Consider the following 115,431-nt stretch of genomic DNA (forward strand, 5'->3'; position numbering starts at 1 on the left):
ATGTGTATGTGTGTATGTGCGTCAGTCTGCAGCAGGATGGTGAAGGAAACGCCGTTCCTCTGTGGCAGTTTTAAAGTTCGTCGTAGCGTTCCAAAGGATCCGACTCACTCTGGTTGTAGAAGTACAACGATGGTGTTGAGGAGTCGAGAGGACTTCCACAGGATGAATGAGGAAACGGCGGCGTCTCACGGCTGTGGAGACGAGCAGCGAGGAATCGCTGGAAGCTGCAGTATCCGCAGAAGAATCACAGGAGGAGTATGACGAGGAGGGAAGCAGGCAGAAGGCGGAAGTCGGAGACGTACCCAGGAGAGTGGCGATCGTGGAGCTTCCGTGTCTATAATCTTCTACATTGTGTCAAAGCCTGTGAAAACCACCCTATAACCATATCAGATCATGCCCCAACTTCAGTAGACATTAGCTTCCCACATAGTACAACCCGCCCTCCACCATGGAGGTTTAGCTCTTACTTGCTCAAGGATTTTGTTGATGCACAAATCCGCTCCTATATCGAACTAAACGATACTCCAGGCGTTACTAGTAACATTTTGTGGGAGGCACTTAAAGCTACAGTTCGTGGACAAGTGATATCCTATATTTCAGAGGAGATTGCAGAGGAATAACTTAAACTTGATGAAACTTACTCGAAATCTCCATCCCCCACCCACTACAAACAACGACTTCTATTAAGTTTAGAGCATGATCTGCTGATGACACATATAGTGGAGAGACAACTTAGACAAACCAAACAACGCTTTTTTGAACAGGGAGACAAGGCTGGGAGATTCCTGGCACAACAGGCTCGTGCAGTTAGTGCATCTAGAATGATCTCTAAAATCAAATTACCAGACGGTAGTTACACCTCTGACCCAGTTGAGCTTAACAGTTTTGAGTTTGTGAGTTTTCTCTAAATTTTACACCATATTATATATCTCTGAGTGCCACTGATCACTAGGACGGCCCCCAACCCTCTAGAATCACTACCCTTTCCGCAAGTCGATGCAAACATGGCGAGGGAATTGGGAGAACTGTCTCCTCTCTGGAGATACAGGAGGCAATCAAAGCCATGCAGAACGGGAAATCACCCGGTCCAGACGGCTTCACAGTCGAATTCTATAAGGCATTTTCAACATTGTTGGCCCCTATATTAACAAGAATGTTTAACGATTCCTTTAAGGAAGGCCGACTGCCAGCAACTCTGTCAGAGGCATCAATTTCACTAATACTAAAGAAGGACAGAGATCCCACTTCTTGTGGCAGCTACAGACCAGCCTCACTTTTGAATGTTGATTTTCAGATCCTGACAAAAGTTATCTCCCTCCACCTTCAGAATGTGTTGTCATCCATAATTTCATCGGACCAGACAGGATTCATGTCAGGGAGACATCCATTTTTTTAACACCAGAAGGCTGTTTAACATCATCTTCACACGTGCATCAGACACTCCAGAAATTGTAGTGGCACTCGACGCAGAAAAAGCCTTTGATAGGGTGGAGTGGGACTATCTGTTCTTTGTCTTAGAGAAATTTGGCTTTGATCCTAATTTTGTATCTTGGATTAAACTGATGTATGCTATCCCTTTAGCGTCGGTAAATACTAATGGCATTCAATCGCCATATTTTCCTCTCCAGCGGGGGACCCGGCAAGGGTGTCCACTCTCGCCCCTTTTGTTCAACATAGCCATAGAGCCACTGGCCATTTGGCTTAGAAACCAAGATGAGTTTGAAGGTATAGCTCGTTATGGCTTGAACTTGAAACTTTCTCTATATGCTGACGATCTTTTGTTGTTTATTTCAAACCCCTCATCCTCTCTTCCTCACATATTGTCAATTTTGGATCAGTTTGGCTGCCTCTCAGGGTATAAATTAAACATTCAAAAAAGCGAAGTGTTCTTTGTTAATGAGTTGGCGAGGTCACTCCCACAGACCACATTCCCTTTTAAAATAGCTGGGGAGGGATTTAAATATCTGGGGGTGTTTGTTCCTAGCTCTTTCCGGGAATTGTTATCTAAGAACTACCAGCCACTGTTAGAAAAGTGTAAATCAGATTTGTCCAGATGGGCAGCTCTTCCTTTATCTGTGGAGGGACGGGTTAATCTCATCAAGATGGTTATTCTTCCCAAATTTCTGTATTTGTTTCAAGATATTCCAATGTGAAATGTCATCATCCCACTGCTTTCTACACTCTGTGATTTGCTCACAGTTGTCCATATGTGTTCATAATATATCACACAACCCGGTCGTCACCAACACAATTAGGTCTTGACTTCAATTGAGGAAACAACACGGTCTGCTTAAGGCTTCGGCCCATACTTTAATTTTGAATAATCACTAATTTCTCCCCTCCTGCTCCGATCCCACTTTTCGCATGGTCGAACAAAGGCCTCAAATCACTTAACGACTTATATGAGAGAGGCACCTTTTCGTCCTTTGCGTCTTTGGCAGCTAAGTACAATTTGCCCAACTTAAGGGTCTGTGGGAGCAGGAATTAGGAGTGGGCATTGACGACAACCAGTGGGGAAGCATTCAAAAACTGATCCATTCCTCATCAATATGTGCCAGACATGGCCTTTTACAATGTAAAGTGCTCCATAGTGCCCACTATACCATTGCTAAATTATCCAGAATATTTCCTGATCACATCGATACCCCCCCCCCCCCCTTTTATTGTTATCATATTATTTTATTTTTTATTATTATTTTCTTATTTATTTATGTGTATAATTTGTTATTGTTCAGTCAGTGGTGTGTTTATTATTAGTATTATTATTAATCCTTTTTTTCTTGTTTTCCTTGTTTTGTTTTTTTCTGATATACCTGTATGTACGAATGTTTATTTAGTATGAATGTAGGTGTATGTCATGTGGTACCCGCACTAATCACCAGTCAGTGAATCTTCTCTATAACCATATTGGGAAGTTGGAGGGTGGGTATAGGGAGGGTTATGGGTGGGATTTTCTTTTCCTTTCTTTCTTGATAAGTTTCAGTTCATCTTGAATACGTCATGTAATACTGTCTTGTGTATATTGACTTGTTCTGTCTGGAGAAGGAAAAACTAATAAAAAGATTGGTATAAAAATAGAAAGGCCCTCGGGATACAAACTGGTGACTGTGTTGCGCTGAGGCAATAATGGTAGCTACTGCATCACCGTGTGGCAAGAAGTAACCTCCATTGATGTGGAAATCCAGGGTGCCCCCTCGTTACTCTACCTCATTTCGTTACCTGAAACTTGTGTTTGAGTAATGACAATAAAGTTGAATCTCATCTCAAATTTAACTGGATCAGGTCTATCATGTTCTTCAAATGCAGTTTCCTACTCCTACATAATCAACTTGACAGTTAAAGGGATAGTTTAGCAGTGACGTGCAGTCAGAGTAGGCTGTCAGGGGAGTTCAGGTTTGATCATTTTTTTAAATTTGTATTTTTTAATTTTAGATAACCTTACCACAGTTTTGAATGTGTCCGCATTTGGTGATTTTCATAGTCTAATAAACACCTCTCGCTGTTTTACGTCCAGCAATTTAGCCGGAGGTGTAATGACTGCTCTACAAGAGAGGCTTAAACATTTCTTAAACAGCTTTTATTAGCGGGAGGCCCACACCTGAGCTACCGGACCTTCTCCAAAGGTACGGGTACAGAAAATGATATGTACTTTTCAAAGGGAGTGGCATAAGAAAAAGGATAGAGCAACTGCAGACTCTGTCAACTGAAGGCCAAGTCAGGATAACTCTGTCATCGACAACTTTGTGAAGAAGGAACAGGGCGCATGGACTTTATCTTCAAACGAACTAAGCAAGTTTTCACGCATGCACGCATACGCACACACCGTTTAAGTTTCTGTTACAGTACAGTACTACAATCTTGATATTCTCAGATTGCATGGTGCACTGTCTGCAACGTGTGAAATACTAATTAAGTGCGTGTACGTCTTGGTCCGTGACTGCCTGCCTACCCTGGAGCTCACCGCACGTCACTGTAGTTTAGGTGTGAAGAGTGGTTGTACTGACACTGGTAGTCAGTGCTGACTGTGCTATGTGCACATCTTCAGGCGGCTGTACACAAGTGAATCTGCTTCAGTTGCCTTTATCTTTTTATCCTCATGCAACCAGTGTTTTGGGGAGCACAAAACAGAACAGCTTTTTTGTCTTTAAACGGGGGCCTGTTGCACAAAAGTAGGATTCAGATATCCAGGATGAATGACTGAGCCTGGTTCAACGAATCCAAAACAAGTGTGTCCGGGTTCAGTTGGTTGCACAAAGACCAAGCCAGGATGAGCAGACACGGATTCATCAAGCCAGGTGAAATCAATCCTGGATAAGTGCGTGCACACAGCGTCCTCAAATAGACCTCGCTGTCGATTGCAGATTCTCAGATTCACCATGACAACTGCTGCGTTCTTTTCCTCCTCTGAGGCTGAAATCCTCATGGAAGCGTACGAGGAAGTGAAACACCAAATCAAAAAGAAAAGAAACACGGCCACGATAATAAACCAACGAGAGAAATCGACAGCCTGAACGTGTAAGAAATACACGTTATTCCTCTTTGTCTTTTCATTTGTGTATGGATTTGCATTCATTTCAATGTGCAGACATGTGGGTGCTTATATACAGACCTTTGAATGTGCATTTATTCTTATGTTCTATAATACAATTGAATTTGTGCTTTCTGTCTTTGTAGAGACAGAGTTTTGAAAGGAGCTGATTTACTTGCTTTGATTTATCCTTATTCAATAAAGCAACATCATGTTACTCTTTGATGTGTTTTTATTTTTCTATCGTGTGTATAAAAAATTATAATTATTAATATTTTTAATAGTTTAGATCATGACCGTGGGTATAGTTGAATGTAAAAACATTGTGTAGTGGGCAGTGGAATTGGTGACTGCTGCTGAGATGAGGGATGAGAATGAATAAATCCTGGAATTTAGCCTGGTCTGGAGCAGACAAACTCCACAGGATAAATCTCCATGGTAACTTATGTCATAACATATCCTTCTTCCCACTATGCTGCTTTTGAACAACCGGATCACGGATAAATTAAGCCAGGATAAGCAACATAGCCCGGCTTAATCCCTTATCCTAGTTTTGTGCAACGGGCCTCGTGTCCCAAAGTGGGAAAATCTCAAAACCAACGTGTGTGTGTGGGTTTTCTCTAGCTTCCACAGTTTGAAAAAAAACATGCAATGAATGTATGTATGAATGATAGTGGTGGTCGGAGGGGCCGTTTGGCGCACATTGGCAGCCACGATTCCGTCAGTCTGCTCCAGAGCAGCTGTGGCTACGCGTAGCTTACCACCACCAGTGAGAATGTGTTAATTAATAATGGCCAATTTGTAAAGCGCTTTGAGTATCTAGAAAAGCGCTCTAGAAAAATGTAATGAATAATAATAATAATAATAATAATAAAACAATACCATTGTGTTTTTGCATTGACAACCAACATGCTTTGGGAAAAAGATGATATCATAATCCCACCTCGCTCTTGTGCTCCCATTCGCTGTCAGTTCATCGTTGTTCATCAACTACATGTGTTTGGAGATTGTTTGGTCTGTTCTCTTTATCTTTATTTTCTTTACTTGGATTTTGTTGTGCTTTCATTTATGTAAAAAAAAGAATGTCTTGTACACAGAGTGCATGTCGTATGTGCATGCTCGATGTGGAGGGGCTGTGCTGCAGTGGCACATAAAGGCCTGCCATATGTGCTACAACGTTTAGAGTCGTTTGGGGGGTCATGTGGATGAAGACAATTTCCGGAAACAATACCATGTATACAGAAAAATAATGTATCGGGAAATGTCTATTTCTGTATGGATTACACTTTGATTTCCCTGAAAAAGTCTTTCAAATATTTTTGTCACCCTTACTTTTTGACCTGGTAACTCATTCTCACTCACTCATCTTCCACCACTTTATCCTACACATGCGGGTCACATGGGGGTTGCTGGCACTAATCTCAGCTTGACATAGGGTGAAAGGCAGGGTACGGACTGGACAGAGAAACACCCTTGATCTGACTGGGTCACAAACTCGGGTCTTCTTGCTTCTTGCTGCAAAGGCAAGAGTACTAACCACTTCACCAACCGAGCAGTACGACTTTAAACTGCGGAGGGTGATGTTATAACATAGGGCCTGCAGGATTCTATTAGAAGAAGAAGCGGACCCTGGGAACCATTTCTCACACTGTCTGACTTCCGTCCGAGCTGCTGCTGGCCCTGTCAGCTGCACACTTGGACACTTTCAGCCTTGACTATTGAGACTTGTATCCATGCATTTGAAACAGGAAGTGTTGTGTTTCTGTAAAAAAATATAATGACTGAAAGGTGTGGTGAAAGATACTTTCACTGTTTGTTTTGTTGTGAAACTCAAGCAGCTCATGGGCAAAGAAGTCTATCGCGTGGCTTCTCTAAATCAGTTTAACATGTGTGCTTGAAGCCTGCACATTCAGTGTGGCTCTGGCCTGAGTCACATCAAAACATATTTTAATTTATCAGAAGATATCATAGAATATCTTAGACTTAGCAAACATATATTGTATTATGTTTATTTTGTCAAGTTTGTTAAGTGACAAATATGTCTGTAAAAACTAAATGCTTGAGTCTTTATGCTTATTACTTTCAGAATGTGACAAAAGAAATGTTGATCTTAATCACATTCATTTGTTAATAACTGAACACAGTGCCTAATTGCATTTCTTTCTATTGATAATAATAATAATATATATATATATATTTATTTATATGTATTTATTTATTGATTTAATTCCATTTTATCTCTCTTATTCCAGATGATGTCTGTCAGTGCCCCCTGCCTTCTTACTCTGTTTATACCATTTCTCCTTCAGATTCATATTCATATTTTTACAACATTGTCTTATTGGTTTTATTTTTCCTTCATTTCAGTTACTTTCATTCAACATCAGTGTTTCCTCATTGATAATGTTTCCTTACAGTGTTGTTGGCTCCATGTCTGTGTCTATGAGTGGTGTGGTGTTTGATTTGATCTTTTTGAAACTTTGTCCTATAATTTATATTTGTATGAGAATTGGCTTACTCAGACATTCAAATAATGAATGACCTGATGTAAAGATCAACAAAACATGCTTGCATCTGCGCACCATTTGTATATTTAAGTCAGTGTGACCACGGCTCTACTTCTGGTCAGGTCATTTTCCACCTTCCTCTTTGTCCTCCCCATGAAGGACTGAGTCCCAAAAGGCACAAATACAATCAAGGCCATGAAAAGCTGCCAGACAAAAATGTCCCAGATAAGCCTGCTGACAGCAACATTTAACACCTGCATTATGTCCTCTTTTTTCTTGCTCGATCGTAGCCTTGCTCAAGTCTTTTGATATAGGAATATACAAAACAAACAACCCAAGAAATGTTAATTCTGAGGAAAGTTTCCTATTCTGAGCTGCATTAAACGTTATACTTGTGTCAATATTTTGTAGGATGTTTAACGTAATATAACATATGTCCCAGTTGTGTTTACTCTGCTTTAAATCCTGAAGGCTCCAAACTGAGAAAACCAGTTTTCCCTGCATAAACATTTTACATGAATTCACGCTAACAGCTCATTTTTACTTATCACAGAACTTCTCCTGATTTAACTCAGTTGCCTATGAAGTCTAAGAATACCCTCTCGCTCAAGCTGAAAGAGCCTGGAGATAAAGGAGGGAATGTGTGGGAGAGCGGGGAAGAGAAAGAGACAAAGAGGCAAAATGCCAAGGCTCAGACACAGACACAGACCTTACTCTCCTGAAAAACTGGGGAATCTCTAAAAGTGAAAATTCAAGGTTAGACACAAACAGCTTCAGGGTTCCCAGTTTGGTCTCAAAGCCATTGCTGGGGGAAACATTAGCAGTGTTAAAGAGGCCATAATGTAAATGACAATATTCACACACAGTAGGGGCCAAACGTTTGGACACATAATATGTATTAGCTCCTTAAATGCCCAAATGTATTTAGCATTAGAATGCTACCATTTTGCGGCTAACTTGGCGAACCTGTGTCCAACGGTAAATGTAAAAGGTATGGTGTTTCCAGTGGTATTCAAATGCATCTGCTCGACCAACTCCTAAAACAGAAGCCTGAATACAACCCATAGAGACTCCATTATTTATAGTATTTACTTGTAGAAAATGTTTCCTTATATAATGTGAGGCTGAAGATTGCATATTGCTCATTTAAGCTTCAGGGAGTCCATCCACTTTCTACCGCTTTAAAATTCAAGATTCAAGAAGTTTATTGCCATGCCAACAAGTGACAGGAATATGCCTTGTTTGCGCTTGACAGATACAAAACAGTACAATACAACCGCCACATACACCACAATAAATAATACAGACAATACTGTACAAAAGAAAATATATACAGGAAGGACAGTACCCAACAGAGTCATGTTAAGTGTCAGTGCAACTGCAAGAGAAGTGCATAGTGATTAAAACATATTCAAATGTCTCATGTCTTGGAGGTAGGTGCTGTCTCTGAAGCGAGATGTTTTACTTTTAATGCTTCTATATCTCGTGCCTGATGGGAGGAGATCAAAGAGGTAGTTTGCTGGATGAGAATGGTCTGCTATGATTTTATTTGCCTTAATGGTGAGTCTTGTTGAGTAAAGTGATGTGAGTGAGGACAGCCTGCTGCAACTGATGATCTTAGAAGCTTGGCGCACTACTCTCTCCAGTCTTATCCTGTGAAGTTGTGTGTCCATACCAGACAAGCATGGAGAATGTGAGTATGCTTTCTATGATACACCTATAGAAGTGGGTCATGGCTGGTTCACTGACCTTGAATTTTTTTGAGCTGCCACAGGAAGTAGAGTCACTGTGGCACTTGATGATTATGAGACTCGTGTTGAGCTCTAATGATAGAGATTGAAGGATGGGGGTCCCAAACTTAAAGGTGAAGTAAGTAGTTTATAGTGCCATCTAGAGGAGAGACTGACATTTACAACAAAGAACTGCTGCTCTGCTCACCCCCTCCCTTCCCTGAGCGATACGGTATCCTCAGCTGGTCAAATGTCGTCCTCGTCGTCTTTCTCCGTGTCAGCAGATGAGGTTCGTGAGGCGAGGGAGAGGGCGAGCTACCGCGGCCGTAGCAGACGAAGCGGAGAGAGTAGAGGCGGGACTTCTGCTACAAGTAAAGAGACGCTTGATTTGTTCTCTCGCGTTTGTCCTTACAGGCTCCGGTAGAAACATGACGTCTCGCTGCTAACAGTGGCTATGCAACCACGGCCCACGACCATGTTATTTAACATGACTTTTTGAAACACTACGAAAATGAAACAAAAACTATTATACAGTGACTAGACAATGCAGGAGCACATAATATGTATAAAAAAGTGGATTTTGGGTTATATAAACCCATAAATACTACACAGTGTCCCTTCAAAGGCGCCATCTGTAACAACGTGGCCAAAAACGGTTACTACACTAGCGAGGAGTGACTATGGCGAGCGTTTTATCATAAATGAGTGGCTCTAAGACACACAATTCTGTTCTCTCAGTTAAGATCAAGATGTATTATAATGTATGGTAACGTTAGCTGTTGATTAGGGAATAACGTTATGCATGATATTTGACAGAACTGTCTATTTTTGCCTCCCCTTTTATAACGTTATATAGTTTATGGCGATATACATGCAAAGATCTAAAGAGGACTCGAATTTGTCTACGTTTCCCTCAGTTCCCTCAGATTTATAAACTGTTCCCTCAGTTTTGGAAATCTGTTGTGGCAGTGAAGGCAGTGGCTGCTGGAGGAGAGGCTCAGCCGGTGATCAGAATCAGGTAATCAGTCGGCGACATAAGCACGTTCGTAACCTGGTTCTGGTCGCTTGCAGTAGGCTGGGTCCAGACACAGTTCGTTTGGGAAGGACGGAGAGACTGTGTTGTTTGTGTAAATAGTTAGTTTATTGTCAGCAATACGGAAAACAAATGAAAACAGCTGTTCGCGCTGTGTCTACACTCTGCTGCGCTCCACTCTCTCTCTCTGCCCGGAGCGCGTAGCGGCGTCCTGTACAACCATGACCGCTGTTCTCCCCGCTCCGGGTGAGTGTGCTCTTACCGGTGGTTCAGATGACACAAACCGGCGTGTGGATTGTGTTGGTCCAGCGCGGCGGCTGCAGCGGTGTTGCTCCGTGCCAGACAAACAGTCCCAAAACCGAGAGCACGGACCTCCAAAACCGAGGGAACAGTTCAAAACAGAACTCGACAGTTCAAAATATAAGAAGAAGTAGCCAATTCTGCATCCGTTTTCAAATTCCTCTCCGCTTTCAACACTCTCCACCGTTCGAATGCAGCTCCTATACAAACCCTCGCTCTGCCTCGAACTTTATCTTGAGATTTCTGCGATTCATACCGAGATCTCTTCAGTTTCGTTGCCTCCGCCATTGTATCTCAGACATAACTGGCAACAAACTTTCCGGTGCGGAAAATATATTTTTTAATGCAAATATTTCTTTTTTTACTAGTTTTGTTGGTGAGTTCAGTTTGTTGTATGAACATTATTCCTGGTCCTCTGTGACATATTAGGAGAATTTTATGGCCAGTTGCTTTAGATCCTCTATTTCACTGCGGTAAACGGTTTCGATGTTATTGACCACAACAGTCTTCACTACAGACTGTGACAAACACAGTGATCCAGATGATCCTGGCATTTAAAGACTTTTCACTTTTTAGTCTTTATGTCATTGTGTATTGTATGTTTTGGGTAACATCTACTGCACGTCTGTCCGTCCAGGGAGTGGATCCCTCACCTGTGGTTCTCCCTAAGGTTTCTACCTTTTTTCCCTGTTATAAGGGTTTTTTCCCTGGTAGTTTTTCCTTACCCTGGTCGAAGGTCTAAGGACAGAGGATGTTACCAACCCTGTGAAGTCCCGTGAGACAAACTATGTTTTGTAAACTGTGGACTATACAAATAAAGATTGATTGATGCGTCATTTGAAAACTTAAATAACAAGACAGAGTTAGAGTGTGAACGGCAACAATGTGTGTATACAGAGTACAGAAGAGGTGATAAAAGGTAACTCTGGGGGGCAACGATGTTCGGGAACCTAACCAGTGAGACATGGTTACCAATTATTACCACCTGTTTCCTCTCACAGCTGTAGATCAATTGACACAGAGATGAGTTGACCCCCAGTTCCAGTGTATTTTATGTATTTTATTTATTGTGTTATGACTATGTGATCTTGCATCAGCCACCAATGCTCTAATAACACATACTTCAACTTGTTGCAGCCATCATGCTTTACTTGCACTTCACAGTAATTATGATGTGAGAATAATCGATTGTGTGCAGTGCAGGAACGTTGCTAAGTGGCAGAAATACTCTGCTATACAACTTGAGATGAAACACATTACACCACATGCACTATATTTTAGTAAACTTAAAGGGCGTAGGTTTGCGTATGGACCACTCCAATATTTGGAGAAAGCCATGTCAGTGTCCCCACCAGTCTTGTACCAAACCTATGCCCTTGGTAAACTAATTAAATAAAGAAATGTTGTTGTTGATGGGTTTTTATGAATTGCAAATACATATTATTTGTTCTGCTTAAGTATAAATGGTCTCTTTACTCATCTTGTTTTATTTAAAGAGATAGTTCAGGTCTGGGAGACTCAGTCTTGACTCAGTGACAGAATCATCCGAGTCACAAAACTGCAGGAAGCCACAGAGGAGACAGGAGTAACAATCACTCTGTAGAGCTGAATTAGTTAATCACCGGATAGCCAAGGTAGCAGGCAGAACCCAAATAGGGACAGGTGAAGATCGTGTTCGGGGGCAGAAGGCTGAGGTGATTTCCGGGAGATCGGTGAGGCAGGACAGTTGATGAGATCAGGCAGCAAAACACTGGAGAGTCTGGTGCAAGCATCGTGAAACAATCTGGCACTGAGTGCTGGGTGGAGAGGAGTTTAATTGCAGATCAGATGCAGCAGAGGTGAACAGGTGGGTGGAGTTGAGCTGATGAGGAGGGAGTGGCAGGCATGTGATGAGAAGGAGGGGGAGACGAACTGAGAGAGGAGATCATGACAATGACATTTTCAAGACTCCTCTGAGCTCAAAAGCTGTAGATCCCACAGAAGTAATGTAATTTACCAGGGTCTTTGAATGCATCTCATTAGCTCAACATGCTGTGAACCCTGCATTGCTTTCATGAGTTCTCATGTGCTGAAGTTTAGAATATTCAAATATTTGATGAATAATACTATTTTATATTCAAATAGCATTTTTGATAGAAAAGCCCAACCCAGGCTACGTGGAATGTCAGCATTGACTTTGCAAAAAAAAAAGACTTCCCTCAGTCTACAATGTCTTACAAATATATTTGCTATATACACTATAGCTACAGTGCACAAATATACGGCTTTTACATATGTGGCCCGCCACGGCAAAAGAGGGAACAAGTCAGCCCAGCTCAAACCGAGTAAACAGAGATTTTTTTTTTCCAAAATTAGGGATTTTTATTTGAGTTGAAGTTTCGAAGAAGCCACTACATCAGAGTATTGTGGGTCTTAAAACCATACACGTTTTATTTGAATTAGGTTTGTTTGTATGTACATGCACGGGGAAGTCAAGGATTACGTGAGTCAGTACACAGCATGCAACGAACATACACACAAGCAGCAGCACAAAACAATGATGTCACATGCACTACCAACACGGCCATGGCAGATTGTGAGTATGGACTTGTTCAGACAGACAGGCAAAGTCTTTCCGATCATCGTAGATCATTATTCAGATTTCTGGGAAATAGAATTGCTCCCAGATCTTTCAGCGGAGACAGCAGTGCTGCGATGCAAAGCCCAGTTTGCGAGGCACGGAGATAGAAGACCTAAAGAAGACCTCGACTGTAAAAAATTCAGAAGGTTTGCAAAGGAATGGGATTTTATCCATGTCAGGTCCTCGCCCAGACACCTGAAATCTAATGGAAAAGCAGAGTCTGCAGTGAAAATAGTGAAGAACCTGTGCAAGAAGGTGGCCTGTGCAATGACCAGTGGCTGGCTGTTCTGCAGTAGAGGAACACTCCCACGGAGGGCATGTCAAGCAGCCCAGCACAGAGACTTATGTCTCATAGTCTGAGGACCCGCTCCCAGTGGCTGACAAACTCCTGGAGCCGAGTGTGGTCACTGGGGTCTCAGACAGACTGTGGGTTAAGCACCAAGCAGCTAAGCTCTGGTATGACAAGCCAGCCAGAGACCTACCTGATTTGTGCATAGGACAGGACATTAGAATGAAACCCTTGCCTGGACACAGGATCGGCAGGTGGAGAAGAGGAGTTTGCATGCAGTAGGTGGGCCCCAGATCGTACCTGGTGGATGTTGAAGGGCTCTACTACCAGCGAAACTGGATGGACTTGCGACCAGCAGAGGTGGGAGCGTCACGGTGCCGCCCCGAGCAGAATGACTAACGAGCAACCCAGTAGTCCACCCCAAGATGTGTTAGATCAGGTTGTGGACTCGAGTGCCCAGGACATCAGGACGACAAGGCAGAGTGCCTTTCACCAGCCCATGGGTGACCCACACAGCCACCCCAGGACCACCACAGGATGGCCAGCAGCAGGCTGATGAAGGTGCCAAACAGACTGAATCTAAAGACAGGGCTTTTTGGACTCATTTGTGGGTTTGTGATTGTGTTTGTATTGATAGATGTTCGGCTAAAAAAAGTAAATAAATAAAGGGAGGAATTGTGGAAACAGCCTGGATGTTACTTTACTTAAATGTGAGCTGTAATATAGTTAAACAAGTACTTGTACTACAGACTATACTATGTTGCTTTCTAAAAAAAGGGAGATGTTCTATAGGTTTGATTCCACCCCCAGTGTTTACAGGAAAATAGTACAGCAGTTTACAGGAAGTGCAGTCTGTTACTTCTCTGTCTGTTTATTACACACACAAACAGTTTCTCCCCAACTATGCCTTCTTTGGGGTGTGGTGTTTGCGGGTGTTGATAGCTATGGCTAAGCTTTCAGCAACTGACCTATGCATCTGGTCGTGGCTCCAACGATAGCGACCATCTGTAAGAGCCAGGCTTTGAATCTAACAGGCTGACCGAAACTGTCAACCATAGTGAGCCAAATACCGAGCTCTAGAGTGGACTGCTGGATGGTGGCAGTGTCAGAGTTGAGTCACAGAGTTTCCCCAAACTATTGACTGGCTATTCTGTGATGGATGGAATGACAAACCAGAACTTATCAGCCACCTTCCCCTTTTTCAATACCATGGACCTTGACTTGGATGACTTCACATTCTTCCTTGCCCAGGGGATGAGTCTCTCAGGTTCTTGGAGGATCCACCTGCACCCTGGGAATATTTTGAATTAATGAAATGAGTCCTGTGGTCACAATAGTGACATTGTTGACCGCTTGTCATGGCAGTGGGTCGTTCACACATTATCACACTAATTTCCCTAATCTTCTGTGGTCTCTTACCATAGTCACAACAATGGAACAACAATTTAGTTCCTTGAAAAATATTCCTGTTACTTAATGTTCCTGGAACTATGAAGTGGAAACACAGCAAAAAGTTTACGACATAGTTTAAAAATTATAAGGTGCTAAATGTTTGTAAAAAAAAAAGAAAGAAAGAAAGAAAGAAAGAAAGAAAGAAAGAAAGAAAGAAAGAAAAAAAGAAAGAAAAAAAGAAAAATATACAAGTGCATATGAGGTAAACACTGGGCAGAAGGGTGCCCCCCTATGGGAAAGGTTTACAGTTCTGATATTTTGACTGACTTACAAACATTTATTGTGGCAGAATTTTGTGAATTTGAGCTTGCAATATTTTGTGAGTTCTGATCTGGTCTCGTGTCCTAATGTCTTGTGTCACTGCTGTAAACCAAATCCCCCCCTTGAGGGACAATAAAGGTCTGAACTGAACTGATAATAATAACCTAGTTTATTAAAAGGTGTGTAGTCTTGCTCATTAATTATGAATTCTTAGTCACTGAATTTACATTGTTCTGGAGGCTAAGGTGGATTAAACCACAACAGATGCTCTATTCACTGAAAGTCATGCTTAATGCTGGACTGTGGTGGAAATAAGAAGTGAAGATTAACAAGCTTGTTACGTTTTTTTTTTCATTTATATTGTCGTTTAGTCAGGCTTCCTTCTTCTTGATTTCAACAGGTGATGAGCTGGTGATGTAGAATGAGACTCTGTGATACAAGACTTTTCACAAAAAACAAAGAGATTTTTATTTTGTTACAAGTCAAGTGTCAATTCCGAGCACTGCAGTTCGCTTCGGAGAGCGAAGATCACGTTCGTGGTAAACTTGCTCTTCGGGAGAGCTGCACAATGGGCAGTGGCGTATTTTCGTAACCCTTTCACTTGTCTGGCCTCGTTTTCCAGTTTCACTACCAAATTAAGTCGTATCTTTGATCATACTTTCCAGAGTAATGATATCGCTAACCAATTGCTTTCGCTAAGACAAGGTAACTCATCCGTCGCAGATCATTCCATTGACTTCCGCATTCGCCCGGCAGAGAGCGGGTGGAATGACACCGCGCTACGAGCGATATTTTTGGGAAGTTTGAACGAGGAATTAAAGGATGAGTTAGCAACACGCGATGCTTCGTCTAGCCTCGAGGCGTTAATTGAACTTGCTATTCAACTCGACGGTAGATTACGAGACAGACGACACGAGAGACGACGCATTCCACCTCCGCGCCCCATTGACCAGAACAGTTCACCAGTTCAGTTCACGGGGTCGGGGCGGTCCTCTCACAACGGAGTCAGGACGATCAGAAACTCCACCCTTGTGCCTTCTTCAGTCGCCGCCTCTCGCCTGCGAATGGAGCCTGTTTCTCCCCTGGATCGAGTACGCACACAATTCCCTCATCTCCTCTTCCACTGGCATCTCCCCCTTCATGGCCTCCCTCGGCTACCAACCCCCTCTATTCAACTTTCAAGAGAGAGAAGTGGCGGTCCCCTCTGTTCAGGCCAACATTGAGCAATGCCAGGTGGTATGGCAACAGGTGCGTTCTTCTCTCCAAAGGGCCTCTCTTCAAGCCCAGAAACAGGCCAATCGTCACAGAATCCCGGCACCCGAATACCTACCTGGTCAAAAGGTCTGGCTCTCTACCAAGGACCTCCCTCTTCAAGAACCTCCTCCTCCACCTAGGATCATCGATGGCGGCCCAGCTTACACTGTAAGCTGCATCCTGAACATCCGACGACGTGGCCGTGGTTACCAGTATCTCGTGGATTGGGAGGGTTATGGCCCTGAGGAGAGGTCATGGATTCCCCGGCGTTTCATCCTGGTCCAGACACTTCTCCAGGACTTCCACCGCGATCATCCGGAGGCTCCTGTCTTGGCACCAGGTGGCACCCATTGAGGGGGAGGTACTGTCACAATCCACACTCTCACTTCTCCACATGTTCCGTGTTTTGCTCCCTGCTGCTCCTCTCTCTCTCTCTCTCTCTCTCCGCAGGAGGCATGGTTGACCTACTTCCTGATGACACCGGTGATCGTCTACACCTGCGCAGCTCCTCCTCAGCTGTTCCTGAGCAGCGATCAGAAGGACTCTTAAGGCGGGGCTTCGCGGATCACCGGTGTCAGTTCTCTGTTTTCCCTTAAAGGAAAACGTAACAGAACCCGTTAATACTGTACTTGATTTGTGTAGTGTAAGAATGACACTTAATATTTTAGCCAAGAATTAGGGGAGGGAGTTTTTTTTTTTTTTTTTTTAATCCTTCCAATGAAGTAAAACATGTCTGTGAGCCACAAGAGGAGCAAAAGCAATAATATTTATTTTCCCTGTTGGTGAAATGCGGAAATTCTTCAGGCACACTGAAGAGTTCAGTGTCATAAATAGAGGCCCAACATGAACTCAGACTTGGACAAGAGAAAAACAGATGTGTTAGCTGGCTGGTGACAACAAGTATCTCTCACATTTATCACTGGTATTGAAAAATGTTCTAAGATTAACTTTAGAAAAAATGTATCCTATGTCGAACTTTGAATTGACTTAATGTCAAGCGGGCACAAGGAGAAGTGGAGCTTACCCTATCAAAGGCCCTGACCCACCATTCTGTCACGATGGCAGTCATGACTCTGTTTCACTGTGTTCTCCCTTGTTTCCCTACCCATGTGTTTCTTGTGTTTACCTGTCAGTCTCTCCTTGTTAGTCTCTGGCCGTTTCTCAATATCCATACTTGTCCGTACATGCGAATTCCCGTACTTCTGAAAACGTCATCAGCCTCAGCCCAAGTTCTGTTCCAATTCTCAAGTACACGAGCAGCGAATACGGTTCTCACTCCACCCGATTGGCCAAGTATGCATCGGGTGGTGACTTGAGCGTACTTGGGAAAGCCATGTATCCCAGAATGCAATTCGGCAGAATCCAGCAGCAGAGAAAATGTATATAAACCTGAAATAAATATTTTTTGTGTGTCCCAGAACGCAGTTTTAAAATAATTTTAGGCGATACACGAGTCATTTAGAATAGAAACATGTGGTTTGTGTATTAAGATATGACGTATTTATAGCAGGCAGCGACGTTGTTGGAGGTGATCAGCTCCGCTTCTGTGGGTGCTCGGTGCTCACAGTGCCCGGCACAGAGCAGCGTTAGCTCGGCCTGTCCTGATGAAATGATCCGTTAGCTCATACGGCTCCATCATTAGATACTTGGAGTGATCAATAGTTGCGTTGTTGACGCGTTATTTTGTTTTTAAAGGTCACATAGAGTGGTCCTGTTGCACATATATTTTAGTTATGGAGGTCTACTTACTACTACTTACCTATTAACTTGTTTTTATCTTCAAAAACCTCCTAATTGCTGTAAACGAGCCGATAGAAATCCTCTTTTCTGACGATGTTCGTCAGCCGCAATATTTTAGAGTGAACTTTCACCCCCAGAAGACAGAGTCTTGTGATTGGCCAGTACTATTCAGCACACCAGCTCTCAGAAGCGCAGCTACCCCCTCTGGAACAGTGGATGCACTGCTCCTCATTATCAAAACATCAGTGTTAAAAAATAAATTCTTCACGACTCCCCGCCGCAGTCCCTTTTATGAATTCGACCCGGAGTCAGACCCAGAGTCAGAAGACACTGTCGCTCGTGAAACACCTCCACAACGGACATTATTCTTCTTCTGCGGTTCAATGTACACAACCGGATGTGCCCGGACTAGTGGCCGGAGCAGGACGATCTGCTGTTCAGGAGAACCGCTGTTACGTAACTATTACGGGATTTTCAGAGATCTCGCTGAGCTCGAGATTACAATAAAACAGTGTTCTCAGCAGTGGCTGAACTGTTTGTTCAGAACCTTCAGGGCTTCATAAACAAGGTAATGACGCAGATACACACTAGAAAACAGCGTTAATAGGAACTTCCGGTCTAGTTCCACTTTAATGCAAAAGTTTTGACCAGACAGTTTGAAAGTTTGTATATCATTAATGTTTTATTTATTTTAACTTTGAATTTCAGATTTATATTAAAGTCATTCTGAGATTATATATGTATTTAAATATAATATGTATATGTGTATGTATATGTATATATGTGTGTGTGTTTGTCTTAGTCTAATATATATTTTACTCTACACTGCTGCAATATATCTATTTTCCACATGTTACTGTAATAAAAATAAAGTAAGAAATTAAGTTAAATATTTAAAATGTGAAAATAATAACAATATACAGTATATGCATTTATTAAAAGTATTTTGTATGTTAATTTATCAACACTGTTGATAAATTAACATAACACTGTTGATAAATTGTGTATTTGTGTTGTATTGTGTAAAGCAGGGGTCACCAACGTGGTGCCCGCGGGCACCTGGTAGCCCGCAGGCAGCCAATACGGTGCCCGCGGGCACCTTCACTTCACCTCACTTGCATGTATCCATATGATCACTCAGTAAAATATCTTTGATATTGTTTATAAAAACTGGTAATCGTTAGTAGTAAGCACTGGAATGAATGTGTATGCAGTTGAATGCATAATATTAATCATTTAAATGGTAAACAAACAAAAAAATATTATATGGTAGCACTCCATATTATTTTTTACCCTTAAGGTAGCTCTCTGTCTCAAAAAGGTTGGTGACCCCTGGTGTAAAGTATGTACTCCAGTCGTACTTCTCAAGTAAGTACTACCCAAGTATGCAAGTACTAAGGGGCACAGGTTGCAGCGTTTTTTTCCCCCACAAGTCAAGCAGTATGTAAGAAGCCCTGAAACACAATTTTTTTGGAAACAGGTCCCACAGTGGTAAAATCTCAAAACGCCATCCTTCATGTAGATAACCAACACACTGCTGCAATAAGATAAGCAATGAGGACAATCGTAGTGCAGACTATAACCTGCGCTCTGCTAGACTGTTAAGAGGAGGAGGAGAAAAATAGAAACTTCAAAACAAGTAATTTGATTTAAACATCTGAAGAACCAACATGACACACTGTAAAGGATTGATCTAATGAGGTGTTCCATTACAAACCAGGCTATTTTCTAAGTAAATAAAAGCTGAAATACTGATTTCTAATTTTATTAGTTTGACTAGTTTACTAGTTTAGTTAGTTGTATTCATCTTCTGACATCAAACCAAACCAAATATTTTCATTGAACAGCAAAAATAAAGGAACAGTCCTTCCAATACTTTTGGAGGAGACTGTAATGTTTAAACAGCAGCTATAGTATCAAATGTTGTATTTCGTAAGTGAGGCAAATAAAAATTGTTGACATTTGTTTTTTTGCTGTACGTACTCTGGGTACTAAATTTTTATGTAATCCTACTTGTACTCAGAAAACTATAACTGGAATGTATTAGGTGCTTGATATTCATTCTTTGTAGGGCATTTCCATTATTTGTCCCCCAGTTTCATTTTGGACCAGTGATACCAGTGATAACATCTCAATGTTTTCAAACGCTCTTCCTGTTTGTACAGAAAAACAACACTGGGACACTGAATACAATAATAACATTCAGACAAAAGCTTTTAGATGTTTGAAAAAGGTCTTAAGCTTCAGGCCACTAAAAAAACTGAGTGTAAAGTGATATCTAGTTTGCAGAAATCATAGCATCTGCTTATGGTTAAGACTGAGGCCAGAGCAATGGCACATCACCTCACCAATTTCATAGTTTTGATCCTGCGTGTAAGCCAAGTCTTATAAAAGGCAATGTGTTGTGCAAACAGATGCACCATTTGTTTGACTTTCACATCACTAACTATTTTGCCCTTTCTGTGAAAGTTAAGGCTTCAAAAAATAAAACAAAAAAAATCATGTAATCTAATTGTCATTTAAAAAAACTTTTGCCACAGCTCATATAGATTTTTTTGTGTAACCTTCGAGTGCAGCATGACACCTTGGTTTGCCCTCTGTTTTTAAAGTATATCACTGTGATTCTGTACCATCATCTGTAGCTGCTAAAAGCTGCAGAGCAATAAACACACTCCTTGACTGCACAAGCATGAACACACACATGAGGAGGGGAGTCTCTGTTACAGTGGAGGCCTGTCTCATAAATGCAAAGGGGAGAAATGAGGGATTGCAGAGAAAGACACTGCAAAAATTGATTTTCAAAAATAAGTCTAATTTCTGGGAAATTGTACATATTTTTCACCTAAAATGAAAATAATCCTGCCACACAAGATTTGCAATAGGCCAGTAATCTCATTTTAGGGAAAAAAAGATTAAAACTTTGTCTTAATAAGATATTACCAGTTTGCACGAAATCCCAACTGCTCCTGCTGCATAAAATTCACTATCACTGATGGCTGTGTGTAAATATTAGAAATTCTAAGGTACAAATTCTTCAAGTAATCTTGCTCAAGTAAAAGAAGACTTAGCTTTGGTAAATATTTTTTACATGAGAGAATTTATTTGCCTGTGATTAATTTAACTTTCTTAAATTTGGTCCAGTTTTTGTCCAGTTTCTGTCCAGTTTTTAATAATTTCAAGGAACATTACAGTCTGAAAGTGGTTGCAGATTTACAGCAAAATTTGCATACCCCATTGGCAGATTTTTTTTTCTTAAAACAAGCACATTTAATTCAATTTAAAAATATTGGCTTCTTTCAAGTAGGGCCACACGGTTGGCGTAGTGGTTAGCGCAACTATGCCGGGTTGCAAAACTCTAAATTGACCGCAGGTGTGACTGTCCACGGTGTACCCCGTCTATCGCCTAATGTCAGCTGAGATAGGCACAGCACCCCCTGCGACCCTCCAGTGGAGGATAAAGCGGTAGATGATGGATGGATGGATGGAAATATTGGCTTCTTTCATGTAGGGCCACACGGTTGGAATAGTAATTAGCGCAACTATGCCGGGTTCTCCGGCTTCCTCCCACAGTCAAAAACATGCAAAATGGGGATTAGGTAAATTGGTCACTCTAAATTGCCAGTAGGTGTGAATGTGAGCGTGAATGGTTGTTACATGTCTATATGTGGCCCTGCGATGGACTGGCGAACTGTCCAGGATGTACCCCGCCTATCGCCCTATGTCAGCTGAAATTGGCACAGCACCCCCTGCGACCTTCTGGTGGAGGATAAAGCGGGCCACCAGGCTTTACTTGCCCCCCCGCCAGGCTTAGCGTTGCATGTTTATTTATTTAAAATAGATTTTTTTATACACCACAGCTTTTTCTATACCGGGGAACAAGAGCGCATGCGCCCCCATGTAATCAGTGCACGCTTGTCCATGTGCCGATTGAAACCCAAGTCACACTATCAAGTGCGTCATTGTTACGGTTACGTCGTTCTTGTCAATAAAGATGTTATATTTATGCACCGATAATTCGGCGGTCGAAACAGAGCTACAACACTGTGGAACAGCACCTGTTAAACACTGGAAAGTCTCTGTGCAAAAGCGAAACTTGGCTGCGTGCGGCACAGATTATGAACTCCCCGCAACATTCACTTCACACCAGAGAACATTCTCGCTCTTTGAGCAGTTAACTAAAGAGATCAGCTCATCTGATGCATCTGTTATTCCCTTAATTACAGCGTTAAAGCGTCTTCTTTCACAAAGATTAAGACCACGGAGTGAAAATGATGAAAAGTGCGCTCTGCTCTTCAGAGTCTGTCACCACGTTTCCATCCTCGTCATAAAGATCATTATTTTTATGTGGGGATAAAACACATTGAAAAATTATCCAGTCTGCTTTAGATATGAAATGAGCGCTTGGAGACGCAGAGGAGCGACGGACGGTGCAGAGGGAGAGGGAGAAGAGAACAAGCGCAAGGGCGGTGCGCAGAAATAAAAGGGCCGTTTGTCTGCACCAGATGAGGCAGATGGGGGGTAATACCACTTTTATATTTATGTTGCTTTATTTTATTTTTAAAGGGACACTGTGTAGTATTTATGAGTTTATATGACCCAAAATCCACTTTTTTATACATATTATGGGCTCCTGCATTGTCTAGTAGCTGTATAATATTCTTTGTTTCATTTTCGTAGTGTTTCAAAAAGTCATGTAAAATAACATGGTCGCGGGCCGTTACTGCATTGCCACGACGCCATGTTTCTACTGGAGCCTGTAAGGACAAACGCGAGAGAACAAATCAAGCGTTGCTTTACTTGTAGCGGAAGTCCCGCCTCCACTCTCTCCGCTTCGTCTGCTACGGCCGCGGTAGCGCGCCTCGCCTCGCCTCACGAACCTCATCTGCTGACACGGAGAAAGACGACGAGGACGACATTTTCCTCTAGATGTCACTATAAACTACTTACTTCACCTTTAAATGTAACCATTGCATGGCTTGTTTTAAGATTCGCTGGTTGATTAATATTTAACTTAAGTGAAATTTACATTATTTATTTAATTTCAATAGTGTCTTTTTGTAAGACTCTATAGTTGGTGTTTAAGTATTATTAATAAATGTCTTACAATAACACATAATAGTCATAATAAAAAATTTCCTGTGAACTTTAATTTTTTTTTTTTTTTACAAAAACACCGTGGGCCGCCGTTGGGCCCGAGTGGTACCAGCGGGCTTTGCAGGTTTTCTGGGGGAAACCCTGGGATGGATGGATGGCTTCTTTCAAGTAGAGCTGTTTTTGGTGTGGGTTTGCAGAGTTGGATCAGTCCACCCAGACTTTATGTTTCTTGTTGGCCAGAATTTTGAAGTGCAATGATAAAGTGATCCGCCTTGAACCATCCAACAATAAACTATGTTTATATGGACGTGTTTACATTCGGATCATTGTTCATATTAATAGTCGATCCAATCATGACCTCCTGGTTTGTTGTCTGATCCATGTAAACTTGATGTGTTTCTGTTTTGTTACTGCTGTATTTCCATTACAAAAAAACAACAAGGCAATCAGAGAAGGCAGCCTTCGCCCCGTTCACACAACAAGCATCTGGCGGCCTCTGTTGGTCATATTGGCAATTGTGCAGAAGCACAAACAGACAGACACACAGAGCCATGAAAAACAATAGTCGGAGATGTGAAGTAATAATGAAAAGACACAAAAGTCACACACATGGAAGAGGAGGAAAATGAGTTGTATAACGAACAGTGAGGGGATGAGCAGACACATGCAGCGTTTTTTTTTGTTTTTTTTACAGAAGCAGATGTGAAGCTTCTTCTTAGATGTGCTGTATGAATGAGTGAATGCAAAACCTGTAGTGTAAAGCAGCTTTGAGTGGCCATCAAGACTAGAAAAGCACAATATAAATACAGACCATTTACACACAAGTATGTTCTATATGTGCACACTTTGTTTTGTATGTGCATACTCTCATATGTATGTTTGTTTTAATAATTGAGGTATGTTACACATAGCCTCCTATGTAACGAGAACTACTAACTAAAAGATTTTTTTTTCAAAATCCAGTGTGATAGTCTGGCAGATCTGGTTGAATTTGTTGAAGCTATTTTTAAACATTGTTAAAACAATATTTCGACCGTTCCAGAGGGGGCGCTGTGTTTTTGAGAGCTGGTGTGCTGATTAAGTCACTTCCAGGTATTGGCCAATCAAAGGACAGTTGGGAAAGCTCTCATTGGCTGGCCAATCACAACACAGTCTGTCTTCTGGGTGTGAGATTTCAGTCTGAAACACCATGGCTGAGGAGAGCTTCAGTGAGGAGAGATTTCTATCGGCTCGTTTTCAGCAACTAGGAGGTTTTTGACCATAAAAACAAGTTAATGTGTGTAAGTAGACCTCCATAACTAACATACGTGCGATAGGACCAGGTTGATGGAGTGGTTAGCACTCTTGCCTTTGCAGCAAAAAGACCCAGGTTCACGACCCGGTTGAAACAAGGGGCTTCCTGCATGGTTTGCGCCCTTGTGTGTGTGCGTGGGTTTTCCCCGGGTTCTCCAGTTTCCTGCCTGAGGCCAAAAACATGCAGATTTGGTGATTAGGCATATTGGACCCTCTAAATTGACTGCGAGTGTGGATTATTTGTCTCCATGTGGCCCTGTGATGGACTGGCGACCTCTCCATTGTGTGACCACCGGATTTTGCCCTTTGTCAGGTGGGATTGGCACCAACTCTCTCTGTATGTATTTAATATTTTAGATTGTATTTTATTTATTCATTCATTTTTGTTGTGTTGCTGAAATAAATGTTATTTTTTAAAATAATTTTATTAAAAAAGCTTCTTCTTCTTAAAACTAGTGCGGTGCGCGTAGTAATTATGTGCACACCACAAATCAAAAACGCCTTGTTAAGAGATTCCAGCGTGACTGACAGTCACAAAACAGCTAGCTACGCTAATGCTAATCGTGCCTCACTAGCTTACCTTTGGAAATAGTAGCATGCTAATGGTCAATAAATATGTGCTAGCGTATTGGTGAATGGACACCGACTTTGTTGTTTCAGTATACCACCATATTCTCTGTTGAACCATGTGAAAATGTCTCACCCACCGTGAGCACAGCCTCTTCACTCACACCTCCAGACAGCACAGCTGCTGCTGATGAGCCGCTGCCTGGCTGGTAGCATGATAAATCGGCGAAAGTGTAGAGTGGTAAATCAGCAAAAATTAAAATTACTCCGAAAAACGGGAAAATCAAGGATGTACACAATCGAGCCATGCTCAACCCATATCCAAAGTCTTAGGGCGATCTGACAAATGGTCAGTGAGATATATCAGACTCAACACTTGATGCATGTGAACACACACCTCAGTCAAATTTTCATTTTGCCTCCACGTAAACGATGGAATTGATGTAATCTTTTTGGAAAGCAGAATAATGCAATAATGTCAATCTGATTATTAAAAGAATATTCTTATTCCACCCTTTTTGACCATTGACTAGTTTTACATACTTCACCATGCAAACTTCACTGAAGCTTCAACACATTCAGCTCAATTAGGACATTATTTACTGTGTTTTTTCAAAATATTTAACTTTTTTCCAAATCAAAAAGAAATTGCCAGCTGAGATTGGCACAGCCCTGTGACCCTCATGTGGAGGATAAAGCGGTAGATGGATGAATGGAAACTTCTTCAAAAACACATAACTTCAGCTTCAAACTAGTTCTTTATACTAATTCAATTCCATTCATAATTTTGGAATATTTCATTTTCAGAAATGCTCAAACTTCATTTTTTCCCCCCAGACATTTAAATGAATTAAAATGCACTTCAGACACATAAGTGTCTACTACTCACTGGTCTCATACTTCAACAGCAAAGTTATTGAGAGTGAAGGCAAAAGTTTGATCTAAAATGTTCCCATCTTAAGGCGGGTTATGAGGCTTCCACAGGAAACATATATGGATTTTGACATAAAACAAGCAAAATAGTGTTTTGGTAGCAATGTATTAGATGTTAACTTTTTCAACCCCATTATTTTATATCAAAGGGCTAAAGGGGAAAGTGTTTTCCTGTGTTCTGTTTTAATCAAACGCAAATTGAGCGCGTGACTGCGAACATCTCACTTTAGGAGGAGTTTATGACTCCTGTATCTCTCCCTGGACCTTCACTAAAAACCTTTTGCACAGTGTGAGAGTTGAGAGCTGAGCATGAACACTAGCTGGGACTCATCGAGACTTTTTCTCTCCGTGTAAAGTTCGCTCTCCTGGCCAACTGAACTCTTCCTGGGAAATGAGCCAAACTCACCGAGACTTATCTGGTGGCACGATTTGGCCACAGGGGGAGAAAACACGCACAGGCGACACTGCAAGCATGTCGCAAAAAAGTGATGAAAGTCGAGTTTATTTCTCACAAAACTCCTCGGGAAGCGGCGCTGGCAAAGACACCAACAATGCAGATTACGGATCCGGGCTCATAAATGCACACGAAGCGTGTGCCATGGAAAAGTACTGCCGTCATACAGCTGCTGCTCCTCAGGAGCTGTTCAGCGCTGGGTGTCGTGTGGGCGACAGCCCCTCTTTTTCCGCCTGCGCCACAATCTCAGAAACAGCCAGAGAGCTGTGCAGAGCCGTGTCCGTGTCTCTGGGTCTCACCACCGAGTCCAGCGACACCAGCAGCGACATGGACGCTGCTCTTCCCCCGTGCGCTGCCGGCGAACACCCCGGCGGGGAGGACGTGTTCAGAGCCGGGACTGTGTCTCTGAGCTGCCCCGGTCCTCCTGCTGCTGCCGCCGGCTACAGGTGCCCCGATAGAGAGGAGCGACCCGTCAAGCAACTGCTCGAAGTGTTCAAAAGTTCCGACACCGCTGTGCCCATGTACCACTTCAGGTCCACTCGGACATCCGTGGACGAGCAAAACTTCCCACTGTGCGAGGTTGATGACTTAACTCCAGCGCGCGCTGCCTCCTGCACGTATGCGCCGTCCGCAGCGGGCAGTCTGTCTCACTTCGAGCACACAGCTGCCGAGAGGCCGAGCGCAGGAGGCGGACAAGCTCGGGAAGCCATGGAGCACAAGTTCACTGTTTACCCGCCTGAACACTTCAGCGTCCAGGTCAAGTCTGAGGACAACGGAGCCGCCGCCGCGGCCGCGGTTCTGTGGTCCGGTGACTACACTTTTAACGACAAGCACAACTCTCAGTGTTGGGGCTCGAGGCACTGCATGAATGCGCGTGGCACAGCAGCCAGCACCGCGTTCATTTGTAATCCTTATGAGCGGAGCGGCGCGCGCTCCGAACGCTGGTGCCCGGCCGGGATGCTGAGGCCGACTTTTCCCAACACCAGCTACGTGAAGACTGAGGTGGACGATTGGCTGGATGTCTCCTATAACGATACCAGGTACACAATAACAACAATAATATCCATTATGATATATATACATATATGTATATTACTGACACAGGTAGAGTGCCATTTGTTACAAACAAACAACTATTCACTCATAAAACAGTAACAATAACAACAACAAAAAAACCGATATAATAATCATCTTAATGTATCACCCACTTCAGGGAGTGCTTTGTGAGAAGCGGTTTCTACACCCTGGACAGGTCACAGGTCACAGGTCACAGGTCACAGGGTCAATATACAGACACACAACCAATCATTCACGCACACACAGTCTGGTTTCCATGACTTCAGAGGACATTACATTGACTTACCTTAACCCATAACTACAGTGGCTTCACCCTAACCTAACCTCATCCTAACCATACAACATGTCTTCACCTTAAAATGCAATCGTTTATTGATTTTTGTCCCCTGTTTAAACAGATGTAGGTTCCCACAACATGAGTAATACCTGGAACACACAAAAAAACATTCCCCTCTCCTTAAATGTATTTAAATTGTTAAATGAATATGTTTGGTTGTGTGGTCAACTTAATACAACAGACTGTAATATACCAAACATCATGATAGAAAAATACATTAAATGTACTTATTTTTTAAATACACCTTGTTTTAATTCTTGAAGGGAAGACATATTAAACTTTATTTTATTTTTTAAGTTTATGTATAATGACTCCATTTGTCAAAATCCATTAAACAATAAAAAAAAGACACATGGAAACATAGATACTGAAAGATCTTTATGGAGAGGAAGTTGTTATTTTACATTTCTCAGTAAATTTGAAAGTTTCCCCTCTTTGAAGAAAAAATACTCAGTATACTAATACTAAGTCCTGAAGTTCAAACACATATTTGCGTCCCACTATAAAATGCTGTCTTTCTTGTCTTGTTTCCTTCATCAAAGAGTAAATGATGTTTTGTCTGGGACACCTGCCGTCTCTGTCCAACAATGGAAAAAGGATGTTTCTAAATGCTAGTCTACTGAGGAGAAAAAAAAAGCCTGCTTTGTTTTCGGATTTATGTCCCTTCCTCTGAATAAATATAGTTCCCTTGTAAAGAGAATATTATCAATGAAACACAGCAGCGAGACAGACTTTCTTTGGAGGCAGTGATGGTTGAGAGTTAGTGCTGAAAAATGTGTGGATATTACTTCTATATGGTGACATGAGACAAGGATATTGTCATATCATAGTATCTATGATGACTTTTCCTGTTTGTAAAGGCATTTGCATTGATAATCATCATATTTATTATATTGAATACATTTGTGAAAGGCATTTAAATATATATAAACTATATAATATATATATATATTATTGATAAAAAAAAGTACATGGAATCGACAAAATTATATTTACAAGTCGTTCAATAACATGTTTTTTGTGTTACAGTAAAATTTGATTTAAAGTCAATTTAATTGCTTCAAACACATGCACATATTGATGTAAGATTAAAAAGCCAAAGGAATAAACCAGGTATAATCTGAACTGTATTTTGAGAACATTTAATGCGGATCATAAACAGTAGATGATTTTATGAATCCTTCCACAACTATTTACTTTTTTTTAAGTGCTCATAAAGTTAAATTCGCATGAGTTTGCGAATGCAGCAGTAGAACATATACAGACGGGACGCGTTGAGCGTCCACCTACGCCCAGGTACCACACGTGCATCATTCAGCTGCATGTGTCTCTCAACATGGCCTTCATCCAAGTCTCTGCAGTTTCTCTGTACTGGTGAATGATTTAGAGCGCCGTGTGAAAACAAAGTACACTAAGACCCTGCATGACCTAATCATAAGTACAGTGATTCATTGAACCAGGTACAGGACTGTTCCAAGTGAAGACTTGTTAAAAGTGAAGAGAAGAAAGTGGTCAGCTTTAAAAAAAAAAAAAAAAAAAAAAGTCCACCCATGCTCATTCGAGTTAATGAAAGTAATAAAACTAAATATTGTATAATGTAATTTTGTATATTTCACAAATATATTCAATAAAATAAATATGATGATTACCATTATTATTATTATTTGAAGTATTTTAAGCTGTAGATGATGACAGGTAACACATAAAAGTGAGAGACAATTGATGTGTCACCGAGGTTTTTTTTTCTGACAAAAACTTTGCAAACTCTGAGCTCACTGTCAGTTTTGGTGGCATTTAAAAAAAAAAAGAAAAATATATAATAAATCTGTCATAGCCTCCGACGTTACAGCCCGGTTGGTTTCCACGGTAACGTTCATTGAATCCCACTAAACAAAATCATAAAACTGAGCAGCAAAATAATTGCACTGGAACAGGAACTGTTAACCAGTATTTACAACAGAACAACCACAATAAAAGGAACGGACACACACACACACACACACACACACACACACACACACACACACACGCACACACACACACACACACACACAGTTACTCACCCTCAGGCAGGAGATTCAGCTCCAGAGCCGTGTCAGGTTTTCTGCCAACATCCATCACACTCATTAATGCCTCACATACAGCACAACTTTTTTTACTTATTATTATATTATATCAAAGTTACAATATGTATTTTGATGCCGCTCTGCAGTGTTGCTGATGGCCAATATATGATAGTGATTTTTTTTTCTTGACTGATCATTTTTTTCCTCCATCTGATAAAAGATCTCAATAAAAATAATAACAAATGATGCACGGAGGGCTGCAACATTTATTAATTGTTGACTAATTTTACAGCCGACTAATCAGTTTGGGTGTTTTTTCAATGATAGATTTTTTAAAGATTTTTCAGTCTCTGAAAAGGGAATATTTTAATTGACGTTTTAATTTAATTAAAACTGAATCATTGTGGTTTGTGGACATAACATCATCGTTTTCAGGTTTGAAAAACACAAATATAAAATGTCTTTTTTGGCAATTTCTTTGATTATGAAAATCTTTAGTTGCAGCCGTAGTATATATGGATTTTTCCTCCATCTGATAAAACATTACAATAAAATAATAATCATAAACGATGTACGACATTGCTTAACGTAAGCAAATATTTATTGATCAGTTGATTAAAAAATGCTATATAAAAATTGAAATGAGAAACTTTCTAATGAAAAATAAGTTTTAACGACTGTAATAATAATAAAAATGATTATCTGATTGAATCATTTCACACTTTTACGGGTACGAGAGCATGCACTGTGAATATAATATGTTGATGTGATGGTACATAGTATTTTACACAATGATGCTTATTCGAATTGAGTTGAATAACAGAAAGAGGAGCCGGGCCGTGTTGCTCAGCAGCTCCTCTGACTGCAGACACACATAGAAAGACCTTGAGGTCCTGTGAGATGCAGCTCTGCTGTGTCTTGTCACCTTGAGGCAGGTTTTGCCGATTTATCTGGACAACGTCTCCGACTGAAAAACCCAGAGCAATCAGGTCTTTGAAGTGACCTTGCTCCATGTTTGAGTATTAGTCAAGAAAGTTTGAGTCTGTCCCGTCTGTAACGTGTATTCAGCTGAACAGCTGCTTTGATTTTGTTCCACTTCTTTTTTTAGGCAGTTTAGACTCGTGGCTCCATGGTTACTTGATAGTTGTGTCTTTATGCTGCAACAAGGTCAGAGAGACTTTGAAAGGATTGAATGGGACAATAACACTTCTAATGGAAATGAAGTGCATTAAACTAAATGTTGCTGGAATAAGGCTGCGACCTTTGTTTTTTCTCTGGAACCCAATCTGATGCATAGTAAATTTGGCACCAATTCAGGTTAGGACCACACACAAAGGGTTTGTGTAAAATTATATTGATGCTTACATTTTGTGCGATCAGTTAACACTTCAATACATGAGCCAAACATACCGACCTGCTCAGCTGCTTGTAATTCCTCTGACCAAGGAGGGACTGCATGCATGCCATTATCTCACAAATGAGTGAAAGCAGATGTTTGTGAAACAGTTTTGTTCTTTCAAAGAGAACGGTTAACACGCTTTGCAGGCTCACATGCTGCTGCTGCTGCTTATTTATTTATATAAATATATACTTTTATTAATCTTGCAGACAGTGATGTAGAGTTAACTGAGGCAATAATGTTGTAACAACAAAGTCAACTTCCATCCATCCATCCATTTTCTACCTCTTTGTCCTCCAGATGAGGGTCGAGGGGGGTGCTGTGCCAATCTCAGCTGACATAGGGCGATAGGTGGGGTCACACTGGACAGATCACCAGTCCATCACAGGGACACATATAGAGACAAACAACCATCCACACTCACTCATCATCAATTAAGAGTGTCCAATTTACCTAATCACCATATTGCATGTTTTTGGACTGTGGGAGGAAGCCGGAGAACCCGGCTACATACCACGCACACTCTGGGAGAACACACAGACTCCATGCAGAAAGGCACAAATTCAACTTGATTATGGAAATGTTGAAAGTCGTGCAAACCATGGAACCTTTCGCTGTTGTACCAATAGTTGAGCAACAGTATTATTATTTTAACGGAAGGTAATTATTTGTACAGTATCAATGAATAAAAACAATTCAATTGTTCTTAAATTGTTCCATTATTTTATTTATTTAATGTCAAACTTGTCTCTTCTCCCTGAAGTTAAACATTTCATGTCATGATCACATCGTTTAAAAACAGTAGTAGTTTTTATTCAGATTTTGCACAGATCTTTTGTTCGTGCTCAGAAATTCAATTGGTTACATTTTGTCAAAGTGTAGCTTCTGCTGCTGTGATGACCGTTAAATTTATTTCAACAAGCGTCAGTAGCAAAGTCAATTATAGATCTTCTTATGATTATATTAATATACAGTAGAATATGACTAAATCATTGATGTGATATGTTGAATAGTCTTTAATAAAGTTAATAAAGACAATGAAACATTGTATTTAAAGGCTACATAAAACTCTCTCATTCTGTGCACACACACACACACACACACACACACACGCACACACACATTCCCTGGCCCTAACCATCACAACTAAATATGTAACCCTTATCCTAAACCGAATTCTTACCCCAAAACCAGGTCTTAACCCCCCCCCCCCCAAAAGCCCTTTAAATCTGTGTCCTCACTCCCTGTGGTTTATATGTCTTGTGGTCCTCTCAAAGATACACATACAGGAACACACTTACACACAGTGGTCTTTTAAGGTCTTTATATTGATAAGACTACAGCAGTAAACTTCATCGCTGTGGGTTTGTAAAGTAAATAACTTCCAGGTTTGCTTAGTCTAACATCTTTTACACAAAACAACACACTTGTCAAGCTGCTCTCTTGAATTGTTCACTTCAGTAAACACACGTCATTATGTTCATATTTAGTTTGATCTCGTGCTGTTTTCCAATCATTTGAAAAAGTGACTCTCAAAATTAGATATATTGTTTTTTGTATAGTTTTATATACTTATATAGTAATATAAGTATAGTAATATATACTGAAAAAAGAAAATGGTTGACAGATGCAGAAAATATGTTGACTTACACTAGTGAGCAAGTTGTCTTCATAATAAATGTAGGTGTCACCAAGCTCGTCAGCCATGTATTGCTTTCAGTGTTCTTTGTCCATAACAAAATATGTCTATAATGACATATCATTATAATTTTATAATGACATATTTACAATATATCATTATAAAATAATATCAGTGGTAGACCTTTCAACATTCAACTGGTAGGTTGTGGGTTTGATTCCCATCTCTGTTTGTCGCTTTCAGGACCACAATTTTAAAGGATGCCCTTTTGTTATTTCACATACAAATTCATTCATTCATTTATGTAAATTAATTAAAAAAAGGTGTAGTTAAATGTTAAATGTCTTCAACTGAGGCACACATATAGTGTAGTGTGGTCTTTCAGCTGGAAGTTAGAGGGTTCGATTCCCAGCTCTGCTAGTCTAAATGCCAATGTGTTAACCCCACGTTGTTCCTGTTGGTTGTGCCGACAGCATGAGAACATGCTCTGCACATGCACCACATGAATGGGTGAATGGCAAAACATTAGTGGTCATCAAGACTAGAATTATACCATTAATATATAATGTAAAGGTCAACACACTGTTAACTACAAATTAGTGTTTAAAAAAAGTGACCAAAAAACAACTTTCAATAAAATAAACGTGTTTTATTACCATTGTTTCACCATTAATAGTGTAAACAGTGCTGTGAACTTAGTAGTAAAAGCTTGTGCCTCAACAGTGGCCTCATTACACTGTCCTCAGTCCTGCTGAGAAGCTGGAGCAGTTAACAGTCAGGATTTAAACAATTATGGACAATGGGAAGCAAAAATGTTTTTAGGAGGTTATTTTTAAAACTGTGGATCTCGTTACGCATGCAAATATAACATAATCCAGATTGCATCGTGTTTTCAGGATCACTGGTTATTATTAACAGCTGCGGCCTGAGAGCATTACCATGCTGATGTTGATGTGCTTTTTTTTTTTACACATACAGTTATACTGTACTGCACTACTGACGGATCCCACACCACATAATCATTCTCTGTCACTATTCATCTCCTCAAACTGTCATATGACTAATCACAGCCTCGAACACTTCAGTCCGAGGCTGAATGACAGTCTAATTGCAGCTTTGGTTGCTTATTAGTGTTGAAATGAAATAAATCTGAAACTATGAACAGGAGAGGCTTTACAATAAGAGTCTACGTGGCTTTATTCATAATAGACAGTGAAGCTTCCTCACCCGTGTCACTTCTACACAGAGCCTTTATATCTGTGTGTTGTATGTATCGCTGAGGCGACGTTGTGTCTGAACCTTTTCCAGTCTCAGCTCTGTGTTCAAGGCTGAAGCCCGGTCACCCTCTGTGGCCCCGCACGTCACCACCACCTTGCCTCCCTCCCTCCCTCCCTCCCCCCACCTCCTGCTCACTTGTGGTGTTTTTGTGCTCAAACATTTCCCACACCATCCTCAGTCATCACACTCCCTGCCCTCCTTAAATCGCAGTGAGAGGTTGAAGTGTGACTCTGGGGAATGAACATTAACTGCGCTGTGGTTACAGTTTGGACGCAATTTAACAAGTAAAACACAATTATGGGCTGGCTTGCGGTCTACGAGTTCAAGGTTAGGCTTTAGTTAACCCAAATGTGCGATTAGTTTCAGATGATACTGATGATACTGACGTGACCGCAAGTCAAATGTCAGTCATCATTTGAAGTATTGTGTTTTTTATCACTCAGTGTTTCCATGATCATAGCTGTTAATGGTCTATAAAAGTCTACTTTATATGTTTGACTTCAGGTTTGAGGCTGGGAGAGAGCACATGTTTCCCATGGAGTTCTTCTTTCCACCACAGAGGACGTGCCTGATCTGTTCAGACGAAGCGTCTGGCTGCCATTACGGTGCGCTCACCTGTGGCAGCTGCAAGGTTTTCTTCAAAAGAGCTGCAGAAGGTAAACAGCAAATTACTACGAGTCGGAGCCTCCTTCTCCCATTGAGCTCAAATATATTGGTTGTTTTGAATCCATTGTTAATGGTTCTATTTTTTCTGCTTCGTAAAAAGTGAATATTTTCTGGTATCTTTGCTTAATATAACAGAATAATTTTGTTTTGTAGACATTAGATTGAGGTATAAAAAACACTGGTCAACATTTTCTGAAAATACTTGACAGATGAATTGATTATGATAATGATCGTTAGTTGTAGCCCTTTGATTTTTCTTTTTGTTGATTTGATGCTAGAATCCAGTGCAGTGTTTCTTTACATGTGCTTTCTCCCTCCATGTAGGCAAACAGAAATACTTGTGTGCGAGCAAAAATGACTGCACCATTGATAAGCTAAGAAGAAAAAATTGTCCTTCTTGTCGGCTGAAGAAGTGTTTTGAGGCTGGAATGACTCTGGGAGGTAGGATGCATTTATATACTAAATTATGTTCTCCTAAATCATATTATATTATCATGTGTATCATAAATATATTATCATTTGCTGCTTTTCACTTCTTATATTGCATGTTTGCAGTAAGAACATACCTTAAAAGGGATAGTCATACACATTTGGTAGTAAGTATGGTTTTTTGAGGTACAGACACTGGCCCCCATTTTTCCTTTCACCCCAACCAGTCGAGGCAGATGGCTGCGCTATACAAATAAAATTGAATTGAATTGAAAACATGGGAAAAATAAAGAGAAAACTGTAGCAACAAAAAGTATCATCCAATAAAATCAGTTCGTGCTTAAATCTATAGTCAAAATAGTAAAACATAATAAATCATATAAAAACAGCAGTAAAGAACAAGTAAGGTCATTTCAGTTGCAGTATTAATGGGATTATGCCTGTCTGAAAAGGTGAGTTTTGAGGCAGGATTTGTAGGAGGTGAAAGAATTTGAATGTTTTATGTGGCATAGAGTTCCAGAGGCCGATGGCCAAGTGGCTGAAGGCTCTCGACCCCATGGTGGACAAGCAAGCAGGTGGGTGGGTGAGTTGGGTGGAGGAGGACCTAAGACTACGGCTGGGTATGTTGGTGTGAAAGAGCTCAGTAAGATACAGAATTTGATAGGAAGCCAGTGGAGTTGCTGCTGGACAGGTGTAGTATGACAGGAAAGTGTAGTGGCTCGCACTGTTGCCTTGCAGCAAAACAAGTGTCATTCTGTGTCCAAAAAAAAGACACTGGACACTCTCAATTGACTATAGTTGTGAATATGAGAATGAATGATTGTTTCTGTCTGTGTGTGTTGGTCCTGTGATGGACTGGTGATCTGACACAGGGTGAACCTCGCCTTCCACCCTGTGTCAGCTGGGATTGGCTGCAGCGAACCACAACCCTAATGTGGAGGATAGTGCTAGACTATGAGTGAATGAATGTTTTTTTTTCCTTTTCCCCTTGATGCAGTTATAAACTTTTTCAAGGGTTAGAATGTTGTCACTACAATATAAGCATTTTCTGTCCTTAAAAAAAAAATCAAAAAAGAGATTTTAAACATGATATGTTTAAAATCTCTTTTTTGATTTTTTGATTCTTTACTGAGACTTTTGGCTAAAATCAGTTTTTCCTTGTGCCCCCACTGTCATTCATGTCCATATCACAGGCTGGTTCTCAAGGCAGGGGGCTCACTTAGCACAGTCAGCATTGACTATGTGTCATTCCAACCCGCTCTCATCTCGAGAGTGTCACTCTGTCGCGTCCCTCGGCGTCGCCTGACAGACACACAAGGTATCCTTCCGTGTATGAAAGAGACACACTAGGGTTTCAATTGACTCCGATGTAAATCCTCTCGTGGCACATTTAGATGCTCATGCAGAGCAGTGGTAAAATAAAAGTCAGCGTATGAGGTTAAGGTTAGGGCCAAGGACTGAGGTTAGTTTGGATAAATATCCAGGTTAAGCATAGTGGATATTCACTGTTGGCTCACACGCAGACAGACTTTTATTTTATGAATATCATCAACATTTCCATGACTAATAATAATTATAAAATAATACATATTACCAGTTAGATGCTCACAGTGACTTTAAAGTGTGGATGGACACCCAGCGTGTCTCTTTCAGACATGGGAGGATACCCTGTGCATCTGTAAGGCGGCGCCAACGGACGTAATAGAGCAGTGATATATGCTGCTCTTGGAATAAAAATGGGATGGTCAGTCTCTTATACAGCTGCACTAAAAAAAACTTTCCCTTTAAGATGTATACATATGCATAATACTAAATAAAGCATATATCCTACTGTGTGAACAAAGCAAACAACAGAGAAAGTGAAGTCCCTAAAAGTGAAACTATTACTGGTTTCCACAAGACCAAGTACTTTATTCTGTACGCGGCACACCCGAGCTAACTCTCTTCAATTGCAGCATCATCACAATAGGGGATGTTACTGATAATCAGGCCCCCTGACTGAGCTACCGTGCAATTTAGACCCCTTCCATTCACTTCTCCTTACTGTCACCCAGACCTGTTCGTCACAGAGATTGACATGTAGTGGACTAATTTCCGTCTTGTGTTCAATTTTCACTCTCTTCCATTTTCTCATTCTGTTAACGGCGAAAATTGTACCAGAGGCACAAAGCTGACATGAGACATGTGAATGAAAGCAGCAGACATGCTGGTAATTTCGCCACCAGTCACTGACAAACCCATGGAGGGAAAATGTGATCTAATGCTGTGATTGTCAGTAAAAAGGCACACCTTTTCTGCTCATGGCTAAAGAGATCTTTTCACTTATGTTCTCATCATGGACATGTAATTCACTCGGGGGGTATTTCACAGGAATATTTCTGACAATAATTTGTTGCAGTGAAGGCAGAAAAATTATCTATTCGGTACTTTTATCCTCCAGGTTTTTCAAACTACTTAAAAGTCCAATCATTAAATTCTGAAGAGCATTCTAATTTGCCAAATAGGATCTTATTTAATTTATTGCAAAATTATTAGAAAGAAATGATTACTTATGTATTAAATCATTGTTATTTGTGTCTCTCCATCCATTTAGTTTCAATAGAAGCAATGCAATCTCAAAATATTTCTTTAGTTGGCATCTGCTCAAGATTGAGAAGAATAGCTGTAAGAGATTTCATTTTTCATCATTTTGAATTCCATATTATATCTGGCATTTTGATTATGTCCCCAAATAGAGGTTACACAAACATCTCCATGCAAACATAGTAGTCACTTCATTAAGCAGCAATGTGAAGAACGCTAACTGCATATGTGCATTTGGAAATTCAGTACATGTCATAAATCTTCTACCTGCGTAAAAGAGCCTGGACAATCGGACAGGGGTGATATGGGAATAAAAACCTTATCACAAAATATATATATATGTATATTTTTTTTTATATCATCATTCAATATCGACATATATCCCAATATAAATCAAATCAATAATTAGGCTGGCTATACCGCATATAAGTAAAATCTGGATATGTCTCATCTATATCCTGATATAGGACATATATGTGGATATAAAGCTGGACAGGTTGCTTTTGTGGACTCATGACATTTTTTTTTTAGATGTTTGTGCTTCTCAAAGGAGAGTGACAATACACTGTAAATACACTATCATGAAATACCTGCTTTCTTTGGCTTTTTAATGATAAATGAAGGATATTTATGTGGGTTAGAAACAATAATATTGACTATAGATATGGTCAAATTCTTTTATAACACAAATAATGTGGCTTACAATTAAAGACGTGTTATTAAGTGATAAAACAAATATAATTTGTAGAATAGTTAGTGTATTTCACACATTTGTTCAATATAACACATTCATGATGATTATCAATGCAACAGTCAGGATAAAGGTTATACTCCTGTAATTCTGCAGTTTTTATGATCAGTGTTTTAATTCTGCAGTAGTTTGTTCTGGGCGCTGTGAGATTTTGTCCACAGGTGGTACAGTGGCCATCACGTGACTGTGCTAGACCAATAAGGTGGCTGCTCGTTGTAAACACAATCCAATCTGTATTATTCTTCCTGCTAATTTGAATATTCTGAACTAACCGCATGTGAGCTAGTAAAAGTAAATTGTTGCTGCCACCCTGTGTTGATTGTTGCGCCACAAGTAAGGTCATCATTGGAGTAGAAAGATTTGTTTTTATAAATGCAATCATTGACAAAACATTTGTTTTGTATTTTATTAATATATTACAAAGTCACAGTAACTGATGCACTTTTTATAATCACGTGACTAATCAAATAATATTCATGCAATAATACTTAACTCTGTGTAGGTATTTAACTTTTTTTTTTAAACATTTCTAACAAAATTAACTAAATACTAAATAATTACTTCCTTTAAACTTGTTACTTTAAATGGGAATAATGCTAGCCTTAAAAACACTTAAAACAGGTAATTACGGTGGCCCTGAGGGGCAAAACACAAACGCAAATCACAAAACACATCACAAATCAAAAACACAAACGCAAATCAAACACAAACGCAAATCAAAAAACACAAACGCAAATCAAAAACACAAAAACATTAACTCATAACGGAAACACAAATCACACAACACAAACACAAAAGCAGAAAACACGAAAACATTAACTGACAACGCAAACACAACAGCAGAAAACACGAAAACATTAACTCACAACGCAAACACAAAAGCAGAAAACATTAACTCACAACGCAAACACAAAAGCTGAAAACATGAAAACATTAACTGACAACGCAAACCGAAAAACAGAAAACACGAAAACATTAACTCACAACGCAAACACAAAAGCAGAAAACATTAACTCATAACGCAAACACAAAAGCTGAAAACATGAAAACATTAACTGACAACGCAAACCGAAAAACAGAAAACATGAAAACATTAACTCACAACGCAAACACAAAAGCAGAAAACACTAAAATATTAACTCACAACGCAAACACAAAAGCAGAAAACACGAAAACATTAACTGACAATGCAAACACAAAAGCAGAAAACACAAAAACATTAAGTCACTGTAGCTCACTTGGTAGAGCTGCCGTCTCAAGTAGAAGTGCACACTACGGATAGCCCCAGCTGAATTCCACCCCAAGCAGAAAACACAAACACCAAAGTGTTTTACACAACAACATTATCTCACAACGCAAACAAAAAAGCCACAACACAACGGAAATGCATGTCGAAACGCAATTCAAAAAACGTCAATGCGCGTTGTTTCCTACGGAGCCCTGCTAGGATCAGGTGTGGAAAAAAGAAAAATCGTTTGTGAACTGTTCCCTCAGTTTCCCTTAGGCTATGACTATTCTGCCCCTTTTAAAGTCATCATCAGCGATAGTCCAGGGGGTAACAAGATGGACTTATACCGGCAAGGTCGTAGGAATAGCCAGCCATACATTTGCCCCGCATGCCACGATGTCTCACTCCAAGGTGCGCTGTTATTGTGAATGGCCGTGCGGAATGGCACTGCGCTCTGACGCAGCACTTCTCTGGGACTGGAGAAGCTGCTGCGGCTACAAGGATTTGGTGAACTTAAAGAGAAGCTCTTCATATATTGTTTAGATACAAGACAAATCACCCACATTCATAGACCAATGCAGGCTGAATATTTAGTTTTAAAAGTGTTAAAGTTTTAAAGACCATTTTCCTGGTGTCCACAAGAACAATGAGTCTTTGTTAGGATTACTATTTGGAAAAGATTCAGTGCATTTATAATTCAAAAAGTTGAACTTTAATAGTCTACCTTTCACTGCACATAACAAAATATTCCAAACTTTTTTTGTTTAAGTCTTAATGGTTATGGCATAAAGCTCACATTACAGAAAACAATTAAAAAAGGGATTCAGATCTGAACTGACCTAAGAAGCCACAAATTGATTGAGGGTCTATCATTACAATAAACATGTAAAATGTGTGCAGCCCACCAATTGAAAAAAAAAGAAGGAAATTATATTTCATAAGAATTTATACAAAAAAGGAATGCAGTCAACTCCATAACTATCCAAATGATCACTATGAGTAGTGCAGAATTGATATGCTGTGGATCAGGGAAAATATAAATATTACTATAAGCTCTGCCAGTTGCCACTCTGTCAGAGTGTTGGTGACAAAGCGCGATTGATCTGAAACAAACGGAAAAAGAAATTCTTTGCTCCATAAAATGACAGAAAATATATATATATATATATATATATATAAATAACATGTATGTAATATACACATACATACATAATATACAGCCTTCCCAACACTGCGCTTAGTCTGCCATCAACGCCGAAACACACCCCCTTATTTGAATGGATCACAGGTATTAGGACAGTCCATGTAAATCCTCTAAAAACAATAGTTCATGAATTCATTTTCTCAACCTGCCTTTGCCTCTTCATGGGAAAGAGGGACTATTATTGTTTTGATATATTTTTGTAGGTTTTATATATACATATATATATATATATACATATACATATACATATCAGGATGTTTTATTTATACATATCATGACAATTATGAGCCATGCTTGCCCAGTCCAGCCTGGTCAGTCTAAGAGGCTGGCCATCCAACCAGCTTGCCCAGCTTACCATCCGGGTTTTGCTGGTCTGTCTAGCTTGTCAGCTGGACAGACCAGCTGACTCCAGCCTACCAGCCGGGTTTTGCTGGTCAGGCAGGTTGACACCAGCTTAGCCTGACTGGGTGACCAGCCATACCAGCTGGCCAGCGACCGACACACCAGCCTGGCCAGCTTGTCCAGCTTGGTAAACCAACTAAACCAGCCTAAGACCAGCTAAGACCATCAACCATCCTAAGCTGGTCTAAGCTGTTTTTTTCAGCAGAGATGTGACTTTGAATGAACACTAACATAACATAGATTAACAACGTTAATGAAAACTCACCCCATAAGGAACAGAAAGGTGTTCTGGCAGACTTCAGTGCCTCCGATCAGATAAGAGGTCCGGGCTTGCTTCCTTTTCGTCGCAGGCTTCTTGGTGGATGTCGTCGTCTCAGAAGTAAGCACTGTACGTCTGTTCGCCTCCAAATGTCCAATTATTCGCATGTCCTGCCACTCTCTTTTGGGCCAGAGAATCCATTCGTATGTTGTATATAAGCTCAGGAGAAAGTTTGCGGCTACAGGACTGTGTCTCGCACAGAGAATTCTCCTTTCTTCTTCGATGGCATTTGCACTCAAAATTACGGATCTTTTCAATTTCTTTTTCTTTATCTTCAAATGTCACCGTAGATATTCACTCCTGTCGATTTCTTCAATGTCATCTTCTGGTTCGGATTCAGAATTTAGACGCTTCAGAAGTTAGATCGGCGGCATCAGCATGACCAGAAGCATCTATCCTTGTGAAGAAGTACTGCCAAACATTAGCGCTGCAACAGCCACGATTGAGCTCCTCTGCAATGCGTTTCTTCTGGTCCATTTCGTGGCTGCTGCATAAGTAGCCATGTGCCGCCTCCTTAACATGCAGCTGATTGGCCAAAAACAACAAAAGCCATTGAATGAACAAAAACAAAACTCAGTATGTTAATTTACTGCGGTATCACCACACCCTCACAAGGACTCCACGATCGCTGATAAAACAACCCTAATTCAAAAACAAAGTGTATGGTTTTAAGACCCACAATACTGTGATTTGAAGCATGAAGTGGCTTCTTCAAAACTTCAACATGTGTAATTTTGAAAAAACGGAAATCCATCATTTTGAAAAAAAAAACTTTTTCCTATTTTTTCTCGTTTTGCGCTGGGCCGACTTGTTCCCCTTTGGTCTGTGGCAGGTCACAAATAAAGCTTCTAAAGTTTATTTTTAAAAAGTATTTTCAATGTAGATGTAATGCATATATTTTAGTCCAGAACAATGTGTTTGAACATGTCCCATATATTGAATTACTATTCTGTTTTAATTAATTTTTAACAGTATTTTTAACTTCACGATGAAAAAATGTCAGGTGGCACAACTAAACATAAAAATGTATTTTAAAATTAATTATTTGGCAACTATCTCTTAAGGTGTCTACATTAGATGAACGTTATTATTTTTTATCATTTTGGGGGTTATTTTTACAGTAATTTAAGATTTTTGCATTCTGTAGGTCAGGTTTTGAGCATTGTTAACATCCAATTTTACATTTAAAGACACACATTATATTAATGCACCATTTGGTCACTTTAACTTATCATTTATTGGTTTAAATTTGTTGCACCCCCTGACAAATATTGCTTGCACCACCTGACAACATTAGTTATGGCATGCTGAAAAATGCATTTACATTTCAAATAGTAACATGTGTTCTAGACATCAGTTCAACCTAACCCTAACCCATCAAAAACACAAGGATCGAGTACAGTCGCGATGAAGTGCAGGATATCCGGGTAGATGTTAATAAAACGTTGTGACAGACTCTTAAGAGCAGAGCGCACTTTTCATTGTTTTCACTCTGTGGTCTCAATCTTTGTGTAGAAGACACTTTAGCGCTGCAATTAAGGGAATAACGGATGCATCTGATGCACTGATCTCTTCAGTTAACTGCTCAAAGAGAGATAATGTTCTCTGGTGTGAAGTCAATGTCACGGGGAGTTCATAATCTGTTCTGTATGCAGCCAAGTTTCGCTTTAGCGCAAAGAGTCTAAAATAATCCCTAAATATATCATCTTTATTGACAAGAACAATGTAACCGTAATAATGACGTATTTGATAGTATGACTTGAGTTTCAATCAGCACCTGGACATGGGAGCGCTCGCCAATTACATGGGGGCGCAGCGCCCTTGTTCCCTGGTTTAGAAAAATCTGTGGTGTATAAAAAAATTTATTTAAAATAAATAAACAAGTAACTCTTAGCCTGGCGGGGGGGCAAGTAAATTCGCCAAGTGATATAATCCACTGGGGGGAATCCTGTAATAATAATAATAACTGTTGTAGAACTTTCCAGCAGGTGAAACTGTATGTGTTAGATGTTATGATTAAGACCATGGAGCATGCATAGTTCGTAATCAAAGCACAGTTGTCATCAAAGCAAAGAACAAGTACGGCAGACAACTCGAGTGTCATTTACAAAATGTTATTCCTCACATTACTTAATACACTAAATGAATAGGTTGTAAACCGACAAAGCGTAGAGGTTCTGACGATCAGTTACAGTTAAAAGAAAGGAAAACAGAGGTTTGTGCTTTGATGACAACTGCGCTTTGATTACGAACTGTGCATGCTCCAAGGACTTAATAATAATAATAATAATAATATCTAATACATACAGTTTCACCTGCTGGAAAGTTCTACAACTGTAAATGTCACTGTTGTGTCTAGATGTATTACCTCTCTTTTCTTTTTGCAAGATATGCTTCCCTTGCAGCTGGATCATTGTTAATGCTCGCCCTGTGTCATGCTAATTCTGATAGTGATAATAGCATCTAAAATGTACAAATTATCATGCAAAATGATTTACAGTGTGAAATCATTTTTGCTTTGAACAGCATTATATAGTGACATTCCTTGCAGTTGTGCCACCTGATTAACAGTTGCACCACCTGACAATTGCAACTAAACTCAAATTAAACAGCTTCAGTTTGGATGCAAGCATTATTTTCTGCCCTTGTTATGAAGTTCACACAGAACACTTTTTTCTAGTTTAACATTGGTTGTACCACCTGACATGGTGTACAAGTGTACCAACCTACATAAAGTAGTTATTTTTTCCAGTATTTGACAGAGATCTACAAACCTTTTAGGTTAGTCCCAAGGTTCTCTGAGGTTCCTCTGGCTGATGCAACATTTAGTTTACAGCTGTTGTGTCTTGACTTCAAAATACAGTCCAATGTTTATGGTTGCACCACCCTGATATTTAGGAAATGTAAATTGCTGGACAAAAGTTTTGCAGTTATTTTAGCAGCTTTAAAACTATTGATATTAGGGAAAAAACATTATTCAAAAGACTTCAAACATACAATAATGACAGTATTTTATTTTGAATTGATCATTATTAAAATAACATTTTTAATAGTTTTCTAGGTTTGAGAAGCAAACACATAAAAGAATATAATTATTTAAATTTACTAAAAAAATTATGAAAATGAATAGGTTTTATAGAATAAAGTGATAGATGTCATGAAAATATTAAATTATGTTGTTGTTGTTTTTAAATAATGGACTCGGACACAAAAATATGCACGTCCTGTCATTGACCCATTTATAAGACTTTTTATTTCTGACCCATTGTTGCAGCTCACTGTTTTTCAGTGACACTGCTGGCATCCCTGCTGTTGTTGAGTGGCAATGGGTGCACTAAGTGAAGTCAATTGTATTTACAGTATGTAGTTCGATATCAAAAACACTATTTGCTAGGAGGGCTTTGCAGTCTGTACAGCAAGTGACACCCTCTATCCTTTGACCCTCACATCAAGTAAGGAAAAACTCTAAAAAACCCTTGTAATGGGAGAAAACCAGGAAGAGCCACAGACGAGGGATCCCTCTCCAAGGTCAGACGATGTAGTAGGTGTCACATGTACAGAAGCAAGTTCAGCAGCTTACAAACCAAACATCACATTTAACAGAGCAACAGACCAAAATAACAAATCAAGACATGAACAGAGTTCAGTCAGAAAATGTTTTGAATGTTACAATGTTTATTGAATCACAATACAAGTGATTTAGTTTTGCCGTTCTAACTATGGCATGTTTGCATTGAAATATTAGGGAGTGAAGAGTAAACATCTTAATCCCCCTCCAGTTGCAGCCTGCAGGTGGATACTGGGGTGGAGGTGTGGCTTAATGCACCAGAAGCAACACCAGCACAGACCAGCATTAGCACTGATAGCAATTTAACACAAAAACCCAGGCAGATGTGATGTGAAGCTGAACAGGCAGAACATGTGAATGACGATTATCACAGGACTTGTCTTCAGCCCCAGTAGAGTGAGACTAAACTCCTGCCAATTTGAAACCCAAATCAAGTTTGTTTTTAATCGCACCAAATCAATTATCTCAAGGCACTTCATATAAAAAAAAGGCTGTTACAATACAATGTTATAAAGAGAAATAAAAAGCCAACAGTTTACACTGTGAACATGCACTTGGCTTCACTTAAAAACTCATCTCAAACTAAGATGAAGAAATCTCTGACAGATCCACACTCAGAGTTAGCAGAGTTGTTGAAGCTTGGTTAAGGAAAGAAGTGAAGATCAGCGAGAAGCAGTATGAGTTCATGACAAGAAAGAGCACCACAGATGTAATATCTGCTGATGGAGAAGTATAGAGAAGACCAGAAGGAGTTGCACTGTGTCTTTGTGGATCAAGAGAACGCGTATCACAGTTGAGGACACAGGGGAGAGGACAAGATGGAGGCAAATGATCTGTGTTGGTGACCCCTAAAGGGAGAAGCCGAGAGAAGACGATTTTGGAGGATGTGTTTTTTCCATTTTAAAATAATGAGGAGAGAGGAGGGAGAGAGGTTGTATTGAATGAAGTATTTTAAATCCTCAATAGGGGTGTGTATTGGCAAGAATCTGGCAATGCAATAAAAATCCATAATACAGGGTGATGATATTGTTGATGATAAAATAGTATATTTTGAGAAAAATGCACACACATATATATATAAGTATAGTGTAAATAACATTGTTACATGAATAAACAAAAGACAGTTTTATTTGTCTGGTGAGACAAGTGGAAGGAAGAGGAAAGCGTAAAATGGCAGAATTTCAGAGACTAAAATACAACACAAAACCACTGTCAGAAAACCAAGTCGAAATTATTGACATAATTCATTCAGCACTTTAATGAATTGATACAGTTTCACACCATGAAATATTGCAATCTTTATTTATTTATTTATTTAATTTTCATTTGATAGGGACAATGCATATTAATGAACATCTTCAACAATTGAGGATGTAAATATGCCAGATTATAGCAACAATGCTAATTTACTTCTGTATTTCCTAGGCAGGTAACAAATTTAACAGAAGATAAAACAAAAACAAAAGGCAGAAACAACACTATGTGGACAATCTACTGATGAAGACAGCTCTGGTTTTCCTTCATCCAGTTTTTCAGTCGGAATTTGAAGGAGACATATGATTGTGAGTGTCTTATGTCAAGCGGTAAAGCATTCCAATATGTAGTTCCAATGAACTGAAAATGTGGACCGTCCAAAAGTAGTGCACCTGCGTGGCACCTCAAGTCTCCACGAGCTATGGGCCTGGTGGCCAAAGTTTTGTTCATGACAGCTTACTGTTTTTTTTGAGTCGTTTGATATGGTTTTTAAAAGTAATTGACTAAATCAAAGATTTCCTAATTGAACAATAATGAAGGTATGAATCCGAGCACTGACTTTCTCAACCCCCGTTTGTCACAACATTCATGTACAAAAGACACAGACCGTTCCTTTAAGTGAACAAAAGTAACAATTTATTATATCAAATAACAAGAATAAATTAAACAATTGGATTCATCAACATTAAGTATCCAAGGCTAATTGAATGATCTAAGTCAATGAACATTATTAAATCCTACTTGCTAAAGCTAAATTCACACAAACTATATACAACATAAACACCAGTGTGTGTGTGTGTTAGTGAACAGGAAGAGATAAGATAAGAGAAGGGAGTGACGCGGTTGATGGTCACTCCCCTTTTGGGACCAAATTGGTGGGAGGAGCATGCACAGTAGCTGTAGCTGTGACTGTAACGCACGCCTCGGCCGAAGATGGTGCCAAAACACATTAACATCAGGCTGCAGATCTTAGACGGAACACGCAACAACATGGCTGTAGGAGCGCGTGTTCGACTCAAGATGACGTCTGTGAGAACTTTCATTCATGAAGTAAATTGAGAGAGAAAGAGTGAATAAGGGAGAGAGAGATCAGGGTGTTCTGTGACTGAAAAACAGAATCGTGTGTAACGTAAGTTGGTGGCAGCTTAAACCACACAGACTTGACGCAGGCGAAGCCAGGCCAGTCTGTTTAAATAACGTTTAAACAGCCATTATCTCACCACGTGATCTGCCTGCTCTCTCACAGCAGGGGAAGATACCTGCGGAGCGCAACGTAAACAAACAAACGTGGTTATCACGATCGTTCGTGCTGCACGGGAGCGGCGCATGCCGGAGGGCATGGCCGGAGCCACGGGGGCCCCGGCCCGAGGGCAGAGAACCAGCAAGAGAGGAACCAAGACCACAGGAAAAAGAGCAACCAAAGAGCAACCAGGAGAAGAGAGAGAAGAAATTGAATTGAATGGAAGCTGGAGACGGCCAATGAGACTTAAAGGATTCTGCCCCCCAACGGAGAGTCTCCAGTCATAAAACAAGGAGTGTTACAAAATGGAGGATTTGTTAAACTCAAAATCAGGCTTTTGTTTTGCAACCAGGCCTTTGACAGAACAATGGATTACAGCCACACTGTTAGGGCCCAACAAGCTAAACAGTTCTTCTATTATGATTTTTGGTTACTATTTATGTATAGGTATATAGCTCATGGTGAGACCAAAGAAAAATGCCCAGCTTTGGCTGAACAATTCTAATAAACAAACAAATAAATATCCATACTAAATATCTGTAAATACTGGAAACCTTTATTTAAGAAAAAAAAAAAGGAAAGTAAAATAATTTCTGTGAAATTGCTTAATGTTTTGCTTAAAAAAAAAAAAAAAAAAAAAATATATATATATATATATATTAGTGTTTTCCTGAATGTGACATGTGATATTTACAAGCTGGTTTTTAGGTAAACTAGCCAAGCATAAAATAGCTTACTATTGTATTTGGCTTATTTCTCGTGGGGCTGTTTTTACATTGTAATAGGCAATTTCAACTCCTACCAAAATCATTTTCTGATGAGGAACTTGAACTTGGTTTTTAGGTATTCACCATCCCTCTGTACTTAAATTCTACCACGCCTCAGAAGTTTCTCCTGCAGCTCTTAAGTGTTGCTAACCAACATTAACTTGACAAAACATCACACCATAAATGTCTGCCTGCAGCTGTGCATGTTCTTGCCACTCGCATGCAGTTCTTAACAGGTAGAGAAGTGGATGGGCGTCTGAGCTGAGAGTAGTAGAGCTGTTAACAAAACAAACCACACTCCCCGATGATGTCATAGCTTGTGTTATTATGGCCAACTCACATGACTGAAATTTGCCACATCTCACACATCGTTCCTCCAACCATCAAAATTATGGTGAAAATTGGTGCCACCATTGTGATGGCTCTGATCAACCCTCACACTGACCTCATAATTCCATTGTGCAATTTCGGCTTTATAATGATATATATATATATGTACATGGATAGATTTGACTATATATGGGAAATGACAAAACGGCAGTAAAATGAAAAAGGTCAGTCTGGAGCCCTGACTTAAATGGTCTTATATGGTATTTATATTGCGCTTTTCTAGTCTTCATGACCACTCCAAGCTGCTTTTAGACTACAGTTTTTCCATTCACCCATTCACACGGCTCTTCTTTTAAACACAGCACATGTGGTCGAGGCACAGTAATATTTTTATAATAGTAATAGAAATAAAATAGAAATAAATAGTATTCATCACATTATTCAATATATAACATTCAACATTGCATTATATGTGTACGTTTGTTAAGTCCACATTATTATTTACTTGATTTTATATTTATTTCAGTCTATTTTTTATATGAATTGATTTATTTTGCTATCATATATCTATTTTTAGTGTGGAGTATTTCAATTTAAAAACAACCACTTACTTTGTTTACTTACTTACTTTACTGCTACTGAACACTTTTTTAATTCTAGATCCGTACCTTTTTGACCAGACTAGATGCCAAGGTCATTTGACTCTTCACAAATTTGGTCTCAAAAAATAAACTCTCTCCACTCTTCCACTTCCTCTGCCATTTCTTCTTCCTTTGTTGTTCATTGTTGTTAGTGTAATAAGCTCCTACGTGAGAACACCAAAGGCATGTCTTTTCAGGCTGCTGTAAAAACATGTCAATTCAAGATGACAGTCTCTGTTAAGGAAGGACATTACCTTAAGTTCATATTAAAGGGTGATTCTATGGTCACACAATCATTATTTTTACGTGATTATACACTTGCTGATCTTAAGGATGACGCTACCCGCATTATTGCACTGGTATAAGGAACCCAATAGTAAAGAAGTATTATGTTAGTATTCATAAATTCATGTCTCAAAATCACAATGATCTTGTCTTTAATGCAAAATGCTTTAATGCCATTTTTTTTTTTAGCAAACTAGCTGACTGCATGGATAAAAAACTGAGTTTGGGAGTGATGGTGTGAATCCAGTCTCCCCTCACTTCCTTCTCCTTTGTCAGATGCAACACTCTCCCACACCTCAGAGATTTACATTGTTGAGCTAATGATGTAATGACAACTACAACCTGGAAACCAAAGTGTGATCTGCAGAAGCAGAAAAAATTGGCAATGTGAGGAAGATGTGCTGAACCAAGCTTCATAGTTATATGGTAAATGGTTTGTATTTATATAACACATTTCTAGTCTTGATGACCAATCAAAGCTGCTTTACACGACAGTTTTGCCATTCACCCATTAACTCACACTTTCATACAGCGCATCTATGTGCAGTGCATTTTCTGTCACTCATCTTCCATACACATTCACAGGCTGTCGACACAGCCGTCAGGAGCAACGTGGGGTAAGTGTCTTGCCCAAGGCAGAAAAAAAATTGCACCAAAGAACACAGAGAATAGGTTTCACATGATATGAGGTAAATTGTGCTTTTAATGGATTATTACAAGTAACTTATTCTATGGAGGTCAAGAAACAAGAAACTCTTATAATTAAAAACAAATCCATTACATTTTAATGTTATGCCGGATAAGAGAAACAGATGCTAGTAAATGTACAGTACAGTACACGTTTCAAAACACAAATATGCTTTCTCTGCATGCACACACTTTATACTGTATATATATACACACAACCATATAGTTACAAAGTTGCTTATTCATGGCAAAGGGAAGGTATCTACATCTTAATCTACCATACATACAGGGAAATTCTTACCTGCTTATACCAGTGGTAATTTTCCAATAACACAATATCATTTTCCAGATGAATACCTAGTATTTCTGCTGCAGATTCGCTATTTACTGAGTGATCCAGATGGATCCTGGCAGTGGATCCCTCACCTGTGGTTCTCCCTAAGGTTTCTTCCCTTTTTCCCTGGTAGTTTTTCCTTACCCTGGTCGAAGGTCTAAGGACAGAGGATGTTACCAACCCTGTAAAGTCCCGTGAGACAAACTATGTTTTGTAAACTGTGGGCTATACAAATAAAGATTCATTGATTGATTTATACTATTATTTTTGTTACCATATATTTACTTGGTAAATAGCTAGTAATTAGGGGACTGTAGCTACCTGCTTTGACCAGCTTGTAACCCAATAATACACTGAAATTTCCCATATAGTTACCAGGTAAATACCCAACATTTTAGCCATAGTTTCATTGAACTTATCGTCCTATTACCCGCAGTAATTACGCAATAACACACTATAATTTACTATAGTTACCAGGTAAATACCCAGTAATTTGGCCATAATTTCATTGTATTTACTTTCTTATTACCATTGGTAATTACCTAGTAATACATTTGTGTTACCATGAGTTTACCAGATAAATACTTGTTAATTAGGGGACTTTAAAAGAAAGTGTTACCATTGTATGTATGATATTCAATTGCTTGAATTAAATGTTGATCCCATTGTAATCCCTACACTGATCTGTAGGGATTACATGCTGAATTACTGCCCATAAAAAGTCTATCACCCTGAGTATACTGTAGCTGATCAGCAGATGCTCACATCTTAAGGGTTAGGGTACCAGTTACTCAATGTGCTCACTTAATGTCCGTTATTGGTTATCAATGTGATCATGTAAGAAGTAAGTTACGCTGCTACCTGTACCTGAAGCATGGACGGAGGTAGTAAGAAGCAAGGGGAAAGATACACAGCATAAGAAATGACAAAAAAGTCAAAAGTATGGGACGACTACTACCTACAACTAAACCTAGAAAACTTTTCAACTAAACCTAGAAAAAAAATACAGTACAGTGTGTTTATTGTAAAATAGAATTAGCTTTCCACAACAGCACGTCCTCGATGTTGCAACATCTCAACAGGAAGCATCTTCTGTACACTGCTGGTTGTCAGCCGGTTCATTGCCTCAAACCCTGCCATGGATTTTGCATATTCTCCTGTTTCCTCCCACTCCTAAAAGCAAAAGGAAATTGTTTGCAAAGTTTCTCGGGCTGTCGTGTCTGCTCTTCAAGGCAACACCACCAGCTTATTCAATCACTTAAAGTTCAGTCATAAAGTGGTCTATGACCAGGCGATAAAGCTCGTCAGTCAGCGCCACTGCAACACAGTCCTCTATTAAGAACACTCTACAATGCCCCATATCACACCACGTCCACAGACATCAAGAAATAACGGAGGCTATTAGTGTGTTTTGCCTGTTGCACATTTTTGCAAGTTGTGCAGCATTGCAAGTAGATTTTTTTTTTTTTTTTTAATTGCTATCATTATTTTAATTTAATATAATTTTTTTTTTTGCTTGTTACTAATGTATTTCTGGCTGTTCTTTTAAATTATATTTAAAGATGAGTTTTGGTGGTTCAATGAATACTCAAGTTTTGAAATCAATGAATATCATGTCTATTAATCATAATTTCAATATCAGTCAAAAATAATTGTGACTAATATTTTTTGCCATAATGGTTCAGCCCTAGTTTAAACATGTTACAGTGTAATTGAATAACATGTTTTTTTCCCCCTAAAGATCTTTGTAATTTCAGTTTTACATATATGATCTACATACATAATACACTTTGCATGCTTTCTTATCCTTTATAACCAGACAAAATGTAAATTATTTGATTTGTAATTTTGTATTTTTAATGCTTTAATGAATTGCTTTCCAAATGGCGCTGTGGAAAAGGCCCACACAAGGCTGACAGGGAAAATAGCCAATACTGCAGCGTGGCACCTGGGGTGGTGAAACAGTATTACGCAACAAATGGGAGATGGGACCCCCCCCCCCCCCCCCCCGATTATTAATGGATATTTCGCACACTGGAGAGATGTCATAGTTTACTTTTCTCAGAGAGTTTTTTGGAGTGTAAATGGTACTCAAATGAGATATCAGTGTTCATATAATGAGGGTGTCCTTGGAAGATTTCTTCCGATGTTTGGATTTCCTGGTATCAAAAGGTTTGATAAATCTGCACTCACCATTCAGCAGGTCATTTACAAATAATATTCCTTTTTTGAAAGTTTGAGACTTTGAGCTGACTTGGAGCAGACAAGGTGAAATGACACAAGATTGCTTTATTTTGCATGATTCACACAGTCAAATTGTTTCCATGACTTCAGAGGACATTACATTGACATATTGATTTCCTGTGATTGAATCTAACCATAACTGGCCTAACACTAACCTTAACCTAACCATGCAACATGTCTTATACCTTAAAATGTCCCCATAATATGACTGTGTAAACAGATTTAGGTCCCCCACATGAATAATACCTGGAACACACACACACCCAAACTTGTTTTTATATCTCAGTGAGGACATCTCGTAGACATAATGAATATCCTAGCCCCTTACCCTAAACTTAACCATCACAATTAAGTGCCTAACCATGACCTAAACCCAATTATAACCCTAACCCTAAAACCAGGTATTAACCCTGAAAAACCCCCATGTCCCCTAACCCTCACAAAGATACAAACACACATACACTGGTCAAATGACTGACTGTGTATGACAACAGTTGACAGTATCTACTGATTATTTGTTCCTCTGGACGTAATGTGAGCGTAACAAAGATTTAAATCCAAATTCCTTCAACTCAAGCACACAGATCTTAAGGTTAGCTCAACCCGACCTATTTATGCTGATCTCTGCAAACAGCAAATACATGTCTGTGTGATAGACAGTAGAGAATCCCACAGAGGAATTTTTAATCAACCATTTTATATTTCCAGTGTTTGTTACTGGATCAGAAATGGAAATGTGAGGACTTGCTGTGTGATGTGTACGCGGCTCTCAGCCCTGCTCCTTCAGAGAGAGACTTAGCTTGTATCTATAACTGGAAATTCAATATTTATCAGGCTGAGCTGGAAAGCCAGGCTGTAGTTTCAATGAGAGACGGCAGTCACATTACAATTAACACTTCTTCCAGTCAACAATATTAAATGGGATTACAGAAATAATATTTGCTCATATTGATTCTTAGTGGGTTTTTACTGCCTTACGGCAGATATTATTATTAAAGAATTAAATCATAAAATGTTGCTTTTTTTTTTTCTGTTGAGCATCCCACTTCCAACAAGAAAAATATATTCAGTGTTCATCACTGCACTTTCAGTATAGTAATCATTTTGTCATTTTGTCTGTCACTCGCACTCTAGCACTTCTGTCACTCTGAAATAACAGGCTGAGCCGCTGGAGAACTGTTCACAGCTCTGTAACAGAGAACAGTCACTAGTTCATGGTTAGCAGCAGTAACAAACCAGACTGCTAAAGAAGGAAAATGTATCTGGTGTCTGTTTAGCAGAATATAATTAATCCAGTTGGTAGACATGGCAGTCAAATCAAGGAGCCAGCTCCAATTTACTGTAGTTTTGTAAGTGCAGGTTGTCACATGAAGCAGTTGCCTCATGATTTTCAGCTTTGCGAGGAAAGAAATGGTAGCTTTGTTTTTGCTTGGAGCAAAGATAGATTCATTATTTACCATGTTTGGAATTTTTTTTATCTTTCACTCCCTTTATGGGTTATGGAGGAAACTGAGTTATATATTGATAAACCTGTTATTTGCAGATCTGTCCACCAGCAGATATTAATAATAAATAGAAAAGCAATAATAGCAAGACACATCTACACACATAATAAATGGCCCTTCCACCAGCTGAGACTCATCTGGTATGACAGATTTCATCCCAATGAAATTTGATTCAATATGCTTAAAGCTATTAGCAGATCAGTATTGAGTATTGTTGGATAAAATTGATATTTCACTAAAAAAGATTTGAAAAACTACTACTACAGCTGCAACATTTCTTATAGAGGTTTCATTCTCAACATTGCCCAAGACAATAAAAACATGAACAAATATCCATTGTATGTATAACTACTCTTTGTTTTTTATTTTAGCAATCATGATATTAGCTGTTGTAAGCGACGGAAGAATTCAATTCAAATTAGCTGAACAGTTTGAACATTTTGTTGTGTATACACTTCATTTAACTCTCTGGTGTAAATATCACACCTGGAGACAGGAGGGCATAGCTTCAATTCATGATACTCCATAGTTGGATGATTTGACTCTTTTGACCTGCTAAGAGATACATTTTCTCAACCTCACATTTTTATCACCATCAAGTTAGCAAGTTAGACACTACGTCCAATTTAAGATTCATCATTTTGAAATTCTTCCTGGGAAACAGAAATGATATGACGTCATTTCTAAATGTGTACGTTTGATGGATGGTTTGAGTGTTAGAGAAGGTCAGAAGGTGCCCTGTCTCACTCATTTTGGTCCTGCCATTCACTGACTGGATTTTGGTTCAAAATATTCAACTAGTACTCAAATAACCAGCCTATAATAGGCCCTTTCCTACAGATGGAAAGACCCAGATTGAGAACCAACTATTTAAGTACATTTCCATCTGTTTGGGAGCCATTTCTGCCCTTCTTGGACAGGGCCAAGGGGCCTGAGCAACTTTCCTTACCTGCCTGCCACAGACTGTAACTTATTGCACATCACCATCACCCAAAAGTTCAGCAGCCAAATATGTTTGTGTGTCTTTTTTTGTGGGTGTCCTGGTCGTTTTTGTTTTGCTTTATTATTGTTATTCCCCTAACCCTGTATATGTATGTATGTGTGTTGTTACGCCCCGTTCTAGGGATAGGCACAGTCACAACCAAATAAAACAGATAAATAAGTGAAGCATGTCTTCAGGGTGAATCAAGGCCAAAAATAAACAAAAGAAACTACCCTCTCCAACAAAACTAACTTGCCCTGGGGGAGAAAACAAAGAAGAACAACAATTACAAAATCTAAACCTAACTCCCTGAACTAACAAAAACAGGAGAAAAAGGGGAATTAAAATAAATGGCAGTTCCACCCTTATCGCTTCCTAACAAAAAGGAAATGTCAAAAATAACAGTGCCATCACAATTCATTATTTTAGTAAATAGTACTAAGCAGGCTAACAGAGAAAACACGGTTGCTAAGTTGGATTAGACAAAGTTCACTCAATACACAGAACTTAAGGTTATTAACATAACCCCCGTTCTCTGAGTAATATGAGTGAAATGTCTCACTATGGGATGCACGCCCCCGCTGCAGCCCTCAGAAGCATTAATCTCATTACGCCAATCCTGATTGGCTGGTGAAAGTGTCCGTCTGCCACAGGTAGTCCCACCTACCATAAATACTGTGTGCGGACGGGACCACGTCATTCAAGATAAGCACCTCTTCTCACTCGCCCAAGCAAGAAGGGTCGTATAGTGAGACATCTCACTCATATTACTCAGAGAACCGGGGTTATGGTAATAACCTTAAGTTCTCTTTCATAATATCTCGTGAGATGTCTCACTATGGGATGTCGTAGCTCCCGTATTGCCAGACAAGCTTATCAAGCGTCCACCAACCCACAGGGAAGGTCATCTGCTCTGCTCTACGAGGACAGTACGGAGCGGAAACGTCCAGCATATAGAAACTAACAAAAGTGAGAGGGAGGCGAGGACCAACTCGCCGCAGCACAAATGTCCTGAACAGAAACCCCCCTGAACAAGGCCCAGGATGCGGCCAAACCCCGAGTCGAATGCGCTCGCAGGCCCACAGGCGGCTGCAAACCCTGACTCGTATAGGCTAAAGCTATCGCCTCCACCACCCAGTGGGACAGGCGCTGCTTTGTGACAGGTTTTCCCTTATGAGGAGTAGCCCAGGAGACGAACAGCTGATCGTTCCTCCTGAAAGCCTTTGTCCCATCCATGTAAGTGCGCACAGCACAAACTGGACACAACACAATATGACCGCCCACCTGGTGAGGCAGGAAAGGCCACAAGGTCAACAGGGGAACATCAACCAACCACCTTAGGCACAAAAGCCAGGTTGGGCTTCAAAATCATCCTCACATCCTCAAAGTTGAGCACTTGACGGATGCACTGAAATTGCATGAATGTCGTTTAGCGGAAGCCAGAGCCAGCAGTAACACAGTCTTAAGAGACACGTGCTTTAAGTCTGCCTCCTCCAGTGGTTCAAACGGGGGCCCTTTAAGTCCCTCCAAAACCACAGCCAGATCCCATGGCCGTACCAGCGGTCTGGACACGGGAAGGAGCCTGCGTGCCCCCTTCATGAAACCAGCAGGTGCTGGCTCGCAGTTTGCTCCCCAAAACCCACGTGACAGGCGGCGATAGCCGGCAAGTACACTTTGATTGTGGAGAAGGCTTTATGTTTGTCAATCAGGTCCTGCAGAAATGACAAAATCACTCCCACTGGACACTGAAAGGGAACGTGGCTGTTCCTGTGGCACCAACTCTCAAACACTCTTGAGCACTTTGTATAGTGGAAATCACACGCTGTGAGAGTCCCACAGCTGATAGATTGAGCCACTCAGGGGCCAAGCCCACAGCGCCATGCGTTCTGGGTGCGGGTGAAAATACGAGAGTTTGCTCGTTGCGCTCTTGGCCAGGGGCAATTTCTTCCCCTCGTATCGGGATCTGGTGGTCTCGGCTATGACAGCGGGCCAGGGGATAGCCAGTCGGGCAGCAGCGTGTTTACACACGTCGAGCATGTCCGAGCTAGGCAGGGGAGAAGCTGGTGTGCTACTCTCACACGATCCCGAGAGGCGACAGAGGCAGCGGGCTGTGAAGCCCGGGCCGGAGTAATGAATAAATCGTCCTCTTCTTCATCCTCTGATATGAGGAGTTCAGAAGCGACATCATCATCCTCCCCATAGTCCAAATCTAGGACGTCTTCCTCCGGCGGGGGAACCGTGGCTAAGTCAAGCTGGGAGCCCCAGCTGACGTTAACCCCCAGTGCCGCCGCAGCGACCTCCATCTCCTCTCTGTCTTGGATGGTGGCGCCGTCAGAAGGGAGATATGGGTCACGGCCAGACAGGCTAGCTTGGTGCGCAAGCCGTCTGCGGAGACTCTTGGCGGGGAACGCCGCGCAGCTTTGACAGGAGCCGGGGACATCGATAGCCAGCCGGGCGTATTCCAGCCCCAGGCAGCTCGAGCAGACCTGGTGTGGATCCTTACTTGATATCTTATTCCCGCAGCGACAGAGCCGGGCTTCGAAATCTCCGTGCCCTCTGGTGTGAGGGATTTTAGCCTCCATTCCGTGCGAGTTGGTGCGCAGGCAGGGAGTCGAGGCTGTTAGCTGGTGTGCTAACTGTGAAAAACCGAGAAATTAACTGGTGTGTTAGTACTCTGTGCTCGGAGCGCCGTGGTGGGACGCCGAGCTGGACGGTTAGCTGGTGTGCTAATGATGGGTGCTCGAACGCCGTGGTGGGGAGACGAGCAGGATTAAATATGTCTTGTAAATCCACCTGCGACCTGACGTCACCAAAGCGCCAAGCAGCGGCCACAACAAACCAGTATCAAAAGAAGCGGGGAAGATGGAAGAAGTGAGGGAAAGATTACGGTCGGGAGAATACAAAGTTAAAAGAAAAGAAGGACCAGCTGCTAAATCTCATGTTTGGGACAATTTCTGTGAGGTAATTAGTGCAGTAGACGACAGCAGCATTGGTTACGTGAAGTGCAATTCACGTGATACGCTATACAAGCATGAGAGCCACAAGACGGGTACGTCCAGCATGACACGACATGTTTGTGGGGGGTCTAAAAAGCGTCTCAGAGTAGTGTAACCGGTAACGCTAGTCAAATCTGAGGTCACCGACGCCTGTGTTGAATTGTGCTGTCAAGATCTGCCGCCATTTGACATTGTTTCTGGCGATGGATTCCATGCTGTATGGTTTATTTATTTATTTATTGTTTATTTTTATACGTAGGCTATATATATTTTTTTTATTAAGATTTTAATTTGTCGTTTCCAGTGCCACTCTATGGGCTGTGTTCAAGCACATTTGTCAGACAGAATAAAAGCCTTGTTCAATGACATATTTAACGTGTATTTAATAGCAGCGGGGCGGGGTGGGGCGGGTGATGCGGTTGTGCATGCGGGATGGTGCGGGTCAAAGGATTAAATAAATGCGGGACCCGCGGGTTGGAAAAAAAACCGACCCGCGCATCACTATGCAGCACATGTTCCTATCACACATCTTTCATACCCAGTCACACGCTATTGGCACAGCTGTCTGCAAGGTGGGTTTAACCTCTTCTTCACGGTTGCCCCTGGGATCGGGGGCAGCGTCAGACGCAGCGACAAAAGCGACATAAAACCATATCTAACTTTAACAAACACAGACATGCTGCATACCCACAGAAAGGTCAGAAACTCAGCTAAAAGCTCATATAAATCATTCTTATGTTCACGAAACACAGTTAAAACACAGATTGATCAAACAGTAGGAGCGGAAAAAAAAACGTCACAGCGCACACAATGAAAAGCGTCAGCGTGATTATGTAAACAAAAAAAACACTTGTCGACTGGACAGCGGAGAATCTACAGATTCCAGCGTTACCCTTTTTATCACTTTACGACCAAGATTCAAGGATCCAGCCCCAAAATAAGAGCAAAACAACAACTGACTTTCAAGGAATACAACCAGAAATATTGTCTTACCTTTGCTGTTTATCAAAACAAATTATTTCCACCGGAACAAAACCACTTCTAATGAAGAACTACACTTTCCGGCATGCTTTGGGAACAAATCCCGGTCTGATTGATCATTACAGAGCGACATTAGATCGTTCTGATTAGAGAAGGGCGAATGTCCGCACAAATGCGTCATATGCATTTATGTCCTTTTGACTCGCTAATGAAGGGATTGACGTGCATTTGGAGACCGGGGTTTAAAACGAGCTGTCAATCACCCCAATTGACCAAGGTAAGCCAGAGCTATGGCGCTGCATAACTGAAGACGCTGCAGAGCCACAAAGTTGTTATTACACAGCGCACAGGGAGCATCCATTTACAGAGAGTTATCAAACTTTTTCTTTCTTTTTTTTTCAAAACAAGTTCTTTTTAGACCTGTAGTGACATATAAATAAAATTAAATTGGTTTTTAATAATTTGGTACCTAAGAAATCTCAAATGGCACAGATGGTGCCAAGCTGAGCCAAAAGTGAGAACGCCTAGACATCTCTTTACTAAAACCTCTATAATTTCACTCTGCTTTATTTCAGCAGCATCAGACTTTGCACAGCTCATGTCTACATGTTGTTATATGACCTCCATGTGTTTTTAAGCTCCTACTGCATATTTTGAAGGTGATATTTGCTTTAAAATGCAATATTTTTTTAGGCGAGAGAAAAAAAATCCTTCATTTATGCTGTGTTCCATGTACATTTACTCTGACACAGTGGCATCTACAGTGAAACTTACACCTCTGGTGGAATCTCACAAGTGCTATCTTTATTTTGATACCAAGATAATCTACATAGAGCTTGTAACTGCAGAGATTTACTCTATTTAGTTTGGGCATGTCATTTTCGAGCAGGGGCTCCAAAAAGAGGGTCAGGGAAGAAGAGGTTAAGTGCCTTGCCCAAGGACACATCACCTCCATAGCAGCTAGAAAGTTAATCTGACATGTCAAATGTCTCAGGAGTGCTCAAAGTGTGCATAAAAATTTAAATATTTCTGACTTCCCTTGTATTCCCTTTTATTGAAAGAGTTGAAAATGTGGATGATTTGTAGCTAACCTTTTGAAAAAAAAAAGTAAAATGTCACAGCTAAAGTTGGAATGTTTATGATTCTTGTCTTACAGCACGTAAGCTAAAGAAGATTGGACAGCAGAAAAACCCAGAAGAGGATCATCCTGTGCAGGACTCTGCTGAAGTCATGCAGAACATCTCACCTAAAGCGAGCCTGAACTTTAACTCCCAGGTCGTCTTCCTCAACATCCTGGAGTCCATTGAGCCTGAGGTGGTGAATGCGGGACACGACTATCGTCAACCGGATTGTGCTGCTTCACTGCTCACCAGCCTGAATGAGCTGGGAGAGAGACAGCTGGTCAAAGTGGTCAAATGGGCAAAAGGACTTCCAGGTAACACACAGAGTGTAGGATTTCTAGCACCGTTGATAAGATCATTTTTGAATAACTCCACATTATCTTAACAAGTTTTGATATCAGCTCCGCATCTAGCACTTGTATTGTTCTGGACAAAACATTTTTTTTTTCCTTTTTTGTGAGTTTCACCCATGGTCTATTAAGACATGTCAGCTCTCAGCCTTAAGCTCTGAAATTCTCTGCTGATATGACATTTATTTGATTGTATTTTTGTCTGAATCGTGTCAGAGTGTCTTGTTTGTGAATGTAGCCAGGTGTAGTCAGTAGAGGTGTGAATCTTTCACAATCTCATGATTTGATTCCGATTCCTGGGTCAAGAGTCAGTTAAAATTCAGATTCACTTCATAGAGCTGCTAATTTGAGGGTCTACTCTGCCATTTTTTTCATCATGGATTCCATGTAAAGTGCATGATTGTGTAGCTTTTATATTTGGAAAAAGGCAATACAACCTAATCCAAGAAAAAAAACCACATTTAATTTAAGATGAATTTACACAGGTATTTTGGGTATAACTTGACAAAGTCATGTGAGGGTGTGGCACACCTTGGCTCACTTGTAATCATAAAACTGAAGCCTTTGTTTTCTACTATACTGTAAGGGCACAGCTCTTTTGAAATGAAGCAAGCAAAACTGAAAAAATTAATTAAAAAAAATCAATTTAGAAACTTTGAGGATCAAGAATCATGATTTTTACACAAATCAATTTTTAGACACCTCTTGTCGTCAGTGCTGGAGTAACAGTCATTCCATAGATTGTTGACTAATATTTGCACTCTTACTGTTTGACACTGGAAATGTCTTCTGTCTTGTTTGTTCATTTTCTCACTCAGTTAAGTGGTTTCAAATTAATGCATATTAGAATTTGTGACCCACTGCTTACTGCCTTTACCACCAAGACTGACCTTTTCCCTCCTTCTTACTCCCCACTTAACTCTCTATCTCACTGGTGTACACACAGTCCATTTTCACTATTTTCTCCACTTTACCCGCCACACCCACAGCAGTCCATCGCACAGTCAACATACAGAGACAAACAACCACTCACTGTCACATGCACACCTATGGTCAATTTAGAGCAGGGGTCACCAACCTTTTTGAGACAGAGAGCTACCTTAAGGGTAAAAAATAATATGGAGGGCTACCATATAATATTTTTTTGTTTGTTTACCATTTAAATGATTAATATTATGCATTTAACTGCATACACATTCATTCCAGTGCTTACTCCTAACGATTACCAGTTTTTATAAACAATATCAAAGATATTTTGCTGAGAGATCATACGGATACATGCAAGTGAGGTGAAGTGAAGTGAGCCCGCGGGCACAGTATTGGCTGCCTGCGGGCTACCAGGTGCCCGCGGGCACCACGTTGGTGACCCCTGATTTAGAGTGTCCAAACTCACCCCTGCTTTCAGTAAGGTTTGCTATTGAGTGGACTGCTATTATTTTTATGAAGTAAAAGATTAACACTGCTCTTTAAAATAGAGCCTGACCAATATGCATTTTTCTTAGTACACTCAGTTAGTGTTGGTTTTATAGCAGTTGGCGTCCATCTTGTTGCATTACTGGCTTCTTCTGGATTTAATCATTCATCACTTCTTCCTGAAATTGTTTTGAAAATGAATACTCTGGTGAGCTGTACATGGACTTGTGGGTAGTTTTTTTTGTAACAAAGTATCCTGTTTTGTGAGACATATTTGTCCTTTGTATTCTTTCTCCTCAGGATTTAGAAATCTCCACGTGGATGACCAAATGACTGTCATTCAGCATTCGTGGATGGGAGTGATGGTGTTTGCTCTGGGATGGAGATCCTATAAGAACGTCAACGGGAGGATGCTTTACTTTGCCCCAGATCTTGTGTTCAATGAGTAAGCGCTGCTCTGAATTCTTCTTTTCAATTATCATCTCTAAAAGGATTTTATCAGAGGGTGACCAAAATTCTGTTCTCCTCATTATACATATCACCCCAGTGAGGAGGCTGGTGCTATCACACACACAATACACACACACACACTAGTCTCTCGGCTCTGTCTTTATCTGTCTCTCTCTCTCCACCTCTCTGTGATTTTCTTTCTTGCCTTTGCCCAAAACACAAAGAAAGATCCAGACTTTTATAAAAGTAAAGCAGATATAGTCACAGGTACTGGTCATCTAATTTACTCCTTAGCCACTCTTTTGTTACTCTGAGATTAAAGTGGGGAACATTAGTTTTCACACGTCAAACTGTCATGGCCCCTGATGAGTGGAGCTGATGGAAGATATTGTATGAATGTTAAAAGAAACAGAGGATTCTGTCTTATGATTGGGTAACATTAATGGTTTGAAAAAAAGGTACATGTTTATCAACTGTGTCTAGCAGATATTGTAAGTTTTCTTTTTTGCTAACAAGGCTATTGTTCATCTGGCCCAACCAAACCAAATTCACTGAAATATAGAGCAAATAAATCTAAGAATTTGGACTAAAATTTAAATAACTGATATATTATTACCTGGGCCACTAGAGCCACTCCTAGCTGACATAGGGTGAAAGGTGAGGTACACCCTGGACTGGTCACCAGTCCATCGCAGAGTCAACAAACAAACAGCGAGATGAACAACCATTCGCTCTCACAATCACACTGGGGCAAACATGCAAACTCCACACTGGAAGGCAAAAATGCACTATTGCTGGGCAACATCTGCTCATTCAGTTCAGTTGTAATGGCCTCAACATTGCAGAAATGAAGCTATTTTTATAAGGAAAAATAGATTAACAATCCAGACAGACGTCTCACTCACTGAAGAAATTCACCTTGCTTATGTCCATAATATCTTAAGAATATGTTTGCAGCTTTATTTTGCTGTTAAACAGACTTTTCCGGAAAGGGAATGGAAGTTTGTAAACTGCTTATTCTTCCACACCAAAGTACATAGAGAAAATCTGTTTGCTGTAGCTTGTGATGACACAGGAGCTGCTGGTCTACTGCTGCCTCATTTGGTAAATTTGAATGAAAAATTCAACAAATTCACAGTCACACATTTTCACTTTTTAACTTACTAATGGAAGGAGCTGTGGATCAACAACTCCTGTGTGTTGTGCTGTAAAAATCACTGATTTTCTAAATGGAGTTTTGTGCCGGTTGTCTAATAGCAAGTGATGAACATTTTCATAGATTTTATTAGTGAGGCTTCTGTTAAGTGGCCCAAAAACAATTGAGAAATTGTGCACTGCGAAGCTGCACTGAATAAATACAGCTTTAAAAATGGTAGTTATTCAACCTATCCAAATGTCAGGAAATATGAGAATTAAGTAAGGGATTGAATAGTGAATAGTAACCCACGTTGACATAAGTGGATACTTTAAATAAGAGAGAACCATTAGTGTGTTGTTTTCTTTCCCTCTTTGCTGTTTTTAGTGTCCTTGAATGTGACGCCACAATCATTATGCAAAATAGCTGCAAAGTTTTTGACAAAGCAAAAAAACACAGGGGTGTATGGATGTGTGTGGTCTGACAAGTAGCAACACATTTAATACAACACCAAGAAACAAACACATTTACAAGACTGTTTACAAGAGGTTAATTCTTGCAACAATCATGTGTGTATAATACACAGTGTATTATATACGAAGCCAGGATTGATTACACAAAACTTCAAATGCACATTTTTGTGGGTCTATTATAAGCTTTAACCCCAAGTTTTAAGTATAACTTTAGATGCTTTATAATAATGTTCCCTAAAGGAAGCATATAAAGTATAGACACAAGCACTGAGCCCTGTGGAACTCCACAATCGACTTTTGTTTGTAATGAGGCATTTTCATTAACATGAACAAACTGGAATCTATCAGATAGATATTATAATCTTCAAACAGGCCATTAATATTCACATAATAAAAACAAACAAACGGGGAGAACCTGTCTAACTGTAAACCTGGTGCTTCTAAAGCTCTTGTGCTAAAAGATGATTTTATTCACAAAAAAGTTCATAAAGTGGTTACTGCTCAGTGTTAAAGGAATAGATGGTTCAGTAGAGATGTGGCTCTGTGTCAGCCTGGCTACAGTTCTGAAAAGAAACCTGTGATTATTCTTATTTTCTTCAATTAAAGAAGAAGAATGTATGGGTTTTTTGTATGCTACAAAACCATATTTCCAGGCTGTATAAAATTAATCTAGGTCACTGGAAGGCCATTTTCTTTCTGATCTATGTAAAACCTATTTAAGAGTGCAAGTATGGAAATTAAAGCTATACTTACCTTTCTTGCATGTCTAACAGCACTTGGTAAACATTTGAACATGAACATTTTGAACACAAAATGAACACCTCTGCCTCCCTCAAAGTCCCACCCTCCAGGGCGGAACGGCAGTGATTTGTTAGCAGCCTGGACACAGAGTGCGAAGGTTGTCCGCTCTACTCTGACTGTAGGCTGGGACTGTGGAGTTAGCTGTGCTTTGGGAGGTGATCCTGGCAACACACGCTGCTTGTTGAGCACAGTAGCTGCACATCAGAGTCTCCAAACACCACAAAAAGTCGGCAGATGTAGCGACAAAGTCGCCGTGTTGGCAAAACTGCTCTGTCAGAGATGCACGCGACTCGCAAAGCTGTAACAGCGATCAGCGCGAGAGAGACAGGGTCGAGGTGCAAAGCAGAAGACAGACAGGTAGTTTGGCGAATTATTTTATTCAGTCTGAATGTTTTAATTGGTCATACTTTTATCATAATAATATGATAAACCTGCAAGTGGTAACACAGACAGTATAACAGACAAAGTGATTTATTAATAATAATTAATATTACACTTTAATGAGAGAATGCGACAGTCCTGATGCTCCGTTGTCAAAGTAGTGATGGGATCGGCAGGTCCTTTGAGTGTACTGAATCACTAGAATCCGTTCATTAAAATGATTTGTTCAAAAGATTCGTTCACTGAATCGTTCAGTGCTTAGCAGGAGCCCAGTACCCTGCTACGTGACTCACGTCCTCCCTGAGTGCAGTACGGTCACGCCGTGGGTCAGAGTGAGTGACAGCGTGGACGAGATTCATGTCCTCAGCCACAGTTCTCCAGTTCTCTGTGTGTCAGTTCGTTCCTCAGCCACAGTTCTCCAGTTCTCTGTGTGTCAGTTCGTTCGCGGTGAGAACGAGATTCACGTCCACAGCCACAGTTCACCAGCTCTCTATGTTTCAGTTGGTTCGCGAAATCATGACTGAGTCAGTGACTGACAGCGCGAACGAATCACAGCAGCACGGCAGACACAGTTCTTCTTACTAGTCACTCCGCTCGGCGCACGTTGGCTGGCGTCGTTTGCCGAAGATTCACATGTGAGTGACGGCGTCCACGCACGACTTCACGAGTGATTCACAGAAAGCGGCAGTTCCACTCCCGGCCGCCACGCTCGCTGCTGAGCTCAACTGAACTAAGAAAGGAACGAATCAGTTCATGAAGTGATCCCAGTCAGTTGGTTCACTCAAATTCGTTCGCTCAGGATTCGTTCTTTCAAACTAATCATTCATGACCGACACAACACTAAGTCAAATCTCTGGATATTATGCAAGTGGGTTCACATGGGAACGCAGCAGGAGAAACTCGGTATTACCGATAGTGATGCATCTGCTAAAGCCAGGCTCCGCCTCCTCACCTGAACATTTCAGCGATTCTCCTGCTGCTGTACCAAAAGGCTACTTTACATCTGCTGTCGCTGGCAGGTCAGACAAAAACAATACATTACAAAAATAACACACACACACAAACAATGCAGAACTAGAGTACTCTGGAGACGTTTGACCAGAACAACATTGCACCTCGGTCAGCTGATCAGCTAATCTCAAAAACTGTACTTGTTGCCAATTCAGCAAGAAATAAAGTAATCAAAACAATGTCCAAATACAAGGCAAATTTCTATATGTCGGTTATTGAGTCAAAAGGCAATGGCAAGAAGATTTGGCAAAACATTAATAAATTAACTGGTAAAGGATTATAATCAGCAGTTATTCAAACATACCAGAAACTCAGAATACACTTCCATTCTGCTCCATCTCTTTATCTTTACATTTCTGTGGTAGATTAGTGATATCTCAGACTTCTGGAATATACTTTATTGAACCCATATCTCCCGATTTCTTACAAACCGTATTTTCCTAGATCCATAATTCAAGGTAGAATGATTTCACGATGACTGTGAAATATCCAATCACCTTCTGTGATGGATTTTTAACATCCTGCTCGAGAAATCTGTATTGTTAGAAAGATAATTCACTGTCACTATTACAGTCGGAAAGTAAAATACATCTAACCTCTGACATTCTCTCCTCCTCTGTAGTCATCCATTACGGACTAATGTAGAGAGTAATTTATCCTTTGAACATTTTCATTTATTCACATCCCAAACCTTGACCTTTTTACATCTGCAGACACCGGATGCACATCTCCACCATGTACGAGCACTGCATACGGATGAGGCATCTGTCGCAGGAGTTTGTGCTGCTGCAGATCACTCAGGAGGAGTTTCTCTGCATGAAGGCCCTGCTCCTCTTCAGCATCAGTAAGTCACTGAGCTGAGCATGGAAACTAAGTCACCCATCAAACACAAGTGAAAAGTTGTCTCTATCTCTGTTTTCCCCAGTCCCCGTTGAGGGTCTGAAGAGTCAGAAGTACTTTGACGAGCTGCGTCTCACCTACATCAATGAGCTGGATCGGCTTGTCAACTATCGAATGGCGACCAATTGTTCTCAGAGGTTCTACCAACTCACCCGACTCCTGGACTCTCTCCAGATTGTGAGATACACGGCTTCTTATCATTTCACCGTCATTGTTGTCACATCTACACGTGTTCTTCTTGTCATGCCACAAAATGTGGCTGCAAATTCAATCAAAACAGTTGTAATTATCCTAATCTTTCTCAATCATTTTTTGGTGATGCATGTAATTAAATATTGCATGCATATTTCACTTGTTTATTGGCATGTTGATTCTTATGATAAATGGAAGCTGTATGGAAGTGCAGTCAAATGTGGCATAGTCGAAATTAGCCGTCACATCACAAGGATGGAGGTACACAGCATGCCTGTGTGGTTGTTTTTGTTTTTTCTTGTATTATCATGACTTCATTCTCAAACACAGACACTGACATAAATCACCTCAAAGGTTTCTTCTATTATACTCTTTAACTAAAACGTGCTCCCATTATTTTAAAGTCAAAACAAAACCTGGCAGTGCTTCCCCCATGCACTGCCACCCACTGGCCAGGTAGTGCAAGTGCAACAAAAAATTGTCTAAACCAAAGATGGCCGATGGAGGGAGAGAAAAGCCAAGTAGCTCAGGAATATCCTGCCAATCCTTCTATAATAGAAAAAAATCCTAACTGTGCTTATCATAATTCATGCATGAAAGGGCTAAACTGGGAATTAACCCACACATTTCCAGTTGAAAAGCAGCTGGGTTAACTTGGTTTAATGTGTAGCTACTAACTTAAGACACTGCTAGCATAATTTCAAAAACTTCTATGTGTAACTAAACCTCTAAACCGCTGTATTAAGGTGTAAACCAATGTATATGTGTATCTAGTTAATGTTATTTGTAGATCCAGGTGCAAATCGTCACAGTTTAGGGCAATGTATTGAATTATAATGTTGTGATAACTCTATCACTAACCCTGTCACTGGTCAAACACCAGCTACTGCATTAAAATGTTGACATTGGCTTTATTGGCCTACTCTTGCTTCACTGGTACATGCGTTCATCACCCTCTTGTCCAATCACTGTGAGGCTCGTACCAGACTCCCACACCCTTTTATAAACGTCACACAGCTGTAACTCACTGTCAGATTTCACTACCAGACCACACCCCCTCACTGCTCCCTGTCCCCCTCCTCTTTCACTCAGCCCTCGGTCCATTTCTTGGCATTTTTCAAAATCAGACATTGAGTTAGCATCAGAAGAGGGGGTTTAGTTAGACTTTGTTAACAGTTTAGGTAGCGTTATCTTTAGTTATCTTAATATACAGCCTTTTCCAATGAGAAACAAAAGCACACATGTGTTGTTGATCCACTGCTGCCTCCATCAGTAAAGTCAAATTTAATATTCTGTAACGTGACAACCTCAACTATCACTTAAACATGATTCAGGACCTTTAAAAACCCTTACATTTGTAGACCATGCCATTGTAAGGAAATCAATGAAACTCTGGCTGCCAGTATTTCATTCATCTTTTTGTATAAATTCTTCTGTTTCAGACGGTGAAGAAGCTGCATCAGTTTACATTTGACCTTTTCGTCCAGGCTCAGTCACTACACACCAAGGTCAGCTTTCCAGAGATGATTGGAGAAATAATCTCTGTACATGTACCAAAGATCCTGGCAGGTCTGGCTAAACCAATCTTGTTTCACCAGTAGAGCTTTTTGTTTTATTTTTAATAAATGACTCAGCTTTGTTGCCTCCATAAACTTAAATGACAACTTTGCACTGTTCCCCTAATTTCTGGTCTAATAGCTCTTAGCCCTGTCCCATAATCATTACTTTTATTGTTCAAAGTTATTTTCCTTTTAGCCCTAATTGAGATTGTTTGCTCAGAATTGATAAAGCTTTTATCTGAAGAGAGGCGCGACATGTTGACAGCTCTTCTGTATTTCTGCTACTTAACATATGCACCGAGTCGACTAAAAACCCTGGAGGCAGCAGAGGTAAAACACACACAGTATTGCATGTGACCTTCATTATTCAAATACTTGATGAGGTACACATAAATATAACACAAAAAACGAGCAAGCAAGAGATTGCACAGGAGAAAAGGATCACATCAGTGAACGGAAAGCTCCTGATGGAATACATTATGTGACTGTTATCTTTCATGTTCAGTTACTACAGCACAGTGTACTGAGCTAAATAGCAGCTATAATATAAGTGACGCTATTCTGTTCAACTCAAAAACAGTGGATGTGCTTGTTCTTAATCATGTTCACATGTCTTAATTTAATAAGTTGCTCTGGTTTGACTGAGCCAATAAAATACAGATGTCCTTTCATGTTTGTTGGTGTTATGTAAAGTAACCATTTTCTGATCATTGGCAACAAATTATTACTTACCTAATTAGCACTGGCATAAATATGTAGTAGTAAAGCAAAATGATTAAAAGATTTAAAAGAGAAACATAATACATTTCAAGCAACACATGACTGAGTTACATGGATCAGTTCCTGATACTAATGATATGGCTACCAAAAATATTATGAATGCTGCATGTACATTTTCATATACTGAAATTTTGTATTATAAAAAAAAACACCAACAAAAAACCAGCAGAATAAACATAATGCTGCTGCAGAACTGTTAGACTTAATCAGTGCTGACTGTGCTCCATGTGGCCCCTGCACTGAGACACAGACGCTTGCTCTCTTTGAAAATGTGGCCCCCAGTGGGGACACAAGGAAAATGTTTGCCAATTTATCTTGCACTTAGACACGTCTTTTCAGCTGGAAATCGAAGTTTATTAAGGTCACTTAAAATCCAGCACCAGTCATGGAGAAAAATCAGCATTTTCAGCTTCCTGTGACACAGGAGTTGCTGCCGAGTTGCCAACTCCTGTGTGACGTGATATAAAATCTTGTTTCTTTTCTATGGAGTTTGGTGTCCGGAGTGACTGGTTTTAAAACTTTAATTTCCAGTTGGAGAAAGCTGTGGAGCAGGGAGACAAAATTTGGTAAACATGTTTGTAGATTTAAGCTACTTAAGCTATAGATTTGATTTTCAAATCTGTTTTTTTACAGCCATGGTTCCATATCACAAGCTGGTTCTTGGCACAGAGAGTGTGAGTCGTTAAAACCTGATGAAAAAATGACACTCAATTTCAGTTTTAGTTCCAATGAGAGATTTGCTGATAAAACTAAAAATAAAAACAGTGGAATGCTTTGAAGTTAACTGAACACAGTGAAACTTTAGTGAAACTGATGAAAAGTATTAATCAAGTGAATGCAATTATCTACTGAAGAGGATTAGGGTGAAATGGGAACAAATAACGTAAAACCAACAAGGCAATCAGCGATGGCAGACTTCACCCCATTCACGCACCAAGCCTCTGGCGGCCTCTGTTGGTCATATTAGGAAGTGCAAGTGTGGAAGCACAAAGAAACAAACAGACAGACACACAGAGCCATTAAAAACAATACTTCACCTCCACTCCGTTGGGTGAAGTGAAAAGAGAATTTTAAGGCAAAAGTCATAATTCCGACTTAAATCTCAGAATTCTGACTTAAAACTCACCTTTATTTTTTTTTCTTAGAATTCTGACTTCAATCTCAGAATCAGTATTTTTTTTTTCAAGTCTGACTTTTTAACTGTGAGAAAAAACAAACAACTCATTACTTGTTTTGTATTCACATTATTGCCCTAATACTCTTCTGTAATTGTCATATTTTGCATAAACCAGGCTGGTTAAACAATTCTGTACATACATTATAATACACAATACAAGAGGGGAGATTAGCTGGAAATGAGTTAGTAGAAGAAATAGAATTAAGCAGATGGTCCGTGTTGATTACAATTCAACACAAACTGTGCTTCAGATCAACTCCTCTGGCTCGTCCTGCATTGTTCAGGCATTTTCAACAGTGTTTTAGAACTCTGTAAATGCAACACTTTTTATATATATATATAAGAAACGTGTCTTTTCCAAGCAAGTAGTTGCATGCATCATGTGTATAGCTGTACGTGTAGCCTTTAGCTTTACAGAAACAAACATCAGACATCACTTTTTTCCTCTAGTGACTGGTTTTATTCTCTACTAACTGATAGTGTCCACATCTATCAGGAGGCATGACAACAGTTGTTTTGTATACTGATGAGTTTTATGAAACAGATTATTTGATGAACTTAACTACAGATTTTGATCAAATGAAGGTTGTTTTTGACGTTGGGGTGAATGAGGGATTTATGTCATGAGTCACTGTGTAACATACAGAACTAGAAATGGAACATCTGCTCCAGGTCTCTCTATTCAAACCTTACATCACATCCATCTTTCCCTTTCTCTCCCTCTAAAAGGGAGTTTTTTTCACTTAACTGATGCCTAGTGTTTGCTCATTGTGTGAATTGTTGGGATTCTCTTCTCTTTGTAACATCTTACAGGTTTCTGCCTTTCTATGTACAGTGCCTTGAGATAATGAATGTTGTGATTTGGCGCAAACTTCCAACTGAAAAAATATCCAAATTCTCTTAAAACGATTATGTTTGAAAGTATAACAGCTGTTCTGCTGCATCATAACAGCTTGTGCACTGTCTCACTTGTGTTTGTAGGAATATTTTGAGGGGTGGAGTGGCTAGCATAGTTGCCTCACATCAAGGTGGTCAGCAGGTTTTGATCCCAGCTTGACCGAGGATCTCACTTGAGATTGAGATTTAAGGCCACATTATCCTTCTCCGACTGCGTATGCGTTATCTGACTGCGTAACCACGGAGACGACTCGAGCCTTCATACTTCTGCGTCGTGGAGACGGACACGCGCTGCAATTTCCCGCCCGATCAGTAGGGGTCGCTGCGCAAGGTTGTTGTGCTTCAGGCTACAGTGAGCAATGGCGTCCGAGCGATAAAGAGAGAGAAAGACTGTTGTTGTTGAAACAGTGGCCGTTTCTCACTTTTCTGTGTCACAGAAAGCAGTTTTAAGATAATTTGAGGTGAGAAATTGGCCATTTAGAGTCTAAACATGTGCTGTGTGTGTTAAGATATGACGTATTTATAGTTTAGCAGCGACATTGTCGGCGGGGATCAGCTCCGCCTCTGTGGAAGCTCGGTGCGCACTGTGAGCCGGCACAGAGCAGTGTTAGCTTAGACTGTCCTGAGGACCAATCGCAACTCTTGCCGTCTCCGTTGTCCCTTGACGGAGTGACGGAAGAAAATATTTCGTGCAGTCGGAGACGACGCAGAGGCTCTTCGACAGGCTCCCCGTAACCTACGTAGAGCACTTTACGCAGGAGTATAAATTGGGCTTGAGTCTGGAAAGGGTGTAGACACCTTCCACTTTCAAGAAGTGTGACGAATGGACGTAGATCAAAATGCCTCAGTATGCAATTGGATAGACCTACAACCAATCAGAGTAATGATCTGGATGACATATGCTACACAACAAAACTGAGTTTTCTAGGAGTGATGGTGTCTAATGTTCCGTGGAGCAAGTCACTAAAAAGGCAGCAAGAAGCAAATCAAAAGACAGCATTTTTTTATGTACAAAACCAGGGGTTTGTGATCGGTTCCCTTTTCCCCCTTTATCTGTAGTTGGCCAAAATGGCATCTGTGCCAGACGTGAGTGTGCAGAGTGAAATCAGATCGCTGGCAGACTCAGCTGGGTTCACTCAGGCTTGGTCGACCGGGTAATGTGTAAAAACTGTGTGTCACTTGATTCAAGCTCTTGACTGCATGGTTGTTGGCTGTGTCTCTTGCATGAGCCCCAGGTGAGCGGTCAGTCATGGATGATGTTTACGAGTGTGCGGAACACAAGTAAACGCAAATAATCCACTGACCACAGTTGCTATAAATAATGAAATTGTTCTTAATTCTTTGATTATTTTTAGGTCTCTAAAGCCTCCTTATGACGGTGGTATCTTAGCGATCGTTTAAGATCATTACAATCTAGCATCTAGTGAATCATAGGATATGATTCAAGTTAGTGTAGAAAATTACAAAGAAACAGTGTCATGGTCACACTAGAGGACTCATTGTTCAAGCAGGTTTGGATTTCAGTCTTAATTGATGTCCTTCTTCTATGTTTTGCCTCATGAAATTGCATGTTATACTCGTCATTCGTGTAGTTCATAGCAGCACTCACTCTGTAAATGTCTGACTCAGAAACCATTACCAAAGAAATCCCCATGATTGTCATCTTTCATGTGGGACCGCACCAGTCGTACTATGTGTAACAGGCATTACGGGGCTAAAAGTTTCTCCCTGTTCACATCACGTCAAAGCAAAGTGTAAATGTGGTTCCTGTTCTCCTGATCACTGATTACTGTATGTAACACACGGATCCTGCATTTGATCCCCATTCACCCCTACTTAAAAAAAAAAAAAAGTGAATTATCCCTTTAATGTCTTTATGTCTTTTTCTTGTCTTTATTGTGTAAAAAGCAAAGAGGGGAGAAAAGGGAATCCAATAGCTGTGGACAAACAGTTGATCCATGAGACTTGGCCCCAACACAGCAGCTAATTTTAGCTCTGAAATTTGAAATGTGTCTTCTGTTATTTGAGCAGCAGTCGTCAGGTACAAAACAGACACCAGGAGCCATGTCTATACAAGAAAACAGTCATTTGATTTGTTGTATTAATCTATTAAATCATTCCAAAATGATTCAGTTCAAATCACATTCTAAAATACAGAAATAAACTGTACATTTTTGGAGCTTTCTAACAGTTTTTTGAATGCACTACATCTAGAGACTGTTGTGAACAGTTCAAATCTGTTTTGTTTTTTTTTACCCTTTAAATTAATGCTAGTTCTTGATAACGTGGTAGCTCTGTTTTGTTGGAGCAGTTGTAGCGTCATTATATTTGACACAGTGGGAGTTTTTCCAGTGGATGAGCCACGTCACTGTAGATGCTCCTGTACATTTTGAATACTGGTCGGACGTCATCGCAGTAGGCTTTTGTGTTTGGTGTATGACGTCAGTGGACAATAGCTGATATGTGCACAGTGTATACGGCATTATATTAAGCTTGTTATTTGTACATGAAAACAGTTAGTGTATATATTAATCTGTCCCTTGTCTGTTTTGCTGTCTGGACACTTTTGAAGTCATCCCGTGTGATTTGTACTTTTTGTGTTTGTTTTTCAATATGTGCATTTTTTTCAAAAGGTGTAAAACTGCATAATCTTTTGAAAGCAATTAAAAAACTTCTGACTCTACACATTGAAGACAAGTTTGGTTATCATTAAAAGAAACTGTGCACATTATACAGACGGACGGACGGACAGTGACGGCAGCTCAGTGGTAGAGTGAGTCGTCTTTCAACTCGGTAGTTTTGGGTTCGATTCCCAGTTCTGGTAGTCTGCAAGACTAAAAAAGCACTGTATAAATATTTACAGACAGATAATGGAAGTTACAGCTTAGATTCAAACATCTCTTTCTGACGCAGGGTAACGGATAATATGTAATATGTTATGCTGCGCCATTGTCAATAAGCTAAAATAAATAAAAAACCTTAAGTATGTACTGTTAATGGAAGTGCAGAATAGTTACCCAAATGTCACTTAGATTACCAAGCCAGTTGAATACATTAGCATGAATGCAGGTTTGGACATCCAGTAAAGTGTGTGCTCGCTTCAGTGAGAACACACGTTCTTTCATTCTGTGTGTGTGTGTGTGTGTGTGTGTGTGTGTGTGTGTGTACTTCTGTTTGTCAAGAGTCACGCACTTAGCCTGATATTTCTTTAATTATGAATTAGCATCAAATTGACAGGCCAGACGTCCACTTCTGCTGAGGTACAGTAGCTGTAAGTGAAAACTGCAGAGATGAGGAGGAGCGGCTCAGGCTGACACTGGAGGGTGGGATGTGGTGGGAGGAGTGGAGGGTAAAACTAAACATAATGTCCGACTGAAAACACAGGAACACACAGTGTATAATCCTGAGAAGCTTCTAGGTTCTCACTTTCATAACCATTGTTTTAGGTGGAGATACATTTCTGCTTCATAAATTGTATGGCTTTCCTTTTGAAACATGATACAGGGAGCACATTTTAATCCCTGCTTATAGGAAGGTGTGCATTTATTTTTTTTGAGAATTAGTTTTTAATAAAGGTGGTCCAAGCTGAAATATCCATTAAAATTGTGTTCAACAGTTGTGAGTGATGCAGTCATGCGGTCAACAGAGCATAGCCGGCGCCCGGGCTAACCAAGTGGACTGGACCACGTGACTGGAGGTGTGCAGGTGGCTGGACCAACATTGAACAGCTGATGTGTAAGTGTATCTGAACCACAGTTTTGATAAATCAAAAACAAAAAAAAACAGAATTAAATGGCAATGGTACATGGCAATAATACAAAGAAGTAGACGCTATATGGGCTGGATGTCACATACTGTCATGTGCTACATGCTCTTCTCAAAATGGCTCTTAAAGCTCACATAGAGTGGTCCTGTTGCACATATATGTTAGTTTCTACTTACATACATTAACTTGTTTTTATGGTCAAAAACCTCCTAGTTGCTGTAAACGAGCCGATAGAAATCTGTCTTTTCTGACGCTGTGCTGAGCCGCGATATTTCAGACATAAATCTCACCCCCAGAAGACAGAGTGTGTTGTGATTGGCCAGCCAGCGTAGAGTCTTCCCAACTGCCTTGTGATTGGCCAATACTCGGAAGTGACATGTACAGCACACCAGCTCTCAGAAGCGCAGCTCCCCCCTCTGGAACGGTGGATGCACTGCTCCTCATTATCAAAACATTGTTTTAACAATGTTTAAAAATAGCTTCTTCACGACTTCCCGCCGCAGTCCCTTTGACGACCTTTGACCCGGAGTCAGACCCAGAGTCAGAAGACACTGTCGCTCGTGAAACACCTCCACAACTGACGTTATTCTTCTTCTGCGGTTCAATGTACGCAACCGGATGTGCCCGGACTAGTGCCCGGAGCAGGACGATCTGCTGTTCAGGAGAACCGCTGTTTACGTAACCGGACCAGGTTTTTTCAGAGATCTCGCTGAGTCCGAGATTACAATAAAACACAGCGTTCTCAGCAATGGCCGAACTGTTTTTTTTTTTAAACTTCAGGGCTTCGTAAACAAGGTAATGACGCAGATACACACTAAAAAACAGCGTTAATTGGAACTTCCGGTCTAGGTCTGCTTTAATCGCTTTGGCCACCTCGGAGTATCCAGTGCTTGACTATTATTGATACTATTATTAATATAACACTATAAACTGCATTTTTTTAGTGAGCAGTAAAATCCCAAAATTGGCATAGTACACTTTGCACTTTCATATTCAAAGTAAAGCACTAAATTTACTGAAACAAGTTTGGTTTGGTTTTTGCCTTGGGACGGCTCTTCTCATACTGGTCTACTGCTGCTTGTTAGTGTTTGTACAGAATATTAAAGTTAATGCTCTGCTATCACACCACTTGTTAACATATATAAACTACTAAAAAAATACCTTTATATCGTTACAGTGCTTGAGGCGGAGTTATGCTAACTATGGCTATCCTGTGCATCATCAAGCCTAACACGCCTAAAAGTGTTTTCATTCTTTACTCCATACGCTCCAGTCACACAGGCGACATGGTGAGTTTACATACAAAGTCAATGCACAGCTTTGACTTTAACATCTACTTTGATGTGAGCAGATTCACGTTTTGGTGCCGTTCACCCAAGTTAAAAAGTTACAAGGTTAGTTACTTGGCAAAAACTTTGTTTACTTTTCACGAGATGCCAGGACTTCTTGTTAAACAAGAACAATATCCATTGCAAGTTCCACTAATGTTTAGTTATAATCACTCACTTCTTGCCACATTTGGAGGAACATCTGTGTGCTTGAAGTTTAAATCATTGTTGGAAATGTTCAGGATAATCTTAATCAAATTGAGTTTTTTCTTTACTTTTTTCACTCTTGCTTGGTTGAGATGTGGTTACATTGACATTTAAAAATTATCATTTTCACAATGAAATTTTATTTAAACAGTGCATTTGTATGTAAGATTTACTGTTAAAAAAGGTCTGAAGTGACCAGTGGCCCCCGAAAATCTTCACATTATCAAATCTGGCCCTTTTTAAAAAAAACAAACAATTACTTGGACAGCCCTGGTGTAACACAAGGCCAGTTTTAGATATTTTAATATGGACGAAATATTTGAATACATTTTTCTCTCGCACAAATTATAAAATGTAATGCCTTGAGACCTCACCGAGCACAAATAGATAAACTACGCAGCAGATGTCAGCATCTTTACACCTTCACTGACAAGTGAAATGACACTTGGCTGGCAGAGATCAGTGTCACACTGTCGAGTGTCTGTCATGTGTGGTATGGGTGTGTTTTCCTGTAGTACGGGAAGGATGTGTTGACTGTTGTGTTTATTGATGCACTAACTGTCTGGCACGTTTTAATTTCGTTGTACAGGTTACAGTGACAATAAAGGACTATTCTATTTAGTCCAAAATGTGAAACACGAGTCAGAAGTGAGGAGAGAGGAACAACAACGCACGCCACACACACACACAGACACACACACACAGACACACACACACACACACACACACACACACACACACACACACACACACACACACACACACACACACACACACACACACAGACACACACACACACACACAGACACACACACACACACACAGTTTAACAGTCAGTTTCACATCAGGCTGCATTTATTTATTTAACTTTTTGGAAACCAAACAGCAACCGGAGAGTTCAGGTTTGGCTCTTCAAATTAATTTACAAAAAAAAAAACACCTTTAAACCAAACATAAATTTAAGAACTATATAATAAAATTCAACAAAACAAATCGCTGGAGTGTTTTTGTCATATTGTAGCAATCGTTTTTTGATCCACTTTTTAATCACAATAATCCATTTGAGGAGCAAAACGATTAAAGGTTATTTTCCCTCTGCAACTTTACAAAAAGACAAGTAAACAAGTACAAAGTGACTCGTCAGGTCAGAGGTCAGGGAATGTCAACAATGTTTAAGTCACACTAACTTTGTATTCAGTGTAAATTATACACTGTGATACAAACCTGCACACTTCATATAGCAAATATTTGTTTTTATTATTTGAAAAGTGAACCGTTTGAGATATCACTGTGATGATTGATATCAAACAATAAATAATGTGTTTATTTTGACAAATGGCGTAACATGAATTAGAAATCCAACTCATGTGTTTTTTTTTTCTTTTTTTAATACTGTAACAGAGCATTTAGCAGTTGCTCATCTTTAAGCACATTCATAAAATTCATTTAAAAAAATAAAATTGATTCGGTCTCAATGATTTTATAAAATCTATAAATTAATATTTAGACCAAATATGTCACATTTTAAAATGAATAATAATAACCAAACTGGTCATTATGAGTCCATTCAAGAAGTGATTCATTTTACGAGTCAATTTGAATGAATTCATCTTTTTGGGGACACTTTGGTTACACGACTGACAAGTTTTAAGACACAAGACATAACCAGTCACAACAGTTAGTTTCTGTTTAACACTGTAAAATGACTGAATATTGGAGTGTGAGTGATGGGGAAGAGAAACAATACTTACAGAACAAGCTCATTTACATTTCAGTTTGATTTCATGTTGTTTAAAACATAGCTGTTATCCTTATTTACTTCTGTTGAGGCTCATTTTCTTCAGTTAAGACCGATAAGAGTTCATTGGTGGTGACTCCCTCAGATCACACACACACATACATGCAGGTCACATGATGTGGTTGTTCATCAGCTCCTCAACTTCAGTTCTGAAGAAATTAAACACAATCTGTAGATGTTTTTTGTTACAAATACAAAACACACATTAATGTTTTGGTTTATTACAACAAGTATAACTGTGAAATTCTGAAGAGCATCATACTGAATAAATTTGAACTCTCACCTCTTTTTCTTTTTTTACATTCGTTGATGGAGAAGCCGGTGAACTGAAATAAAAGAGAGACAAACAAATCAACTACTAAACCTTTTAGAATACAACTTTACTGTTCACCAGGGTGGACATTTGTCTTTGGCTCACAAACTTAAACTCATAAAAGAAAACAACAAGATAGAAATAAGAGATAAGCAATCTAACAAATTATCTGCCTTACGTTGTGTCTGACATATACTGTTTTATTATTATTATTATTATTATTATTATTATTGTTATACAAATTTAAATATTTTGTACCTGTGCCAATTTGGTCACTTCACTAATACGACTCCCACTTTCTATCACTGCTATTTGTTCTCTAGAGACCAGGGCTCCTACTGTACTGTATAGTTATTTATCTTTCTTTTTGATGCACCACCTGTTATCTGTTATTGCAAATAATATTTAAAACAAGTCATTATGCGTGTTTGTCCATGATAAATGTAATGCACAGTGATTAAGAGACCGTGTTGCTAACACAGTCCTTTAAACAGCTGAGAAAAAAAGCTTTGGAGGAACAATCACTAAAGTTACAATCTGTACTTCTTCTTTTCTGAAGGCCAAACATGAGCTTTACCCCAGCAGGTCACACCCGTCTCCATTTGGACACATTATAGAGACTGGAATAATAAAAAAGATAAAACTTTCTTTGATAAGACTCCCACAAAGCTTCTCACTCTGACACGGTCTGATTTACAGGCCTCCTCAACTGTCTGGGCAGCACAAACCGCAGCTTCCTTCCTAGTTTTTTAATATGCAAGTAAATATAGGAGTGAAGCTTAAATAAATATATTACAAATAAAAAATATCTCATAACTGCTATTGGATTTTTTTTTTTTTTAATCTTCAGTAGTTTTTTTAAGTATATTCATTGTTAAATTATACACACAGACACACACCCAATGCACAGCTACAAAGAAAATAACTAAGACATACCTTCCTTCTTACCGGGAGGCATTTTCAAAAAATTTTGCTTTCGATGCAACACTGCAGGGAAAAAAAGAAAACAAGTGAAATGTTCATTTTACAGATAAACACATGATTCACCTTCTTTTTTTAAATAGTTTTTGATGCAACAGTCAGCTTGGTGTATATTGCTGACTGCACTTTTCTGACACTTTTACGATACAACGTAACACCCATAATGTAAATGTAAAACATTATAATGAATGATTTCCATTAAAACTCCAGAACCATTTAAAAACTGCCTGCATTTCCAAAGTATCTAACAACAAGTGTCTGCATGCTTTTGTGTCTCAGATGAGCTCTTACTAAGAAGTGGGTGTGGCCTCACTGCTGGCTGCACTCTGAGGCTTTTGTGGAGGGGGAAGTCTGGACGGGGGCTCAGGAGGCCTGACCGGGGGTCGACAAATGGCAGGTTTCTCTGCAGACCTTGTTCTGGTCAGACCATCAGAATCTCCTAAGAAAAAGATAAATACACAAATAGAAGTAATTCATTAAATTTAACATGTGGTTATGTGGAGATTAAAGTTGCAATTTGAGTCATTCTGCATCACAATGCATCTATTATATTCACTATATAAATACACGGTATAGTGGAGTACAGGTGTGCCTGGCAATATTTCTATATTATGGCATAAGACCATATTATGGTCTTTGATTTTGGATGTCGTCTAATCGTGACCTAGTATCTGTGACGACTTCTCCTGGTTTTAAAATCTGTTGCATTGATAATTGTCATATTGCTTGTATTTGTGAAAATGCACTCAATACACTAAAATTAAACATTATATATACTGATTTTAAAAAAAAAATACATGGACAAGCCAAAATTATATTTTTAAAAAGTCACTTAATAACACCGTGTAATAATTTAATCTTAAACCTAGTTATTTGTGTTATAGCAGAATGGTCAATGTCATTGTTTATAAGTATTGTCAACTCTGCCGTGCCAGTGTTAAGATGAGGGTTCTATCTGTAGACATTCATTAATGTACACTTTCATCAAGGAAGATCTTCAATTGTTCCAAAGACCTTGAAATACTGTGTTATTCGCTATTTAAATGTATTCTCTCACCTATTTATAAGCCATGTTGGCTGACCTTACAGAAATATTAATTTGATTTGCTGTATATCGTGATACATATCGATATCAAATGATAAAAAACATATTTCCCAGCCCTACAGCATACACAGAGAGGACTCCTCATACCTTCTCTGTGGGCAGATGTGGTCTTTGGAGGTGGTCTTCTACTCTGGAATGACGGGACTCGGCTCACATACACTCCAGATTCCCCATTTGCAGCTGAAGAGGAATCTGGCCTTTGTCTGGCATCTTCAATCTTCCCAGCGTCAGAGTCCAAATGTCTGGGTCTGGGCATCACTGGTAGTCTCGGTGGGGGTTCTTTTGGAACCATTGGAGCAAAGCTTAGAGGTTTTGTCCGCTGCAAGGGAACCGGGTTCGCGGTGACGTCCGCGACTGAGCCTTCATTCTGGCCATCTGTTCCAAAGAAACCACACAACAATTGATGCAAGGCGGTGACCACAAGGAGTGGACTCAAAAAGCAGGAGCTGAAAATTAGTACAAACAATAGGTCAAATATGTCTATCAATGTGAAGGGAATGTAGTAAAGCTCACATAACAACTACCAGGCCTGATATTCAAGATGATATAGAAATTAATGGTTAAAGAATTCAACACATTTGGATGGATCACACCACATGGCCAGTTATTTTACCAAACAGTAAGTTAAGAATGTTAAATATCACACAACACAGGGAGGACAAGCTGCAGGTGCTGCACATTTCTCTGCCACAGTGTATGAGATGATGGAGTCCCACCCACTTAAAGAGGGGTTCAAACAGGGAAAATTACATGATTTAGTCTGAGGCCTTTAAATGAAAGACTAATGTGAGATCGAGCATATATGTTTATTTGGACTTCAAATTAAGAAAAAAAAAAAAAAGCACATGAGGAATTTCCTATTAACAATCAAGCATAAAGTAAAAATAATAAGATTGATGATGATTAAAAAAAAATTGAAAGGCAAGGATTGTTATTTTATGGAAAAACAGTGAAGCATAAAGTGTCATAAATCGATGCTGTAAAACTGATGAAGAAACATGTTAAAAGTAATCTACAGAATTGGGTCAGATCAGCATAGATGAGATGAGATAATGATGAGGACAACAATGACAATCAGGCCCAAAGAGAGACTAATAATTACTCTCTGTTTTCGGGAATTGGTCGTGACTAAGTGCTTGAAAAACACGAGCTGGCCGTTTGGAGATTGTGATGGGCTGCCGCTTTCTCGGGGTGATCCGCGGAGGAGGGACAGGTGGGGCGGTGCTGTCCTCTGGCATATAACTGAAGATCTGTAATCACACACACACACGCACACACACACACACACACACACACACACACACACACACACACACACACACACACACACACACACACACACACACACACACACACACACACACACACACACACACACACACACACACACACACACACACACACACACACACACAAGTTGCAGTTACACTTTGGTCCAGCAGCTCGTTTTAGAGTCCATACTTTGCACAAACTGCATATTTGTTGGTTTTTACTCATGTTCCATTCTCATATACAACATGGCTGCCAGAAGGGACAAATGAAAAACACATTTAAGCCACCTAACAAAAGGCTCACAAAATTGACATCTGACATCTCAATCATTTTTTTTTATCTAGCAGATATTACCAACATAATAGCAGTAGTGGCAGTTATTGTGTCCTTGTGAGCTAAAAGCACAGCTTTTCTCCATGGACAAACCCAAACAAAGAATTTCACATAGTGAAATCACAAAATAACACACTTGATGTTATTTTACTGATGGAGGCAACAGATCAACACCTGTGTGCCGTTATATAAAAGTCTATTTCTATATGGACCTGGGCGCAGGAAAGTGAACGGTTTACAAATACACAAACTTCACTCTCCAGTTGGTAAAGGATTGTATGATAGGAAAGCATAAATATTCTTTAAAAATATTATTGCCATAAGCAGGTACAGATTTTATTGGATGAGGCTTAAGAGCAGTTTTTCCTCTTATACCAGCTGGCAGCCATGTTTTCTATGAGCATGAGCGTTCAGAAAATGAATATTGCCACAAATGTTTTTCTTGTATGTATTTCAAACTTAGAAGGTATTACCTTTTGGCAGTCCTCGATAAGAATCTCAACGACAATGTTTTGGAACTTGATATCCAACATGGCTGCCACAGTCTCTTCCTTCGCTCTCATCAATGTGGGTCCGAAGACTACAGCCATGTTTGAGGGAGTCATACGGTTTTCATCACTGTGGCTGCACACACTGTCAACAAATACAAAGCTGAGTTGGAATACACTGTGTCTGATCTTTAGAAATGGACAACTACCCTACGCTGTCGGGGGCCGACAGCAAGGGGTATATCCGCGAACTTGTCCAATCCTCAACTTTCCAATATACCCAAAGTATACGCACTCGCACCTGCCACTAACTGTTTTAATTAATTATGAATAAATTCAACAAAATAACTGTTAAATATTATGATATAATGCTGACTACACTTTATACATGTTCAAAGTATCCATATAAACTCCATATTGAACACAGAATACCTGAACTCATACATTTCTCTCTAGTTTTTAATAAAACTAGTTAACCTATTATACCTTGTGAAATATTATGAATATTAAAATGCTAACCACACCTGCCATATCTTCAAAGTGTCCAAATGTCATGAAAAAGCATACACTATGTTTATTAAATTTCATGAAAAAGCTACAATATGTTCAATCTTTCCATTCAATGCATTAATAAAGAAATGGAGGCATAAATATTTTTTATATGATAATTAATACATTTATATTATAATGTAATAAATATTATGAATAAGTGCTAAATAAACCCATGATATCCTCAATGTGTCCAAATGAGCTCAATAATAAAGAAAAAATGCCTTAACTATTTTTTTTGTGTTCACTAATAAGTTAACCAGTTAACTTATTATGTAACTATTACCAATCATAGCCAAAGTAATAATGATTGTACTTGTAGATAGTTGTTACATGAATCATTGTACAAAATTTGAAGGCAATATCTCCATCAGTCTGGAAGATAAAGCCCAAAATGTGTTTTTAGCATAATAAATTCATTGATTTGCTAATTAATAATAAAGCTACAAAGATAGGGATAATTCTCAGGTGGTATGTGATGCCCATGCAAAATTTAAAGCCAATACCTGCAATACTTTGGAAGACACAGGCGAAAATATGTTTTTTATATCATTAATTAATTAATTAATTAATTAATTAATTAATTAATTAATTAATAATAATGGTAGACAGCTCAAAATCAATAGGGATCATCTACAGTTGGTATGTGACCCATAAAAAAAATAAGAAAATTTAATCTCAAACGCCTTTCCCAGTTATCGCGTTAACGGCTAAAATCTGCGGACGCGCGAGACCGATTCCATAATATCCGCGCGCGTTTCTCGCGGATATAATTACACATTAATTCAGCTCTGGTAAATGACAACGGAGGCCGTCGGCACTTACTTGACCAAGTGTTTGATGAGCATCTCCAGCATCTCCCGGTTCTTCTCTGGTAGTTTGTAGGTGAGGGAATGAATTTCACTAAGTCGGAAGTCCAGACTATCTGACTCTATAGCACAAGGTACAAAAAAGATACACATTTTAAACAAATAGATTTGCAGTGTAGTAATATACGTGTAGTTGTAGTCTCAAAAGAAAACTTTTCCTGAGTCCAGAGAAACAACGTGTGCAGCTTTATATCCATATATAAGGCCTCATATAGTGGTATGCAAAAGTTTGGGCACCCCTGTAAATGTTCAAGACTTTTCTTTATAAATCATTGGTTGTTTGAATAAGAAATTTCAGTTAAATATATCATATAGGAGACAAACATGGTGATATTTGAGAAGTGAAATAAAGTTTATATGATTTACAGAAAGTGTACAAGAATTATTGAAACAAAATTAGACATGTGCATAAGTTTAGGCACCACAAAAGAAACATTTTGTGCATCCTCCTTTTGCAGAAATAACAGCCTCTAAACGCTTCCTATAGCTTCCAATTAGAATCTGGATTCTGGCTGAAGGTATTTTGGACCATTCTTCTTTACAAAACATCTCCAGTTCAGTCAGGTTTGATGGTTTCCGAGCATGGACAGTCCACTTTAAATCACACCACAAATGTTCAATAATATTCAGGTCTGGGGACTGAGACGGTCATTCCAGAACGTTGTATTTGTTCCTCTGCATGAATGCCTTAGTAGATTTTGAGCAGTGTTTAGGGTCATTGTCTTGTTGAAAGATCCAGCCCTGGTGCAACTTCAACTTCATCACTGATTCCTAGACATCCTGGAATCCATGCGACCCCAACGTTAACAAGATTCTCAGTCCCTGCACTGGCCACACAGCCCCACAGCATGATGGAACCACCACCAAATTTTACTGTAGGTAGCAAGTGTTTTTCTTGGAATGCTGTGTTCTTTTTCCACCATGCATAACGCCCCTTGTTTTGCCCAAATAACTCTATTTTAGTTTCATCAGTCCACAGCACCTTATTCCGGGTGCAGAGAAAAGTATTTTTTTGCATTACTCTTCCATACAGCATCTCCTTGTGTAAAGTGTGCTGAATAGTTGAACGATGCACAGTGACACCATCTGCAGCAAGATGATGTTGTAGGTCTTTGGAGCTGGTCTGTGGGTTGACTGTGACTGTTCTCACCATCCTTCACCTCTGCTTATCTGAGATTTTTCTTGGTCTGCCACTTCGGGCCTTAACTAGAACGGTGTCTGTGATCTTCCAATTCCTCACAATGTTCCTCACAGTTGAAAGTGAGAGCTTAAATCTCTGAGATAGATTTCTGTATCCTTCCCCTAAACCATGATGCTGAAGAATCATTGTTTTCAGGTCATTTGAGAGTTGTTTTGAGGCTCACATGTTGACACTCTTCAGAGAAGATGCAACAAGGAGAAACACTTACAATTGGCCTTAAATACCCTTTTTCATGATTGGATTCACCTGTGTATGGAGGTCAAGGGTCACTGAGGTTGCCAAACCAATTTTGAGTTCCAATAATTAGTGCTAAATGTATTGAAATCAATAAAATGACAAGGGTGCCTACATTATTTTTGTTCAAATAATTCTTGCACACTTTCTGTAATCAAATATCACTGTGTTTGTCTCCTATATGATATATTTAGCTGAAATTTATCATCAAAACAACCAATAATTTATAAAGGAAAAACACGAAAATGTATCGCCCAGACAAAATATATATGATATTACCCAGCCCTAACCTGAACTATCACTTAAAGATAAAGAAGGATGTGGTCATTCACAACAATGATGTGAGACTAATAAAAGAAATATGAATGACTTTACGAGGAAACTGAGAACCAGCAGTCGTCTGAAAACCAGCAGTCGTCTAAAAAAAAGACCACCTGTAGCATCTAAACAGAATGAGGCTGATGCTTTTAGACTAATTGTCTTCTGTTTTACTACGATGTAGCATGACAGACAGAAATAAACAGCAGAATTAGATTTCCTCAGCCTCCACAGTGCTGGTAGTGCTGTCTGAAGAACTGCTGAACCTGCCATCTGCACAGCACTGATGCAAGTGACTCTTTTGAAATGAATCTTTTCAAGGCAGAGTTTACTGTCGTTAAATGAAGTGAATGATAACCCTGAGTGCTACGGTCTACAAAGACCATCAGAACATTTACACAAAGCAAAGGAGAAATTGTTTTCCCTCATTATACTGTTCTATAAGTATAACCACATACCAAGATTCTATTTAGTGTCTATGGCGTATAACATTTAGTTATTATGGATGTAGGAAAATTTTAAAAGTCTTCTTTCAACCAGAAGGTTGAAGGATCCAGTCCCAGCTACACTTATCTACATGCCACTGTGCAAGAACTGCCCATAGGTGTGAGTGAATGATTGTTCGTCTCTATGTTGGCCCTGTGATGGACTGGCGACCTGTCCAGGGTGTAAACCTGCCTTTTGCCCTGTGTCAGCTGGGATTGGCACCAGCAGCCCTGCGACCCTAATGTGGAAGATAAAGTGGTGATGGATGAATGGATGGATGAAAGAATGACATTAAAATTGGCAAGTCTCCTCAGGATTTTTGAACCCCAAGTCAAACAGGTTTGACCAAAATGCTTTACAAATAATAATAATAATAATAAGGTAGAAAACATAAACCAATAAAACATGTATGTACTTAGATACGTCCAGGTAAAATTATCATCTGTGTGAAAGCCAAGGGAAATTGTTGGGTCTTTAAAATTGATGTAAAATTTTCAAATGCTTTCCTCTCATGTGCTCAACTGTGATAACTGTTGATGATCAAGTACTGCAGACTGGACCTTTGAAGAGGAGGCAGACATTCATGACACAACCTAAACCAATTTCAGCTCTGAATTATTTTCAAAACATGTCTTACTTGCAGCACACATGAGGTCCCTGTGAAGACTGTAGGTCATCAGAGGCTCAGACAGACTCCTGCGGATTAAAAAAAGGAGTCAGATGAGAAACATATGAAACACCTTTTTATCAAGGAAAATACTGAGATGCATTTAATGACCATTCACTTATACGTTATAATATGATATTATTTCATTAAAATGCAACTGGGGTATAAAAAAAAAGGATATATTTATTATTATGATTATTATTATTCATATTTAGAACAATGTAGTGTATTAACAAGTGTCCAGTTGTGCCAATTCTTCATTAGTCAGAGCCAAAATATCGATCTGGATGCATGTACGTAACGCAACATTTTTTTTCAGGTTTGAACCAGTGTATATGTGTATGAGGTTAATGTTATTTGTTGATCAAGGTGCAAAATCTTCAGTTTAGTGTATTGTAATTATACGTGTGTTATACACAGTGTATCTTCTGCCTCTCTCTGGTTAAACACCAGCTACTGCATTCAAATTTGGCCATTGGTTTTTCTTATAGGTTGTCACACATTTTCTTAACCATCTTAACCCTCTGATCGGTGTGAGGCTCTTTGTCCCAAACTCCTCCACCCTTTATAAGTGCCGAAGCTGTTGCATCATAATGTTTCTCTCTCCACTTCTAGCGATTGAGCGGCTTGTCTCAGTGAACACCTCACACAGCTGCAACCTCAGTGTCAGTTTTTACTACCAGACTACGCCCCCTGCACTGCTTCCCAAAATCAGGCATTGAGTGGCGTTAGCCTCAGAGGAGTGGGTTTAGTTACCTCAAATAAAACTTCAGTGCGCTTGCAATGGTTTTAATGTCCGAGTCGCTGCTGTAGAGGTCCACGTCTGCTGGGTTTGTGGGGTCTATGAAAAAGCAAGTCAGAAGAAACAAGCAAAGCATATTAAATGCACAGAGAAATCCCTCTTATCAAAGACATTTAAACAGTGAAGAAAAGTCCTGGACAATACAATAAAAAACAGTTTGTTTAGAGATTGATTCCTGAATTTGAAAGTCCAAATAAAGGCTTAAATAAAATATTGAAATGTAAAACCGACATCCTCAGTAAAAACTAATGTTCTGAGAAGAGAGCACAACTTTAAAGTTATGGGCCACAAAATCAAAACAATAAGCAGAGAGGTGCAATAAAACCAAAAACAAAATCAAACTTCCTAAAAAGCTGCAGAACCAGTTTAGCTGTAGAATCAGGTTTGAAGACCCAAGTGAGGAACAAAGTGAATGGACGGATGCAGCACATGTTCACAGGCTTATTTCCTTACCAAAGAAAGCATTTAAAAGCTTTTGGACTTGGATGTTGCTGCCAACTGTTCTGTACACTCCTTCTTGTGTCACTCCTGGAAAGAGGAGAGACAGAGGGAGGTAAGAAAAAAGGGGTGTAATCTGGACAAATACAGAGCTGTGGAGCCTGCATGAGTCTGAATTAACATACAGATGTTCTTTCCTGATTATGAACGCTTCATTTAACCATTTAGCCTGAAAACGAACAATAGTCCATGCTTGGATCGTGTCGAATTACACGCTCATGGGTTGAGCAATTAATTCCATTCTTTAAAGATAAATCACTCCAGTGGAGAAACATAACATGACTGGAAAATTATAAGGGTACATTTGCCTTTAAGACGGGGCTCAGATGCTGAGCTGAGATCGTGCATGAAATATTAAGAAAATCATTTTTTATAGAAAACAGACCTAACAGGACCACCACATAGATTAAGCACGGGATAAAGATGTGATGTTTAAAGACTCTTATTCCAGATGACTACATTTCCAGTGAATGGCATTTGTCCCCTGAGAGCAGCCTGCAGAGCCAGCATCAAAATGATTAGCCAATGACTCAACTGTGCCCCCATGAGGTCATGAAGGTAAAATAAATGAACTCCAAAACTCTTGATGGAAAACATTTACCTTTCGATTCAATGTAGTTGATGCACTTTCGCACAAACTTGAATCCAGTTTCATTCAGCTCCACTGGGACATAAAGAAAGACATGAGCAGGTGATGAAAGCATGAATAAAGATGATGTCTGTGACATAAAGATGGTAAGCAAACATCACAGTGTCAGCATCTTCAGACGGCCAACTTACTTTCAGCATGCTTGTGAATTGGGGAATGATAGATCTGTAATGAGAAATAAAAATGTTAAAGGAAAGAAATCGTGGAGACATCTGCCACTGCCTGATTTATGAAAAATAACCAAAAAATGTAATTAAATTGATGATGGTATGACAGAAAATACAACCCTGCACCAATGAAACAAACTTCCAGGACAGCTAAAGGGAACAGTTGCACCAATTGTTGTGCCAATTCCTCATTGGTCAGAGCCAAAATATCAATTATAATAATTTATACACAGAAAGGCAAAAATTGGACAAACTGCAGCAAAAACTGGTAGAAGATTTTATGACACTGGAGCTTCCTGTTTCACGGTCTCACAAGAAAGATAATATTAAAGAAAATATTGTTCTGAAGCTCTCTAATGCCAGGAACAGACTACACAATGTTTTTGTCTATCACAACTATCAATCACAGTGGCACCGATTCTTGCTGTGTATTCTTTAGTGGACTGGCAACACTACAAGCATGACCCTGACCAATCATCGTTCATGACAGTTCATAGGTCATTGAGGAGGCAGAGCAAGGAGTTGCCAATAAAGGTTACCAAAGGATTGTCGGTGATGCTCATGGTCTCGAAGTTACTTTTAAATATTAGTTTTTGCTTAAAAGTAACCCATTACTTTACTTAGTTATCTTGCTCGACTTGTTGCGAGAACCCCCATATCTGTTCCAAAATGTGTGATTATACCTCATCAGGAGTAATCTTTCAAAAACTTTATCTGAAATTCTGTTTCTTCTGGGGTTCAGGATGAACAGCCTCTCCATTTCTCTCCACTCTGCTCCCCCTATCCATCCATCCATTATCAACCGCTTTATCCTCCACCAGAAGGTTGCAGGGGGTGCTGCGCCTATTTCAGCTGACATAGGGCGATAGGTGGGGTACACCCAGGACAGTTCGCCAGTCCATCGCAGGGCCACATATAGAGACAAACAACCATTCACTCTCACATTCACACCTACGGTCAATTTATAATGACCAATTCACCTAATCCCCAAATCTACATGTTTTTGGACTGTGCATCTGTTTATGAGGTATATGAATCACTGCACTATTTTTGTTTTGTGCTATGGTATGTGTGAGCATTTGTCATGAACAGATCTTTATGTATACACAAACCTGCCAATGAGACTCTAAATAAAATTGAAATGGAAAAAAAACTACACAGAAAAACATCCAAAATTTCCAAATGAATGATAAATACACAACAACCTGGTCACCTGTAAACCATTCATTCTTTTTCATTTAATCAGTAATGACTGAGGTCAGTGTCAACTCCAGAGCAGCTGGAGACGACAGTAGACTCCACACACCAGCAGGGCCACTGTTTGAGTGAGAACACAACTATTACTGATAAATGACTCGTCATGTCTGTGTATTCGTATATTTTCTGCTTTGTTTAGTGGGGAAATAGTCTCGACTCTTTCACATTGTTACTTTAAATATGTTTTTCCAACGGCTGAACAATTTGGGGAAAATATCTAACTGTGACTTTTTTTTTCCCTGACAGATATTGTGATTGAACTTTGCATTCAATTTCAGTCAATCTTTAGGTCAATATTAATGTTATGGGTGACGGCTCATTGCCACATGAGAGCATTAAAAAAATGTTCTCTATCTGCATAAAAAACATGCCAAATCATCCGCTATGGCGAGCCCTAAAGAGGGAGAAGCCAAAAAGGATCTGCTGTATTGCTTTTCTATCCTAGCTCTGTGTACAGCAGAAATATTGTATTGTTGACTTAAACTCAAACAGTTTATCTTCCAAGCTCGAGGTCAACCAATATGGGCTTTTCTTAGGCTGGAGCCAAGCTTTAGAAATCAGTTGAGCCGATGACATGATATGATGGCAATTTGTTTATTTATTCATTCATCATTCATCATTTATTTATTATGACCAATAGATGACAGTGGTAATAGATGCAGCACACATTTAGGTCATTGTTGGAGTAGAAATATTTGCTTTCATAAATGCAATCACTGATAAAACACTTTCTCCACAAAGAGGCAGCTCTCTCTTCTAGTGAGGTTGGGCTGTTTGTTCGTAAATAAATGCCCCACCCCCGAACTAAACATGTCCATGAGGTGACAAAGGGAAGGTGGAGGGAAATGGAAACCACTGCATTGGATGGGAAGTGAACTACAATGTAACCAAAACCAGCATTACTGACAGCAGCTTTAAAAACAAAATACCGTCACTACAACCATTACAGCTCAACTGTTCAGATACTTTTTCCATATTTTTTGTTCTCAGCTTCAGGGCAGAAAAACCCTAATGTATGGATGAAAAGATATCAAGGTTTCATTGGGTTTGAGATTGAATGACTTTTTATTCCACTGAATTGAAAGCAGATATATTGGAAAAGCTATTGCAAGCATTTTGCTCTTTGTCCCACACCTTAATGCCAAATAGTTTGAAAACTTTTACTGGAAAAGGAAATGACCTGAAAAGGTAGAATTACATTTGTCGTTTTGGCTCATGGGTTAATTCATATCAACCTCTTCTTGGTCTGGAGATGTGACAGATTTGTTCAGAATGTCATGAATCAACTCTCTGTGCTGATCCAGAATGTTTTTTTTTTTCCTCCAAACTGCCAGGGGATGTTTGTATGAACACTTGGCCTCTTAAATAATGGCCAACAATGTGTCTTCTAGATCTGCATTTAAATGCTATGTTCATTGTGAAATCAGGTGCAGATATTCTTCTTGATTTATTTAAAAGTTGTGTTGTTAATAAAACATTTAAAAAAAAAATAGTAAAACAAACATGACTTTGTGTAAAACCAAGGAGATGCCTGCAGGAATCTGTTGAGAAAACTTAGAAAACTTTAAAATAAAACATTTTTTTAGTTGGAGCTGGCCATTTGATCGTCAATAATTTTGTGATTAATCGAGTTTTACCTTGGTCTTTCATCTTCTTAAATGTGAATATTTTCTGGCTTTTTTGCTCATATTAGAAAATATTAGCACATAAAGAAATCGTTAAAACTGCATAATTTTGCTTTTTGGAAAAAAAAAAACTTTAAATTTTGGAAACACCTATCAACATTTTTTCAACATTTTCTTGCATTTCATAAACCAAACAACAAATCAATTAATGGAGAAAATAATGGACAGACTAATCGACTATGACAATAATCCTTGTTTGCAGCACTACTGCACTATATGACAGGACACCATGTATAGTTGATGCTCATCCACACGGAATGTGCAGAGATCTGCAGACTGCAGCAAAACAACGCAGTGAAAATATTGTGAAATGTTCATGATATACCAAAATAAATGAGGAAGTGGTACAGGAAGAGGGCACTGAAAAGTGTGCCTTCTGTTATTTTCACATCCTACAATTGCATGTGTTTTGTCCACAGCTCACATAACAACCACCAACGAACGGTCTGATGCGACAGCTCCACAGAGAAGCGCTAAAAGCAAAGACGTCATTATAGCTACATGATGGCAAATTCAGCATTTCTTGTCTTCACACTTCATCTCATGTTAGAAAATAGTGGCTGAGAACGGGTGAAAACGAATTACGAGTGTAAAGAATTATGGCGTTAAAGTGAAAAGGACTCCTGCTATGAGGCTGCAGGTGCTGCTGATAAAAAGGAAACGGGAGAGAACTGCTGCTAAACTAGCTCTGTTTATTTGCAATATGTCGTCAAACTACCACCACAATGGTGAAAATCATTACGGACATGCTCATTGGCTTTGCAATTTTTTTTCCTTGGTGCGTCCACAGTGAAATACCTCTGATATTTTCGGCGAGAGGGTGTTAGCCTTGTCATTCCGATGTTTACCTGCCATCCCCTACTGTTCACTGCTGTGCGACTCCCAGCAGAGATAGGTAGAAAGCGAGAGGTCTCTATATAAAATTTAAATTATGGTGTTCAGGTTCACAGCATGAAAAAGCTACATTATGATGGCGTAATCGACTATTATCGATACTTTGATTACGATACTATCGATAAATCCGTCAAATAATCATAGCCTGACCTGGTTTAAATACCCAGCATTACGGTGCTGGTGGCTGCATTAACATAAGAGTGCTGATTAGTGTAAAAAAAACAACTGAAACTATCATCATAAGTGAACGTTTGTCCTCAAACCACCTCCAAATGTGGTTGGATGTGGCATTCAGGGCACATTCAGACCTGAACTGCGAGTGTGAACTCCTTCTGATTGGATCAGTCAGGATGGATATTAATAGAAGGTTTGAACAAGCTTACCGCAACAAAGCAGCAGTAGTCTACTTTTCTCAATGGACTTTTATGCTGTTTACAAACTTCAGTTTTCAGGTGGAAAAGACAAAAGACAAAGTTTTTATTACAAGGGTCTCTGACTCAAATGACCATGGGGCTAGTGAGCATCTAGTCTAGTCAGGAGAGGGACAATTAAGTGGAGAAAAGTCCAACTGGGAAGAAAAATTAGTAGGGGTTGGCAATACAATTGTCCATCAAATCATCAAAATAATTTGTGAAAATGTTTCACAAAATTTCAACATTGAAGTGCTACGAAGTATATCAAGTTCACAATAAAACGTGTGTTTTATTAGGTCAGTCTTTTGTTAAGTGGCTGAAATTAGATTTTTTTACCCTAGTCCCTGCTGGCAGCCATGTTTTCACTGAGAGTGAGCTTGTGGTTGCACACTACACCACTTACTGTATCAGTAACTCATACAACCTCTATTTATAAAAAACTATCATTTCAACAGAGGTGTCATTTGAACAAATTAACGATAGTATCATTAAAACAAATAAAAAAATACTCTTCTACTTAAATCAGTTTTTCCCTGACTCATTTGTTGCATTTCTTTTCAATGAATATGTGTTGTGAAGATAAAACACATTTAATTGGGTGCAATCCAATTAGGAAACTGCAAATTAATTTTGTAGCTTATGACAAAAAAAAAGTTGTGATTACAGATTTAATTATCTGCTAAAATCTAGGGAATGTATTTATGAAAAGAAACTGTGTAAAGATAGTGACATGAAGACTGGAAACTGAGGCTGGGAGCTTTATGAGTGAGAACAGTTGCCATGTTAACTTCGATATTTCAATAGTCCACAGAAATGACCCTAAATATAATTAATGATTAGATATTAACTCACAGGCTCTTTTCCATCCATGGCCTCCATCCACATCTTCCTGTCCTCCTCCGAAAGTGCCTGGAAAGTAACAGGCGTGTTTCTATGGAAACGATCATAGAAAATGTAATTACAGAGGAAAGGTTGCAAAGAAATTATTCAGTTCCAGGATGCACTGCTACTACTGTTGCTAACCAGCGAGTATTTGGTGTTTTAAAAGCTTGTGCATGTCATGAATCACGCACATTTCCAAGCAAAACAGGGTGGATGTGCATGTGTGCGTGTGTGCGTGCAGTGGTGGCAGCGGGAAATGGAGATAAATAAGAAAAGCATGTTAGGATGATGAAAACACCACTGATGCAATCTGTCTTTCTAGAGATGCAACAAAATCAGGTGCCAAGTTTTAAAGCTTGTAGGCAACTGAATGAATTGTTAACAAAAACAACTGTGCAGCCATGTCTTCAATTATAAGCAAAAAGAAAATACAGTAAAATAGATGAAAAACTATCATATCTATTGTATTGATGTGCACAAACTTTTATGGAGAACAATTTAGAGCTGAGATATCTTAAGAACATGTTAATCTCACCATAAGATAGCCCTTTGCTACTGGAAACTTAAGTAGTTTGTAAACCACTGACTATCCAGAATTCAGGGCATGTGAGCATAGTGGAGCAGGAGCGAGTGCTAATTTAGCTTGCCTAATTTCATTGGGTGAGTCTTAGGTGGCTAAAATCAGTGTTTCACCTGCTGGAAGCCATGTTTCAGTGAGAGTCAGTGTTTGTATCTCAAGCTGGATCAAGTTCTCACATTGGGAGCATTTTAGGGACATTCAGGCAAAAGGGACACTTGACCTGAATTGATGACTAACTAGACAGTGCAGCATGTAGACAGTGCTGCCATTGTGTCATTATATTGTTGTTCATTTCACACACTGGCACAAATTAGTTATTCAACATTCAGACACTTCCAAGCTCTTAATGCACAATTCAAGAAGCTTTTAAACATTTTAAAAGGCTGTGCTGACAGGCACAAGTCTTTCCGAATACACAAGAAAGTCTCTATAATAATGTATTCAGTACCAAGTGACCTGCTTATATAAATATGAGCTTCTTCTCCCTGAAATCACAGTTTGCCATCTGTCTGCTGCATGCACTGGCTGCTTAGGGATTGTTTGGGCTACAGTCCATTTAGCCCTCACACAGTGTCCTTGTAAACCACCTGGTCACCTCGTCTCCAAACCTGTTTATCCCACAGGGCTCTTGTTTTGCCTCATCTCACAGTTTGTCAGATTGGTTTGTGCTAACCTCTCGATAATTTCCACGTCAAAGCAAAAGCGCTTGTCTATGGACTCTGTCTTCCGGCGGATGCAGTTCTTCAATGTCAGTTGTGTGGGGCCCTATGGGAGGGGGGGGGGGGGAGGAGTGTAAGTCAGAAAATAGTCAACATACATCATGGATGAGATGAGAATAGAGACAGCTTATGAGAATACAAAATAGCTAAAGCTAGTGTTGGTCTTTTGTCTGTGTGGTAATGCTGCTGTCTTTTACATCGGCACTGGGGGGTGATGTCCCCCCTGAGTGCCTACATCACCCCAGTACCAGGTTTCAGTTAAGAAGTTGGGAAAAGAAACATGGCACCAACGTATCTTTACACACATTGCAATAAGAAAATCACATAAGACGATCCATCATACATGATAAATAGCTGATTCTGAACGAACTAGTGACACATTCTAATTGCATTCTAGTGCATGTTTAGAATTGAAATGTAAATACAATACATTTTAGAGGAAGCTGAGCTTCCCTTGCTGTCTTGGTGCTTAGTGAATATACAGTATCACATATATATATATATATAAGATAAATACATGATAACATTTGAGATTGTATCAGATTTTTTATTTTTATCTATCTAATATCCGATCCAGAGATTTTGACTAGTATCGGGCCAACACTAATACCAAGTATTGTATCAACAAGTTCTGACTACAAATGGAATGCATTCACTGTGTGCTGAGCTAAGTTGTCTTGAGGTGCATTCAAGAAAACATGTACATTTCAACACTGAAGAAGAGAGAATAGTTTTTTTCAATCAAAGCATTAACACATTGTTCAGTTTTTAGTATAATCTACTATAATTACAAACAGTTACATTAACTGATTGACTTTTAATAATTGATTATTCATGCCTGTCCCTAGAGTGACCAATGGTGTCACAGATGTGTGTGACGTAGGTGCACTGTATAAAAGAGTGGTCATTTTTAACAAGAAAATGTCAGGGGGTGGTCATTGCACAGGAATGCCCCCTGACCTCTAAATGATACGCACCATAATAACAGCTTTTTACCTGTTTAGTTGTAGGCTTCTGTTCACAGGGAACCATGACTAGCAGTCTCCCGTCCTTGTGATACTTGCAGTAATATTTGACCCATGTGACACCCAAAGCCCCTGTGCAGAGACAATCAAAAGTCGGTAAAAGATACAAACTCCTGTGTTGTAAAACATGCTGAACACAAAGACTGAATGATTTGTTTGTTTTTTCTTCTTCTGTGACTTGATTTGCAATATATATTTTTTTAAGTCAAGCTTCGGTTAAAGCTGTAGTGTGAAACTTAAATTTAAACTATCATCAAAATATTTCACAAAATGTAAATTACTGTCAAATTATTTCACAAAATGCCGATAAAACCTGTCACCTCCACATTTCTCAGTAGAGCTGTGTTTCGACCTCCTGTCACACAGCAACATTCCCACGCTGCACACAGGAATCACTTCCTGTGTGCAGCGTAGAAGACGAACAACAGCGACACTGCACTAGTAAAACAGGTTGGAGTGTGATTGAAAACAAAGAAGTTTTCAGAAGTTAATTCTACCGCTTAAAGTATCCGATCATTCAGCGGTTTGACATGCAACAAAAGTCATTTTTATTTTACGTTTACTGTCAGAGGAGCAAAGAAAGAGAACATTCACATATGCAAACTTGCACTTAGATTACTTATCAAAATATGTGGCAATGACTTTAATAGTTCAGCTCTATCGAACACTTACACTTCTCCTGACAGTACAGATAACCCTCCATTGGCAGGTAGTTGTGCATTTTATAGATCTGGGATGGATGTCTCATTCTCCTCATCAGCTCCTCCATCTCCTCACGAGTGCTCTCATAGTGGTTTCGTGTCTGCAGACAAACCCAGAGAGCACTTCATAAACTTACAGTCATTGACATCAAAGGATACTGAATCTCCTCAAAAGCATCGCTGCTTGCCAGTCACTTACATTCTGCAAGCTGAGCTGTAGCTCCTGCTTATAAGGCATGAAGTCCTGTGTCATCTCCACCGTCAGGTTGTTGAGTGTTAAAATGCTGTGAAGAAACGCCAGCACCTGACCAACCAACACAGGAATGACATTACTTAGGGATCACTGCCGAGAGCAGTCAGAGATAAAGATTCATTTGGTAAAGAATTAATAAAAGATGAAGAGGATTCAAGTTTAACTAGAAGAATAAATGGTGTGTTGTATGTTTTCTTGATATCTTGCTATGGGTTGGGCGATTATATGACAGATAATACCCCTCTGGAATCTAAAAATAGCCACAATATCAGGGTCACTACTGTCATTGAAAAAAAACAAAACTGCTGTGCAATATACAGTCATGTCCATAGATATTGGGACAGTGACACAATTCTCTTCTGTTTGGCTTTATACACCACTTCAATGGATTTGAAATTAAACTAACAAGTTGTGCTTTAACTGCACACTTTCATCTTTAATTTGAGGGTATTTGAATCCATATCAACAAATGGTGTAGGAATGACAACACTTATGTGCCTCCCACTTTTGACAGCTATTTTAGTAAAGAGATGCCTAGGCGTTCTCTCGTTTGGCACAGTTTGGAACCATCTGTGCCATTTGAGATTTCTTAGGTACCAAATTCTTAAAAACCCATTTAATTTTACTTACATGTCACTATTGGTCTAAAAAACAAAAACACTCATTGCTCCCCGTGCGGTGTGTAATAACAACTCTGTGACTCTGCAGCATGTTCAGTTAGGCAGCGCCATAGCTGTGGCTTACCTTGGTCAATTTGGGTGATTGACAGATCGTTTTAAACCTCTAAACCCGTTCTCTAAAAGCATATGAATCACTTCATTAGTGAGTCAAAAGGACATGAATACACATGACTCATTTGTGCGGACTTTCGCCCTTCTTTATTCAGAACGATCTAATGTCGCTCTGGAATGATGAATCAGACCGGGAATAGTCCCCAAAGCATGCTGGGAAGTGTAGTTCTTCATTAGAAGGGGTTTTGTTTCGGTGGAAAGAACTTGTTTTGATAAACAGCAAAGGTAAGACAACATTCGTGGTTGCATTTCTTGAAAGTGAGTTGTTGTTTTGCTCTTATTTTGGGGCTGGATCTGTGAATCTTGGTCGTAGAGTGATAAAAATGGTACCGCTGGAATCTGTGGATTCACGTTTTTTTTGTTTAAATAGTGATTATGATGCTGCGGTGCTGCTTTTCAATGTGTGCCCTGTAACGGTGTTTTCCACTCCTGCTGGTTTGATCCATCTGCGTTTCAACTGTGTTTCATGAACATAGGAACGTTTTTTTATGAGGTTTGAGTTTAGTTTCCGACCTTTCTGCGGTTATGCAGCATGTCTGTGTTAATTAAAGTTAGACATTTTTGGCGCTTCCTGTGACACTGCCCCTGGTACCGGGAGAAACCGGGAGGAATACAATAATCTTTTTAATTAACAGAATCTATTTATTCATTGGGTTACACTGAAAAGAACTGCTTCACAAGTCACTCATTCATGTGTCGCATATAAAACGATGTCACAGCAGTTTAATGTAGCCTTGCCATAATGACTCCGGCCACGTTAAGGAGGTACTATTGCAATGGTAAACAATACCAAACCGAGTCAAGTCGATCTGTGCCGCAAGTGTATAGTGGAAAATCTCCAAGTGTTGAAGCCTTGGTGGGGGTCTGTGCTCTCTTTATACTTGTTTTATTCTGATCTTTTTTCTTGTTTTATAGATTTTCTTCAGCTCATGGAGTTTTATTCTTGAACGTGTTTTAAAATACTTAAAATTATGCATTGGGATTGGGTTCCCAAGCACAAACCTCTCAGGGTTCTATTGTGGGACGAAGGACTATCTTATCAATTTTATCTTGTTAAAATTGCTGCAGGCAGGAGTGGCAAAAACAACAACAAAAAACATCAGATCTTGTTAAGGAAGAACAAAGTCCACATGTGACATGAGAATAAGATTCAAGCAGGAAAATACATTACCAGACTAGAGAGAATTCTTTAGAGTCTGTGGTCTCATGAGTTTGTGTTGGAAAAAAACAACAGACTTATTTTGTGAAAATGGCTTCATGTGCACAACATGAGCCCTGCCTCAGTCAGTGAGTTCATTATGGCAAGACAGAGAGATGGATTTGCTTCCTTCGACATTCTAAAATGATGGTGTTTATGAGGTCAGTGGACTGTTTTTGCCGATGTAAAAGCAATACAGTACTTACCTTTCTTGCATTTCTCACAGCACAGAGTAAAAATTTAACATGAACAACTCCGCCTCCATCAAAGTCCCACCCTCCAGGGCGGAATGGCGGCGGCTATGTGCATGCACGATTCATTAGCAGCCTGTACACAGAGTGCTGAGGAAAGTGTAAATGTAAAAATGCAAGAAGGCAAGTATTGCTTTAACTGCCCATCTGGGATTAATTAAGTTTTCCTATTAATTCATCAACTAAATTTACCCGGTTGCTTTTATTGTTTTTAAATGCTACTTCAGTGTCAGTGTGTATTTCAGTGTCAAATATTATTATTAGTATCAAATTTACTACAAACATAAACAGTGTTCTGTATATTTCCTTCATCTCTCTGTATGCGTGTGGGATGGAAAGGTGGAGTGTATGTGTGACTACATGCTTCACTCACAGGCTCCACTATGTCAAATTTCTTCTTGTCCTGGACCTGATGGATCTGGTAAACGTATTCCACCGAGGACTCATAGAAGTTCACCCGCTCTTTGTCTAACAGATCATCAGCCTGCGGTGAAACAAAGGGAGATGTCAAACTGTGGCTTTCAGCTCTTTAAGTTCACTTCATGACTGATGAAAAGAAAAAGAAAAGTGGATGTGGCTGTACCTCTTGAAGCTGACTCTCTTTTTTCTTGGCAGAGAGATTCAGGTGTTTGTCTAACTGGGAGTAATATTTTTCACTCTCTTTCTCAAACTTCTTTTTCTTCTCCTGCAGGACATACGTGTTAATTGGGAGGAGACAGAAGATATGTATGCGATTAAAACAATAGTTTTTTTCATCATAGTAGACTGAAAAACATATGACTGATAGAAATACTCGCAATTAAAACTGTCCACTATCGTGACTTATAGATGTTTCAAAGCATCAGAAACTTTTTAATAATAATGATTTATGTTATCATAATAAAACATTTGAAAATTGTAGAGTTTTGGCATGTTCTTTGAAATGCAATCATTATCAAACCACCAAAATGGCTTTCAGTTGAAATGAACACATCAGGAAAATTAAGTTTTTAAATAGTGACAATTCTCTTAAAATCAGCAAAAATACTGAATAATCACTTGTTACTAAGCAGGCTGTTTTCTTACTTTAACATCCTAGAACTAAAAGCACTTTTTATAAATAATATGGATTGTATTTGAGCAAAATCAGTTCTAAAATATATGAAACAGCTTGGTCCTTGACTGATTCATGTACATTTTGGTTCAACTTATGGATAAAAAAAAGTAAAAAGAAAAAACATATGAACACAAGTGTTATATGAGAGTGAGAAAGACACACATGTGATGGTGAATAAACAAAGTGATATCAAACAGTTTCTTGGTTACTTTCAATGCAAAACATAAGCTGGTTGGACTTTATACTGAGCATGTTCTGTCAAAGAAGAACAAGACAACATTGGTATATTACTGTTCTTAACCAGGTGGACAGTTTCACTCATATGATTTGAAGAAGTTGTTTGTAACATCCTGTTCAGTTTGTAACCGTTTGAAAGATCAGGGTTTGTTTTTGTGTGTGCAGGAAACATTGGCCCTTTCTCAATACCCAAGTATGCAAGCACGTACAGTCAGGTTCATAAATGTTGGGACATGGACACAATTCTCTTCTTTTAGGCTCCATACACCACTACAATGGATTTGAAATGAAACAAACAAGATGTGCTTTAATTGCACACTTTCAGCTTTAATCTGAGGATGTTTACATCCAAATCAAGTGAACAGTGTAGGAAACACGTTCTATATGCGCTCTCGCTCTCCTGCACCAAGGTCCATGGAGAAAATCACATGGACACTGAACTCCTTGAGCTGCTGGTCTACTGCTGCCTCCTTTGGCAGGTTTGTGTCACTGATTTTAATCTGCATGAAGGATTTCAAACAATGAAGTCACAAATTAACACTTTGAACTTACTGATGGAGGCAGCAGGGGATCAGCATCTACTGTTCAAATCAATGATTTCAACAAGAGAAAATCAGCAAAGCAACACAAACTTCAATTTGCACTTAGAAAGGGCTAGGATTGAGTTTAAATGGCAAACACTTCCTTCAGATATATCATACACTCAAGCAGATTCAAATTCAACAAAATCAGCAAGATTTTCATTCCAAACAGTACGGTATGGTACAGTACAACACGGCACATGTACAACACAGCACATGTCTCAAGAGGGTTCTCTGCAATCCAATGGAGCAGAACGTGAGTTCTGATGCTGACGCAAAAGTTAACTATTCACATGAATGAACCACAGGTCACTTGAGAAGTAAAACACTCACCTTCATTACTCCAATTTGCTCTTTTCTGAACTTCTCCAAAGGCTTGATGAGAAGATCTGAGGCATTTTGAACCTAGACACATGTAAACATGGATCAGCTGTTACTGTGATGCAACTGAAACTTCACATATTTGACAGCTAATCAGTCGTACACATAGTACTTTTAACCATTAACATGTCATATTATTGGCTAACAATGGCTAGCCCGAGATATGCTTGCATTTTCCAACTTGGTATGCGGTGAACTCTGGGGTGACGTCACTACCAGTTCTTACTTTTGACTCCTGATCCTAATAATAATAATGATAACTAGTCTTCACCTTAAAATGTAATAATTAACATTATTGGGACCTGCTTTTGTCCCCATAAGGAAGACAACTCCCCATAATGTGACTGTGTAAACAGATTTTTGGTCCCCACAACACGAGTAATCCATGGAATGAACACACACATAATGCACGCAGAGGTTCATGCAGCTATCCATTGAATTCCATTCATTTGGACAGCCCGCCTTTGTTTTGACCATAACCAGCTAATGATTAACCCTAACCTTAATTCAAACCTTAGCCCTCACTGAAACCATCCATCCATCCGTCTTCAAAAAACAACCATTCACAGTGGGAGGAAGCCACAGCCGGAGAACCCGGAGAAAACCCACGCACACATGGGAGAACACTTTTCTAGTCTTGATGACCACTCAAGTTCATCTATACAACCTGTACAAGTACAAACATAAAATTGTCATATGGCATGTGTAAAACTTGCATTTGTGGATGCACTGCATGTTACACACAAACACTTTGAAAACTCTCTCAATTCAATTTGAACAGGAAAATTCCTTTTCATAACCACTCCCAAAAACACACCATTTACCAGATGACCTGCACGTTAGATCATCAACATCCAGAAAAACCAGTCAAATTGGAAGTGCGACTTTCAATGTCATGTTACAACTGCTTAACGTGATAGTTCAATTTTCTGAACCACAGTTGTATAAGCTACTGAGACACATATTCAGCATTGACTACAATGGCACCTCAAAAAAAGAGGATAAAAACACAAGAGATAAGTGTCTCAAGATTTTGGATAGTAATAAAAAAGTGTACAAAAAACACTGCAGTTATACCACTAGTACAAGTGTCTTTACATACACATAAATCTCCTACATCGGGATATAGACTAAAAATATCCAGATGTTATTTCTAAGCCAAATCACCCAGCCTTGGATCGTTAGTTTTATCATATTATTGTTTCCTCATCTAAAATATCAACTGTAATAAGATGTTGCTTTTCCATTGTTACAAAACAGAAAGTTAGCTTGATAATTATCATGTCAAATATGTTTGGTCCACTTAATGAGGGTTCAAATAGGATGTGGAGTAAACGTGGAGGAAATTGATAACCCACCAGCATCATCCTGTCATGCTCCACTTCCTGTAGGAGACCAGCAAACTCATGGAAGGACTCGGCTGGGGGTAAAAACAACAAAAAAATTGTGAGGAGGAAGATTTAACACGTTTTTATCTTAATACAGGAAATGTTTTCAAAGCCATAAAAAAGCATCGACAAAGGTGAATTAACATACACTTGAGTGAGTTAAAAACAGTAATATTTCCAGCTGCTCCTCTGGCAGTAGTTTCTGTTTTTCCAAATTATTTGTTTCCTCATTCCTCAGATTCAAGTAGTAAGGAATTACCATTCTGCTGCCAAAGATATCCCTCTCCACTGAGGTCACGCAGGGTAAGGTGGTTTGCGACGGTAAAACACTTCTGACTTCAGAATAACAAACTCAAAGTATTTCTGACTATGAACCCACAGCACTATTTCACTTTCTTTCAAAGTAAACAGAGCATCCTTGTGGAATAAGACATGAAATACTCTGCTCATTCTCCAAAAATCAGTTCATTCAGTTTGTATATAGAGCATAAGGATAAATGTTGCTTAAACTTACCAATGTTAATCTCATCATCAGTCAGAGAGTCACCAATGAAGTCAAACTGGAACATACTGAGAGTCTGAGAAAACTTCTGCACAGCAACAGAATAACCTATAAGAAAAAAACAAGGTGTAGTTTTGTTAAAACAACTAAATGAATCTCTAATGGCCCCAGTCTACAGCAGTGGTTTCCAAAGATTGGGTCAAGACTCACAGATGAAATTGATGGGAAGATTTTTGGGGGGGTTTTCAGAATTTTCCAAACCTTTCAGTCAAGATTTATTTGTGCATAAAAACATGCATGAAATTAAGTTTTAATTAATTTACCAAACATAACTTAAAAATGATTTAATGTTTCCCAATTCAAAATGTCAGTAGTCATTCTCTACATAAGACAAAAATGTGCTCATGTCATGATTTATATAGTGATTTGGGTCATGATGGATTGCCATCTTTTAAAAGTGGGTCCCCACAGAGAAAGTTTGGGAAACACTGGTCTAGGGCTAGTTAACATGTCACCCATACCACAAAATGATGTCTATTGTTATGCTAGTTGTTTTGTTTGTAACCACTTACTGTACCCTATTGTTTTCTTTGTATTCTATTATTGTATCCTATTGTTTTGTCAACAAACCAAAAACTTAGCCATCAATTAATAATCAATTCAAGTTTGAAGTTGTGTTTCATCACAACCAAACTGCAATATACATTCTTTACACCTAACTCAACTCTGTGTGACTGGACTGAAATGCAGACTTTTCTTTTTATCTCTCATAGGAAAGTATGATGTCTGATCGACATCTTAGGAAGGACTTAGCAGCACAGCAGTAGCCAAAGTCTCCCTGACATGCTATACAATCCCTGCCATCTGGTTTCCATTACAAAAACAAAACACTTTTTCAGATGAATACTGAGGAGCATTTGGGTTGAGGAAAATCCAGTCTCCTTCTTTTGTTGTTTAATAATGTCATGTATTTCTTTCCAATCAATGAATTATGGTATCTAAAGAGGAGTTCATAAGACACTTGATGATACAAGTCAAAACCACTAAATAGAATAGAGAAAAATGCAAAATTCATTACAATCCAAACATCCTACTTATCACATGATTCACTATTCGCAGGTTGTAGAAATGGAAATAAAAATAACCAAAAGCATTTTAGCGGAGCCATGTTGTTGGCTGTTTGTTCTTTATGGGAGAAGATCATTTTAACTTCGTAACTGCTTGAAATTGGCTGTAGGTGATAAATGCATCAGCACAGATGTGTTAACAGTTTCATAGTTTGAAAGGTGTAGTGTATGGGATTGATTACTGTATCAGACACCAATGAATATTAAAATAAAAATGCCTTTCTTTTTCAGTTTCAGCCTTTTTCACCATGAGCTGTACTGTATGTGAGGTGTAAAGGAAGAACTCCTTCTGTGTCTTTGTTTTTCAATGTTAATTTGAGAACAGCATGATTTTTGTTTTGCCAGAGTTTAAAACAACTTTTTAAATCATTATAATTAGACTGAACATGATTACAAGCAAGCTATAACTGGGAGATAGCCAGGTTAGAAGTGGATGCTGAACTATAAATTACTGAAAAACCATTGACAAATGGGACTTTCATGAATATCTCTAAGAGCAGTTTATGCTGACAATAAGTCCTCATGAGCTGTGGCTATTATCTGCACTGAATATAGAACCACTCACCATTCTGCTCTAGCACCACAGTACCTACAATGACAGTTTCTGTGTATGTGATTGGTGAGGAGGACAGCAGAATGGACACTATCTTAGCCAGTCAAACAACACAGTGTTCCTTCTCATGGGTGTCACGCTGACCCAAATACACCCATCTACAGTGTGTGTGGGGTTTTTTTTGGTTATTAAATCCTACACCACTGCTTCAATCTACTACAGTATGCCATAATGAGTGGGGCTGGTCCCACTACACTACAACATCTCACTGAGAAAAAGGTGGAAAAATAACGCATGGAATAAATAAACCTCCTCCAAGAGGATGCAGCTGTTGAGGTGTTTGATCATCCTGAACATATGTATGACGTACAGCCACAGACTTTTAAATCAGGCTGTTTGGTCTTATCCCAAGGGAGCTGCATCCCTCACATCCCTGAATGTGCCTCTCCCACCCACTCACAGTTGGTAAAGCCTCACAAAGAGCCCACTGATGTTGCCCCAACACCCCCCCCACCACCACAAATATGGCCACCAAAGTAAGCTACATCCACACAGTTACATTTGTATCTTTAAAAGCATTTTTAGGTTAAAAAAAAAATAATAACAATTTTAAAAAATTGTCCGTTGGTCACGCGTCTTGGAAGTAAGAGGTGAATACACCCTTTCCAGACTCATACTCAGTCGGGCATTAGCCAGGGTAACAATGAAGTGAAATTGTGTGAAAATAGAAAAAAAAACAAAAGAAAAGAAAATGGGTCTGAAAGAGTAGGTCATCTTCCAAGCGTAGGTTGAGTTTGATCCCGAGTCTACGAGCCAGGGCAAGACACTTGGGCGACATCCATACTACTACGTATTTAAAATGGTGTTTACAGATAGAGGTGATCTGTGTCCAGACAAGTGCTGTTGGCAATCGTTTCGTCTGTTTATGAATTAGGGATGGGCATTTAAAGATACACTTAAATTTGAAAAGTGCTGGTGATTGTCAGATGAATATTCATTTACACTACTAGGGACATGGGCAAAAATGGATTATCTCACCTCCACATGAGAGTTTATTAGAAATGTGAAACATACTTCGACTATGAAGTGAGATTCAAATTGTCTATTCCACACATTAATACTTTCAGATCCAACAGCCTGTGCTTTCCTCAAACTAACTTCACCATGGTCTGACAGAGGGAGAAAAAGGTGGAACTGCTCCAGTTAAATCATCTTCCTACTTTTATCTACAAAACAAACTAAAGCAAAAGCAGCCTTCACAATGTCGATCTAAGAGGAGCAGCTAATTAAGTGCATTTAATGACCAGAGTGGTTCGAGATGCATTCAAGAAACCTTTTAAATGTCATCACTGCACATGCAGCCAGTCCCCTGACTAAATTAGTGCTGCTGCTGCAGCTCCCTGTCATCGAAGTAGAAAAAAGACATTAATCACTTCCTCACTTCCTTACTTCTTCTTTTGCCTCATTCACTTCCTCACTACTGTTGCCCTGCACTGCCTTGTATGCTTGATAATCAATGCATTCATTAAACAAAACAAAAAAAACTTTTATTGTTTTGTATCTTTTTAATACAATCACAAATAGTTAGCCGATTAACTAATTTACTTGTTATGGTCCCATATGGCTGTGGGTTCAATTCCCAGCTCAGTTAGTCTACATGGCAATGTGTCTTTGGGCCCAACACTTAACCCCAAATTGCTCCTGACAGCTGTGTCCCTGCAGCGTGGGAATGGGTATTGAAAGATGTGTGAAAGAAAAAATGTGCTGCACATATACTGAACAGCAAAACTGTGAAGCACTATGAGTGGTATAGAACTTAGAACATGTACAGAACATGCTATAGAACTTTCACCAGTTGACAGACCATGATGGCCCCACAACGCTGAAGTTAGCCTCTGATTCGCCAGCCTCCGATTCGGCACTTAAGGGGAAATAAACTTGATGCGCAGTGCGACTGTTTGTACACTGGTTGTCTGTTTTTTTGTGACACTTCTTGGCGTGAAAACATTTTAGACATGTTAGGTAAGACATTAACCTTGCATGACATCCACTGTTGTATTTGTGAAACTTTTATTTTATGTGTGAAAATGCTAAAGGGGAGATTTCACCGTTTTTGTTTTATACCCAGACCTCATTAGAACCTGTCTGGATCCAAAACCACTGTACCTAGACTTCTCAAATGTGGACTAGATTAACCTACAGACCCTGAAGATTCATAAAAACGCACTCTCTGATTTGTGAAACCTTTATTCTATTTGTGAAAATGCAATAAAGGAATATTTCAGTTTTCTCAGCATATAGACCACTTTGGGACAAGTCTGGATCCAAAACCACTGTACCTAGACTTCTCAAATCTGAATTAATTAACAGACCCTGAAGATTCATAAAAACACACTCTCTGATTTGTGAAACCTTGAAACCTTTATTATATTCATGAAAATTCATACTACGATGTGATAACACAGACTGAAGGAGTTGGGAATAGAACCACTAACCTTCCGGTTGGACGACCTGCTCTGCCTCCTGAGCAACAGCTGATGTAAGTATAGCTAAAAAGCATCCAGCAGTAGAAAGTAAGTTTAGCTTTGGATTTTGGGTGTTTGTTTTTTATGTTTACTACTCATGTTTCTTCCTTTGAGATCTGATTACAGGTTTTGGCTGCATGAGATCACAGGCCTATGGAGAACTTATTACAGAAATACTTACAGAAATATGTCTTCTCTGTGCTAAACACTGTACTAAATATTTTGGAGAATAAATCTTTGTTGGACAGTCTATACAGACCTGTGTTTCTTTTGCTTTCCTCTTAGAAAAATTCTATTACTTGAACAAATATCTGTGTGAGTGAAGTAAAAATGTATATTTAAATTAACATAATTTGCTGTTTTAATTTGTTGACTAGGCAATATTTCTATTCTATATATTATTCTATCTATAATAACCTGATCTATCATACATCTAGAATACAGTTTTCACAAATCAGAGGGTGTGTTTCTATGAATCTTCAGGGTCTGTAGGATAATCTAGTCCACATTTGAGAAGTCTAGGTACAGTGGTTTTGAATCAGGAGTAGTTGGAGGCTGGCGAATCAGAGGCTAACTTAGCGTCGTGGTGGCCCCAGGCTCATTTTGCCCAGAGGTCCAAAAGTACCTCCAAGCGCCCATGACATTTGTTATACGATACTATCAAGATGCAAAGTATACACTTATGCGTGGGAAAAACAGAGAAGAAGTCGACAAACTCACCCCTGATTGCGGTGATGACACTGTTGCCATCTTTGATCACCTCTTTGAGGAATTTGCTGGTTCTGTCCAGCTCGAATTCGTGGCATTTGAGAGTCTCTCTGAAGTCCGGACTGTCCAGATAGCAGTCACTGAACTCCAGAGGAGGATGACCCATCTTCTGGACCACTGGCCTTTTCACACAATAGAGTCACCGAGGTTGATATAGTGAGCCACGCAGCCTTCACACACTCTCTCACACACAAACACACACTCACAAGCACTGAGCTGTTCAGAAGTTAAACCATGGTGTCCGTGGGAGCCTGCGGCAGCTGCTGCTCCACTGTGGAGTGGAGAGAAGACGGTTTAGACCCACTTCCCTCTTTCCTTTGCTGTTTAAACTCCACAGCCTGGTTCTCTTTTCCACTTTTCCTTGTTGCAGCGTTGAAGAGCGGCTAGCATCTCCTTGGACGCGTACCCTACCGAAAATTCTTCACACTTCCAAGAAACCTCATTCTGAACTCAGCCGTGATATTTTTTTTAAGTTGACACCGGGTAACTAAACAACTTAACTCGTTTATGACGGTGTATATGTGTGGGTAACAGACATTTCGTACACATTCACAAGCTGTACATATTAGCGTAGAGATTAGCAAAACGCTAAACTGAACGTTGCCGGTTGGCTACGGACTGAAAAAACATTCCCCCTCTCCGCACCCAGGAGGTTCTTAAAGGGGCCGCAGCCAGAATTATGAAAACAATGGTGCCTTCAAGTGCTGTGGGAATGGATTGACCAAAGCAAACGAGTAACAGTCCAGTGTTACTGAACGGGCCAAGGACCCAACACTCTACGCTACTATCATGATAACTTTTTATATATATGTGTTACTCATCCCAACATTTTAATGGGGCCATGAAGCCAACATTATTATTATTATGTAATGTAATTATAGTGCCCCTTAGGCTATGCTATCCAGCTCTGATGTCTCGTGCTGGGGCCCTCAGTCAAATAAGGAAAGTAAAATTCTTCATTTGAGCAATGTTTATACTGCTCTCAATTTGTGCATACTGGAGTGGCATGTGAGTGGGGGCATGCAGGGGCCCTTTTCCAGTCTGTGCCCTTTACAAATATCATGAAACCTATTTACATTTTTCTATTGTACACCACTATAATTTAGCATTGTTGCTATAATGCAGCCTGTTTAAAACAAGTCCTGATACTAATTAACATGTGCTCTATCCCTATCGAATAAACGTTTGTAGAACATTTTTTTTAACCTTTATTTTTCACTGTTTACTATGACTTTTTGAGCCCGACAAGCTGGGAAAAAGGGCCATGTAAATGTTAGCTATCAGGACCAGTGCTTGAAGTGGGCCAGCCCAGTACTGTGTAAAATAAGTTCAGTTTTTATTAATTATTTTAATATGGACCAAATATTTAAATAAACAGACGTTGTGGACATCACTAATCTCTTCTGGTATCTTTTATTTACTGAAAACGTTCACCATTTGGTGTTTAATTATTCAGTAATACCCACAGAAATACACAACAGACAAGCACTTCCTACTTCACGCACTGATCAGGACATACACATACCTGCAGCGACACATTATATGTGTGAACTGTTATGAGAATCATGTGACTGTTCCACAATGAGACAGGACAGACCTGTAAATAGCTGGGTGTGTTCCCGTATTCAGGTTTAAGTAGGCTACCACAACAAGATGTGACTTTGTGCCACAGACAGCTTTACTAGACTCCTCGTACACAAGCACCAAAGAGTCCCTGATAGCAGTGGCTTTCAAACGTGGGGTCCATCAAAACCTTCCAGATCCATCCTTTAGAATTTTCATGCTATGTAGAGGCCTTTCTTTCAACAACATGCTCTTTACTCTCAAGAGCGTAATGGACAGTGAGGGAATTCTAATTTATTTGGCCTGACATGGTTCATAGATTGCTCACTGACTGATTATCTACTGCTTTTTTGAAGCAAATGCCAGCTGATGTCAATTGTTGAAAAAAATATTGCTCCGGGTGGATTATTGATATTTAGTAGCGGGTGTGGATGACATTAGAGGCGCATTTCTGGTCCTCACTCTAACCAGAATTCTAGATGGCGACCTTCTTGCTGTGAGGCAACAGTGCTCGCCGCTATGCCTTTATAATTTAACTCAATTTAATTCTACTTTCTAATTAAAACAATTCAGGAGGTCTGCATTTTTTTTTGGATTCTGTAAAGGGTCCATGTGCCGAGGAAAAGCTGAAAACCATTGTCTTACACCACCTTACATTCACAGGAGTCCTGCAAGTCGTATTATTCCACAAGTCATGGTGGAAAACAAGATATTCAAGCACAAATAAAGTTATTGGCTCATAATAGCAAGCCATGTTGTCATAAAATAAATAACAAAATGTGTTTGTATGGAATTAGCTTTCTTGATCTATCAGAATATGTGTTATCTCTTGATAGACCTGATGATAAGAAGTCTCTCTCTCTCTCTCTCTCTCTCTCTCTCTCTCTCTCTCTCTCTCTCTCTCTCTCTCTCTCTCTCTCTCTCTCTCTGCTGATAAACTGCAATATCTATAAATTACCGCCAGGTGTCAGGCTTGTGCAGTAATTGAATCCACCTATTGTATTAACAGTACAGATTTTAAGCAGTAAGGCTATGCTGCTTAATTTTCAGGCCTACATTCATCAAAACAGCACAGACAGTTACTGTCTTTGATCACATGACTTAGTCCGATTGTCCGTTCCAAGGGTCCATACTGAGTTAGAAAAAGGCATTTAAGTACACGGCTCAAAACTAAAGGATTGTCTGAAACTGAAAAATCTGGTCTCATTGGACACTTTTTTTCTTTTTTTTTAAATCTTAATGAAGATTTTTATTAAGATCTTAATAAACTTTATTATTTTTCCTTGTCATATTATTGTTATAATTATTTCAGTTTTGGACTCACACTCACTCATCTTCTACCGCTTCATCTTCCACATGAGGGAGGATATTCCCAGCTGACATAGGGCAAAATGTGAGGTACTCCCTTGACAGTTTGCAATTTGCCTAATCCCCAAATCTGCATGAAAAACCATGCAAACTCCATGCAGAAAGGCCCTTGTTTCAACTGGGTCACAAACCCAAACCTAGCATGTGTCAGTTAATTGTAAATTGTAGCAACAGAATCTCTTTGAATCAGTTCATATTTTTTCAGAATAAAGGCTCTGAATTCTGGATGAAATGTTTTTTTTGTTTGTTTTTCTTTAAATGAAGAATATCGGATTTTTCTGTTTCCAGTTGTAGTCCTCTCAGAACATAGGGTAATAAGCGGGGTACACCCTGGACAGTTTGCCAGTCCATCACAGGGCGACATACAGAAACCATTCACTCACACTCCCACGCCTACGCTCAATTTAGAGTGACCAATTCACCTAATCCCCATATTGCATGTTTTTCGACTGTGGGAGGAATGCTAACGACACCAACCATGGGCCCGTATTTTTCTCTATTTAATCTAAAATTATTATTGTTGCTCTCTGCTCTTATTGTTGTGTACATTTCTACAGTATTTATAGTGTAATAACTAGCTTCACATTTTTAACTTAAATTATATTATATTTTTTTCCCCGTAGATCTTGTTACATTTTTTTATATTTAGCATATATATTATAGATGTCCTTGTGGACATATAATAAATCACAGTTTGCTTAACCCAGTTGTATTTTTCGGGGGGCACTCGAGAGAAGTCTCGTCCAGGGTTTCATTCAAGCTAGAACCACCACCGGGGCAAATACTGATGCTGGTGGGGAAGTCTTTTTTTTTTTTTTGCTGACCACTGCCATAGACAATCTCACTGAAACCAATAGATTTTACCAATTGTGAAATAATTGAAATAAAAATTGTCAAGAATAATTGCTTTGTTATCTGTTCATTAAATTTAGTTGTACTCAGGAAAGGTTGGTTTTGGTTTGACTTTAATTCACTAAAATTCACTTGTAATCTCGGGCTCAGTGAGATCTCTGAAAAAACCCGGTCCGGTTACGTAAACAACGGTTTCTCCTGAACAGCAGATCCTCCTGCTCCGGGCACTAGTCCGGGCACATCCGGTTGCGTACATTGAACCGCAGAAGAAGAATAACGTCCGTTGTGTTACGTTTCCGTTAAAGGAAACGGTGAGCATGTAATACACACGTTGTGGAGGTGTTTCACGAGCGACAGTGTCTTCAGACCCAGAGTCAGGGTATCGGCGGGGAGTCGTGATGAAGCTATTTTTAAACAATGTTAAAACAATGTTTTGATAATGAGTAGCAGTGTATCCACCGTTCCAGAGGGGGGAGCTGTGCTTCTGAGAGCGGGTGCTGAATATGTCACTTCCAGGTACTGGGCAATCACAAGACAGTCTGTCTTCTGGGTGTGAGAATTGAGTCTGAAATATCGCTCCTGGGCAACAGAGAAATTCGCGTTAAAAAGCGGCAGAGACAAGAGACGTTGGATGCTCTCCTGAGCAGACAACCCGCGTCTGCAGTCGCCGCTTCACTGTATATCCATATATGGAGACGCAGTTGCCGCACGTACACCACAGGTTTTGTCCCACTCTCGCCTCATCCCGTCTTTCTTGCGCTTCATTTTGATGCTCGTTTTGTGAAAAACATTGTTAGTGCTGTCCTCCTCCTGTATGTTTCGCTCGGGTTCAAATGGAAAAGGCTGAACAGATGACATGTTTATGCTCAACAGTCACAACAGGGTCCCGAAGCCCCCAGTACAACCTTTATACGTCACTACCCAGAGTGCATTGCGACGTAAACAACAATGGCGACCTACGAGTTAAACTATTTTTACAAATTTTATAAAAACGAAGACATCAAGAAGGTTTTTTATATCAATTTATTATAACTGATACTAACATTTATCTTTTAAGAACTACAAGTCTTATAGCCGGGGTTCCTTTTAAAAATGGCAAATGATGGTGACCCAAATGATCCACCTGTGTGTCCCGACCTAGTCTTTGGGAACCACTGATGTAAATGTTGAGAGGCATCCGTCTTTGTTGTAGACCTTTAATTTTGACCCTACATTGCGTCAAAAGCATCCTCCACTTCCTGTGCAGAACACAGCACAATAAGTACGAGGGAGGGGGACAGACCACAGTCCCCACACAGATTCCTCAGCTGGGCAGAAATTCAAACAGTTGTTCTGAATTCAGAAGCTGTTTGCTTGCTCTGGGTAAATGGGGCTATTGTATTCAAATACTGGACAGAGAAGCATATGACCTCTCCAGTGCAGGGCAGTGGCTAGTGTGACAGAAATCATTAGCAATGCAAAGTCATGGTGTTCTGATACTCTTGGTCACAGACACGGATTGAAAAAAAACAAAAAATCTGTTCATGTTAATGTTTCTGGATGTACTTGATTCCAAACTGCAGTTGAAGGTAAGTAGATTTTATTGGTCATTGTTTATCTTGTAGCTGAAGAATATTATATTGTGCTTTGAGTTTATACTTGACTTTGATCAGTTTGTAAAGTCCATTTAGACCTAAACTGAAACAAGGAAGAAGAAGAAGAAGAAGAAGAAGAAGAAGAAGAAGACATAGTTGAGTTCTTCCCAGTGTCTGAACCAGATGATTCATAACTTAAAACATACATATATCCATTTTCTAACGCTTTATCCTCCACATGAGGGTCGCGGAGGGTGCGGTGCCAATCTCAGCTGACATAAGGCAATAGTACACGCTGGACAGATTGCCAAAGAGAACAAATCATCTTCCTGTCAGTCAGACAGTCATA

At 39.5% G+C, this 115,431-nt stretch overlaps 2 protein-coding genes across 2 annotated transcripts; one reads left to right on the forward strand and one right to left on the reverse strand.

Moving 5' to 3' along the window:
- The first annotated feature begins 26,165 nt into the window (after window positions 1-26,165).
- ar (androgen receptor) lies at window positions 26,166-69,440 on the forward strand. The gene is made up of 8 exons (XM_083901601.1): window positions 26,166-27,095; window positions 34,356-34,507; window positions 34,842-34,958; window positions 60,404-60,682; window positions 62,432-62,576; window positions 67,096-67,226; window positions 67,308-67,459; window positions 68,917-69,440. The coding sequence occupies exons 1-8, from the start codon at window positions 26,200-26,202 to the stop codon at window positions 69,073-69,075; spliced, it is 2,031 nt and encodes a 676-aa protein (XP_083757727.1). The 5' UTR covers window positions 26,166-26,199; the 3' UTR covers window positions 69,076-69,440.
- A 9,832-nt stretch (window positions 69,441-79,272) lies between these two features.
- On the reverse strand, window positions 79,273-109,837 carry ophn1 (oligophrenin 1). Its single transcript, XM_083901886.1, has 23 exons — window positions 109,678-109,837; window positions 104,765-104,860; window positions 104,221-104,282; window positions 102,815-102,886; window positions 101,151-101,252; window positions 100,941-101,051; window positions 98,274-98,378; window positions 98,046-98,175; window positions 97,345-97,445; window positions 96,303-96,394; window positions 95,020-95,098; window positions 89,883-89,916; window positions 89,704-89,766; window positions 89,058-89,132; window positions 88,559-88,643; window positions 87,773-87,831; window positions 84,853-84,958; window positions 83,464-83,623; window positions 82,488-82,635; window positions 81,473-81,760; window positions 80,572-80,719; window positions 80,236-80,286; window positions 79,273-79,312 (listed from the first exon to the last, which is right to left on the reverse strand). The coding sequence occupies exons 1-22, from the start codon at window positions 109,829-109,831 to the stop codon at window positions 80,244-80,246; spliced, it is 2,313 nt and encodes a 770-aa protein (XP_083758012.1). The 5' UTR covers window positions 109,832-109,837; the 3' UTR covers window positions 79,273-79,312; window positions 80,236-80,243.
- Between the last annotated feature and the right edge of the window lie 5,594 nt (window positions 109,838-115,431).

Source organism: Microchirus variegatus, assembly GCF_963457635.1.
Source record: "Microchirus variegatus genome assembly, chromosome: 15".
In the NCBI taxonomy this organism is placed as follows: domain Eukaryota; kingdom Metazoa; phylum Chordata; class Actinopteri; order Pleuronectiformes; family Soleidae; genus Microchirus; species Microchirus variegatus.

Bases quoted from the DNA above. Each gene is read 5' to 3' on its own strand.
- ar (XM_083901601.1), top strand. From the start codon at position 26,200: ATGGAAAAGTACTGCCGTCATACAGCTGCTGCTCCTCAGGAGCTGTTC. The intron at 27,096-34,355 runs GTACACAATAAC...GTTTGACTTCAG, and splicing joins GTCTCCTATAACGATACCAG to GTTTGAGGCTGGGAGAGAGC. The intron at 34,959-60,403 runs GTAGGATGCATT...CTTGTCTTACAG, and splicing joins GGCTGGAATGACTCTGGGAG to CACGTAAGCTAAAGAAGATT.
- ophn1 (XM_083901886.1), bottom strand. From the start codon at position 109,831: ATGGGTCATCCTCCTCTGGAGTTCAGTGACTGCTATCTGGACAGTCCG. The intron at 98,379-100,940 runs GTGAGTGAAGCA...TTGGTTGGTCAG, and splicing joins AATTTGACATAGTGGAGCCT to GTGCTGGCGTTTCTTCACAG. The intron at 81,761-82,487 runs GTAATTATTAGT...TCTTTGGAACAG, and splicing joins CCAATTCCCGAAAACAGAGA to ATGGCCAGAATGAAGGCTCA.